This window comes from Meleagris gallopavo, chromosome 1 (genome assembly GCF_905368555.1).
Source record: "Meleagris gallopavo chromosome 1, MGAL_WU_HG_1.1, whole genome shotgun sequence".
NCBI classification, from domain to species: domain Eukaryota; kingdom Metazoa; phylum Chordata; class Aves; order Galliformes; family Phasianidae; genus Meleagris; species Meleagris gallopavo.
In genome coordinates, this window is record NC_139404.1 from 73138008 (window position 1) to 73268817 (window position 130810).

At 40.9% G+C, this 130810-nt stretch overlaps 2 protein-coding genes, 1 long non-coding RNA gene and 1 pseudogene across 4 annotated transcripts; 2 read left to right on the top strand and 2 right to left on the bottom strand.

Moving 5' to 3' along the window:
• The first annotated feature begins 54432 nt into the window (after positions 1–54432).
• LOC100550680 (potassium voltage-gated channel subfamily A member 1) lies at positions 54433–59385 on the top strand. 2 transcript variants are annotated; one of them, XM_085234062.1, is made up of 2 exons: positions 54433–54624; positions 55365–59385. In XM_085234062.1, the coding sequence occupies exon 2, from the start codon at positions 55945–55947 to the stop codon at positions 57418–57420; it is 1476 nt and encodes a 491-aa protein (XP_085090188.1). In that variant the 5' UTR covers positions 54433–54624; positions 55365–55944; the 3' UTR covers positions 57421–59385. The 2 variants fall into 2 exon arrangements, with proteins under 2 accessions (XP_085090188.1, XP_031411317.2); XM_031555457.2 differs by having other exon boundaries at positions 55369–59385.
• A 1495-nt stretch (positions 59386–60880) lies between these two features.
• On the bottom strand, positions 60881–121344 carry LOC146545417 (uncharacterized). Its single transcript, XR_014885944.1, has 4 exons — positions 121207–121344; positions 121022–121128; positions 117049–117205; positions 60881–61019 (listed from the first exon to the last, which is right to left on the bottom strand). It is a non-coding gene; the product is annotated as an uncharacterized LOC146545417 (long non-coding RNA).
• LOC146545418 (1-phosphatidylinositol 4,5-bisphosphate phosphodiesterase gamma-1-like) lies at positions 103670–114195 on the top strand. The gene is made up of 3 exons (XM_085216776.1): positions 103670–103878; positions 107093–107178; positions 113504–114195. Exons 1-3 carry the CDS (start codon positions 103670–103672, stop codon positions 114193–114195), a joined length of 987 nt encoding a protein of 328 aa, XP_085072902.1.
• A 7445-nt stretch (positions 121345–128789) lies between the features above and the next one.
• On the bottom strand, positions 128790–129431 carry LOC146545419 (uncharacterized; annotated as a pseudogene).
• Between the last annotated feature and the right edge of the window lie 1379 nt (positions 129432–130810).

Sequence of the window (130810 nt, forward strand, 5' to 3'; positions counted from 1 at the left end):
GCTTCGCTTCATGTTTTGTACCAGTGTTTCCCTTTGATTACATGCCATTTTAAAATGTAACAACTTTTCTGCAAAATAAGCTTATGTGTTTTATGTTTAGTTTTTGTACCTATGCATTCAGCTTGACTTTGAGAAAATACTCAGTGTGGTCTGAAATGTTAATCTTCTCCCTGGAGCCCAAGAGTGCCAGTCCATTGAAATTGGAAGCTCTGCAGAATAGAATATAAATTCCCTATCTGCACTTATTGATGGGCAAAGATTGGGACAAAGTTATCTAAAGAACCACAAATGCCCCAGGATCTACTTGAAGCATGCTCAATCTCATGCTCAAAATCTCTTCCCTATGAGGATACAGATAACCATGGGAGGTCAGCAGACTGCATGTCACTTTCCTTCCATGGCTACAACTAGGGTTGTAAAAGTTCACAAAATGAAACCCTAAATAAGTAATCCTGACTTCTCTTGCTTCTGACAGTATCCAGCAAGGAGATCCAAGTAAGTAAACTGTTGCTGCACTGTCAGGAACCACCAGTGGGAGCCACCCTGAAGTGACACACACAGAGGTTCAGCTTCTTCTGAGTCCACTCCTTGTCAAGACTGCACTGCATTTGAAAGAAGTGAAATACATTTAAGTAAGTGCTCAACTAAGCAAAACATCTAGGGTGAGCAGTTGTTTGTAAAGAAGCTGCCAAAAACACAATATCAGCCTAATTTGGCTGATTTTTGTGGTTATCTTAAGGGAAAATATTTCTCTGTACATTCGTAAGTATTCTTTGGGTTGGCAGAGTGGTTTTGTGGGAGCGTTTGACCTCAGCCGTACTGGTGACTTCCTTTTCTTTTGTGCTCCTGCTGAGAAGTCAGGGTGAACTTTCCTTCCCCTGCAACTTTTTTAGTGGGAAACAGATTTATTTTTTTTTTTAAAACATGACCGTAGCCTAATTAAATGGTTCATTCTATTGGTGTTTTCTTACCTTGCAATGAAGAGGAGACCTGGACAATGGTTATCTGTAGGCAAATTGCATATTTGACAGAAGTGCCAAGATTTCAATCTATGAGAGTCTGCAGTTCACACATCTCTGTGCTGATCGGCCCCTACATCAAGGTATTCCAGCATTTTCAGTTGTTGAGCCCTTTCCATGCAATTTGATGGACAGTGCCAAGGTAAAGTAGGTCAAGTTTATCTCTCATTAGCCTCCAGCAAAGCTATGACTGTGATTCTGGCCACAGCAGGGTTCCAGCTTCATTTAACAAATCTGATGGCATGATACTAAAATTACAATAGTAGTGATCCAAAAGTGGATAAAGTCCTGCAGAAGCCTCATGTTTTAGTCCAGTGCTTGGGCATACAAAATGAGGGTGTGCTTGATGCCTAGCTTCCTTCATTATGAAAAATCAGGAAACAGGCAATTGCTTAAAATAATTTGTTTGTTATAATTATTTTCTCAGCCTCCTGAGATCAGTCTCTGTACTGTCCAGCGAAGATGTGCTCATAAAATCCCTTTTTGTGTGCGTGAAGGATCATTGGCACTGGAGAACAGAGGCAGAGGTGTGTGTGGAGGGAGGGAACCATAGGATAAGAGAGATCCATGCCACTTCTGTGAGACTCTTTTATCCAGGGATGGTGAGAGGTGAAAAGAAAGGAAATTCCAAATGACATTTGCTTAAATTTCTTAAAATTCTGACATTTTCTCTGTCCCCCCCTCACTGAGGTACCAGTGCAGAACAGGAAGAAATCAAAGAAGAATATATTTTCACTGCAGAGCACTGCAATTAATTCATTGTGTGCCCTTGAATGAACCCCCTGAAAGTTTTTTGTTTTTTTTTTTCCCTGTTTCTTTTCTCCCTTAGCTTCAGTCCTATTTTTAGAACTTGTTTTCTCAGGAGCTTTTGTGGTCTATTTTTAAAATACTCTGCAGGCTGCCAAACCATTGTTACTTTCTCTAGGGTGAGATCAACACAATGCCTGTAGTAAACCTGTTCAGCATTTGCAATAGTTTGTTGTTGTTGTTGTTGTTGTTTTTTAAATTCAGAATAAGAATTACTGACTGTGAAAAATGCTTTTGCAAATAGAGCCCCTCTGTGACCTGATTTATTTCCATAAAACATCCTTTTGCTTGTTTCATGACTTTCCCCTTTTCTGAAACAACCATTGGTCTGGCTGTCAGATAGCTCACTACTGCATGAACCTGATCTGTACATTATTAGATCATCCAGACTGACTGTAAATCAGGTTTGGTCCAAGTATTGTGGCATTTTTAATGTTTTCATAAAGCTCTTATTCTTGATTTTTACTTTGGTAATAGGTTAAACAGTTCTGTTGTTAAGAAGATTTTGAAGAGCTTAAGATACTGAAAAGAGTAAAGTAAATATTAAAGAAAGATTAAAGAATAGCAAATACTAGTCATAATCATGATATATACATATTTATATTTCTCAAATGAGCCCAGGATAATTGCAGCTTGTTTTTACCCCGAGGGAAAAAAAGTCAGAAACAATAATGTAAAGATGTAAAACAGATGTATAGCTCATGTAAGCAGGCACTACTTCACCTATCTCACTCGAACTAGTTCATGTGGGGAAACTGGAAGGAAGCTGCTCTCTGATTTACCACTGAGTTAGTGTTGCTTCATAATCCACCACACATGAGCTTAACACAGAATCTGCTCATGTCATGCTATGATCCTTCAGAAATGGAGTTCCTCAGGGATCAGTGACGGCACTTGCATCTTTGCAAGTGACATGGACAGTAGAATTGAGTGCTCCCTCAGCAAGTTTGCAGATGATATCAAGCTGAGTGGTTCAGTTCACAGAATCACAGAATTGTAGGGGTTGGAAGGGACCTCTAGAGATCATCGAGACCAACCCCCCTGCCAAAGCAGGTTCCCTACACCAGGTCGCACAGGTAGGCGTCCAGGTGAGACTTGAATATCTCCAGAGAAGGAGACTCCACAACCTCCCTGGGCAGCCTGTTCCAGTGCTCCGTCACTCTCATCGTAAAGAAGTTCTTACGCACATTCGTGTGAAACTTCCTATGCTGCAGCTTATGTCCGTTTCCCCTCGTCCTGTCTCCATGTACCACTGAAAAGAGACTGGCCTCACCGCTTTGGCTGCCACACCTCAGATATTTATAAACCTGGATCAGGTCCCCTCTCAGTCTTCTTTTCTCAAGGCTAAACAGACCCAGTTCACTTAGTTCACATTAAGTTCAACTAGGTTATGTGCAAGGTCCTGCACCTGGGTCGACGCAATCTCAACCACGGATACAGACTAGGTCTAGAATGGCTTGAGAGCAGCCCTGAGGAGGATTTGGAAGTGTTGATTGATGAGAGATTCAACATGAGCCAGCAATGTGCACTTGCCGCCCAGAAGGCCAACTGTATCCTGAGTTGCATCAAGAGAAGTGTGATCAGCAGGTCGCGTACGGTGATTCTGACCATCTACTTTGCTCTTGTGAGACCCCACCTGGAGTATTATGTCCAGTTCTGGAGCCTCCAATGCAAGAGGAACATAAAGTTGTTGGAGCAAATCCAAAGGAGGGCCACAAATATCATCAAAGGGCTAGAGCACCTCCTCTACAAGGATGGGCTGAGAGAGCTGAGGCTTTTCAGGTTGGAGAAGTTCCACAGCTCAGCAGTCCAAGTGGAGATTCACCTTCTCATGTTTGAGCCTGTCTCTCCATTTGTTGTCTTCACTGCCTGAAGGCTCTAAATTGCTTAGCATTTAGTGGTGGTTCATGAAAAGGCCCATCTCAACTTCACCCAGGAGACCTATGAACTTTTCTGAGCCTATTGTGAGAGTCTTGTTAGTAACCAACCCAGAGGAGTTTTCCTAGATTTGGAGTTCATTACTCATGTCTTACTCATAATCCTACTGGACAAAGAACAGTTATTTGGAAGCCCCAGCAGAAGTGCCTGAAATGGTCTCTGCTCCTCCCTGATCCTGTTATTTTGGCACTAGACTCCTGAAAACTAAGAGAAATCACCAATTCTGGTTGCTACTCTTGACAGCTGAGTTTGTTGCCTGGTTTGGAAGCTATACTTGCTGTATCAGATGACTCTATGTTTAGCAGAGAATTTATTCAGAGCTATGCATAAGCAGACTGTCTTTCCTCTGAGAAAATGGCAATCAAGAGCACTCTTTCATACCCACTTACATCTGTGCACTAACATACCAGCATCATGTGATGACTGAAGAATGAAGGAGCCAGCTTGTCTGCCACACACAACCTCCTTTGTACTGCTTCACTGCACAGTCTGCACCAGCTCAGCAGGCCTGTTGGCTACATCTTTGCTCCTGAACAGCAGAGGTTTTTCATAAATAGATTAATCTACTTTACTCATACAGGAATAAGGATGAAATGGTATAGTACCTCCATCATGGAGGTATCCTACTAGACACTTCCCATGACTTGTGTCTAATCAGCACTCCTAGACTGCTGTTGTACTTCCACAGAGAACATACACTAGCAGCTTGTAGCATTGCTTTTCCAAGTTCTAGAGAATGCTCAAAGTCTTGACAAAGTTTTGGAGCAGGGTGGATAGGAATAATTAGCTCTTTATTTACATATGAATCAATATTTATGAGGGCTGCTCAGAAGTAATGCACCGTATTTTATTATGTCTGTCCACAATGTCAGAGTTGGTTGTTAGTGGTATGGCAGTAGAGATTAAACCTTCCCACATGTATTCCATTACACTTTGTTGCTGCGCAACAGATGGCAGCACAAGGGGCAGTCTGACAAAATGGTATCTAAGATGGAAGTGAGTATGAAACAAGGGTATGTCATTGAATTTCTTCATGTGGAAAGAAAAGCACCCACTGACCTTCATCAACACTTGCTGAATGTTTATGAGGACCAAAAAGTAGATGTCAGCACAGTGAAGTGGTGAGTGGTGCATTTAATCCTTGGCAACAGTGGCAGTTGGTTAAGCACAGCATGCATGCATACTCTTGTTCATTGCTGACAAAAATGCATAGCTAGTGGTAATGACTATGCTGAAAAATAGTGTTTCATAGCTAAGAATTTGCTCAATCACATGGTATTATTATGTTCCTTGTATCTGTTGTAGTTCCTGTGGAAATAAACAGGATGCATTACGTTCAGAGTGACCTAGATGAATTAGAAGTTGCAGTGAAGATGACTGAATACAGAGCAAGTTATAAACCTGCAAGCAATACTTTTTGATGCATTGATTGGTAAGAGCCAAGCATCTCCACCACATCTTGAAGCAGATCTGAAGGATCCTTTGTCATAGCCTGTGATGACAGAAAAAAAGATATCAGCAGATAATGAGATATGAGCTGCCAGCTCCTTGGCAAGTTTCTCTACTCCTGGAGCAGCTGCACTAATTTTTATTTGTAGGCATTCCTGCTGCATGAAATAAAACCACACCAGTAGTAACCAAGTCTGAGTCATGCCAGTGCACTTACATGTTTGTATACTTAGGAGTAAAACTTTTGGAGTTCAGTATATAAAGTGGTAGCTGATAAGAGAAACAGTGGTAATAGTAGGCTATTTGTATAAGAGAAGAGGTGGTACATGCTGTCAGTAAATATATGGCACCATGCAGTATTAGCCACAAATGAAATTGTCCTAGGCTGCTTTTAAGGCATTGCTTAAATCCCCTTTCTCAAACTTGGAGATCATATAGCTGCCTGATAGAAAGCAAACAAGGTTCAGGTATTGAAGTTCTCTTTGCTGCAGATCCATTCTTATCATTACCATGGTAATTACCAAAGGCTTCTTCAAGTATGTTAACAGCAAAAGGAAAACTAGAGAGAATGTGGGCCCCTTACTAAGTGAGGGGGGGGTTCTCGTAATGGGGGATGCTAAGAAGGCAGAGATACTGAATGCCTTCTTTACTTCTGTCTTCAGTGAAAAGGCTCTCCCGCAGGAATCCCACACCCTGGAGGTTAGTGAGAGGGTCTGGGGAATGGGAGACTTCCCTTTAGTTAGGAAAGAGGACGTGCGTGAGCGCCTAGGCAGTACTAAGGTCCACAAGTCCATGGGACCTGATGGGGTGCATCCACGTGTGCTGAGGGAGCTGGCAGAGGTCATTGTCGAACCGCTCTCCATCATTTTTGAGAGGTCTTGGACAACAGGGGAGGTTCCTGAAGACTGGAGGATAGCCAATGTCACTCCACTCTTCAAAAAGGACAAGAAGGAAGATCCGGGTAATTATAGGCCTGTCAGCCTCACCTCCGTCCCTGGAAAGGTGATGGAACAGCTTGTGCTGGATGCCATCTCCAGACAACTGGGAGAAAAGGAGGTTATCAGGAGTAGTCAGCATGGGTTCACCAAGGGGAGGTCGTGCTCGACCAACTTGGTGGCCTTCTATGATGCTGTCACATGCTGGGTGGATGGGGGAAGAGCGGTAGATGTAATCTACCTTGATTTTAGAAAGGCATTTGATACTGTCTCCCACGACATCCTTATAACAAAGCTGAGGAAGTGTGGGATAGATGAGTGGACAGTGAGGTGGGTTGAGAACTGGCTGACTGGCAGAGCGCAGAGGGTCATCGTTGGTGGTGCAGAGTCTGGCTGGAGACCTGTAACAAGTGGTGTCCCCCAGGGGTCTGTGCTGGGTCCGGTCTTGTTCAACATCTTCATGAATGACCTTGATGAGGGGATAGTGGCCACCCTCAGCAAGTTTGCTGATGATACAAAGTTGGGAGGATTGGCTGACACACCTGAAGACTGTGCTGCCATTCAGCGAGACCTGGACAGGCTGGAGAGCTGGGCAGTAAGAAACCGGATGAGGTTCAACAAAAGCAAGTGGAGGGTCTTACACCTAGGGAGGAATAATTGCATGCACCAATACAGGCTGGGGGATGAGCCGCTGGAGAGGAGCTCTGCAGAGAGGGACCTGGGCGTCCTGGTGGACGACAGGTAGGCCATGAGCCAGCAGTGTGCCCTCATGGCCAAAAAGGCCAATGGCATTCTGGGGTGCATTAAGAAGAGCGTGTCCAGCAGGTCAAGGGAGGTGATCCTCCCCCTCTACTCTGCCCTGGTAAGGCCTCACCTGGAGTACTGTGTCCAGTTCTGGCTCCCCGGTACAAAAAAGACAGGGAGCTCTTGGAAAGAGTCCAGCGGAGGGCCACAAAGATGGTGAAGGGCCTGGAGCATCTCCCCGATGAAGAAAGGCTAAGTGAACTGGGTCTGTTTAGCCTTGAGAAAAGACGACTGAGAGGGGACCTGATCCAGGTTTATAAATATCTGAGGTGTGGCGGCCATAGCGGTGAGGCCAGTCTCTTTTCAGTGGTACGTGGAGACAGGACAAGGGGAAATGGACATAAGCTGCAGCATAGGAAGTTTTGCAAGAATGTGCGTAAGAACTTCTTCACGGTGAGGGTGATGGAGCACTGGAACAGGCTGCCCAGGGAGGTTGTGGAGTCTCCTTCTCTGGAGATATTCAAGTCTTGCCTGGACACCTACCTGTGCAACCTGGTGTAGGGAACCTGCTTTGGCAAGGGGGTTGGTCTCGATGATCTCTAGAGGTCCCTTCCAACCTCTACAATTCTGTGATTCTGTGATTCTGTGATATCCATTAAGAGATGTGAGTCACATCTCACCTCTGTTTGTCCTTTTTACCTCACTGCAGTTGAGCAATCAATAAAAGCTGACATGAATCCATGCAGTACTGGATCATCCAGCTGGACTAGTGGGGTCTAGAACAAAATATAGTCATTAATTATTTTTCTGTTGAACTATCAGTAATATATATGGCTAACAGCTTATGGTAACTGCAGGAAGAAGGATAATATCTGGCTCTGACAAAAGGCTTCTTTAGACCAAGAAGCTTCTTACATGCATTCAAATGGGCATAATGAGTTTATATTCTTTTGCTGTGTGACTGCAGCATTTCTGTTCTAGAAATTCATTTTGGGTGGTCCTTTGTGGAGCCAGGAGTTGGATTCGATGGTTCTTGTGGGTCCCCTCCAACTCGGGATATTCTGTGATTCAATGCACCAAGTATGGGGGAGAAACTTTTAATTCAGTTTGTAATCAAGTTTTTTACTCATGGCTATGTGCAACTACATGGGGGAGGAGACTTAGGGCCATATTTCTGTGCCTATTAGGGGAGGTGCCTATGACAAAATCACTCTATGAAAATACTGTGGAGCTCCAGTGCTTTGATGTCTGTGTCGCAAAAGCCTGCAGCTAAATAATCATGGATTTAGAACAACCAATAGTATGTGAATGCTATTCTTGGAAAGCACAGCACAGAAGTACAGCACACGCAGCACATGTGAATTGGGAAAGTACAGACTATTTTTGGAGCCTGCTTGCTTATTTGCTGAGTCAAGGTTTGCAGAGAAGTTCTGCATCTAACATTTCCTATATCTGCTTTAGTGAGGTCATTGGCTTTCAAGCAATTTGTGAGTCCCACAAAGTCCTTTCTCTCTCAGCACTGTAGGGAAATTAATTAGAAAACTCCAAAAAATAACTGGAGAATAAGAGGTAGAGGAAAAAGGGAAACTGCCTTGTGTTAATGGGGATGGATTGAGGAAAACTAATAGCTGTGCATGTGCACAAAGACCATAAAAGCTTTAAAAAATATGGACAGGGAAGAAGTGGATCTGAAAGAAAACAGTAAATTTACATCTTATTCTATTTTTGCTAAAGCAAATATATATTTAGGGAGTATCCCCTAGAGAAAACAGTAATCAGAGAAAAAAACATTGAAAAAGCATTGCATGAATTGAAGCCTCTGAATGCAACTCAGAACTGCTGGAAATCTGAGTGGTCATCTCATTCAATACTCATCTAACATCCAGAAACCTAACCTGAGATTCATGCTTGTAAATCTAAACAGATGAGTTTTACTTGGGTTTTAGTTTTGTTTATAAAGGTCCCCACCTTCATCCCTTTCTTTAGTTTGACCAGGCAATGGAATATCCGACTATCTCTTCCTATTTCATCAGTAGCTTCTGAAGTTGTATAGACAGCATGCTTGGGATCTAGATAAGCTGGATCACTGGGCTGAAGTGAATGGGATGTGGTTCAACAAGGCCAAGTGCCGGGTCCTGCACTTAGGCCACATCAACCCCATGCAGCGCTATAGGCTTGGGGATGAGTGGTTGGATGACTGTGAAGAGGAAAAGGATCTGGGGGTGTTGGTTGATGCTTGGCGGAACATGAGCTTACAGTGTGCCCAGGTGGCCAAGAAGCCCAATGCCATCCTGGCCTGCATTAGAAATAGTGTGGCCAGCAGGAGCAGGAAGGTAATCATCCCCCTGTACTCAGCTCTGGTGAGGCCGCACCTCAAGTATTGTGTTCAGTTTTGGGCCCCTCACTACAAGAAAGACATTGAGACCCTGGAACGTGTTCAGAGAAAGGCAACAAAACTGGTGAGGGGTCTGGAGCACAAGTCTTATGAGGAGCAGCTGAGGGAGCTGGGATTGTTTAGTCTGGAAAAGAGGAGGCATGGAGGAGACTTTATTGCACTCTACAAGTGCCATTGGGATGAGGAGGGGTTTGGCCTCTTCTCCCAGGCAACAAACAGGAGGAAATGGCCACAAGTTGTACCAGAGGAGGTTTGGGTTAGACATAAGGAAGAACTTTTTTGTCTCAGAGTGTGGTCAGGCATTGGAATGGCCTGCCCATGAGCTGGTGGAGTCGCCTTCCCTGTCAGTGTTCAAGAAGCGTCTGGATGAGGAGCTACGATATATGGTTTAGAGGCTTGTGATAGCAATGGTAGTCGGAGGACGGTTGGACTAGATGATCTTGCAGGTTGTTTCCAGCCTTTGTGATTCTATGATTCTATGATTCTATGATTCCTGTCTATGTACTAATAAGCCACCCATTTGTGCTTCATTATCATAAAACTTGGTTGTTCTGGTTAGCACTTCCTGCAGTTGCCATGTTTGACAACTCTCTGCCCAGACAGTAATAACCCTGGCAAGGAATTTTTTCAGAGCTATATACAAGTCACACTATGTCTCCTTGGATGGATTAGAGTCAACACCATCATAACTGCAAATCCACACATCCACCTCTGCAATCAGAACCATGCAGGAAAACAAAATAACCTGCACAAATCTGCCATGCCAACAAACCTCACCAGCTGTAAGTAAAATTAGGGATAATTGATTTTTAGCTTAATTCACATTGCATTTCTTGTTCATAGTGCAAGTGTGGCCCTTTTCCACTGGAGAAACTGAGGTACAGCATATTGAAATGCTGTTGAAAGATCTGGCATACAGCCAAGAGCAGAACATTTTCGCAGTGACTACAGTGTGTACAGAAGTGATCTTAGTGTTAATTCAGTATCTATTATTTTGAAAAAAATAATGTACAGCAATACTCATGTTTGCAGCTTCTCTACTTCCATATTGTCTTAACTGTCAGACCACTTGTGTCTGAAGAGGCATGCCACATTCTCACGGGACTCTATAGTACTCACAGGTAGGTAATTATCAATAAATTACTATTTAAAATGACAGTTACAATAGCTTGCATAGATCAGATAAAATTGAATAGCCCATTTTATTTCTGGATTGCTGAATATCTTAGATACTAACTCGGTAGTCTGAAGGAAATAGTGTCATCAATACATATAAAATGGACTTCCTTTGGAAAATGTGAAAAACTCATTTTGAATGCACTGATTCTTTGAGTTGTCTGAAACATGTTAATTCACAAGAGTTAAACTCAGAGCATGATGTTTAGCTCCTAGAAACAACTAGTCTCTTTAGTATAGAAGTTTTGTTTTCAAAACAAGTGCCATTCTTATTTCCATTAATATGAATGAGAAATATGTTGCACCAGATACCTGTATCTTGAGAGGATAAATAAAATCATCTGGTCTTTGACAAGCAGTGCCTCTTCTAGAGCAAGTCATTTTGATAAAAATAAGCAGTGAATAATTTGTAGGTCTTTCTGGATCACTAGAACAAAAACAATGTAGGTTTAGTATTGCTAGGAGTGACTTTATAGAACAAATAGCTAGGAGTTGCAGCAATAACAACAGTAATAAATACTGTGTTAAATCCTCCTCTTCCGGACTGTGATTCAGCTGAAGGTTAAGACTTACTTTTAAATGCTTACATGCCAGTAAGGTATCTAAACCCTCCTGTGAGCCCAATTTGACTACATACACAGAGGCTTTCTTTGACACTTTGAAGGCCCCTGTGACATCCTGAATATACCAGCAACTTCTGGGGATTTCAGGCATGGCATGTGGCACTCTCCTCAAACAGTGGATGGAAGACAAACCAGGGATGCCCTCAACCATCTCAAATAGCATGAAATGCATATGTTTAAACAACTGAACTGAGCCACAGAGATCCTGTCACTAGGCAGTGGAGCCAATGGAGAGATTCTTGCTCTGAAGCAGGCCTTATCTGGCTGGTGATCTGGGTCACTGAGCTCCAAGAGCCTGCCTTGGATGGATTTTTCCAGTTACAGAGGAAACTTAAAAACAGACATTATGGATGCTAGCACAGACATGGTCTTCACTTTGTACTCAATCTTTCCCTGACTGATAGATGGCAAATGAAATCATGTTAATACAAATCCACCCCTGTTCTCACTGATAAGAGAATCAAGAATAAGAAGGGAAACAAACTACACAGACCAGTAGCATGGAAACTGTTTTGGAACATGTCATGCTTTTATGATTTTTGTTATTGGTATTCCACATAATAACATCATGTAATGCACTGGGAGTTGAAGAGTTAATGCTCCAGTTCCATGGACTGTTGACATTTCTGGGTACCTGGCTCTCAGAAAAGAAGAATTATATCTCCCAGAAGACTTTGCTGTTCCATATCTGTTTTCTGTTCAGAGGGAAAAATAAAACTGCTCACGAATCAGGAGATTGTCCCTTTCTCAGATAGTGAAAGCAGGAATGAGTCATGGGCACTTGTAGTCAGGTAAGTGAGCAGCAGAGTATTAAGCTGTGCCACAGACAACAAGGCCATCAGTCACGTGGCTCAGTTAAACACTACAGCCTCCATGGGCCTGTCAGTAGTCAGATGCCATGTTAAACACGGCTTGTCCCTCTCTGCAGTTACAGTGATGCTTATAATTTTTTTAGTGAAGTTATTGTCTTTGTCAGGTAGCATATTGAAGTATGTAAAGGCTAAATGTGATCTAATGGTTTCACAATGAAACTTCAACTACAGGATGGAAAGGGCCAATGAAGCATTAACTCTGGATGAAAACATGGTTTGTATAACTGCTGATTTTTGAAAGTATACAATGAGAGAAAGCATTGCAAAGAAGCACATGCATGATGCTTAATAGATTAGCAGTATAGGAACTTCTTCAGTTTGGGCTCATAGTGCTTTTTGTTAGGTAGGAGTACTGAAGTTTGCCTGCTCCTAAAGCAGATGAAACAGCAATACTTATGTCTCTTAAAGAAAACATCTGCAAACATCTACTGAGGCAAGTATGGAATCTGACTGTTCCCTAAACATAACCCTTCCCCTTCCTACCCATCCTTGTTTCAGGGTACGTTTGGATTTGAGAGACAGGATGTCTCAGTAGCAGAGGCAAGCAAATGACGCACTCACAGCAGCACAGAGTGGTATGAGATTTATTCAGCATACACTCATACACACACAGGCGTCCATTTTAGATAACCCTAGTAAGTGGCAAGCAGAAACTTCCTGAGCAAGTGCACTATGACTTACCAACTCTTGAGAGACAGCAAACAGCCGAAAAGGAAAGAGAAGGATGGTGATGGATTTGATAGATAGTACCAGCAGAACGTCCTGTACTTCAAAATGCACTTTTCCTCTCTCCCCTACTGCAGCCTCTCTCCTGCTTTTATTTTCCCCTAGATCTGTGGGTTTTTTTCCACTTGCACGCTCTACCCATGTGTCCAACACGTGATACAGAGCCCAAGTGGAGCACCTGCTTGCAAAACAAGTCCTTGCAAAACCAAGATAAACTACCAAGGTCAGCTGTCTCTACAAGACACACTCTCTACACTTACCTTAAAACTGTCAGAATACTTTGTTGCATTCCAGGATCATTCTTCAGTCAGGGACATTTAGGTCCCCAACACAATCCTGCGTTCATATGACAATGGAAAGCAGAAAGTACAGTCACGACCAGCTCACTCCTGACTTGCTGGTACTTGATTGTTAGGTTACCCAGCCATTGTAAATATCTGTCTTCTTTTTGAAAGTTTCTACACTTTCAGCTTCCCTCTGACAAATGAACGAACCTTTTCAATTAATTATATATGAGGATTTCTCCCAGAGAAGGTTGCCAAGATCTTCTCGAGAGTGGCCCGAAGATTTCCTCTGTTTCTGGAGGCTTACATCCTATGTTTAGAACCAGTGGTTTTCTGTATCTCATTCCCATCTTGATAATTTGTTGGAGAAAGCAAGGCACTATCTATGAAGAGTACCTTTGCTGGCATCCATTGTGCCAGGCATTAGCAATCTATATTTACAACCAGCTTTCACAAAAGCAATTATTTTTTCTTTCTTTGTAGACTTCTGCTGCTATGTAGATCTGAAGAGCTTGTGTAGACAGTCCTCAAATCTTCCATGTACACATACAAAGACCATTGGTAGCAGCAATATGTGTGGACCTGCAGTAAGGGCAGGAGGCAGCAGATATAGCTGCTTTAAACCAGTTTTGGATCACCCAAGAAAGGTAACAGTCACAAACCAGTAATAAAGAAGGAATCACTTATCCCTTTCCGAGGATCAGGCCTTGCCAAACCCACCCTTAATAGGTAGTGTTGTTTTTACTACTAGTTCCTCCAGAGCCCTGTCTGTAGCTACCTGGGCCCCCTGAGGTGGCTGACATCTCAGACGGTATTAGGATATCTTCTAGCCTCCATACCTGTGGAGTAATCTTATCTATAGGCCTGATACCTTCCCTTTTAGTGGGTGAAGGTATAAAACATTGCCTCCATAATTGCCTCCACAGGTTTAGGAGGACCTAGTTGAGTTGTTTATAAGTCTTACTAGACGGTAGCCCAGCCCATATGAGGTCATTCTACATTTGCCTGGAAGACACTCTCACAGGCCCTGACTATGGAATCCTATGACTATAGAGGGGAGTAAGGGGAAATATTCAGGCTTGGACTTCTCAAGATCAGTATTCCTTTTCCTGTATTGCTTGAATACTGCGCTTTAATCATAGGCACTCAGTTTCTCTGAGGTCAGCCACTAATTGAGTGGCCTGCTTAATTACAGCCTTGGAGGCCACCAAAGAATTTAAGATTTCTACAAGTGTCCCATAATGATGGGGGATAGCTTGCTGTAGAATTTAGTCTCTCATCCCCACTGTGTATTTGACCATGTAAGGACTCTCAAAAGTGTCCTCACAGAGGGTTTCTCTAATACCTAGCTCCCAGATGTAATTCTGGAGCTATTTCGTAGAATTCCATAAACCACTATGGATGGGTATGTCTGGTTTATTAGGCCACTTCAGTCAACAGGCCATCATAATCCATTTAAGGAATGATTTTCCTCACTGTGTATGACAGTGGCATATAACTTTCACCTCAGTGCTCACTGTCTCATGATAGAGGCTAGTTTGGAAACTTCTGGGTCATTTACCACAACACTTTCAGCTTCCATATCCCATAATCTCAGCAAGGCCGGATGTTTTCCCTCAGCATTTGCTGGAATCATTGGACTAAGTCCATCAATTCAGCAGTGACATGCATCAGGGTTTGGGGGGGAAACCATTCTTCAGATTCTTCAGGTGCCACCTTCGTTAGTCTTTCTGGGATTTTCTTTTTTTTTTTTTTTGAGTGACTATTGGCCAGATATGTAGAGGGTCCTGCTCCACTGGAGCCTCTAGCTCAGGTTTTTTAGAGTTCTATTTTTCAATATATTCAGGGCCTTAGGAATCCAATTGCTTCCTTCATTCATGAGAGACAAGGCACTGTCTTGTTGAACTGCATTTGTTCAGGTAGATTTCCCTGTTATAATACAGTGATCTTATATTCTAGCTGTTTAACTTGATTGCACAGTAATCGATTTTCATCCCCGGGATGCTGTTCCTAGGTATTCAAATGATTTAAGGCCACTAACAGAGATCAAGCTACAGTGGATACAGCAAAATATCTTTCTTTGTTTACTGGAATATCCTTTCCTAAGCCTTTAAAATATACTGTCATTCGGGGAACTGACAGTGTTCCCACCCCTCCCTTAATGGGCTCCCATCCCTCTACTATGGATGCCAGTCCATGCCAAGGGGAGCCTCGGAATCCCAGTATGGGCCCAAGTAACTCCTTTTCCTGAAATGGATTTCCTCTCATCCAAACCAACTTGCTACACCGTTTAATAAAGCTATTTCAGAATTTATATTGCCTTTCATAGGTGCTCCTACCTGCCCTGACAAATGTATGGATAGGAGGCAGCGGATATAGTTGCTTTAAACAAGTTCAGGATCACTCAAGAAAGGTAGAGGTCACAATCTAATAATGAAGAAGAAATCATTTGCCCCTTTCTGAGGATCAGGGCTCACCAAATGCCCCAAAGGAGACAGTCTCCAAGAAGAGAAGTGGCTGCCAGCCCTTTAATGAGGTTAGGGAGGGGTGAACTTCTTCCACCTTGCTCCCAGAGCTGGATATGTCCTTTCATCAGGAGGTCAATCATTGGTTCAGTTTCATACACCTGCCAAGGCTGTCCTGCCTGAAGTGCAGATATTCTGAATAGATCAGGGACGTAATATTTATCTTTTAATATAAGTGATATTTCTGTGTGTATTTTTTCCCCTGGACTTTTATGCCTCCTCAACTTAGATTCAGCCCAAGCTGTCTATGAGAAAAAGACATACAAGAAGGATTTTCTTGGAATTTTGAGAAACTTCTGTTTTGTTTTCTAGTCCAGCTGGAAGACTGACAACAGATTCTCTGCCACTTTTTAGTGAATACATTGACCATGACTATGTGAACCTTTTTTTAACCCATTTCTACAAAATGATTCCCACTGAGCACTAGATAGAAAGAACCTGAAGACCAGAAATAAATCTAAAGTGCAGGTTGCTTGTCAAGGACTCCCAGCATTTGAGTTGCTGCAAATATATTGGGAGATTCTTGTTTTTTGCCTAGTGGCTGGGAACATAAATCTGCCAGCTTCTCTCCTCCACTGGGAGAGGAAGATGGTGCTTCACACAGTGTATGTGTAGTGCAGTTTATCCTGAGGCATGAGGGAAAGATGAGTGACCATTTTAAAGGCTGAGGAATGCCTACAGAAACAAAAATGCAGACTGTGATTGCAATGATCTTTGCATATATGAAGTTCATTTGAGCTGGAGGTATATATATATGTATATATACACACATAAACAGACACTCACCCATTTTTTTCTGCAATGACTGCTGTTGCAATATGATTGGAATGTTATGATCTTTTTGTTGTTAATGGTTGAGTTCATGACTGCATTTCAGGATTTATCCTGAAACTATGTCTACACAGGACCTTGTGATAGAAACTAATTACTGCAGATCTCAGATACAAGACATGCAGGCCTAAATTTGCTTCCAGAAAAATAGTGAAGTACAAAGAACTAGGTGGATGTTTTCCTTCTCTATGAGAATCAGACTGCAGTGCAGACTGCAGAAATCAAGGTAGTTTATACTCCTTGGGAATCAGATATCTTTGTAATTTGCAGATATTCTGTGTCTTTATTTATCAAGTAGCACAACTCCAAACTGCTAGATAGTGCCCTTCCTGATGAAGTCAGGGATTTCTCTTACTGGAAACTTTTCAGTTCGTATTGCCAGCAGACTTGATATCTTCTCCCCCTAGGAATTACAATTCTGCCACGTATCATTGTTGCTTGTCCTGTCAGAGATGAGACCCATTTCTTTATCCTGCCAAGAGTCTACTGCTAGGAATTTAATGTACTTCCAGTTAAGGATATCCAGTGGATTTCTTGTTTTCCCAGCAAAAATTTTTGTGCTTCTCATTCCCAGATTGCAGATAGATCATCTGCCCAAATTCACAGATACATATTTTGTCTGCTTCAGACTGAACTTCACTTTTTAAACTTTGCTTTACAAAGGTGTTGTTATTACATCTTTTCATTCTAAGTTTTCCTGTGTTTCTTTTCTACATAATAAGAGTAGGGTGTTCTTTCACCCTAAATTGTTTTTATGCGTACTTCTGATAAGCCAGTCTAGCACCTGTCAAAGGGTTTATATTTTCCCTTCTACAGCATGTAACAGAACAAGAGAAAGTAAGAAGCTCATAAGATAACTTTTGTGTTATGTGCATGATCAAGAAAACAAATAGAGAAATATGTGAAAGTGCGGAAATTCCGCCCAATTTTCCAAATTCTCCAAGGCAGCTACAACTCAGCTGAAAAAATACAGGCAAATATTCTCATGTAGAACAGCCCTTTTGGTGACAGATACATACAGCACTGGACCAGTCCTTTACAATTCTCCTTTCATGTGTACTGCTGAATTGATTTTAATTGTTTACTATATATTGCTTGAGGTACCTACCACCAGTAGTTTTCAAGTACCTTTCAGTTCAGAGACTAATGAGATTAGATCATTTATAATTTTTTCTACCAACACTGTGGTTGGACTGAGAACCTCGAGAACTGCATGGAGAAGTGATATGTTAGATTAAATCAGCTGGAAAAATCAAGCAAGATTTTTGCCACATAGTCCCTTCATCAAACTATGAGTGCTGTGTTAAATGATATATTACTTCAATATAATAAAACTGTAAGTCTGCAGAAATCAATTGGTCTAATATTAGTGTACTCTAGCAGTAAATCAAGCCATCAGTTGCTGTGGTTGATGAGCGCTTCTTGTAAATTAGGAGTGATGTTTCCTGTTTTCCAGTCCCCATGGACTTCGCCCGACAGTCACGACTTTTCAAATATGATGGAGAGCAGCTCAGCAGCCACATCAGTCAGCTGCTTTAGGATCCTGGAGTGCATGTCATCTGACTCCATAGGCTTGTATACATTCAGCCTCATTAGGCAGTCTTGGACTTGGTCTACTCAGCAAGGGTGGATTTTCTACCCCAGTTCACACCTAGAGGCCCAAAGGATGCAAGCTTTGTGAAAGTGAGAATCCAGGGATGTGCCCTAGCAAAAGTTCATTCAAAGGACTAGTCTTTCCCCATCCAAACCACCCCATGGTATTGTTCAGAAGTGCCAGGGTAAATATTTTAGGAGGCTTATGATGGAATATCTTTAAAGGTATTTGGCTGTCTGGCTTGCCAAAATGTAAAGTAAACAGAAGTGTTGACAGAGCCTTTATTTGGAATACAGGCACTATAGAAGAAGTTAACAAAAGAGGAATTAACTCATCCCTCCCAGCAACAGTTTGGAAAAAAAGGTGAGCTGAGGAATGCAGCCCTCTCTGATTCAAACTCTGGTGAAACACAAATAGGAGGGGAGGTGGGGGCTAAGCTCAGGCTCTGAGTACGTACACACTCCTGGAAGCATGGCGAGAAGGGAGAGGAAGGGTGGATGTAGGATCTCCCACTCTGGTCACTCAGGTACCCACCTACTGGTTCAGGCTGTGACCTAGCAATTCCACTGCAGGCAGATACAGCAATATTTGAGGGAAGTGCATATGTGAGCAAAATTAGAGCTAACAGCCTTAAACTTCACTGCTGAGTACTACAGAGACAGTCAAAAGTGACCTGGAATGACTGGGTAAAGAACAGTAAGGATAAAGCTCTTGGATTTCACATCTTTAAACACTACCAATGAAAACAATTGTCTGCCATGTTGGAAAGAGCAAATATAGTAAGGAAGTTATTAAAACCAGAGAAGGAAAGGATTAGGATAAGAAGGACTTCCAAAGGTGGCATGAAAGTTAAAGACACATCCCACCTGCAAAGCAATGCTGAGATACTCCTTCTCCTGTATGTAGACTTCATGCTCCTTGACTCTGTGAATGTTTCCTATTAGTTGGTTAGCCTGCATCCCTGGGATGAGGTTTGAGAACATACACTTCCGTTTCCTCATGGTGGATATTTTACTTTTATTACCTCCTTTCATGGTGCATTATGAGATATTAGTCTATAGAAATTGTTTCTGCTAGCCTGACTTCAAGTCTTAACATCATAGTATTTTCTTGCCTGCTAAAAGTGAAGCAAGGATCTTTCATTTCTTTTTTTTAATAACACTTTTATAATACAGCATAAAAAGTAGTTAATTAAGTTTACCACTGAAGAACATGTTCTGAAAATTATGAGAAATTTGGAATTGGAGGTTTCAAAAACTGTAGTGAGAGAAAAGGTAGCTTTAAAAATTTTCCCTGAGGTAGCAGAGCAAATGCAACTCATGCAGCAACTGGACAGTCAGCAGAGGCATGGCAGTTCCAGGCCTTGCTCTGCCTTCTCCCTCATCCTCTGCAGGAACCTCAGCCCTAGAGCCATCTCTGCCTCTTACCCCTTCCTACTGCAGTTGCTCCACTTCCCATAAATAATTGAATATTCATTGAAGTAGGGACCCAAACCTCAGTTTTCCACACCCTATGTGAACACCTGAACAACAGCACTGTCAAATCAATCTCCTTTGAAACTCTCTCCTCTCTCAGCAAATGTTTAAGTATTTATGCAGGTTAGAACTGCTGTGGCAGAGAAAACTGACACACCTGCCTTGGAATAGAGAGCAGTCACTGGATAGGGAGAGTGGTCTGGTCATACACAAGAGACACAGGAGTCCCTGGAGTTCACTGCCTAATCCAGGTATAAAGAAATAGTTCTAGTTGTATATGATTAGACAAGGAAAATATGATTTTTTCCACCCCTTTTCATATCAGGGTTTTCCGCCTGGATCCAAGAACTCTATCCTTATAGAGCTTGAGAGAATGAAGACACTTTCATGGAAGGTTTCTTCTTGTCATAGCCACGCTTTCTAACCGGAAACCCTTCACTGAAAACTTTTTAACAAGCAATACTAACTAAGGCTAGATACAGCCCAGCACTCCACTAAATGAACAGCAAACGACACACATGATATAACCATCCTTTGGTTAAGTCTTCTGCAGAGAATAGAAATATCATCTTTTATTGGGGAATGCTCAGAGAAGGGATCCTAGTTTTTATCTCCTGGATTTCGTAGCAGTGCTTTGAAAAACAGCACAGCTTAAGGGCTAGAGCTTTGGTTGCAGACACAATGTCTAAACATTTCCTGAGGAAAAAAACACAGATGAGAGTTAGCCCAGTTTTATCAGTGACTGGGTTAAATTTTCAGCTTTGCCTGCTTACAAAGCAGCTGTTTCCTTCACCTTCTTCAAGTGAGGGAAGGGGTTCTCAGCTGTAATAAAGGTGAATTGTGGTGTGGGCTTAAAGCTACTTAGAAGAAGATATGAAATGGGACCCAAAGCTATTCACCTCAGAGCATCGGCCTAAAGACAACCATTGTTTTATTTATTGCTTCTGCCTGACTGTAGCTGTGAATCTGTCTTGTTTAAAATGAGACTCAGAAGTTCTGTCGTGGCTTGATAGGTTTGCAAATCAGCTAGGAGGAAGGGAGAAAAGTGAGGAAAGAAAGAAGAGAGGTGAGAGGAGGTATAAAGATGCAGAAGACACAGATATAATGGAAGAAATTTCACTATAGGTGACTAAAAATAACAGAAACCTTTTAGCAGGCAGATCTGCCACTATACAGTTAAATGCTTACAGTTTTTTTTTTTTTTTTTTTTTTTTTTTTTTTTTTCCTTTGGAAAGGCATGGGGGACAAAGCCCACAGTGCATAGCAGCATGGGGCACATCCTCATCCACCTTTTGGCCCTTGCTCAAAAATGGAAACATCTGGACTCCTTAGCATCCATTCTCTCTCAGCATGGTGCTCAGGAATCACACAAAATATGCAGTGATATTTGAGCTTCTTGTGCAGCCTGGCGCTGGTATATATCAGGGTCACTGCAAAGGCAACCCAGGGATGAGACAGGAGCATGCCATGCTTATCCTCAAACCAAGGAGAAAGCAAAGCAGCAGGGCTCTCAGTGGATTTACACTCGCACTGCTGAAGGGGATAGCAGGTCTTAGGTAGGAAATGGGTGAAGAGGAGGTGGCAGCAGAAGCTGTCCTGGTGTGCAGGACCAGGAGAGTGGAGGGTGGGACAATTTTCAGGACTTAAGCATGATTACTTACTGGGTTATTTACTACAGCTACTTTTATTGGCATTATTTGCCTCATGTAAGCAAGACATATAAATCAGAAACCAGAGTGACAGGCTTCCTAATCCAGTCTAAGTGTAAATCAGCCCCATATATTAAAGTCCCCACCTGGGCCAGTGATAATTTTCTCAGTGATAATTTTAAGTAGGTCTTCTGTTGCATGACGACAATATGTAATGGGATATTGGTGGGAAGGCTTAGCCTCAGCTGTCATCCTGCTCTGATGAGCCAACATAATAAAACAAGAGGCATTACTTTTGAACAGCCCTCACAAAATATGCAATATCAATAATATATAAGTAAAAATCATTTTAATTTAAAATATTTTTCTTAGAACATTAAAAAAATGTTTACCACTGAGAAACAAAAACATAAAACAAGAAGGATATTTGACCTTATTTTTGTGAAACACACCAGTCTGGTTTGATGGCAGTGGCTGCAATTCTTACTGAGGTCTCAAGGTGTTTCATCAGAGATTTGTGATGAAATTTTAGTTTTTCTGTACTTCATCCTTGACAATAATTGCTCAAAGTGTGCGTGAAGCAATTACATTAATAAGGTGTGATTGTGAAACAAAGAATAATTTCTCTGCTAAGATGGGGATTATGAAAGTCCAGTGAAGAGACATGATCAAATTTTTTAGTTGAATATTTGATCGCAACTCTGCACATTTCATTTGAAAATTTGCAGATCACATATTTATGTCAACTGAAAATGGTTCCAAAATGGTTCCACATGAGCTGACAAAGTGCTCCTACAGTCCAAAAAGCCATCCATATCTTCAGCTTCATCAAAAGAAGGGTGGCCAGCAGGGGGGGAAATGATCCCCCTTTGTTCTCATGAGACCCCATCAGCAGTGCTGTTTTCAGCTATGGGGCCCCAACACAAGAAGGACATGAAGCTGTTGGTGTGAGTCCAGAGGAGAGACATGAAGATACTCAGAGGGCTGGAGTAACTCTCCAGTGAAGACAGGCTGGGAGGAGTTACAAATGTCCTCCCTTATAGTGGGGAGACCTTATAGTGGCCTTCCAATACCTAAAGGGGACTATACGAAGGATGCAGAAGGACTCTTTGTCAGGGAGTGTAGTAACAGGACAAGGGGTAACATTTTTAAACTAACAAAGGACAGATTTATACTAGACATAAAGAAGAATTTTTTTTTTTTTTTACTCAGAGGTGGTGAGGCAATGGAATGAGTTGCCCAGTAAGGTTGTAGATGCCCCAACCCTGGGAATGTTCATGGCCAGGCTGGTTGGGGCTTTGGGCAACCTGGTCTAATGGGAGGTATCTGTGCCCATGGTAGGGGGATTGGAACTGTATGATCTTTGTGGTCCCTTCCAACTCAAACCATCCTATGATTCCATGATTCTATAATTCCGCAAGAAGTCACAGCAGGAACATCAGCAGTCAGACCAAAATTTTTAATTCAGCTTGAGTCAATGTAAGAAAAAATGCTCTATCTGTTTTTTCATACAGAAAAATTGAAAATTCAAGTAAGAAACTTATATTAATGAAAAACTGCTTAGCTATTTGCTTAAAAGATGATCTGAAAAAAAAAAAAAATTCTTCAAGGTACTTGTATTTTCACGTTTAAGTGTATAGTACTGCTTTAAAAACTGGAATTCAAACTGGTAATTAAAATTTTTGTACAAGTAAATGTGAGACCACTTTGGACTTAGTCTGTATCAGAGCAACCAGTCTTTGAGCAATTAGAGCCTCTGCACAGCTAGAATGCAAATTATTCTCCTTTTCCCAGTTGAATAAAATTTGTTCAGACATTGTTATTATTGCCCAGTGTGTTTTTGTTCCAAACAGTTATTTTTAAAGATTTTTTTGTAAATAATTTTCTTTTGTGGGATACAATAGACCGAAGACTTTGATTCTTTCTTCAGTCTGCTTGATTGGTATCATTTACAACAACACTTTATAGGGATAAAATCCATACCAATTCAGATCAGCTGATCAGAATTTGTGGGTTGAGATATTACCAAGATAGAGAAAAGGAAAAGGAAAACAGTTATGACTACATATATAAAAATATGTACACAGTGGAAATTCTAGGTTATGGCTGGAACAGTAATTGAGCACCTGGTAGGAAGGCAGGGCCAACTCAAGGGAGTTCAGGTGCATGCAGGAAGGGATGGAGCCAGGAACTTACCTTCTGAAGGAAAGCAGCTTTTTCCCTTGCTGCTCACTGCTGTTACGTCTGAGTGAATCTTCACTTACTACAGCCTGGAATTCTGCTGCTCTGCTGTCTTGTTGTGCTTTCCATTGCATTACAATCATGTTACAGTGTATAACAACTGATATACAAGTAACTGCTCCCCGCCCCCTGACTGGTGCCCAGCTAGCCCCTAAGCAGTTAAAGACAACAAGATGAACTTTCACTCCCTTCAAAACTCTTTCTGCTTGATGTCATATGGTATGGAATATCCCTTTGGCCAGTTTAAGTCAGCTGCCCTAATTCTGTTCCCTCCCAGCTACTTGAGCCCTTTGCTAGAAATGGCCTTGGCTTAGCTGGCAGCTATAAACATCGATGTATTATGAACATAGTTTTTTTTTCTAGAAGCAAAACATAACATCATACCACACACTGAAGAAAACAATTATGTCTCTGCTGAATGTTAAAGATTTTTTAAATGCTCTTACTTCGTATATCAAAGTCTCAGTGAAACACAGTCCCTAACACTTCTCCTCTGCCTTTGTCACTACCCTCATCTTTTCTTTCTTTTACCTAAATTGTTCTTAAACTCCATGCACATGCCCTCTGAAAAGTAACTGCAGGTTGTCTCAGAGACCTGTGATATGTATGGAATGCACTGCAGTAGATACATTATAATCTCAAAAGTTTTACACCCCATAAATCCCAGTTCAAGATCTTCACTAGCCCATAAACACTGGAAATTAATTATATGACATCTTCAGAAAATTGTCAGCTGTACAAGTGCCTCATGGGAGGAACTCATATTAGTGGAGTTTCAGTAATTTGACATTGAAAGAATGTTGGAGAAGCTTCCCAGGCTTTATAAGCTTGATCTTGCTGATATCAAGATCTAAGTGAATTTTGACATGATTGAATTTTAGAAACAGTGGCCATCTGAAAAGGCTCGGGATTCTAGGCTTGCTATATCAATTTATGGTGATAGCAACGCACAGTATGCACATCACAGTCTTGCTCAGGGTTGTCTTTGTACGTGCTGGTTGACACTCTGTTACTGAGATTTTAGATTGTTTTTGTACATATGCGATGTGGTGGGAGCTTGAGGAAAGAGTGAGTGAGGAAAGGTTATAGTTCAGATTCTGTCTTGACATATTTTGTGGCCTCTAACAGGCCCAGGGTTTTTGAACTGATATCAATCAAGGAAGAAGCTTAGCTTGAACTGCTACTTGCTCTGCTATATGATGAGTGACTGGATCAGGCTGCCCAGGGAGGTTGTGGATTCTCCTTCTCTGGAGATATTCAAGACCTGCCTGGATGCCCACCTGTGTAGCCTGCTGCAGGGAGTCTGCTTTGGAAGGAGTCAGGACTCAATGATCTCTAAAGGTCCTTTCCAACTCCTGCAATTCTGTAGTCCTGTGACTTCCACTGTCATTTTTGAGTTATTTTTTCTTCTCTTGCATAGTTCTGTTTTAATGAGGAGCAAAGCCCTGAACATGCAGAAACTAATGTTGTTCGTCAAAAAAGATACGTTTCTGCATTAGTGACAATAGTATTCAAGTGTTGGGGCCTTTCCCACGGGAATCCTTTCAGAGTTTGAACTGAAAGAAATGAGATTATGTTCAGGGTTGAGCCTGTCCATGACGTAGTCCTCAGTGTTAGGTGCTGGCTGATGCATGACATCCCTGCGATGTGTTTCTAGGAATGCTGAAGCTGTTGGTTCAGCAAGACATCACCAAAAACATTCCTTCTATACTTCTTATTTGGCATTGCTTTGTGTATGTGTCAATCATGCATGAAGTTACTTTTTCTTTACTTATGACTCTTCCATTTGCAACAGACACAATACTCTCTAACCAGTGATTTATCCTGTTGCCTTCGGTGAGGTTCATGATGCAAAAAAAGATTGTGAATTTTGGTCCTTCTCTAGCAGTTGATTTATCCACCCACTACTGCTGGGATTTGAGAAAGGAAGACATCAACAGGAAAAAATATTCTGAGGTTACTATGAGGGGGGACCTAGTAGCCTTGTCTAAATTACACCAGCAGCAATTTAAATACAAGATCATCCTGGGATGTGTTCACACTGTCTGGCTGCAGTGAACAGTTTCTTAATCTGGTGACAGACATCAGTTCTGATTAAAAATACAAGCAGAACTACATCTTTTCTGACCCAACATCTGTTTTCTATCTAATATGCTAATTGCTAACAATTCACCTGAAATCAGATAAGATCTATACTGTTCTAAAGTGAAAATCTTGTGTAGAAATACAACTAATTGTTGAAAAGGGAATTTAAGCACATCCTTTATATAAAAAAAAAAATGGCATGCAATTATAAAGCTCATTGATCTCTTTGGAATAATCAAGTTGTGTGTTGGGGTAACTGAGTTAGTGAATTGAAATGGACTTATGAAAATGTGAGAGAATCTTCTATAAATATTATTTTTATTTTGTTCAGAAGAAAAATGTTTTCTTTCTATCAGTTCTTCTCCAGTTGCTGAAGTGTTCTGGAAGGTTTTTCTGGTGAATTTGATCATGCTAAAATTTTTTATGTTTCTTTTTTCCCTCATGTTTCCAAGGAGGGATTTTTCCACGCTGTTATAATGTATTAGGATTTATTTGATCTGTTTTTTATATCCTTTCTCTTTCTAATTATATTCTTCATGATATTAAGGCAAGTCAGTAAGCACAAGTCCAAATTAACAGTTTGTCATATCCTCTACAGCTTAAGTATAGATGCAGCATCATGCAAACTGCTTGTCATTTAAGCAATAGAGTGTAGCTCTGTCTCAAGTTTAGTTTACATAATGTCTTTGCATAATGCCATGTCTATGAAATAGGGATATCAGCATTACCTAAATTTTGGAGGAAAGAAATGGATTATTATGAGATGCAAGAATTACTACTTGATCAATTCATCTGGTTGTGACAAATACAAAGATAATGGAGTCATTCTGTGACTGTGCTTGTAAGATGATGGAAAACGTGGTATTAAACACTGGGCATTAGGCTGTTACTGAACTGGTATACTGTGTACGTTGTTAGTACACAGTAGTATTGACACTTTCTTTCCAGTGACACAAACTAACCCAATCACTTTTGCTCTCTAGGAGATTGATTACAATTTTCTCAAGTGTTGCAGGACCATTAACTTTAGTTTACCATACAAATTCAGCATGCTTAACTATGGCCTAAGTATCTAAGCATTCATCTTGCAATAACAGTTAGACATGGTAATCTGCAGCCTTTTATAGCCCAAAGTGATGCATGGGAGTGTTGTGTGCAGCTGCCATGTTCTGCTCTAGAAAAAGCTGCATTTTTTAATAGAGACAGCTATTTCTAAATAAATTAAATGTCAGTATAAGTAAGGAGGCATATAAACAATAACATATAATCAGAAAGATATATAATACTTAAAATAGTACAATCATAATACTTAAAATAGTACAATCATAATACTTAAAATAGTACAATCATGTAAATGCTTATTCTGTAGATCAGCTATGAATGGCATCAAGAATGTGAAACAGCCTTAATATGAAGACCTACCTTCTCTCTTTCTCAGTGATCAAGCCTCTGGATTGCAATTTGCTGAAAAGGAAGTCAGGCTGCCCATTTTATTTGATCTCCTTTTCAGCTGAAATATCTTTGCTCCATTCCAGTGCATCTGCAGTCATTTGATATTGCCATCTCACAAAAAGGAAACTGACTGGCCCTTAATCTGAACTGCTATATCATATCCCATGTGTGTCATTTTATGCACCTACCATGGTTCATAAAAGTCTGCCATATACATGGCTTCTACAAACTTTTTGATACATGCCCTTCTAAAATTAACACAGCTCTAAAGTCTTGTTGTTAATGAACAGCTAGAGCATAAATTTATATTAAAATCTGTACTAACCAGTGAAGATGAACTGGGAAAAATATATGAAACATAAACCTTGTTTAGTAAACTCAGCCTCATTTTCTCTCTCAGGACTGGCTTCAGTATTTACGAAATTTTGGATGCATTTTTGGTGAATACTTTTGACAATCTGTAGGTAACTGTGAACACATCTTCACAGAATCACAGAATCACGGAATTGTAGGGGTTGGAAGGGACCTCTAGAGATCATCGAGACCAACCCCCTTGCCAAAGCAGGTTCCCTACACCAGGTCGCACAGGTAGGTGTCCAGGCAGGTCTTGAATATCTCCAGAGAAGGAGACTCCACAACCTCCCTGGGCAGCCTGTTCCAGTGCTCCATCACCCTCATCGTAAAGAAGTTCTTACGCACATTCTTGCGAAACTTCCTATGCTGCAGCTTATGTCCATTTCCCCTTGTCTGTCTCCACACAGTGCTGAAAAGAGTCTGGCTTCGCCACTCTGCCCCCCACACATTAGATATTTATAGACCTGGATCAGGTCCCCTCTCAGTCGTCTTTTCTCAAGGCTAAACAGACCCAGTTCACTTAGCCTTTCTTCATCGGGGAGATGCTCCAGGCCCCTCACCATCTTTGTGGCCCTCCGCTGGACTCTTTCCAAGAGCTCCCTGTCTTTTTTGTACTGGGGAGCCCAGAACTGGACACAGTACTCCAGATGAGGCCTTACCAGGGCAGAGTAGAGGGGGAGGATCACCTCCCTCGACCTGCTGGCCACGCTCTTCTTAATGCACCCCAGAATGCTATTGGCCTTTTTGGCCATGAGGGCACACTGCTGGCTCATGGCCTACCTGTCTTCCACCAGGACACCCAGGTCCCTCTCTGCAGAGCTCCTCTCCAGCAGCTCATCCCCCAGCCTATATTGGTGCATGCAATTATTCCTCCCTGGATGCAAGACTCTACACTTGCTTTTGTTAACCCTCATCCAGTTTCTTACTGCCCAGCTCTCCAGCCTGTCCAGTCTCACTGAATGGCAGCACAGCCTTCGGGTGTGTCAGCCAATCCTCCCAACTTTGTATCATCAGCAAACTTGCTGAGGGTGGCCACTATCCCCTCATCAAGGTCACTGATGAAGATGTTGAACAAGACCATACCCAGCACCGACCCCTGAGGAACACTGCTAGTTACAGGTCTCCAACCAGACTGTGCACTGCCAACGACGACCCTCTGTGCTCTGCCATTCAGCCAGTTCTCAATCCACCTCACTGTCCACTCATCTATCCTACATTTCCTCAACTTTGTTATAAGGATGTCGTGGGAGACAGTATCAAATGCCTTGCTGAAATCAAGGTAGACTACATCCACTGCTCTCCCCCCATCCACACAGCCTGTGTCAACATTGTAGAAGGCTACCAGGTTGGTCAAGCATTACCTCCCCTTGGTGAACCCATGCTGACTACTCCTGATAACCTCCTTTTCTCCCAGTTGTCTGGAGATGGCATCCAGCACAAGCTGTTCCATCACCTTTCCAGGGACGGAGGTGAGGCTGACTGGCCTGTAATTGACTGGATCTTCCTTCTTGTCCTTTTTGAAGACTGGAGTGACATTGGCTATCCTCCAGTCTTCAGTCACCTCCCCCATTCTCCAATTTCCAATCTTCTCACTCTCCAATAGCTACCTGAGAAAAAAACACAGAACACCACTGGTATTTCCCATGAACTTCAGAAGCAATTCTGCACCAAATCAGGAGCTTCACCTTTGTACAAAATCACTTAAGTATTCAATGAATCTTGATTATGACCATAAGCTTGTCACCCTTCAATGGACATCAGGCCAAATATTAAAGGACAATGAGGAAAAAATATTGGCAAGTCATTCAGGTCCTTTTACACGGAGAAGACGCAGGCAGCTAGTCTCAGCGCACACTGCTGCGCCTCACATATCTTTTGTAAATCAACGTATGTGATGTACACAGAGTAACGGCACATAGAACTACCAAAATTTATGCAGATCACTGTTTGTACTAGTTTAAATGTCAATATCTAGACTATGTTAGTCATTTATTGGATCCAGGAGAAGAATTTGTTGAAGCTCCTTTCAGCTTCCATTGTTTTCAGAAGTTGTCTTCTGAAGGGTTTATAATATCTGCATTGTTACCAATCCCCCTCAACTCTCCTTCATTGAAGTATGTGTCTCTCATGGATATGTTTTCTTGTATTGATCCTTTCCAGATTTTATTATTGGTTTCCCATGTGCCATGATTATTCCCTCACCTTGCAGCAATTCAGAGGGCGAAATGCTCACTGATTTTTCCTGTCTCCCTCTTCTTCTCACTCTGCTCTGCTGCTGCTGCAGCAGAAAGAAAGCATAACTCAAGGAGCAGAACTAATTTATTTTGTTTTTAATGAGATGTGTTTGGGAGAAGATCTCCTTGAGTGAGATCTGAAAGACAGGTTTGAAATACAGAATTTTCTTTAGAACCCCAGAGGCTGGGAAAATACATGAAAGCTTTGTATAGAAGAGGAACTATGTTCTGTTTCCTAAACTTTAGGTGATCCGTGTTTGATGATAAACTTGGAGGTAGTTGTACACATTTCCTGGACAGGATAGCAGACCAGCCAGTTAGATGAACTGGAGGAAGATCAGGACTATCTCAGACTGGTATGACATTGAGGCAGTGGCTGGACAACATACAGCTGAAAAGAGGGAGCTGCTACATTCCTAGTCTTGTTTTCACTGTTCCAACAACCTGATTATGATTTTGCTCTTGGCAATAGAAACACTGAGGACTTCCGCGGGCACTGAGGAATCCAATTGAAGCACAATCATGTTGTCAGTATCAAGGCAAAACATTTAATGGGACAAGCATAGGCTGTAAAATGGAGCTTGTGTTGCAGGACATAAGCCACCACTAATAAACTAATTTTCTGTATCACTGAGTAACACAGAGCACACAAAGCTGTGGAACTTTAATTTTCTCTCTCACTGCCTGTTTGAAAGAACACTAGACCCTAACAGTGGGCATCTATGCCTGTCAAGCTTTTTAAGTACAGAATTTGGAAACCTAGATTCCAAATTGCTTTCCAATACAAAATATTTCCTTCATATTTTTTGTCAGTATTTCTTCTCACAAATCCAGTCAAAGGGTAAATATCCCAAAGCAGTCAGATGCAATATACTCTAATCATCATTACTGTGTTAGAAAGTTGATGGCATGGATGTCTCAGAGTAGGCAGCTTGGAAGTATTTATTGGAATTTAAGAGCTTAGTACAGTTATGATGTCCAGTAACTGCTTGGATTGGTACATGAAGGGAGGAAGAAAGGAAACAAGAAGTTTAGGAGACTAGAAGTATATCTTGTTTTCAGAATGTATATAAACCAATGACTAGACAAACTGACAGATATGGATGGAGATTTATTTACTCTCCCACACTCTTCTATTTTTTCCCATCTGGCTATCTATTCTGCATCAGTCCTGAAATAGGTTATGGCTACTTGTGTATTGGGATCATGAGCTGATATGATAACGTTCAGTCTTTGAGACGTTCATTTTTCAGTGCCTTTATATATGTCCAATAACCAAAATTTTCAAAAAGACAGATTTCAGTATTTTTTTACTTTTTTTTTTTACTTTTTTTTCTTTATTTTTTTTTTTTTTCCCGTTCATATTTGGGCTGCTTTAGCAGTCAGGTTTTTTTTTCCTTTCCCTTTCTCTTTCCTTTTCCTTTTCCTTTTCCCTTTCCCTTTTCCTTTTCCCTTTCCCTTTACTTTTCCCTTTCCCTACGAATCTCTTCTATTGTGGTTTAACCCAGATTATCCAGCAAGCAGCTAAGCACCACACAGCTATTCGCTTACTCATCCCACTGATGGGGTAGGAATTGAAAAATGTAGGGAGTGACAGAACTCATCAGAACTCATGGGTCCAAATAAGGACAGTTCAATAAGAAAGAAAGGAAGAAATGATAATAATAAAACACAAAACAAACAAACAAAAAGACACCAAGTGATGTTCTATGCAATTGTTCAACACCAACTGACCAGTGCCCAGTCAATTATGAGATACAGCAGCTTTTATTGCTGAGCATAATGGCATCTGCTATGGAACATTCCTTTGTCCAGTTTGGGTCTACTGTTTTAATTCTCTCCCCTCCCAGCTTCTTGTGTACCCTCAAATTCCTTGCTACCAGGGCAACAGGAAAAGCTGAAAAGTAAGCACTGCACTTCAACAACCAACCCACTTGGTTCATCAAAAATCCAAAACACAGCACCATACTAGCTACTATGAAGAAAACTAAACTCTATCACAACTTAAACTTGAATATCTTGACAGGGTGATTTTGTGCTAACTTGAGATCTAGGCCAAAGTCTTTTTCAGGATTTTGGAGTCACATTATTTGATGAATACGCCATTAACATAATAGCACTTCAGAAGTGTAAAATTAATCTTAGATTAATGAGAAACCCAGTCAAAAATTTCTCATATATGTTTGTGTATGCAGTGGATGACACACATTTACCTTCCTTCAGTATAATAGGTTCTAGAAAGAGGATTTTTAGTATTTTAAGGTAGAAAAAAGCCTGAAGATTGGACCTGTTTGGTTTTTGGTTTTTGGTTTTTGTTTTTTTTTTCCGTGTTTACTGTTGTTTTAATCTCGACTTTCCATTGAACTCTGGAATGCTTATTTTATATTCTTTATGCAGAGTAACCCCATTTGCCTTTCACTTGTTCCCTTGGATCCTCCTTTACGCTGCCTTAGGGGAGCCTGTCTGCCATGGCAGTTTCTGATGAAATTAAGCTGAGTTAAGCTCCTTACACTGAAGCCTGGGAGAGATGGCAATATTATCTAAAGACCAAAAGGCTAAAACAATATTTGTCCCATTTTGTTATATTCAAATTATGGCTCAAGGTGGTGGCAGATACTTCTTTCCACAAAATGTAAAGGCAAATGTCCATCAAGGGTTATTATAGGATACAGTATTATATTCTACTTATGATATATGGGTGGATGTAATACCCCACTTATTTCAATCCCTTTGAAGCTATTGAAATTACACGGGTGAATGCATCTTTGCTGCCATGATTCTTAGTTCATTTCTCTCTTTCCACACATGAAAGGATTGTTACACTGAGCACTGAAGTTAGCCTCACATTACACAGCCTGAAGAAAATGTACAGAGCTAAAACTGCTTAATGGTAATAGGTGTAGTTTTCCCAACTGAAATAACTTTTTTGTTCCAGTACAGCAATTGTAATTAAAGCAACTGTGCAATTAAAGAGCATGGGATTTCATTTATTTATTTATTTATTTACTATGAATAGATAAACATTATTTGATGTGTTCTGTAATCCTCTTTAAAGTAGTAGTCCTGGAATGATATTAATTTTGATCCTATGAAAACGTCACTTGTCTAGTGCTTGCTTGGACACACAAATATGAAACCATCATTTCATAGTATTGGCACTAAAAACCTTCTTGTCATTCAAATTTCCGAAGGCAACCCAGTAGCTGATTTATCTCACCAATGTAGCTAAATAATTTCATAAAGCTGTTTTTTTTTTTTGTGGGGAGGGGCTCCCCAACCCCCAAGAAATTTTTTTTTATCCTTTGCTTGTCAATGCCTCCTTATGGTAGTTACTGACCTTTTCAGTGTAAAGCTAAGAATCTTAATTAATACTCTGTATATCAGAGGATGAAAGCACGCTCCTCCTATCCCAGTGCTGATCTCTGAAGACTTCAATATCTTGCAGGGAGCAACTCTGGAATTTTTTCTCTTTCTGTGATGGACTGAGATTGGTCAAAAGGAAAAGGCAAGAAAGGAATTGGCATCATATTAACATGACCTCACATTCCTACTTCTTTATAATTCAGAGCTTGGGCATCGATTCAGCTTTACTATCTGCACTCTCTCATTTATCTTGCATCCTATTTAACTGATGGCCACAGAGGCTCATCTGGTTCTCTGTTGCATGTTTTGCCATCTTATCCTGCACAGCATCTCTCCACTGGTAGTTCTTGGATATGGGCCTCAGGGATCTGATTACTTTCTGAGAGGAGAGGGAATCATGGAGATATTCAGTACCTGCCTCCATTCCTTCATCATAAAGACCAAGCAAAATCACATAGCCCTCAGTTCTTTTTCTTCAGACCTATTTTCAACTCCTAGGAAAAAGAACACTTTACAATTAGTGTTAATTCAGATCTGAGTTATTATTATTACCTCCCTTCTTACAAGAAACATACAAGTAAATATATGCATGTTTATGCATGAAGGTTCAGACAGCAAAGTCAAATATGTTACAAGGAAACCCAGCTGCAGATACTTCTCTTTTTAGGCTACAAACGGCTCTTGTTGCAGATGTGCAGTTTATTTCTTCATAGTATTACTAGAATTGTTGATGTTCTCAGGATGGGCATGTAATATAGACTATGGAGAGCAGAATGGACTTTGCAATACTGAACCCCAAAACTGTACTCTATTTCTCATCTACTGAGATCAGAAACTCTCTGGGACAGTGGGAGTCCTTTGTTCACAGCATTTGTGTGCCGTGGTGGCCATTATAGGCAGATTCATGCTTACATTAATTAGTTGTCATCAAACACAGGAAGTCCTATCCCCTTTTAGAACAGTGCTATTTCTTTTAACTGGATCTCCTAACTACAAATAAAGATAACATATTCATCTTGTCTTCTATGTGTCATGTGTTCTGACAAGTTGTTCTGGACAGGTGTTCTGACAGGTTGTGCTGTACATGATCTGCCTGAATATCATCCATTACCATAATAATTTCATGTTGCAATGTGCAGAATGAGCATAAGATTTTCCAACTACAATTATCAGGAGGCAGTGTATCCCATGGACTACTGCAATTTGCATTGAATTAATCTCAGTCAGAAGGGTAACGGTAGCTAAGAAGTGCAAATTATTTTAGTCTAATTGTAATTGTTCAAGGAATGTATAAGAAATGCAAACTTTCCAGTAAATATGATCTTTTCATCTATGGATATATGTAGATTACATTACTGTACTGTATTTCACTGTTGTGGTTTAAAATGGCAGATAGCTAAGTGTCACATAGTCATTCGCTCACTCCCTCACTGAAAAAAAAACAACAATGCAGTAGAAATCATGGGCAGATAAAAAATACATTCTAAGACATAAAAGAAAGAGAAAAAAAAGATAATGCTACTGATCATAATATATATGTACACACAATGAGTGCACAAGAAATTACTCATCACCCACCAACCGATGCCCAGCTAGTTAACAAGCAGCAGCTTCTCTCCCAGCCAACTTCTCACTGCTTCTCAATTTTTTTTTACATGGTGTGGTACGGTATGCGTTATCTCTTTGGCCAGTTCAGGTCAGCTGTCCTGGTTCTGTTCTCTGCCAAATTCTTGTGCCCTCTCAGCTCCTGTTACTGATAGGACAGTATGACTTGCATCACATCTCTGTGTCACCTACCAACATTGTTTCTCTCCTAAAGACAAAACAGAGCAACATACCAGATGCTATGAAGAAAAAATCAACTCTGTCTCAGCTGAAAACTGGGACTTCCGCCCTTTATTCCATACAATTTACATCATGCTCAGATTCCATGCTTTCCCAAACATCCCTATTAATTATCACCACCTTTCTTGCTTTTTGATACATACACAGATATTCTCATAGTCTAGCAGCCACCCTGCAAAATTGTCCGTGGAGTTCATTCAGCCCATGATTTTGGGCTCCATTTGTCATAACAGTCCTTCAGAGCAGGAGGGATGATACATGGTGTTGGATTGTTGCATGCTGAAACCAGTTCTGGTTTCATCATAATTAATTGTTCTTTAATCTGGATGATTCTTACTGTAATCTCATTAGTAAGGCATATAACAATCATAGTAGTGATAATATGCACTATTATACAGCAACTAATAATATACAATTCAAATTATTGGCTGTTCTCATCCAATATAAAATCCCCTTGAGGTATACAACAGATGTTTCCATCCTTCCACATAACTCACCATGTGCATGCAGGTCCTAGAGTAAAGGCAATCCCACAGATGGGCTTGCTTTTGCCTGAGGCAGGAATAACCCATACTGTCTTTCTTAGCATATTTTTCATGTGTTACAGGAACTTTATCCCCTTCTACAGTATATAAGAGGTTTGACTGGGCAGGGCCAGATTGACTGGCAGATCCCCAAGTGTTGACTAACCAGATAGCTTTTGCTAAATATGTATCCCAAGTCTGAATGCCCCAACACTGATTGCTCTGTGTAGTTTTTTGTCCATTGTAAAATTCAATTTTTCTAGAGGCTGGTTCATGACAGGCGATATGATATTCTCATTCATTGTCATGCTCTTTGGCTCAGATGGTTATGAGATTGTTCCAGAAATGAATCCATTCTTTCTAGAGTGCAATGCCACCTGCAAGGCCCAGGATAGTATTTCAGGTAGTGATGCGGTGCATGAGATCTATTTACGGCCATCTGGTTGCCTTCTCTATTGTGCATATGACACTTGTCTGGCAGGTTTGCAGGAGTGTAATATAATCAACCTGAGAGGTTGATTTTACATCCCCATATTTATATTTCAGCCATCATCCTCTATACCAAAGAGGCTTTATCTATTTGTTGTGCTAAATTGCAACACATTTCACATTCACGGAAAACCTGTACAGTAAAGTCCATGGTTAAGTATACCTCTTGATCCTGAGCCCATCTATATGTTGCATCTCTTCCTTTATGATTTGAGGTATCTTGGGCCCACAGAGCTAGAAATAATTCATCTTAATGTTGTGAGTCCAGATTTACCTGAGCCACTTCAATCCTAGTTGGTAGGGACATAATAGTTATTTTGTTGAATGGGATCTGATAACATCCATTTTGCCATTTTATTTCTGAGAACTCCATCTCCTGTGCAGGTCTCTTGACCATTTATGGCAAAAATGGTTTTCAGAAAGATGTGTATTATTTTCTTCCCTTTCTCTTTCCCTTTCAAAAACTTCTGCTGTGCTGCCCCACATGATGATGCCATCAATGTATTGCAGTTGTTCAGGATCTTCCTCCTGTTCCAGTGCAATCTGGATCAGCCTGTGGCAAATAGTAGGGTTGTGTTTCCACTCTTGGGGCAATTAATTCCAGGTATACAGGACACCCTTTCAAATAAAAGCAAAATGGGGCCCACACTGCTGCCAAAGGGATTGAGAAAAACACACTGACAGTATCAACTGTGGCATACCACTTATCTACCTTTGACTCCAGTTCTTCCTAAGTTTGAACATGTCCAGAAAGCCAGCACTCAGCGGCGGTGTGACTGCATTCAGGCCTTGATAATATACTGTTGGCTTATACTCTCCACTGGACTTTTGCACTGGCCATATGGGACTACTGAAGGGTAAGCAAGTCTTGTGATTTCCCCTTGTTTATCCAGCTGATGAATTAGCTTATGGATGAGAATCAGCGAGTCCAGTTAGCATGATATTGCTACCAGTGCACTGCTATGGTACTGATCGGTACCTGTTATTCTTCTACTCTTAGCAGCTCCACAACAGAAGGGTCCTCTGAGAGACCAGGAAAGATAAACAGCTGCTTAATAACCTTTATTTCCAAGACAGTTTTACAAAAAGCCCCCCCAGTACCCTTTTAGGTCTTTGAAGTACCATCTTCTGAGGTAATCTGTATCAAGGATGCATCGAGGCAAGGCTAGTCACAATGGGGAGCTTTTGACACGTTTCTGGATAGGCTCACTTCTGCCTCCAATACAGCAAGCTCTTGGGATCCCTCGTCACTCCAGAAATACAGATGGGTTCTGCCCCTTTATAACTTGATGGCATTAGAGTACACTTTGTGCCTGTGTCCACTAAAACCTCATCTTTCTGTGTTTCTGATGTGTCACACCATCTAATCCACACAGTCCAATAAACCCGATTGTCTTTCCTCCACCTGGCTGGAGGCAGAGCCTCTCTAGTTCTGATTATTGTTTTCATTACTCAGTTCTCCAGAAAGCTAGTTGTCAGCCTCAGAGATAAGATCAGACCATCCACTCCAACAGCAGCCTGCTGGAAACTGGAGTCACTGTTTTCCTGAAGGACCCTCTGTTGTGATTGTTTTCCCTTGCAATTCATGTGCCTGTGGTCTGCGATGGGTTTTCCACCCCAGTTTCTCATATCCTCTCCATGGTCATGCAGGTAAAGCCTCAAGATGGCACGTATCACATACCTACTATATCATCTCTCTGAAACAGAGGAACACTTACATCTAGCAGCTGAGACACTAGTTTCTGCCAGGGGGGTGTTGGACAAACTGTCTTTGAATTGCTGGAAATCCTGGGACAGTTTCTCCACAGCTGCAACACAGGTTTGTAAGGAGGAAGAAAGATTTTTTTCGTATTATTAAAACAAGCTAGCCACTTCATCCACAATTGATCTTTTGTTACTTTTACAGTTCATTCTAGCTAGGGTGCTGGCGGATGATGATGGTGCACTCTATACAACTCTGTCCCACATAGATCACATGCACATGATGTCATCTGGATTTGGGATAACTGATCAATCATGCAGGTTAATATTATCCATCACCCCCAGCAAAGCTAGTTCTCTCAGATCCTGAATACATTTCTCCATGCTGATCCACTTGCCTGAGTAACATATCAGGTCTTCCTTGAAGGGAAGGCCAACAAGAGTCACTTCCATGGAGTGAGGGCCTGTGTCCCTTTTCCAATAGCTTTGTCAGTGTCCTCTCATCTTAGAAAGGGATCCCAGCTGCCTGGCCTCATTCCTACTAAGCCTAGGCTTGTGGTTCCATTGTCCCAGCACTGGAGCAGCCAGATGACAATGTGCTTACCTGGACAACGACTGAAATCTTTTCGCATATCTCCCAGATCACCCAAAGTTAAGGGCTGGATGGGTATTGCTTCCTTTCTGCCTCTTCTTCCTCCTCTCATTCTTGTTATGCCCTTGCTTCATCTTCATTCTTCTTCCATTTCCATCTTAGTAGGAGCTTATTTCCTTATTAAACAAGCTGACTTTTGTAGACATGTTTTTCTCTTGTGTACAGGGGCAACAGATACTGGCACTAGTTGGTTCTCTGGTTGAATTTCAGAACTTGTCAAATGGCCTGTTACAAGAGTCGGAGCAAACATAATGCCAGTTGCAATCTGCAGCTGGGACAACTGCAGAGCCCATCAGTGTTAGAGCAATTGCAGGATCTGCCATAAGGATTAGAGCAAATGCAGGACCTATCACTGGAGTTGAAGCAGCTACAGAACTTATTGTGAGGATTGGAGCTGGGCTCATCACAGGAACTGGAGCCATCGCAGGGCCTGTTATGAGAGTCAGAGGAACTGCAGAATTCATCACAAAGACTGAAGCAACTGCAGAGCCCATTGCAAGGGTAGGAGCAATTGCAGAATCTGTCACAAGGGTTGAAAGAATTACAGTGCCCATTGAAGGAGTTGCGGTGGCTGCAGTGCTTGTGACATAAGTTGGAGAATCTGTTGCAGCTGCAAAGTCTGTCACAACTTCAGAGCCTGTTGTTGGAGCTGGAGTGATTGCAGGGCCTGTTATGGGAGCTGAAGCAACTGCGGGGCCTGTTGTGGAAATTGGAGTGGCTGCAGGGCCTGTAACAATGGTTCAAGAAAATGCAGGGCCTGTAGCCTGAGCTGGAGCAGCTGCAGGGCCTCTTGCATTGTCATCAGGTCCAGAGGCATTCTCTTCCACTAGAATGAATTGTGTTGATCAAGACTTGGTAGGCATGGGCCAGGCCCCATCACGCTGCAGTGATTTATGCTTCTCTAAAACTGCCAGGGCAACAACAGAACTTTTCCAAATATTTCACGAGTTTTTTAGGATTCTGCAGTTGTTCCGGGGGAAGTTCCAAAACACTGAGAGTACTCACCGTTCTAGGCACTGGTTTATAACATCCCATACCTTCTGCCACTGATAACAATCCAGCCTTGCGGCAGAACTCTGGCTGACATTCTTGAATAGTTGTTTAATCTTAAATAAAACCTGAAGCAAATTCAGGAGGCATATCAATAGAAACATGTGTCAATGGTTTACAGGCTGGTCTGGCCCAGTTCTGTGACTAGTGGGGCAGGGGGACCCATGGACCCACACCTCAGGAAAGTGAAAAGGATAGAGAAATGGGCCTAAAAACAAAACAGCGGCAATGATCTGAGGAGAAACAAATTAATTTACTAAATAAGATACCGGAATGCAAGATAACACTCTATAATACAATATAATACAATATAATTAGAATTAATCAAATAAAATGAGAGAGAGGGTCCGAAAGCCAAAGACCTTACTCTAATGCTGTGACAAGATGGCACCCACAACAGAGACGAGCCAGATGATTGAAAAGGGGAAGGGAAGTGATTTGTGGATGGTTTTTATGTTTCCCTCTGAGCGGAAATGGTAACAGAATAGTGAACAGTCCTCTGGGGGATGTAGTTCTTTTTTTCTGGGACATCTACTCAGAACTGGAACATTAACTCTTCAACTCTCAGCGCACTATATGATGTTATGACGTGGAATACCAATAACCAAAATCATAAAGATATGACAACATGCTAGTTTGAATATCCCAAAGATATTACAAATTTTCAAGAGCTATTGTAATTATCCTAGGGGATGAGGGAAAAGTGAAAGTAAAAGGGAGGCTGAGGAAACAGTGGAAAGTATTCCCACCATCTCTCCCATAGTCTGGCTCCCTGGTGAGACAAAAGAAAGAGTATAATCATGAATAGTCTCCAAGATATTGTTCCCAAAGCACAGAAGTGACTGCAGTTCCGAGCACAAACACCAGAATAGTTTCCTCACCAGCAATTTTATCATATCATAAGCCAAGGCCACACAGCACAGCAAAATGACAACCTTAATGCAACCCCCAGAGATGGTAACGCAATGAGGAACATATATAGCAAGTGTGCTAAACAATATATTACCAAGGAAAGACGTTGAAAGAACTCAAAAAATAATTTTAAAAGTAACATCATGATTAGCAATTATCAAACTACCACAGCATGTTTAGGTCGGGCTTCCTGTTATCTCAACGCTTTGAGCCCCATATTGGCACCAAAACTACTGTTGTGGCATGTAGCTAAACTAAGCACAACATCTTCCATTAAAAATGTCAGAAATTGCATCACAATGCATATGTACATATGACATTCACACAATACCAGTGTGAACCACCAATATTCCAGATGACATTTTGACAAGCTTAATCAAGAAATACTTAAATTATATTTGTCACACAACTATACATGCTACCGTGACAACCCCGTTGACTGCTTTGTTCACCAGTCAGGGTAAAAACAAGGATTCAGTGAAATAATTTCACTAATGTCTCTATGACAGGAATACCTGTGCTGCTACAGCTGTCTCAGACACTGGGAAGTCTGATGGTTTGCTATTGCCACTTCTGAAGAAACTGGAAAAATTGTGAAAAAACTAAGGAATAGATGCAACACAAAGAAATAACATAATGTATATCTGGAGCAGTTAAAAAGCATATTGACTATAGCGGATTTGTGTCCTTAACTCACAGAGAAACTTGTTTGGTAAATGGCCCCGATTTATTCCTTCGCAAATTTCTGTACTATTATAATCTTTCTGCAAGTAACTGAGATACTAATAAAGGTAGTTCTCACTCTTCTTAAAGGGATTGTTTTATTGTTTTAGGCAATTTGTCGATAACTTATACAATCCTTGTTGTGACATCTGATTCCCAATTTGAATATTGCTTCTGTTTTTGCATAAAATAACAGTTCATTTGCCTTTTTTTAAGCACAGTTTTAAATTCTATAGCATCTTGTTCAGTCATCCAGCAGAAATGAAGTTGTTGTTGCGACATGATGTGATACGGGTCGAGAACAGAGTAAATATATAATGCTACAAATCTACTCGGACATCTCCAAGAAAATGTTCAATTAAAATACAGCGTTGAAGGTATGTGCTCTCCCCACACATCTGAAAGTCACTCTACCAGTAGCATGGGAGAATAAGAGTTGTTAAAGAATAAAAGGTTGGGATTTTAGCTAATTCTGTAGTTTATTTTTATGGTTATATCAAACATTTCAGTAAAAGTTGGCATGATGGACAGATGCATTCCGGACTTCTTAATTAGCTTACTTCTTAGCTATCTGAATCAATGTGCTCAGATAACTAAGAGCTCCACAAAAGGAGATTCCTGCCACAGACCATCTGCCAAGTATTGCATTTTTGTTTGTTTTATTCTGTTTGTTTTCCTCTCTTTCTATTGCTTCATAGTAAAATGTAGATGATGGAAAAAAAGAACTGTCCCACCTTGGAAGTTGGTAGTACTGCACTGCCATCTGCTAAAAAAGAAAGGGTGTTCCAGCATGGCTGCAGATTACTGCAAGATGGAGTGTGAAATATGGGAGAAGCCTTACAAGAGATTTTGAAGTAAAGGAGAGCTCCAGTGGGACTGAATAACTTTGGAGTACAGTTTCTTGCTAAATAACCAGAGCAAATGCAGTATGCCTCATGACACCAGAGAAGGCTTTGATCAGTAATTGCAGTAAGAACATTTCTACTGGTGGGGAAGCATTGCTTCCTCTCAGCAGGAACAGGATGATGGGAGTTTCTGTCCCAGCTTGGGAACTATCCAGTAATAAAAAAGGACACCAGGATAAGGACTGTACTATAAAACAATCTGAGAGAGATTTCTCTTTCAATTTTGGATGGAAATAGAGGTCACGTTCCATTACAAAAAAACAATTCTATTATTCCCTCTTCAGCTTTCCAGCAGCTTTGGTTCAGCAGCTTTGGTTCAGCAGTGTCAATCTGAAGATTTTTGTATTCTACTGGCACAGAATCAGGATCACCAAAGTGTGATATGGTTATGATCTTGTAGTAAATCCTTCCTACAGAGAAAATTGCAGTCTACATAGAAAAGTCAAGATGAAAGATGAGAAGGGAAAGAAAAATATGTGGACCAAGAAAACACTGCTGTTGATGGTTAGAAGTGTGAACATTTTAGGTTTCAGCATCTAACACTTCATGCTGTCAAATACATTGCCTTTCTTTCATATCTTCAAAGACCAAACAGTTCTGCAAAGAAGAGTAGTGACTCAATGAACTTCACAGAATTACGGAATCACAGAATGGCCAGGATTGGAAGGGACCTCAAGGATCGTGAATCTCCAACCCCCCTGCCACATGCAGGGCCACCAACCTCCCCATTTAATACTAGACCAGGTTGCCCAGGGCCCCATCCAACCTGGCCTTGAACACCTCCAGGGATGGACGGGGCATCCACAGCCTCTCTGGGCAGCTGTTCCAGCACCTCACCACTCTCATAGGAAAGAACTTCCCCCAGACATCCAACCTCAATCTTCCCTCCCTCAACTTAAAACCATTTCCCCTTGTCCTGCTTTTATCTACCCTTTCAAAGAGTTGATTCTCCTCCTGTTTGTAGGCTCCCTTTAGGTACTGAAAGGCTGCAGTGAGGTCACCCACAGCCTTCTTTTCTCCAGGCCGAACAAGCCCAGCTCCCTCAGCCTGTCTTCATAAGGGAGGTGCTCCACTCCCCTGATCATTTTCGTGTCTCTCCTCTGGACCCTTTCTGTCTTTCTTGTACTGGGGGCTCCAGACCTGGACATAGTACTCCAGATGGGGCCTCACAAGAGCAGAGGAGAGGGGGACAATCACCTCCCCATCCCTGCTGGCCACCCCTTTTCTGATGGAGCCTTGAACTCCTCCATTCACTTTTGAATGTGTCCTTTGGATGAAGAGAAGATTACTCAGTCTGGACTTCATCTTTGATACCTATTCAATAACAAGACTTAAATTTTCTCTGCATGTCTCAACCTGTTTGAATCTCTGTTGCCCTGTCAGTTAAACTGTTGCCAAAATAAGGCAATTTTCAAGCCAGGTGTACTTCCCTCAGGTATTTTCCTTTTACTTTTGAGAAAGAGAAATGAAAATATTAGTCCCGTATAAATAAACTCTGAGAGTTCATGGCCTTAGCAAGTAGTGGGGTTTTATGTTTATTTCCTTTTATTGAAAAATTTGAAAGCATCGAAGGGACTCAGATATGAAAAGAAAAAAAAAGCTAAAAGCATAAGTTCACCTTTACAGGCTTCTATAATATCCTGAGGAGTGCCATTTAACAGAATTATAGATCCAAATCATCTACTTTCCACGGGATGCTGCAAAACTTTGTGGTGATGGATGTAGGAGTCATTGCAAGGGGTCTGAAAAATTATGCAAGAGAAACAATAACAGATAACTGTAATAATGCATAAATCAGAAGCTCAAAATAAATTTACATACTGTATGCAAAAAGTATCTGAACACATATTTCATAATTTGGTTCTTATCTTCAAAAGCAGCAAAGTTTAAGTACTGTCTTAACTGATTCTGTCCCATTTCCTTGCTAGCAATATTCTCAGGGTGTTTTTTTTGTTTGTTTGTTTGTTTGTTTTGTGTGTGTGTGTGTGTGTGTGTGTGTGTGAAACAGATTCTGCAATGCTAGATTTGATCAGTGATCTGCCAGAAGAGGCCTCCTGCCTTTATCCATGGTCAGTGTCTGATGCTTTAGTAAAAGCTCCTCCTTTTTTTAGGAGCTCCTGGGGGCTCCATTTTCACAGCCAAATATGTAACAAATATGTAACAATGCCCACAGGAGACATACATTACTTTCAGAACCCTCTGTACCAGTGCACACAGTAAATCATGAGTGTTGATTATCAATATGTTACATGTTAAAGCTAAAGCTGTGTCTACCAGAATAGCATCCAGATCTTTATAAAAAATAGTATTATTCCATTGATGAGATCCATTGCAGAAAATTTCTATGGCTCAGCTGACTTTATGGTGGGTAAAAATCATTCTTGTGCAGAGAACATTCACAGGGCTTATGAATCACTTGAATGTCCTTTAAATCCTCAAAGCAGGGATTAAGTAGGACTTCAGAAGATCATACCACGTTTGCTTGTCCTCAATACAGTGGTGACTTTCACATTATGCAAAATGGCTCCTTTGATTGTTCTGTATTTACGTGGTGTTAATGTCACTGGATGTCTTTGTTGTTCCAGCAAAAAGAACAGCTAAGTCCACCTGTAGAGCATTTAGGCAAAAGCACAACTACATACCCAGGTGGACCCTCCAAGTACTACTGTAATAATACATAACAGTATTCTGATTAATGTTATACTCTAAGTTGTATTTCACAGCCTCTTCACCTGGTTGGCTGAAAATTTGACTTTTGTCCTTTATGTATTAGTTGGTAAAGTGCATGTTTTCAGAAGTGAATTTGATTTTTCTCCCCCCTGTTGCCTTTTACCACTTCCTTTTTATTACCCTCAGTTGATTACTTCCTCTGATTTGGCAGAAGAAAGGTCAGAGTTCTGTTCCACACATTGATTTTCCAGCTGGTAGTACCAGAATAAGTTATGTGTAGTCACAAGTGTTGTTTTATTTTTACATGAAATTTTCTCAAAAATTCAGAGCTGTGGATGATTGAAACAACTCATAATTTATTGAAAAATTAAATAAATATCTGTGACCAATTACAGAAAGTTTTGTTTCAAGACAAAAACACTTTATGTTCACGTTTTCTTTTTTTTCTATACTACCCTCTACCTTCAATTGCTATATTCAATGCATTTTTAAATCTCTGCTTTTTTTTCCCACTGTGCAATCCCATAGACATATTGCTACAGATAAGATGTTGTACAACACTGCAACCTAAAGATTATATTTCTATTTATTTTTTATTAATCAAACCAAATGTCATAATTACTTTTCATCTCTGCCGTTGTAGGAAAATGGCCTTATGTGACTTCATACGGGGCTAGGTACAATTCTCATAAGGGAATCTGAAGTCTGTCCACACATATATATAAAGTAGTTTATGCATTCTGCCAAACTATAAACAAACGAATAAAAAAAAATCTGTATTTACTCACAGTGGAAAAAGAGAGGGATTTGCAATGATTTGGGGGGGCAGGGTGAGAGACAGATTTTGTCTCTGCAGCTAGGCTGGGTGCTTTTTGTTTTAGCTGGTTCAGCAAAGGCTCCCTAGGTAAGGCACTAATGTATGAGGACAGGACTGTTTTATCAAGTAGGATAAGAGAAATAAAAAGTTTTGGCAGGACCACAGGGTCTGAATCAGAATAAAGGTAGTGGCCTGAGAGTGAAACAAGGAGTGTGCCTCTCCAAAATTTATGTCTATTATTTCAGTTACTGGGTTACTTCCAGGGTTCAGGCATCTAGCATCCTTCAGGAGTATTTGTTGGGTCCTGCCATTTATCACAATGGATGAGATGTTTACCCAGGTTTATGTACTGGGGAATGGGTTTTCATCATCAGATTACCTATTCCAAAATATCTCTTGGCTATACGAAAAAGAAGAGATTCAGTAAGAGCAGAGATTCAGTAACTTGTCTCAGATTTGGAGAATCCTAGCATGTGTCTTTGTCTTATACAATAATACACTGTTACTGGAAGAACATTTTAAACTAGCTGCTGGCAAGACATTTTGCACTGTGCTGTTCTGTTTGTTTTGCACTTGTACATCTTACCATACTTAGTACCATCTGCACTTTGTTGAAAGGCTCTTTATGGCACATCACACACTTCTGGTGTGTTTCTGCATCACGTAGTACAACAGAATCATGTTCCTCGGATCAATCCTGAGGCTACTGACATCAAAAAACACTGCTGTACAGTGTGGAAAACTAAGTCATGGACTATTACTTTGAGGCCACGGATAAAGACAGGAGATAATGTAGATGAGTGTCCTTTCTTATTTTCTACATTATGCATAAAGAGTCAAAATGTGAGACATAATGGAGCAAACATTTCAGAAATTCCAAAGGAAAGCAGCTTGTAAATAAATTAGCAAGTTGCCACATATGGAGAGAAAGATTTATTTGAAGTGGCCCTATTATAATATGCTCAATAAGCTCTGAGAGGCATTTTAAGCATCATGAGACTTTATTTTGAGGCTTCGAGGGAAAACAGAAGGACCTGCTCAGAACTAAACTGCTAGGATATGAGAAAGATTTTAAAAACCACCCCAACAGAAAGCAAAGGATTCCCTTCTGCCATAGATCATACAGGATACAGGAGACTTCATTTCTGCCGAAAAAGAATAGGTAACAAATGTCTGGAATCATAAATAGACCTTGGCTCAGATATAGGAGGGACAAGACACAAGAAAGCAAGAATGAGAAAACAGGATGAGAAATGAACCACATCAAAAGGTTGAATGCTGATAGACTTAGATGCCCCTCATTTCCTTCATTTTTTCTGATTCAGGATTATTTTGAAATGCATGCTGTCACCTGAGGACAAGCTTCAAAGTATCTGGGTCTTTAATATAAAGTAAATGCCAGTATGTTCACTTATTCAAGTTCCTTATTTTTAAATAAATAATTGCTTTTGCTTCACTTCAGCTTTCTCTCCAGCATACCATAGCCATTCTGGACAGGTAGATCAGCAAACACTGAGAAAAGGAGTTGTCTTACTTTTGAAAGGGGACGTTCAACTTTAAACTGAAGATATAAGATACTTTCAGGCTTGAAACTCACCCTGCTAGGCATTTTAGCCTATCCTTCATGATGATAGTAATGCAAGAGGAAGCCATGTTACCAAAGCAGCACTACAAAGCAACCTGCACTGGGAGGATTTATTACAAAAGGACTACAGTAGCAGGAATCATTTCCAATCCTATGTCATGGACACTTGAATAGGTATTCTAAGCATTTTATGCTGCTGTGTGGTTTATTCAACTTTCTGTAGACTTAGAGCTGAAGATGAAAGCCTTGAATATTGCCAAGGAAAACAAAGCCAGACTTCTGATTCACCCAGACTTTTATTTTCCAGTTTTTTGTTCATGTGCCATGCTACACAATAAGTCTAGTAAGGTCTGTACGGTCCCTCACTTACTTGGTCTTTGTTCAGGTTGTGTCAGGTTGTTTCCCCCAGCTCCGCAGCTGAGCTCAGTTTTCCTTTACTGCTTTCCTGTTACTGCAGTTATTACCTATGATCCCTGGCAGATTACAGCTGTTTTCCTTTGCCCATCACATCTGCTGCTACTAGCTATCTGTTTTCAGATGTGCTTCATACTGAGCAGCAGCCTCAAATGAATGGTTCTTTTTTTCCCTTTTTCCGTGAGTGGCTTCTTTACATTAACTATTTCTGAGTCTTCAACTCAATCCGCTCCACACCTTTTTCTTTAGTCTGTGTATTCCTTGCTTCCATCAAATCTAAAGAAAAAATCACTGCAGTAGTCCAGTGTTGCTAGGCGAGGAGCGAGTTTGCTATGTGAGAGCAACTTTGTTTGCTCTCACTGTTTTTCATTTGTGATACTCACGACAAGACATCTGGTGCTCAAATCTGTCTTGTTAAGTGCAGAATCACATGAATTTTTCTGCAGTGTGCTACAAGTCATGTCAGAGCAGAGAATGTTAAGCTTTTCATACCATGGGAGGGCACTGCTTGGCTCCTGATAGGCTCTTGCCAAAGCTTCTTCCAAAGTCACCTCTCAGAAAGCTTAAACATGATTATCTCCAAAGGTATTCTGGAGTGGCAGAAAGATCATTACTGATTAGTGTATTCTGAACACATGCCATGCTGGGTCATACATGCACTTTGTTGCACACTGGTGTCTGGTTAGTGAAAATATTCATGCTCAAATAAAGCATCCTCTATCTGTAGGTATGAAGTTACTCATTTCCTGATGTCAGTTCTTGTATCTGCAGGGATTACTGCTTGTCCTGCTTTAAATAAAATCCCATCTCACATATGTGCATGCATACACAACACTCAATCCTTTGCCTAGTAACAGGATGGACGCTGCCTGTGGTCATTTTCCCTTTCAGTACAGCCACAATCCGTGTGCAAACTGTCTTAATGCCTTTATTATCCAATCCAGACTGTTTTTAGGAGCATTCAGCACTTCTGCATGTTTGTTTGCTTGTTTTTCTCTTTTTTTTTTTTCCTTTCTTTCTTTTCTTTTCTGGAGCTCATATTACATCTTTATGCTGTGCCCAGCACTGACACAACAGAATTGCTTCACCATCACTGCCTATGCAGGGGCAGCAGCTCCTTGTTTATTCAACTCTGTCCTGGTTGTGTCAGAGCTCCATCAATAAGTGCTCAAGACATTGTGGCTCCAAACTTTCTGTGCCTCTATCTGTTCCAGGGGGTTATTGCAATTTTTTAGGACTGGCTCACTGCTTTGGATTGCCTTTACCCTTTTGTATAGTTCTCTGCCTGATGACAACTGGTGTCTCTGTGTGTCAACTGTTTGGACAATTCTGGTGTCTTGAGAGGTGGGAGGATAAACAAGAATCTAGTAGTTTATCTTCTATATAAACCCAAAGAAAAAAAAATCCTTCACTACTTCTTGCTCTGGGTATTTTACAGAATCACAGAATCATAGGGATTGGAAGGGGACCCCTAGAGATCATCTAGTTCAACTCTCTGCTAAAAGCTTCCTAGAGTGGGTTACACCGGAAAGGATCTAGATGAATTTTAAATATCTTCAGAGAAGGGGACTCCACAACCTCTTTGAGAAGCTTGTTCTAATGCTCTCTCACCCTCATAGTAAAGAAGTTTTTCCTCATGTTCAGATGCAACTTTCTGTGTTCTAGTTTGTGCCCATTGCCAGTGTTGCTGGACACTATTGAAAAGAGCCAGGCCACATCCTCTTGACACCCTTTAGATATTTAAAATTATTTATAAGATAGTTATTTATTTATAAGATATTTATAAGATCCCCTCTCAGTGTTCTCCAGGCTAAACAATTCCAGGTCTCTCAGCCTTTCCTTGCATGGGAGATGGCTCCAGGCCCCTAGTCATCTTTGTCACTGTCCATGGGACTCTTTCTAGAAGTTTCCTGTCTTTTTTGAACTGAGGAGCTCAGAACTGGACAAAGTATTCCAGATGTGGCCTCACCAAGGCAGACAAGAGCGAGGATCACCTCCCTTGACCTGCTGGCCATGCTCTTTTCAATACACCCCAGGATACCATTGGCCTTCCTGCCTACCAGGGCAGACTGCTCTTTCATGGCCTATCTATTGTCCACCAGCACATCTAGGTCCTTCTCTGCGGAGCTCCTGTCCAGCAGGTCAGCCCCTAAACTTTTCTGATGCTTATGGTTATTCCTCTTCAGGTGCAAGATTCTACACTTGCACCTCATCAGTTACCTCTCTTCCCAACTCTCCAGTCTATCCAGGTCTTGCTGAATGGCAGCACAGCCTTCTGCTGTGTAAGCCACTTCTCCCAGCTTTGTATCATCAGCAAACTTGCTGAAGGTGGACTCTATCCCTTCATCTAAGTCATTGATGAAAATGTTGAACAAGACTGAACCCAGCACCGACCCCTGTGGAACAATACTAGTTACGAGTCTGTAACTAGATTCTGCTCCACTGATCACCACCCTCTGAGCTCTGCCAGTCAGCCAGTTTTCAGTTCACCTCACTATTTGTCTATCCCACACTTCCTAAGCTTACCAATGAAGATGCTATGGAAACAGTGTCAAAAGACCTGCTGAAGTCAAGATACATTACATTTACTGCTCTCCCCTCACCTAACCAGCCATTATAATATCAAAGGAGGCTACCAGATTGTTCAAGTGTGATTTTCCCTTGCTTAATCCATGCTGACTACTAGTTCTACGATCCTGTTACCTTCTCAGGACCAGCCACAGGCTGAAATCATGATTTGAGACACCCTTCTCATCTGCACTTTGACTTTCTGTAGAAGTGTCATCAGCCAACTTTTTGGTCACCAAGTTGAGTTGCTCTACTGTGCATTTCAATTTCTGCTGGGAATGCTGCAGTCATGGTCATTCATACCCTATGGTACCTCAAAGGTAAGAAAGTGGATCATTACTCTGGCTCAAGATCCTGTCTCAACTTATGAGAAACACTGAATACTTTTGAATTTGATACATCAAATTGAGCCTGACTTCTTATATTGCTAATGACTGTTGACTTCTCTCCAGCCCTGTGCACGCTTTTTTGACAACAGTGCAATTTCTTATTTTGTGCAGATGCCTGATATTTTTCCACTGTTATTGATTTATTCTCTACTCTTTTCTGTAGATCTCAATATCTCTCCTTTACAGTTTCACCTCTGTGACACTGAGAGTGCCAGTGGAGTTTCATGTTTTCGCATCTTTCAGGTCAGGTTCATAGCTTTTGAAGTAGATTCAGTCTCCTTAAATTACATGGTGACAGCTATTTAAAATATTTTACCACAAGTAGTATATTATATAAGGCCCCAATGACCACCACTGTTTATTAATTACTGGGTAGTTGAAGTAGAAATGCTACTTGAGAGAGCCCTTCTTTAGATTCATGCTTGCTTTGCTAAAGCATCTTTCTTATGTGCTGAAACCATACCTTGCAAATGATCTCACAAAGGAAAAACTTCAGTGTTGCCAAAGCTGACTTCTTGGTAGGGTATTACAAGCACTTGTTGCCACAACTGCTTTTTTGTCTTACAGGAATGTACTTCTTCTCGTGTTTCTGCCTTGCTCATGTATATCCCTCCTCCTCCAACAGCATTTTGTGTGATGTTCATCTCCAGAGTGACATGGGGAAGGTTAATTCTTTCATCTTTATATCCAGCAGCACTCATGAATGGAGTTTTTCCCCCCATGTTTGTATAAGATCTTACTAATAATTAATACAAATAAAAGAAGGCAAAAATAGATACTGCTGGGAAAGAAGTCGTGTATATTAAACACCTGAGTGTGCTTATCCACTAGGAAGAAACTGTTACAACATCATTCAGGACTTCTCTTAAGTCCTGTTCTTGGTGTGAAAAATGGGAAACAAAACCTATTTTAAACACTTGGTGTACAGGTCTAAGCAAAAGTCTCTTCATTCTACAGGACAGTGCAAACTGTTTGAGTAGGAGTTTCTCTCTATAGGAAGCAGACAGTTGGACAAAACCCTGGGAAAGAAAAATGTACAATCATGAAAGGGATCAAAGTGGAAGTGATATTAAAATTATAAAAATGTTGTTGCTAAGGACTTTAATTACAGTTCACACAGAAGTATATTCTTCCAATGGGAACATGCACACAAGATTTTGTTGTTTTCTGTAGCACATCTTGGGCACTGTGGGGTGGATTAGCATTTTATCCTTTCATTTTTTTCTGATTATGCAGATGCTTTAGAGGCTCAACTCTGTCCTAAGACAGCATGCTTTCCACTCTCCCCTGCCCAGTCACTCTTCCACCATCACATTTTGCACATATCTGATACACTGATGCATGACAAAAAAAGCAATGAGGTAGTGTCTTTTTCAATAGCAAAATGGCACATGGGAATGAGGGCGGTTTTCACACCCTCCTTTCACAACAATATAGTCCTATCTCATCTTAGTCCAGTGTAAAAGCAGGTTACCTAGTGGCAGTGTTTAAAGCCTATTCCAAAACTGTATAAAATCAGTGGTTATTTTTAAATTCATCTTCAGATTTACAGTCATTCAATACAAATTTTCTTTAATCCTTACAGCATAATAAGAGTTTTGATCAACAACTCTATTTTCTCTCTTCTCTCAAAAGGAAAATGAAAATACAAATCTGTTCTCTCATTAGGGAACAGCTTATACTTGCCAGAGCAAAACAAGTAAGTCTTCAGCTTTCTCTTCAGGGCAAGAATTTGCTAATTGCAGAAAAGGTTCTGCTTATGCCATGCCAACCCATCTTTGACATGTGAGCCTACCAGTTCTTGCTCCCTATGAAAAGTTACTTCAGCAGCCACCAAAGACAGCAGCGAGCTTCCTCAACCTGTGCAAGTCAGAACACCTGCTGCTTCCCCATCTGCTTCTGCTCATCCACACTGCCAAACCAAGCTGAATGGGGGAATCCAAGTGGAAGCATTGCTGAGAGTGTACGTAGGAGAGGTGTAATGCACTGTACCTCCAGATCTAACACCACACAAAGCTGAGCTGTCAGTAAGAGATAAGGGAAGGAAGAGTAACTGCTTTTTTGGCATCTATGGAAGCAGGAAGGCGTCTAGCAGGATTCTAAAAAGCAGCTGCTCTGAATGTTTTTTTAAAAATTGCCTACTACCTATTTCAAGCTTTTGATAGTTTGCTCTTTTTTGCTCACAGCTTCCAATGAAAATTCAGGCTTTGCCATGCTAAGCAAGCCCTCAGGAATGAACACCCTAGGTTGTTGTGACAAGCAAAGGAAATGCTTTTAGTCCTATTTTTCAGATACAAACGCAGAAAGGGCAAACTCTCCTGTAAACATGCAAGAAGCCCAGAGCAGAATAGCACCTTGAACTCAGCCCTCTTCTTGTAAGATCTGCATTTTCATCACACTTGTGAAAATATGAATCTGTCTTTAAATCAGTACAGGAGAATATAGCACTGCATCAGAGGTGGGTGAGTGCCAGCTTACAAAGCTATTTCTGCAAAGCACTGAATACAGAACTCTGAATATTTTGCAGTTAGCTCTGTGCAGTGTGTCATACAGGCATGGAATTCACTGCCATAAGAGGACGTTGAGTCAAAGGCTGTAGCTGAGTTTCTCAAAAGGCTGAAAAACAGCTTGGTTATCTCAGGCTAAGTGAAAACGTGTGTGTGTGTGTGTGTGTGTGTGTGGAGTGTGGACAGGGAATAGGAAGTGGGATGGTGGTTTGTGCATGGCCTAGTGCTTCTGAGTTTTCAGACCATTTTCAGTGTATGTGTTAATCACTGAAGAGAAAGCATATACCAGGCTAGCCAGGATATCTGTCCCTTTGCACTTTTGTTTCTACTGGGGTCAGTAAACACAAGACACAGAATAGCTGTTAGTACAGCTAGAACAAGAGGATTTTACTACAGTTTGTGCTCTAGAAGTATTGACCCTTCCCTCCCAACCAAAACAAAGCATAGGGATAAATAAGAGGGAGGCAGAAACTATCCATGAACTCAGGTGGTTAACTATTTCTAGGCTATTAAGGTGATGATCTTTATTGAAGGTAACGTGAAAGCCTAGTGAAAAAAGGTCTGTTAAGCATTGATTTGGTGTTACTTAGCTCCAGAATGCTCTAGATTACATGGGCCAGGGTTGTTTTTAATCATAACTCCTGCTTTGACAAAGTGAGCAGTAGGCTTTTATATAATGGATATTATCATATACTGCAGAGAACAATCCTGCACTGGCAGAGGAGGGAAGCTGATGACATAATAGGTCTTCTCCCTCTCAAAATTATGTGATTCATCAATTAAATGAATTCAGTGGGATAAAGCAGCATAAAAGGGCAATTTCCCTCTAACACTGCCTGCTGATTAACTCTTCCCTCCCCATTTCAGGCACACAGCTCGAGAACGCCGGCCGATTCCGGCAGAATAATACAGTAATAGCTCCATCCTGAGTTCGAGGTCCGAATCCGGTAGACCATGCAGCAGGGAACTGCCGGACTCTTCAGGGGCAGCCGCCGCCCGCCGTGGCTGCAGAACGGCTCCGTGCGGTACGTGCAGAGCTCTGAACCGATCCCGCTGCTCCTCTGCGAACGCCGAGATTGGCCACAGAGAAAAAGCGGCCGCTGCGCACTTCCTTCGGTCCCCACCACGTTATATCCCCACCCGGCCCTGCGAAGGAGGGTTATACGTGCACCTGCATGGGCCGCCTGAATTTCCAGCCTTTCTTTTCTTTTTTGGAGCGATGACGCTCCAAACCTAGCGGAGACTGCCCGCTTCTTACCCCCTTCCCCGACGCGCTGCCCCGCCGCACCCCGCCAGGCTGTCCGGCGCGCAACGGCCGGGCCCATGAGGCTGGGACTACCGCCCGCATTGCGTCGGCGGCGCGGCGCTCAGTGTACCGCGGCGGCAGAGGCCTCGCTCGCGGTGGAGGACAACTCGCGAATCGGGGGAGTGTGGTGCGGTAGACAGCGTGCCCGCCCCCCTCTTCTGCAACTCCCCCCCTCCCGCTGCCAGAGCTGCATCAAACAGCTCTCAGGTTTCTGCTGATACTGCAGCGTCAAGACATGGCTCGAGTTTTCTCCTCTCTCTTACGTATTCAGCAGTCCATTTGCTCTTGCCACATGCGTCCATCTCCTGCCTCCTGCTGCTGCTGCCGTTGGGACGAGCCAAGAGCCACTCCGGAGATGCGGTTGCGGGACTGCGGCTCTCTCACGACTCTCTAGCCGACGCTGTCCAGCGCCCGGCTCCTTCTCCAGATGTCTTAAAGGAAGAGATTGGGAGAGCCAGCAGATACTTAGGACAGCTTTTTTTTTGTTGTTTATTAATTCAAGCCTTCGGAAAAAGACACTTTGCATGCTCTTCCACCCGCCGACTCCCTCACTGCGGTTTTCGGCAGAAACTACTTAAACCCCTTGATGCAGCCTGAGTGTATGAATATTTAAGTGTCTCGCAGGCAGTCCTGTACAGTGATTGCTGTATTATCAAGAAAGGTGCAAGAGGAGGAAGGTTGAGTTTGCCACTGCGGTTTTCGTTTTGCTCAGATTCTTTTGGATGGTGCTGCAAGACGGCTTGTCGCATTCTGGCACTGGCTCCTATTCCTAACCAGCGCATCTCACACAGAGCAGGTAAGGAAAAGCCCCCTTTGTCCCCCAGCTCTTGGACCCTAATTTGACAGTTTGGGTCTGGAATGTCAAAATTCATTCCTATGTCTCCATCTCAGTTGCATTTAGCTGGTGCAAAGCAGAGAGGAGATGCTTCACTCCTTCTCCCCATATCCTTTCAGTCTGTGTGATGAAGTTGTCAGTGCTCAGCTAAGTCTCCACCATCTGCAAAGTGGGATGTGTGGTGGTCAGGATACTTACAGCAGGAGCTGATCCCAGTGAAGTTGCATGGTAAGCCCTCCATGGAAGCATCAAGAAGAGCACAGCAAGGCTGCAGGTTCATATTGACCTCTTCCTGTCCTGGAGGTGCTGTTGTGCATCCAGGGATGTACAGGAATGTGTAAGGCTCTTCATACGCTGCCATAGTGAGCAGTGCAGGATATTCTTGCTGATGTGAAAGCTAATCCATTGCAGTGGGGTATGTATGTGTAGTGGGGCTTGAGGGTTGATTTATGATGCTTCTTTTTTGGCAGCCTCCATTCTGCAAATGAGCTTTATGTCTTTAAACACTGAGTATCTCCATCTCTTCTTCCCCAGTGCACGAGAGGACCGGGGCAGTGGGGGGAGAGGGGGGGGGGGCAGACAATGGAAATTTGCTGAGTTGGCATTGCAAGGACTTGCTTTCCAGCCACTTTGTGATTTATTTATTAATTTATCTGTGTGTGTGTGTGTGTGTGTGTGTGTGTGTGTGTGGTAACTTCAAGACAGCATCCGCAGTGATGATCAAGTTGGCAAGAAAAGTGGCCGGATCGAGTTAAAGGCGAAAGGAGACAGCTGGGGAGGGGACCCCAGCCAGGAGGTGCACCCCATACACCCTGGCCTGGGGGGACAGGATCCCTCGCCTTACCTGCCCTCTGCCCTCACCCCCCGAAGGTACTTCTCTCTTTCTTTACTGTCCCTTCATTCCTTATGCCACTTCCTGCATCCCACCTTTTCTTTCCCCTTGTGGATATTTCCAGCCTTTAGGCTTCTCTTCCAGTCCTTCCTCAGGCTTCTCCATTCCCACTCATCCTGCAGTCTCCAAGCCTACCTCCGCACCCTGCCTCCCACCATCCTCCATTGAACTGCCTTTGCACTCTCTCCTCTCCTCTCCTCTCCTCTCCTCTCCTCTCCTCTCCTCTCCTCTCCTCTCCTCTCCTCTCCTCTCCTCTCCTCTCCTCTCCTCTCCTCTCCTCTCCTCTCCTCTCCTCTCCTCTCCTCTCCTCTCCTCTCCTCTCCTCTCCTCTCCTTTCTTTTCTTCTCCTCTCCTCACTTCAGCCTGGGTCCCCCATTCTCTGTGCCACAATGACTGTGATGGCTGGAGAGAACATGGATGAGACTTCTGTGCTACCTGGACACCCCCAGGATAGCTATCAGCCTGCTGCCCATGATGACCATGAATGCTGTGAGCGTGTAGTGATAAACATTGCTGGACTACGCTTTGAGACGCAGCTAAAGACCTTAGCCCAGTTCCCCAACACACTGCTGGGCAACCCCAAGAAGCGCATGCGGTACTTCGACCCTTTGCGCAATGAGTACTTCTTTGATCGAAACAGGCCCAGCTTTGATGCCATCCTCTACTACTATCAGTCTGGGGGACGGCTTCGCAGGCCAGTCAATGTTCCCTTGGACATGTTCTCTGAGGAAATCAAATTTTATGAGCTGGGTGAGGAAGCCATGGAGAAGTTCCGGGAAGATGAAGGGTTCATCAAAGATGAGGAGAGACCCTTGCCAGAGGGAGAGTACCAGCGCCAAGTATGGCTCCTCTTTGAGTATCCAGAAAGCTCTGGGCCTGCAAGGGTCATTGCAATAGTCTCTGTCATGGTGATCCTCATCTCCATTGTGATCTTCTGCCTAGAGACATTACCTGAGCTGAAGGAGGACAAGGAATATACAGTGCATCGTACTGACAACACCACTCAGGTCTACAAATCCAACATCTTCACAGATCCCTTCTTTGTTGTGGAGACCCTATGCATCATCTGGTTCTCCTTTGAGCTGGTGGTGCGTTTCTTTGCTTGCCCCAGCAAGACTGAATTCTTCAAGAATATAATGAACTTCATTGACATTGTGGCCATCATCCCTTACTTCATCACCTTGGGCACTGAGATGGCTGAGCGGGAGGGGACTCAGAAGGGAGAGCAGGCCACCTCCTTGGCCATTCTGAGAGTCATCAGACTGGTAAGAGTCTTTCGAATCTTCAAACTCTCCCGGCACTCTAAGGGCCTCCAGATTCTGGGACAAACCCTCAAAGCAAGTATGAGAGAGCTAGGTTTACTAATCTTCTTCCTCTTCATTGGGGTAATCTTGTTCTCTAGTGCGGTGTATTTTGCAGAGGCTGAAGAACCTGAGTCTCATTTCACAAGTATCCCCGATGCTTTCTGGTGGGCGGTGGTATCCATGACCACTGTGGGCTATGGTGACATGTACCCTGTGACAATTGGAGGCAAAATCGTAGGCTCCTTGTGTGCCATCGCTGGTGTGCTGACAATTGCCCTGCCTGTACCTGTCATCGTGTCCAACTTCAACTACTTCTACCACCGAGAAACAGAAGGGGAAGAACAGGCTCAGTTACTTCATGTTAGCTCCCCAAATTTAGCATCTGACAGTGATCTCAGTCGCCGCAGCTCTTCCACTATCAGCAAATCTGAGTATATGGAAATCGAAGAGGATATGAATAATAGCATAGACAATTTTAGGGAGGCTAATCTCAGAACTGGCAACTGCACTGTAGCCAACCAAAACTATGTTAATAAAAGCAAGCTGCTGACTGATGTATAAACAAAAGACCAAAATCCCCACTCACAGCTTGAAGACTTAAGTGACATAGTCACACTTTGTAGATGCTTTACCGATAGTCTTAGAATGCTTTATTTACCTCGTAAATGCATTGTTGCATTGTGAGTTTTTGTTCAGCGATAAAGAGGCTTCCAGGATCCATGAATGATAAAATTTTATTTACTTTAAAAAAACCCACGTTTTCCACCTGGTAAATGATAATTATTTGAACTAGTTAGGTTTTAAACTGAATGATGCTAGACCTAAACTTTTCCTGTTCCATCCACTTTTTTTTTTTTTTTAAACACTCTTGTTCAACTAAGGAAGACAATTTTTAAAACTGAAGCATATGCATGGATTCCAGTAAAAATATCCTGCAAACATGCACAGTTGCAAGAGAGTGAATCAGATAATAGTAAAAAAGTGTTAACATGCAGCAAACATTTATCACTGTTTTTATGAAGGGATGCAAATTTTCCCTCTGCACCCTATGTGAGAACTATGTGGTACATAGTTCCTACATACACGTCAGCACCTTATTTAAATACACTTGAGGATGGTCTTTTTTCTATCCATAGAAGAATTGTTTAAAAATAGCAAACAGAACTGAAGGCAAACCATTTGCACTGCTGCTAAGTTCTCTCATGCGCAGATGATCTTAATGCACTTTTCCCTGTCCTGAACTGTATACAAAACTTCTAGTTCTTCTGTTGCAAGACAGCACAATATAGTTTAAGCATGTTTGAATTTGATGCTATTTATTTTATAATCGCATGCCTGAAACTTTACCTCAGACAATAATGGATAAGCTTTTGTTTGAAATGAATCTTCTAAAAATAGGTCCTTTATCTCTCTTCTTTTTTTTCTTTTTTCTTTATTTTGGGTTGCATTCACCAGAAGTGCACTACTTAACTTACTAAATTGTTGACTAGTACTTTAAAGTGTATGGTAGTCAAATGGGAACAATAACTTTTGGAGATCAAAGCATGTTCAAATATTCAGCATTATGGCCTATTTGAATAACGCGTAACTTTAATTAATTAATGCATGAATTCAATAATAATCATAAAAAAAATAAAAATTAAAAAGTGCTTAATAAATCAAAGGCCTGAATGGAAGATTAGAGAAACCTGTTTCCTGCACTGCTCAGGAAACCATGTTGACTTTTGTCCAGGCATTGTCAGAAAGGGATATATCCCATCTCTTAAAGGGAAAGCTATATGGAAAGCTAAGAAGACAAGTTATGTATAGCAGCACCTAAAACCTAATATGCTTTATATTTGAAAGATGTAGATGCATGCTTTTTGGTGCATTCTCAGAATGTAAATGAAACTTATCTACTATATGCATCCAAATTGCAGCAGCTGTGGTTTTTTTTTGTTTTTGTTTTTGTTTTTCAGTCATTTGAGATTTTTTTTGTATTCCCCTAAAACTCACTGAAGAGACTTAACTGACTGATTTAAATTGTTGTGCAGTGCCTTTATCTTATATCCTCTAAACTGCTGAAAGTGCCTCCAGGAATTGAGCTATCAGAGGTAAAGAAAGGGCAAGGACCAACACACTGGAAGAATAGTTCTGCACTGCCTCTTGGCTCAGCACAGAAAGCTATGGAGAAGGAAGGAAAGAGCAACCATGAGTAAGAGCAATCCAGAAGAGGCAGGAGAAGCAAACCAGCACCCTGTGAGATAACTTCTTTCCTTTGCTAGTCACTGTTGCAAGGCTTAGCATTTTCTTTTGCCAAATAAGTCGCAGCTGTGTTTATTTAAGACTTAAAGTTTCCCTAAGTTTCTTATAGGGATATCACTGCCTTCACTGTATCTGCCCTTAAGAGCAGCCCGGCAGAGAAGGACTTGGGGGTCCTGGTGGACAAGAAGCTGGACATGAGCCAGCAGTATGTGCTTGCAGCTTGGAAGGCCAACTGTGTTCTGGGCTACATTAAAAAAGGGGTGGCCAGCAGGAGAGGGGGTGATTTTCTCCCTCTACTCAGTTCTTGTGAGGCCCCAACTGGAATACTGCGTTCAGGCCTGGGGCCTCCAGTACAGGAAGGACTTGGAGCTCTTGGAGCGGGTACAGAGGAGGGCCACTAAGATGATCAAAGGGGTGGAGCACCTCTCCTATGACAAAAAGTTTAGGGAACTGGGCTTGTTTAGCTTGGAGAAGAGAAAGCTCTGGGAAGCCCTCATTCTGGCCTTCCAAAACTTGAAGGGAGCATATAACCAGGAGGGGGAACAGCTGTTTACGAGGATGGATAGTGATAGGACAAGAGGGAATCGTTTTAAACCAAGACAGGGGAGATTTAGGTTAGATATTAGGAGGAAGTTTTTCACACAGAGGGTGATGACACACTGCAACAGGTTGCCCAAGGAGGTTCTGGATGCCCTATTCCTGGAGGCATTCAAAGCCAGGCTGGATGTGGCTCTGGGCAGCCTAGTCTGGTGGTTGGCGACCCTGCACATAGCAGGGGGTTGAAACTAGATGATCATTGTGGTCCTTTTCAACCCAGGTCATTCTATGATTCTATGATTCCATGAGATAGCTTTTGACAGCTGGTCCCAGCATGGCAGAACACAGAAGAGTCTAAGGATTAGGATTATCTGTGACATCACATAGCCAGGCAGCAGATTGCGGGGCTGTGCTTTTCTTTCCTTTAGATTACCCAGGTTGTAGGCAACAGAAGCTTTCCAGTACTCTTCCATCCAGGCCTCTTCCATTTACTTTCCCATCAGATCTTAAATCCTATCACATATCCTTCAAATCATATTCTTTTTGTTAATCTCTAACTTTGTTGTACATCCACCATGGTACTGTGGAGGAAACAAAGCTAGGAGAAGGTATGTTCTGCAACATGCCAGCCTTGACTGCTAGGCCCTGGGTGATCATAATCTTTGATCAAAGCTAAGGTAGGCACTGATCTTTATTTTCTAAATGTAGTATGTTGAGGATCTTCATTTTGCGCTTAGCATGTGGCCAACTGCTATTGAACACTTCTCCTTCCACACTGTACAGAACATTTTTTCTCTTATGTTCATGATATATGTATATATGTGTATTAATATGTGCATGTGTGTCTCACTCCAATTTATAGAAGGGAGAGGAAATTTTTTGATATATGTATACTCCGCGTGAGATTAAGAAGCAACGGTTCAAATGTTGGTCCAACCAGTTTTTTACAAATCTTAATCAGGGAAATGGGGAAGAGGAGGATGGCAACTATTACGAATTAGAGTGATGGTGAAGAGAAAGCGGGTGATAAAAAAGATAGGAAAGAAGCAAGAATTGCATAAAGCTGGGATAGTCCGCACCAGGATTCAGCAGCATCCTGTTGCACGCCGTTCTGATGATCCGAGGCAAAAGCACAGGGGGAGAGCAGCAGCAGTGTGGCTGTCCTTGGGCAGCAAGCAGGTAGCAGGAAGAAGCCACAGGGTAAGTCCAGGAGGAAGCAGCAGCTCTCAGGTAGCAGGCCTAGGAAAGAGTCCGTCAGCTTGCAGGCGTCAGCTCGTGAGGCTTCTGATATCAGACACCTTCTTGTTCTTCTTCAGCATGCAGGTCTCAGGTCATGAGGAATCTGTTGTCAGAAACCTCTTTTCTTCTTCATGAGGAATCTGTTATGAGAAACATAAGTTCATGGTTGTTGGTCCCCTTTCTATCCTTCTGCCAATGTGGCATTCCTGGGCACTTGGGTAAGAGTCATGTGCAGTACCCCCTAAGATGGCTATATCCCTCGAGATAAGTCCACACAAAAGACTGCTTCCTGGCCATTAAACTCTGGCTTATCTCTCTCTCTCGTTGCCCCTCGCCTTGTCCATCTGAGTCCCTCTGACAACAGATTTCTCAACCCTTGCCCAGGTCTTGCTTGGACTTGATCATCTGTGTCCTCAGCAAGCTTTGAGACAATGATGTAAAAGAATAATCTCTTACAATGTGTTTGCATGTGTGTGTGCACATATGCATAAACAAGGCACTTAGAGTGGTAAAGAACCCTAACTTTGCAGTTACGCACAAGCCTGACCTGATAGGTTTCCAGAAAGACTTGACTTTATTTTTCACTGTGTGGCTTCTGTGAGTCTTAATGGTGAGAAAGTGATTAGGAACTGAGGAGCTCTAACTCCTGCAAGAAATGCAAAGTATCAAATAAAACAGGGCATTTCTTCCTCTAGATAGATGTTGTAAAGCTTTCTTCTTGTTCCCTGTTCACTCCTCTGACCATTGTATACCTCTGTCCTCACTAAAATCTGATGGTCCTGATCTTCCTAAACTCTTGTACTCTAGTATATGACTTCTCAAGTCAAAATGGACTTGAGTGCTGCACTCAACTTATTAAAAAAGCAACCAACTAAACAGCAATAATAAATTGTGCAACAGCAAAAATAAAGTGCTTTTGGACTGAAGATGAGAAAGAAGTATCTGGAACATGAAGCCTCACTTTGACTACTTCTGTTGTAGTTGGTTATACATACCTAAGTTTAATGACCAGAATTACAATAATTCTGTATATGCAGAGAGAAAAGTGCTACATGCAGCATTTATCTATCTATCTATCTATCTATCTATCTATCTATCTATCTATCTATCTATCTATCTATCTATCTATTTTTGTTAGGGTGGATCATAAGGGCTCAGGATGGCCTGAGGAGTCTGAATATTGTTTTGCCCATTTATAGCATACTTCAAAGAATCTAAATATGCTTGGAATATAGGAATTAACATCATGTAGCATAGGCATGCATTTATGGTCAGTTAAACACAGAAGAAACAACAACAACAAGAAAAAAAGCTTACTTCCTTTAAGCAGAAGTGCTGAAATGTATTCATGGGCTGAAAGTGCACTTAACCAACTGCCTGTTCTCACTATTAAGCATCTTTCTTTTTTTTTTTTTTTTCCTCTCCTCTCCTCTCCTCTCCTCTCCTCTCCTCTCCTCTCCTCTCCTCTCCTCTCCTCTCCTCTCCTCTCCTCTCCTCTCCTCTCCTCTCCTCTCCTCTCCTCTCCTCTCCTCTCCTCTCCTCTCCTCTCCTCTCCTCTCCTCTCCCTCCCTCTCCTCTCCTCTCCCTCTCCCCTCTCCTCTCCCTCCCTCTCCCTCTCCCTCTCCCTCTCCCTCTCCCTCTTCCTTTCTTCTCTTTTTCTTTTTTTCTTATGACCTACATTTCTTTTTGCCACAAACTCTGTGGGGTTGTTTATATCAGTGGAAGAGGACTGGAAAGAAACTGATGGCCAATCAGTGTATCTCTGAGAAAAAATACAAGATCTTTGTTCATTTGGTAGAGACTGACCAGAAGTAATGCTTGTGTTTTGCTGGACAGAGAAAACAAGATACAGCAGTCTTAGTTGGACTGTAGCTTGATAAGACAAGGCAGCAATTCCAGCCTCCTTTACCAGACACTTCTTGATGCTGGGTTCTCAGTTGCACTGTGTGGGCTTTTTTCTTCATCCACTCTGCAAAAAGGATGAAGAAACTGGTCTGACATGAGTGAAGCAGCAGTGCTCAGTGGTGTAGAGATAGGAATGAAGGGGAGAGATAGTGGGCAGGAATCCCAGAGACTGATCTTACTGACCATATTCTCCATCTGGTCCTATCACTCTTAGCTATAGATCACTAAGAAGCAGGCAGAGGAGCAACAGGGAGAGTGAAAATGAAAGGCTGTGTACTCCTTTCCTTCACAGAACTGAGAGGACTGTGCAGCAGCTCCAGCAGAGACAATGATGTGTATTTACTTGTATTTAGAAGCAGTTAGTGTACAGTAAGCCAGGATGTGAGTTCACAACATTCTAGAAAACCTACACAGATTCCCTGCATAGAGTCTCTTACAATTCACTACAAGAGACTTCAAGAAAGCTAATCCAAATTATTGAAAGGTGTGAGTATAATGTAGATTTGTTAAACTGTTTTAAAAGCCCAGCATGGACATTCTGTTTCAGTATAAAAGCAGCCTTAATCTGATTTGGAGTCATTCATTTTGGGAGAAAAGTAACCTGAATTGAATTAAGGCTGCCTTAATTCTGTACACAATGGGGCTTAATGCAGTTTACCTCATCTACCTTACAAGTTAATTCAGACAGATAAGCCTTTAGTACTCATTAAATGTAATGGAATTGACACTATGTTGCTAGAGGTAGCCACGTGCTATAAAACCTTTAGTGTAACACTAGAGCATTTGGATAGATGGAGTGGAAGTCTGAGTGCTGGAAATTCACTGCCTGGCTTGCTGATATTGCTAACATCCCGTTCCTGGGACAATATCAGTGGTTTCCTTCCTTCATTCTTGGCTTATGTATCTGTAGATGTGAGAGTCAATCCAGCTGCCTCCCAGGTGGTATTGCTTACAATGATCAAGGCCCAAGTAAACTATTTTCCAATTACCGAGTGTCTAACTGTGTTCATACTTATCTTGATATGCTGTAGATCAGATGAGTAAGCACTTGAAAGAGTGTAAAGCACTGGTGGCAGGACAAATTTTAGCAAATATGTATTCTTTCAATAGTGATTTTATCCAAAGAGAGATTTCAGAGCTCAGACTCTTCTTAACAAATCAGCTGTGTATTGTTCATTAGAGGCTATGTTAGCCCGAATTAACAGTTTGACTAGTTGCTACTTTTATTGATGCATTTCTGCTAGTGGACAGTTATTTTCCTTAGAGAGAAGTACAGAATGTTTCTTTCTGTTATAAAGAGCTGAAATCCAAATGTAACATAAGATATGCTACTGTAAGGAACTGAGGGCAAACGTCAGTTTTCCATGGTTCAGACTCTGACAGTGCAGTTTCTTATATGCATATGTATTAACTGAAATAAAATGAACAGTAGGTAAGGGACAGCTGAAATTTTTTAGAAAAAAGGTAGAAAGTTGGATTTTAGAATATCTTCACACATGTGTAGAGAGAATATATACTTTTTCTAAATCTATCTTGATTAATCATTTCTGAGGAGTGCCATTCTAGTTTAATTAATTTCTCCTAGTGTACAGAATAGGGAAGTACCACAGTTTTCCTTTCAGCAGGCCTGATGCCACTGGTTGTCATAGAAATTTTGGTCACAGAAAGAATCAGCTCCAAAGTGTGATTTACCCTCAATAGCCACAGAGCTTTATGCAATTTGAAAGTTGTCCTTGTGTTTGCTCAACATGGTAAGTTTGTTCCAGACCTGTACATCACAAGTCTGAAATAGACTCCTTTTCTAGGATGCTTAAACAGGGACCTATGTTTCAGTTTTAGTTAGACTTATTTCAGGCTATGTTTATTTTTCTACTTTCTGCTTTTCTGTTTTAATCAGATATGTAAAATTTATTTTTCCTAAAATACTAATCAAGTCTTAAAGAGTAGTGAGTACTTGGAGTATTTGTATCTGCAAAAATGAAACTTCAGGGTGTTCTGCTGTTACACTTAGTACAAATGAACTTGCCACCAGTGAGGTCAACAGTTTATGCTGTCAAGGCATAGCATGCTTTAATGTTTTCAAAGGAAATAAAATGAAACTGAGATTTTAACCAAAATTTGTCTCAAAATATCTGTGAATATCTAAATAAAGCTGTATATTTCACCTGTTAACAGACTCTAGTAAATGTCAGTATGAGTTTTTAAAAATCATTTTCCATTTCTTGTTTTTGTAATAAATAAAATGAAGCCATGTCACATTTGGTTCCTTTTGGTGCATTGGTCTTTGATACATCTCGTTTTTTTTTCAGGGACATTTCTATAATGTAATTGGAATCAAATGTATAATTTACTTTTGTACAAAAGTAAAAATGGAATTTTTATGGCTAAATTCAGCAAACCTCTACCTATAACATGCTAAACTTATATATTTTTTTCTTTTCCAAGTAAACCATTGTTTTTGCAGTATGTTCGTTTGTAATGAATAAATAACAGCTTTTTATGGACTGTGTATGGCCTTTTAGACATACCTCTAATTTTAAAGGACAAATATTACAAATATATAAACTAAGAATTCTCAATATGAAAGTGCACCGTCAGGGCAACAAAACACCTAAGCTGGCACAGCTGTACGTATTTCCACCATTACAAATTCTGTACACATGTTGAATCAAATATGTATTTCATTGTCTTGATACAGTTCATTTTACTTCCATAAGTAAAGTTGATTTATAATTTTTTGAACATCAAATATTATGAGTTCTTGAACTATTTGAAATGCATAGTTTTCACCTATGCAGTTCTCCTTACTTCTTTGTTCATCTGTTCATATTTAACATCAATTAAAGATAATTTTAAGGATCCTACACGAAATTATTGTCTGGTTATTTTGTGGAATCTAAGTTCTCTCCTGTCACTACTCTTCAGTTCTATCTGAAATGAATGATTAGTTCGTTGATGGTTTCCTTATTGAGAGGCATAAGAAATGGTAATTCATATGAGATGTGGTTGTGGTTGTGGGCTATGAATGGCTTGTAAATGTCAACTCATGTGTTATCGTACAATTAATCCAAGGATTTGGCTTCCATAGGCCTTGGATCTTGCCTTGAGTGGGTAATGTTCATACCATCGCTGCTGAGACAGCACTCAGTTTCGCCAAAATTAGCAGATATAAGATTAAGATTAAGCCTGCTGTATTCTCCAAAGGCTTTTTTTTTTCTTTTTTTAATCAATTGGTGTGTTATGGCTACATCCCTGAATCTAAAGTATTGCCTATAGACTTATCATGTGCATGCTGACTTGAGATCAGGTTTATAAAACCATGTAAGAGATGTTTTTTGGTTTGGGTTCAGTGTAAGTCAGTCAAATTGACTTGGTTTTGTTTTCTTCTGAAAATTGTATTTTAAGGTGTGTTTTACACAAATGGGTCTGATAAAATCATGCCCGCTGTGCCTTGATACTTTGTCGTATATAAATAACGTAATGACATAAATGCAAATTATTTTATGCCAAAAGTGTTGTGTATTAGAAGTCCATCTATAATGACTGCCAGGTCTTTCTGGACATTTGTGCACATGTTAACAGTGGGATGCATACACAGTACAAAACTAGTTGCATGCCGTAAGATGAAGTGAAAATTCCCTAACCTAGTATAAGGCATAACATTTTTGGTGGTCTGCCGTATGATCTTATATGCTTACTTCTTTTGATTTCTTAAACAAGAAAAGCTTTCATCAAGAAAATTGTTCGTCATCAATACTTTCAATTTTTTTAGTCTTATTTAATCTCACTTATAAATTGACAAAAATTGTTCTATTTGACTTACAATGAGGTACCATTCGTAAATGGATCTAGTCCGAGTCATCTAACTTTTAGCTGCTTGGTGGTACTGTTTGTAATTTCATGAGGTACTCATGTCTGTTCTTCATGAGTGTGATCAAAGTCATTGAGTTTTGCTAACTATACATGTGTCTGAAGCCTGTTTCTTGTTGTTTTTTTTTTTTAATTTTTTATTTAGAAGCTCTTGTTTATCACCTCTACTGTATCAATATTCTCTTTTTTGTCTGTAGCAAAACTAATTCTGTGGTCTCTGAATCAAATTACTATGTTGCTTCATATTCTGTTTTCTGAATATGTCATTCAGTTGTGCCATTACCTGTTCCTGTTTCCCCCTGCTATTTTTCTCCCCACTTGGCTATTCTACAACTTGTCAAATACTACACCCAGAGTTTTCTCTCCTGAGGCCCTTCATGGTTTGTATCGTCATACCTATAATGAATCTAGCTAGAAAAAATCTCCTTTAGGAGTGGGAATGCTAGTTCTTGTATCACAGTCACAATTCTTCTGAAGTCCTTGCCTGTTTCTATTTATGCTGCCTCTTCTGTGTGGAAAATGTTCTTGCTGTGTTCTTTTTGCCATGACACTAACAAAATATTACCTTGTGCTTTACCTCATCTTTCCAACGGTCTATGTAGTCATTGTATCCCTTGGTACATCTTGTACTGAGATATTTACTGTGATGTGGTCCATTTTGTGGTGGACATTTTAAAACAAAATTGCATACATTCAGAATCGAGTTCCAGGACACTTTTTTTTTTCTTTCTTCATTTTGATTGCAAAAAAATGATCAGTATTGAGTACTCTGAATTGAGTCTCTCTGATAATTTCTTAGCTAATCTAGAAAGAAAATAATTGTGTGTGTTTTTTTTCTCCTAATTGCAAATTCTGTTATCTTGTTTTATATACTTTATCAAATACTGAAAAACTACATATTGAATCCTTTTGTTACACCAAGCAGTCTTCTTGTCTTACACATTTGCTCTGAAGCAACTTACATTGGGGAGTAAGTGTGACTATGCAGTTGTAACTTAGTCAACAGATGCATCAATGATCTATGTCCTCTTTCTCCTTCAGCTGCACTTACACTCAGGTTGTAAGGGAAGTGAAGACTACTTCAGCAGACTTTCAGCAGAGAAGGAGGGAATTCATTCAGTAATTCCATTTGATCTTACCTTCTCTATATTCTATTGATGATTCCAATATGAACTAAGTTTACCTGTTACTCTTGGAAGTTATTTAGTATTCATGTACTGTTTGATTAATGGGTACAAATAATTGCTTTATAAAAGCATAAGAATCTCGGTTGTGAATATATATGCCCTTACCATGCAGAAACTCAAAGTTATATTTTAACAAATACAAAGCCTAATACTTCACAGAGTAAAATGGCCCATACCTCTGAAACCAAGAAGTGTTTATCACAAATGTGTTGCTATGCTTTCTCTCAAGTATATAGAACAGTTGCCTTCAGGCCTAGCATTCTGAATCAGATAGCCTGACTGACAAAGAAGATCAGACATGTGATTCAGTACTATCCCTTGAAGCAGTTGCTATGTACTCTCAACAAAGGTTTGCAAATATATAGGGGGAACTGTGCTCTTGAGGTAAACCAGAACCCACAGAAGTAAATAGAGTGGTGTCTCATCACTTGAGAAGACTGTAGGAAGGCCATGATTTCATGCTGCCTTTCAGATTACTGAGAAAAGATCTGAAACATTCTGTACTGCAGGCTTCTAACAGATACTTGCAGAGTTGCATTGTATCCCATGGTTGGTCTTTATATAAAAATGATCACTTTATGGAGTGTTCAGATTAAGCACTCAAAAGTCAAAGAAGCTTTAGTTAGCACAATACTTCAGTCCACTCATCTTCTCTAACAGCTTCCTAAAATACCTCACATTTTATTTCAATGAGAAGACAACTATGACTCTTAAATAGAAAGCTTTTACAGCTAGAAAATGAAAATGCAATTGCAGATAGTATATTTGGTGACCTCCTCTCACTAGGTAGGAACACTAGTGCATTTGACTTTCAAGCAGAGGAGCTTGCTGTTGTCACTAAGTGTGATGGAGAGAGCTGCATGATCATTATGTGGAGGACAGGCCTGAGGAGAGACATAGATCATTTCCATGCTACCTGGTTAACAGCAGAGGGTGAGAGGAGGTTCATCTATATTCATTTTACATAGGATGGCTGATTATGTGAATCAAGGTTTAGTGTTCCACCTATAATTAAGACTATATTGTTAATACAGCTTGTAGTCAAGAATATTTAAAGATCTTTGAATTCTAGGAATGATAGGAGGGCTAATGCTTACAGGGCTTAATAATCTAAATGCACCTGCTATAATGGGTGTATCCAGGAATTTCCTCTGTCGTTTCATAAGAAATAGTTCGTATTATTCAACTCCATATGTATAGAAAGGTTTACTGGGAAAGAAGTGGCAAGTCCACAGTTATACTCTGTTGCATACATCCACATTAATGGTCACATTCTCTTTTTACAGTACCTCCATTACATGCATTAATTGTCTCTACTTTACAAAGAATACCCAGTCTAATCAGGCCCATTGCTTGGTATAAGATTAAGCTTTAATTAAATCACTTCAATGGTGAGCAATACAGAAAAAAAATGCCATCCAAAAACTGAACTGTCCAGATAATCTGTGGAAGGACTCTCAAAATATTTTTCCATGAATGTTGAGAACACAACATAGACAATAATTGTTCTTTCAAATTGGAAAAAAAACTAAGTTTTTATTTTATGGAATATTATCTCCTTGCTGCTTGGCCATTCTAAATATAAATTTCCATGTGAAATACGGCATTAAATTCTGAATGAAGGATCATCTAGGCTGTTATGGTGTTTAGTTTCCCAGATGTTGTGAACTGACTGTGGGAGCCGAGGCTGCTAACAGGGTCTCCAGGTGGAATCACTAGGGCAATGGTAGGTGTTTAGATGTATCTTTGCCTTCTTTCGATGACTTCGATACTTCCTTTCTGTTTTGAGTGTGCAGCATTCATCTTCAACCCCCCCAAAAGCTAATTCCAGCTTACAAGGGAGGTAGTATTCCTTTTTTTCCTTTCTTAGTTAGCCAAGTGTTGTTATAAAACTGGCTTGCTGAACTCTTGCAGCATACCAGGCAAATCAATCATTTAAAATGTTTCTGAAATACTCAGAGAAGAGTTTATTTCCCACTACCAGAATATCTGAAGCTTCAATTAATGTAACTAAGTTTGTCTTTTCTTCAGTTGCAAACTGTGGTTTTGATTTTTTTTCCAGGAATTTGATAAAGGGGAAATGAATGCTTTCCAAAATGTACTTGAATGGCTTCCTTCCAAGGAGAGGGAATTTTTGAAAATGTTTTGACATTTTTTCTTTGTTTTCTTTTTTGATTTATTTTTATTGTTGGTTGTTTTTTTTTTTTTCATTTTTTTCCTTCAGTTGAGTGATTTTGGCAATTTTCATTTCACAAAGAAAAAAAAATAAAAAAGGGATCTCTGTCACTTGGATACATTTTTTTGTTATAATTATTTAGATGATAAAAATTGCTGGCATTAGAAGAGAAGAGCATTTATAGCTAATGAGAGTTAATGTAAATTCGTGTGATACTTAATATTTAAATGCCAAAATGGCTAAGATATGAATACTGCAGGAAGTGCCACTGGGTATGTACAGTAACAGCGCAGCACTTTCGGGATTGTTGCTCTGCAGCATGGTGCCTGAACAGTTCTGGTCTGACTGTAGGTCACCAAGTGTAGTGGTGCTACTGCAACTGGTTAAGATTGATAAGTCACCCTAGATCATAGTTCCAGTGAAGCAATGATTGAACAATTGATTTCAAGGCTCTAACTAACAAATGAGATGGTTTTTTTTTCCCTAATGAAAAAAACAGTGGTTTTACACAAACTTGGTTGTCCTGAAAAAATATTTCAGTGAGTGATAAGCTTGCATCTTCCTGTGAACTTAATACAGTGGTTGACCTATGTTCTTTTGGCTCTAACTTTTTGGACCTTTTTCTTCTATAATTTTGTCATCCTTCTGAATGTAAGATACAAAACTGGCATGAATCCAAACACTGCCGTGTTTTGTGTGCAGTGGCTAATCTGTCAGAAATACTACAGAATCACCTAATTCAGGTGGAATTTGTTTTGCTGAATGCTTCAGCAAGTCTATAGGTTTGGTGCTGAGTTTGAAGCCATTGATTCAGTCCTCCCAAGGTAATGTGGAATTGATCTTCAGCATAATAGTTAAGGGGCATTCTGTCCCTACTTGGGACGAAAAACACTGTAAGATCTTGGTGTCATTAAAGACTCTGTGATGCCTTCCCAGTGTCTGAACAGAAATGGAGTTCTACTCTGGTTTACTTTGGCACTGTATCTGTTTGCCTTCTAAATATTTCATTTGCTGTTCAAGTAATTTGGTAGCATTCCAAGTGTGCTATTAAAGACCAGCCGTGTTTTGTCTAAGAAGTAACTGCATTTCAAAACTGGGGAGGTAGCTTTTGTGTCAGTTTATTAAATCGGCAAAGAATTCAGAGACTGTTCCAGATGTGCTATGTTAGTATAGAATATCAATATGTATATCAAAGGTTACTAAAACAACAATCTGAAATACTATGGTAGTAAGCCTTTTAAATAATCAATTAAAGGTAGTAAGTGGAAGCTGGCCACTTAGTATACAGCTACTGTTTTTTTTTTATTATTATTATTATTATTGCAAATGCACTTTCAAGGTATGCATTCTGTCTGACAGTGCTGTGATGTATTTTTTCCTGGTCTTATTAATATGCCCGTGATCTCATCCACTTACAGCAGTTTAAAAAGGCTGTTGAAATCCAGCACATAAAGAGTAATTCAATCTTACTTGAGAACAGATTGATTCTGTCCATACAATCGCAAATTACAAGTTGGAATATATGGACATGGGGACAGCCAGTGGAGTGGAGGGGTATTAATCTTTTGATTTTTGTGTCTCTTTTTGATAATACCCACAAAGTTCTTACTCTCTGACTCGAGTACACAATTTTATGTGGAGAATGAGGGAATTGAGACTTTGCTGTCTGCATCTTGTGCAGATTTTATTCATGCATATAAAATGAAAAATGTCTGGTGTGAATCAGCTTAACTTATTTCTTCTGAACTAATGATCTGTATGTCTTTCTTTCCTATTCATATCTGGCAGTTTTTTACATAGATAAGAGCTTTTGTATGGCCAGCAAGGAAGAATCCTGTCCATCAGTTTCCACTGGAGTATAACAAATAGGAAAAAAAGAAACCCCACCTTTTAGAAGAAAGATGTGTAAAGTGACATCAAAGTACATTTTCATCTACCACAAAAGGTTCTGGACAGTGTTCTATGACCACCCAGAATGTAGATTTTAAGATACTAAAACGAAAAGTGGAAGATAATGATTTTGCCCATAGATGTCAAAACTGTTGATGCTGTTTCAGTGAAGACTTGAATTTTCCTCTTTCATTGTGCATAGATTTGAACTTACTTTGGAACAGTTTATGGAAAAAAAAGTGATTGCAGAAAAATTAATTTGTTATTATCAAGGATACAGGAGAAATGTCGGTTTTTAAGGAAACATTTACAGAACAAACTAACTTGTTAATACCTATGTTTCTCTTGTTAATACTCTTCCAATAAACCTACTGCAGCAGTAACAAAACATGTGATTTACTGAAGTTGAAGTTAGTAGTCTCCAAACCTTAAATTTGATTTTACATGAAAACCTTTTTTACTCTACTCTTACAGATAAATATTATCTAGAGTTGCACGAATACAACCTAACAATTTCTTTCACAGAAAACCTCTGCTATTATACTTCAAATCTGCTAGTGTATCCTACTTTGTGCAGAACATTGCTAAAATCCATGGCAGAATTTGCATGCATTTTGAAGGCTTTGCCAGTGTGGCAATACTACTGAGTTTTCCCTAGTGCAGATTAAACTGTACTAAAACACTCAGCTTGAAAACACCTTACACTCCATAGTGGTACACTCATGACTAGTTATGGAGACAATATAATTAAAATAGCTGGATCTTTTCAGAACATCATGGCTGGTAGGGTGGATTCTGCTCCTCTGCATCTCACAGAAAGTTACGAGATATATCTCAGGCGATTTTTGATTGGTTTCAAAGTGGGAGAGGATTCAGTTTTTTTGCCAATTACTTTGAGAAAACAAACAAACAAAAAAAACTCTGACCAGATAATTTTCTTCGTGGTCCAAATCTTCTGGAGCTGTGAAACTATGGCCTGTGCCTGTTACAAGGAATTGCCTGAGAAACAGTTTCCTCATGTTCTAAGATGCTGCAAATGGAATTAATGAAGTCCCTGTCTCTGTAGCAGAGAGGCAAACTTAGGACCACTTAGATGCTCAGCTGGCTTAAATGAGTTGAATTCCAGGGAAGCTAGTGGCTCCATGAGATTACCAATGTGAAGAAAGCAAACAGGCATCAGAAATTAAATTACAGTAGAAAAACAGCTTGTGTCAGCAGAGAGGAATTGAACGCTTTTATCTGAAAATACCCACGCATTTCTGAGCTGATCTTTCCAAGTGCTCTAAACTTCCATTGATTTCAGTACCTCTTAATATTTTACTCAGTAAGAATCATATCAACAATGACACACAGGAAAGCAGTAGATGCTTTTGTTCAAATGATGCTCAGTGGTTAGCTCAGGTAAAGCTTGTTTTTTCACCCAAGTCTGGTACTATTGGTGTGAAGTACCAAATAAAATGGAGCTCTGGATCGCAGGGTGTGACTACAACAAAAATATGAGTTAAAATAAGTTTTGGTTGTTTTTTTTTGTTTTGTTTTGTTTTGTTTTGTTTTGTTTTTTCATAATCTCAGTGGTTATTGTTTAAAATAAAGTCCCCTCTGATTATTTCTATTCAATAACATCTGAGCTGAGGCAGGTGTTTCATGGGTAAATGAGGAAAAAGCTGTTTTTACAACCTGTAGGAATTACATCTCTTTGAAAGCTGAAATTGTGAATAATGACAGAGATTAAAATTTCTCATTTGTCTGAACTTTTCAAGGGTAATCACAGAATCAGAGAATTGTTAAGGTTGGAAAAGATCTCCAGGATCATCAAGTCATCCTCACGATGCCCACTGAGCAATGTCTCTCCTCAGAATTTTCCTTTCCAGGTAGGGAACTGCAGTAGAATTCCTAGGTCGCAGCCTGAACAAGTACGTGAGCATGTGAGTGCCTGGAGCGGGGGGAGCCTGGATCCATCCTTTTGCTCTCCTTGTCTCAGCGGTACTTCCAGGAGCATCTGTGCAGTGAGAGTCTGTGCGGGTTTCCCCCACCCTTCCTTCTCTTCCTTCAGCACCAGAGTTCGAACCAGAGAAGTTGCATTTCTCAGCTCATCTTTTTTTCCAAACTGTTGTTAGGAGTGAGTTAATTCCTCTTTCTTTGATATCTGGTTCTATAGCACCTGTATCTCAAATAAAGGCCCTGTCATCGCTTTTGTTTGCCTTACAGGAATGACGCATGAGTCCCATGTGTGATCCTAGCAGACCAGGCTGGAGAAATAAGACATTGCTGGGACTTAATCTCTAGGTAACAACATGTCTTACTGCATGTGCCTTAGGATCCATATGCTGCAATGCCCATTGCAAAGCAGCACTTCTTCCTGTTAAATAATGTAGAAGTTAACCCTGAGATGGTAGGCAACCATGGAACTATGCAATTTTTTCCAATTAGGTGGCCTTTTGTGGTAAATTTAGGGTAAAACACATTTAATGAGAAGCAAGTACTTATTTTGATATGAAGTAGGCAGAGATCAGCATTTGCACCGGTTTCCAAGGGCTAATCTTTTTTATTTTTTTTTATTGGATGCTTTGCTTTACTCATTCTTTCAGGGTTTCTGTTGAGCAAAGTGAAGTAAAACTCAGTACAAGCAGGAAGATGCTAGTCCATTTATGGGTCTCCTTGGAAACTGGTTTGGTAAATGTCCCCCACTCATCTATAGTGCAGAGAGAGAGAATCATCTATTGATAATGTGTTACTAAATTATAACTACCAAGTAATTGTTTTTGCTTTTCCAGTCTTTAAGATACATAGTAATGCTAAAAAAACCTTGTCTACAAATACACTGTCCAACACACAGGACCAGAGTATTTGGTCATAGTAGTAGTAAAAGATTTCTGCCTCTGTTAGTACCTGATTCTGCAGAGTCCTTGCCCATGGAGATACAGAGGATTTTTGTGATCCCAATGGTCTCCTGAAGTCCATCTTGCCCTATGCAGAAGCCCCTGAGGGGTAAATGTGTAGGCTTTCTTAACTGTTGATAGAAAAATGTGCAACTATTTGTTCAGAATCAAATGGCAAATAGCTGTCAAGTAGTTTGCGCAGAGTTCTTGTTGTGAAACTATTGTGTAATCTCTTCCATAGCAGAATGAACAAACTAGCACGGGCTACCAGCACAGCTCAATGAATGCATTGCCTCAGTTTGCAGTAGAGAGGCAAGACAACTGGAAATCAGTCTTAGTATTCCCTTTTTCTGTTCTTCAAGGAATGTGGTACCTCACTTAAAATTCTTTCACATGGACATTTCAGTGTGCATCTCATGGAGTCCACAGATTTGTCCTCTTAGGAAGGTGAAGAAATGATGTGGTCTATCCTACTCCTTGCCCTCCTTTCCCATTGCCTCCCCTTGTGTTCCCAGTTTCAGAACTGATGTATGAAAATACTTCTGTAGCCCATGGTACTTACCCTTTCTCAGAGGGTGTAATATGCTTTGAACCATCCTGATCTCATACTTTTTCAGTGGTTTAAATTAGTTGCAGTTAGTTCAGGTCATGGCATGCTTCAGGCCAATAGGAAGGGAATGTAGGTCAGTAGCATGGCAAGACAGAAAGAGTCAAGGAAGTAAACTATAATCTAGGGAAGACAGATTTGGCCTGTTTGTTTCTGCTTACATACATTGGTCTTCTAGTGCATAGCTGTTCTTGAAGTTCTGTGAGACACTGAAAATTAAAGTATTTATACATAAAGAGCTGAAAAGCAGTATTTGTTATATTCTGCAGGCTCTTAAAATGCAAGTATGTTTTCAGGAAAACAAAGAATGAGGAATAGTGCTGTTTTCATTTGCAGGCTAGATATTGAAAATCTCTATTTTATTTTGTCCAAGAGTAGTACAGAATCAAAGAAATGTTGAGGTTGGAAGACTCCTCTGAGGATCATCTAGTCCAAGTCCTGTGCTCTAGGTAAGAACTCTGAGTAAGATGTCCAGGACTGTATCCAGTCAAGTTCTAAGTGTCTCAAGGATAGAGACTCCACAGCCTCTCTGGGAAATGGGTTTCAATGTTCAACCATCTTCACATTTTAATTTTTTTTTTTTTATGTTTGGGCAGAATTTCTGTGTTTCAGTTTGTGTCTGTTCACTCTTGTCCTGTCACTGGGTACCACTGAGGAGGTGGTATCCACACATCAGATGTTTATACACTTTGGTAGGGTCCTTCTAAGCCTTCCCTTCTCTAGGCTGAACAGAATCAGTTCTCTTAGTCTCTCCTTCTCGCTGAACAGAATCAGTTCTCTTAGTCTCTCCTTCTCTGAAAAATGCTCATCTTTCATCGTTTAATCATCTCTGTGGTATGTGTGATCAAGAGTGATATTGTGCAATCACAAGTTAAGAGTGAATTCAGATAGCGGTATTTGGAGGCCCTGCTCTGCACATGCATTCCAGATCAGTTGATCAGAGTCTGTATGTGGCTGGCATGCCTGGTAGCCCAGTTGTCTGTCCTGTTAATACTTAGCATGTATTGCTGCAAGTGAAGTTGCAGGAACCCCAGAAAATATATATAGGACAATTTAAGTGATTGTATATATATGTTCATATTCACTGTCATTCTGATTGCTGGTACACAGAAAGTTCTTTAAAATCTGAAAGCTAAGGTTCAGTAGTCCTTCTAAAAACTAAACAGACAGTTACAATATCCAGAGTAACTCAATATTCCAACAGATATCTCTGCATGCTTTTTGATTTATATTTCTTTCTTTGAAAGTCAAAGTAAGAACCATAATGCAAAACCTGGAGACAAAATCTTTCATGTTTCTCATTATTTAAGAGATTGTTGTTAAAATGAGACAGACTCATTTGACCTGATTTTGATTTCATCCTAGAGGCAACTGATTCCATTGTTCTTTGCGGACTTATGTATGCAAAGATAGAAGTGATACTGATGAAATCAGAGCAAAGGTGCCAATTCTGGTAGTGGAATTTCTCAGGACTGGACTTTTGGTAAACTGATGGTCTAATCAAATCTGCTGAATCCTCTAAGTATATTATATGCATAAAGGCTTTTAGGTAGTGGGAAATGCTGTAGATGCATTAATTGACAGTAAATTATGCCAGTTCACATTGCAAATTTATCTGGTGATTTCAGCAGCAAAAATAAGTTGGAAAGAGAAGTAAGGAGGCAGATGTGTAAGTTATTCAGCCAGCATTCCCACACATATATATTCATTAGAATTTAATTTTGAATTAAGTACGCTTGAATATATAAACGTACTCATTTAGTGTACCTCCAATTGGATTCCTGTCCAAGAATTCCACTTGCTTTTTACAGTTGATTATGTAAAAAGCTTATTACAAACTAGCAAAAATATACTTTCTGTATTAACATTTTACAGTAACTTATGAAAGGAGTGCATTATAGGCAATGAAGCTGATAAGGGAGTTCTAAGCAGAGAAGATAACAGGAACATGCAACTGATTAAAAAATGTCAGTGTAATGAAGCTTGGAGGAGGATTGAAATCTCTTGGCATTCAACTGTGTTTGGAAAAAAATGGTAGTGAGAGGGTGATACTGGCTGATCCACCGTGGTGCATAAAACGATATCAGATACTAAAGTAAATGTGATGATGTCAGATACTAAAGGTAGCTAATCTCAGCTGCACAGCTAACTAGCTAAGAAGGTTGCACAGCTGGGGTTAATCCACTAGTTGTTCTACCCCATGTTTGCAAGGCTGATTTTGGAACCAGAACAAAGCATGTCTCTTTTAAGCCCTCTGTCTCCTCTGAAAATGCCAAATCATTTGGATGCCTTCATCTGGACTGTTTTATCCATCCTGCTCAAGTTGGGCTGAGAACATGGAGGTAAAGCTGTTCTTCCCTTCATGGTATCAAAGCAGTGTTGTAGAAAACATTTCTAGACATGGCAGTGTGAGGCAAGCTTCCAGGGAAGACTGTGTTTGGAAGTCCTGGAAGTGTGTTAATTATTTGTGTTTGCTGCTTTTGGTAATTGCTGATTACTGCTGTGTGTGGTTCAGGCAAACACTGAAAATTTATATTCATCGTATCCTGAGAAGATAATGGCAACATCAGTATGAGTTGGCGGCAGTGAGAGGCAGATGCTGCCGCTGTAAAAATCCAGATATAGAAGAACAAATTCTGCACTAGAAAACATTGTCATAAATCAATCATGTCCTCATTTTAGTCAATCACTGTGAAAAAGAACAGTTATGGGTGGGGAACCTGCATCATCAATGGAGTAGAAGTCTCCAGTGTGGCAGTATCAGAAATAAAGGATGCTGGATTATTCTCTAAATCAGTTATCTTTTGACCTGAAATATAGCATCCTGAAGGCATGGGAATAAGAGTGGGTTTGTTTTGGTTTGCTTTTTTTTCCCCCAGGATGTCAATGTTCTGGTACAAGTGCAAGAGTCTGAGTCAAGAAAGAATGTTTCAAACTGGTCTGGAGTGTACCACTAAAAGGAGTACACACAAAAAGGAGTGTACCACTAAACAGGGCTCACTTACCAGTCTTCTGGGCCAAAAGAAGGAAGATATATCAATCTTTGGCCTACAGAATATGTTAAAAGATTATCTTCCTAAAATATTGATTATTTCATAAACCAGAAGCTGAAATAGAAGAGAGAAGAGCTTTTTACTTTAATCAATTTGCTAATTTCCAACAATATAAAATTCTCAAGTTCAGAAAAGTGTCTGGAGTGCTTTTTGAAAGATAAGAAAATTACAGCTGGTTGAAGTGGAAGCCTTTTTTTTTCTCCAGATATTTTCAGAAAATAAACCTGGTTTTTTTGGCAGATTTAATTATCATAAGCACGCTTGGAGATGCATTCAAAACAGTTCAGGTAGACGTGCTCCAGGGCCTTTATGTCTTTCTTGTAGTAAAGAGCCCAAAACTGAACACAGTGCTCAAGGTGCAGCCTCACCAGGGCTGAGTACAGGAGGACAATTGCCTCACATCTGACTACTCTACTTCTGATATAAGCCAGGATTCCCTTGGCTTTTTTGGCTTAGGCACACTTCTTGCTGATGTTCAGTTTAGCATCTACCAGTATACCCAGGTCCTTTTCCTCTGGACAGTCTTCCAGTCACTCTGTCCTAAGCCTGTAGGATTGCCTGGGGCTATTGGGACCAAAGTGTATTCGCCTCAGCCCAGTGAGCCAGCCTGTCCAGATCCCTCTGAAGGACCTTCCTATCCTCAGGAAGATCAGTACTTCCTCCCAGCTTTGTGTCTTCATGAATTTAATTTCATAACCACTTTCTGGGTGCAGCCCTCCAGCCAGTTCCGTACCCAGCAAAGAGCATATCTGTCCAAGCCACAGGCTGCCAGTTTCACTAGGAGACTACTGTGGGAGACAGTTTCAAAGGTTTTAATGAAGTTTGGGTAGACGATGCCTTTTCCTCATGCGTCACTGGTCACTGAAGTCGTAGAGGGAGATGAGGTTGGTGAAGTAGGACCTGCCTTTCAAGAACCCATACTGGCTGGGCCTGATTCCCTGGTTGTCCCATACATGCTATCTGATCACAGTCAAGATGATCTGTTCCATAATCTTCCCTGGCACTGAAAGACATGCTGACAGGCCTGAAGCTCTCCAGATCCTCCTTACAACTTTTCTTGTAGATGGGAGTCACATTAGAAAACCTCCAGTCCTCTGAGTCCTCTCTGGTTGACCAAGAATGTGATAGATAGGGAAAGCAGCTTGGCAATCACCTCTGCCAGCTCCCTCACTATCCTAGAGTGGATCCCAACTGGCCCCATGGACCCATGACAGTCTAGATAGAGTCTTTAACAGTTTAGAAGGTCTTTAACAGACTCCACCTGAATCATGGATGGTTTATTCTGCTTCCCATCCCTTGCATCCAGGTAAGGCAGTATAGTACTCTGAGGATAACTGATCTGACTATTAAAGACAAATGTAAATAAGGTGTTGAGAAACTCAGCCTTTCCCTTATCCTCAGTAGTCACATTCCCCTCTGCACCCAGTAAAGGATGGAGATTCTCTTTAGCCCTCCTCCTTACTATTAATATATTTATTAATATTTTTTTTCCTCTTTTACTACAATGTCCAGATTGAGTTCAAGCTGGGCTTTTGCCTTTTCCCTAGAAATTTCTTTGTATGCTCCTTCAGCTGCCTTTCCCTTCTTCCACAGGAAGTAAACTATTTTGTCCTCCCAGAGTCTCAGTTAAATTCTCTGTTCACCCACACTCGTCTTCTTCACCTCCATGTCATTTTAAGCCTGCTCCTGTGCCTTTAAGACATAGCTTCATACCTAGTTTAAAGCCCCCTCAACAAGGTCTGTCAGCTGCTGGGCTAGGATTCATTTCACCCTTTGAGACTTGTGAGACACATCTGTAGCCACCAGGCTAGGTGCTGAGTAAACTCCCCCATGGTTGAAAAAGCCAAAATTCCTGCAATGGCACCAGCCTCTTAGGCACATATTTACCAGATGGGTTTTCCTAGTCCTCTCAGTATCTCTCACTGCCATTGAAGGGATGGAGGAAATACTACCTATACTGTGCCATCAACTAACCAACCCAATTCCCTGAAGCCTCTTTTGATAGTCTTCAAGCTTCTCTTAGCAACTTCATTGCTGTCAGCCTAAACTATCAGTAAAGGGTAATAATCAGAGAGTCAAACTCTGAGAGAAATCTTCCATTGCATCCCCACTTACCTATTCCTCAAGATCCAGAATCTCAGACCTATTACATAGGGCCACCTGGGAAATCAAGTTAGGCAGGAAGAAGATTTACCTGTGATGCCAAGTTGAGACCTGTTTCCTTTCCTACCCATCTCTTGGGTCCCCTATCTCTTCCTAGTGGTGACAGGGCAGAGGGTCCACTGCTATTTAGAGTGTAACACCCCAGTGCCTTTCTCATAGGTATGACAGGGAGTCCACCAGTCTGTCTCCTGCTCACAATCCCTTATGTTCCTTAACCTTTCCATCTCTTCCTTGAGTTCTGCCACCAGGCTGAGCAGATCCTGCTGACACATCACACAGGTGGTATTGCCTCCCTCCATTAGCAGCAACAGGCTCAGGTGCTCCCTGCAGCCAGAGACCTGAGCAGCTAGCCACATTCTTGCACAGGTTCTGGGTCACCACTGCTGGAAGGTTCATCTCAAATGGTCTGTGCCATGCTGATTTCCCTTCCTGCTTGCTGTGCTCTGATGGGACCACCTATATGGGGGGTTTCACTCCCAGTTCCATCCACACTGCATCAGCATTGCTGTGTCTCAGGTACTTAGTACTTCCCACTTAGGTTGGGGCTGGGAATTTCTTGCTTTTCCAATGGCTCTTCTCACAATGCTTTGCCATGTTTTTACCTCTCTGTGAAGGGTCCCTGGGTGCAAGGCTCCACTGCAAAGTTGATCTGCATGAGATCTTCACTGAAGTCAAAGACTTAAAAGGACTTTAAATGTTTTAAAATGTACCATACTACATTTTATTTACCAAGGATCATGCCATGACTTTTTCCTGTAGTAGATGACACCTTATTTCCACTCTACTCTTCAGCTATTTCAAGTGTTAAGGCATGTGTCTGTCATTTCCCTTGTTTTGTTTTTTGTTTTTTACTGGGGCTTTATGTAATCCCCTGTGTGAGAGGGAGCAGGTAGATCTCTGTAATCAAAATGGGGAATAAATTTAGGGCAGACTAATGAGGACAAACCATTTCTTCAAAACTCCTAGAGCTCTCAAGGTCTTCTTGTCACACTTAAATGAAATTTGTTCCAGATTGCTGTTAAATTTATATTATAGATAAGCCCAGAAATCAATGCAGTAATTCGAGGTCCTGTCTTTCTGTGATCTTTGCAGAATGTCTACACAGTGCTTGCTGGAAGATCCATACCATATCTTTATTCATAGCACGATGTAGATATGAACCTCATGTCTGCAGAGTAGCTGTGTATTAAATTAGTTCATTGACTTTTTGACACTTTGTCTGATATGGCTGTAAACATCTTTCTGGAGCTCCTTTTTTAACTGGGTATCAGCCCACTCATGAATTTCTCAGTCTAAACAAACTCTGCAAAGAGTACTGGCAGCCTGGCCTGATCAGGTAACAGATCTCATTCAGTCTCTGGGAATATTGCTAATTCCAGATATCTGGCCATTTGCTTCTAATGGGCCTGTCCTTTTTCCATTAACTATTAGCCTGTTTGCAATTCCTCTATATTTTTCATTGTTATATAATATTCACTGTACAAGATGTTTCCAATGGCTGTGCTGGTGGAGTAATATTTTTACATGCAATTGGTAGAAGTGTGCTGCTTGGCATCAACAATGCAGGGCAGCAGAGATTTACTACTGGCTGATGTGGAAATAGGGATTAATCTACTATTCTCAAATTCAAACTAATCTTCCCTCTAGCCCTCTAGAACTAATTTTTATCCCTTTATTATATCAAATTGTTTTGAAAATCATGTTTCTGATTTATCATTTGATGTGGTGATCACTAAAGAACCAGATCTCCTGATCACCATGTATTATTTCCAACTTTTTTCATAGTCGGAGAAATCATTCTGATTTTTTCTGCTGTTCAGTTGTGGCCATTTCCCTCCTTTGAAATGCAAATATTTCCATTGATGTAAATAATGAGTTCTTAATAACTTTCTATGTTTTGTTAGTACTCTATGATGCAGGACAGATTATTGTTACTGTTAGTTTATGTAAATATACTTGGTTTTTAACCCACTGATTATGTCCAGATTATATTTTAAGCATCAGTTTTGAGACACTGTTAAGTGCTTTGCTGAAACTCACTTCAACTGCATCTCTTGCCTCCTTAAAATATGCTATTAATATCTCAGGTTGAATATTAGGAAAACTTTCTTCTTTGAATGAGTGTTTAGGCACTGGAATAGGCTCAGGGAAGTGGTTGAGTCTCTGTCTTTGGAGGTGTTAAAGAAACGTTTAGATGTGGTACTAAGTAAGGGACACAGTTTAGTGGGGTAATACTGGTGATATGTGAACAATTGGACTAGATTATCTTGGAGGTCTTTTCCAGCCTTGGTAATTCTACCATTCTGTGAAAAAAGTTTTATCTCCTAGGAACATCTTGGGAAACATCCTTTTCTTCAGTGTCTTACTGAAAATGTTGCACTCGAATACTGTTTCTTAAAAACAGATGACTGCAAAGTTAGATCCATTAAGTTCATCTCCTGAAATTGTCTTTCTTATTAAGCTAAACTTAGAATTTGTCATGGTTTTGATTTTTGATTGGTATTCCACATCATAACATCATACAGTGCACTGGGATTTAAAGAGATAATGCTGGAGTTCTTTGGATTGTCAGTATTTCTTGCCTCTTGGTATCAGAAGAGAAGAATGAACTACAACTCCTAGAAGACTCAATTCTTCCATTTCTGTCTTCTATTATATATAGGAAAATATAAAACTCAGTGGGAGACACAAGACTGCCCTTCTCTTTGCTCCCTGTCCATCTCACCTACAGCATTAAGAGTAAGGACTATGGTTCTGTAAACACTTTCTCTCTCATTTTATTTGATTCACTAGCTTCAATTCCAATAACATTGTATTATATTGTATTATCTCATGTTCTGCTATTATATTTAGTACTCTAAGGCTTTTCCCTTAGCTCATGTCTTGCTCCAATTTATAGGAAGGAGAGGAGGTTCTTTGATATATGTATACCTGGTGTGAGATTAAGAAACAACAATGTTGGTCCAACCAGTTTATTACAAATCTTAATCAGGGAGGTGGAGAAGGGGAGAATGGTGACTATTATGAATTAGGGTGATGGGGAAGGGAAGGTGGGTGATAGAAAAGATAGGAAAGAAGCAAGAATTGCATAAAGCAGGGATAGTCCGCACCAGGATCTAGCAGTGTCCCATTGCAAGCCGTTCTGATGGTCCAAGGCAAAAGTGCAGGGAGAAAGCAGCAGCAGCGTGGCTGTCCTTGGGCAGCAAGCAGGTAGCAGGAAGAAGCCACAGGGTAAGTCCAGGAGGAAGCAGCAGCTCTCAGGTAGCAGGCCCAGGAGAGTCCATCAGCATGCAGGCATTCCATAGTGAAGGTTCTGATGGCAGACACCTACCCTTATGGTTGTTGATCCCTTTTATATCCTTCTTTTTTCCTGCCTATATGACATCCTTGGGTGCTTGAGTAAGTGTCATGTGCAGTACCTCTTGAGATAGCCATTTTCCTCAACATAAGCCCACACAAAAGATTGCTTCCTGGCCATTAATCTGCAGCTTATCTCTCTCTCGTTGCCCCTGGCCTTGTTCATCTGTGTCCCTCAGACAAAGATTTTCTCAACCCTTTCCCAGGACTTGCTTGGACTTGTTCATCGCTGTCCTCAGCAAGCTTTGAGACAATGATGTAAAAGAATAATCTCTTACAGCTCATTGCTTCTATTTTCCTTATCCAAGCTCATCTCTCTGCCTTTTCCTTCCCCTCCCCCTTTTTCCTGGGGCATGGGTTTGTGAGTCCCTTTACCTCCTTTGTCATGGAACTAGGCCAAACCAGGCCAAACCATGACAGAACCAAATTAGTTCAGATTTAACAGGAGCTTTACAGCCATATGTCCTGTATAAGTCTTTGAAAATGTAAGGTCATGGTAGTAAATAGGAAGTTTTATGGATAAGGAAAGGAGCTATTGAAACATAAAATATCCTGAGTTTGAAGAGATCCACAAGGATCATTGAGTCCAGCTCCTGGCTCCACAGGTCCACCCAGAAATCAAACATAGTATCTGAGAATACTGTCCAAATGCTACTTGAACTCTGGCAGGCTTGGGCCTGTGAACACTGCTCTGGGGAATCTGTTCCAGCTCCAGATCACCCTCTCAGGGAAGAACCTTAGCCTAGTACTCAACCTGACTCTTCCTTGATGCAGGGAAAAGCACAACACTCAAGGCAGAGCAGAGTGGAACAATCTCTTCCTTATCCAGCTGGTAATGCTGTGTCTGATGCATCCCAGGGTTGCAAGTTGACTTTTTCGGCCGTCAGAGCACACTGCTGACTCATACATAACTTTCTGTCAAGCAGAACCTCCCAAATCCCTTTCTGCAGGTCTGCTCTCCAGCCTCTCATTCCTCCAGTTTGTATGTAGATTCAAGATTGCCCCACCCCAGGTGCAAAATCCAGCACTTGCTGTTGTTCAGCTTCATGCAGTTTGTGATTGCCCAGCCCTTCCCTTTGTCAAGAGCTCCCTGGAAGGACTATCTACCCTTGAGGGGGTTAACAGCTTCTCCATGAGGAAAGATTTTGGATGGAGAAAAGTCTCTCTGTAGGTTTTCCAGTAATGTTATTGAGATTTGGATTGGACATTAGGGAAAAAATGTCACCAGTTGAGCAGTTTAGCACTGAAATTAATCAATCAGGCTTTGAAGTTTCCAAGATTTTGCTTGATGGAGCTTCGGCTGACCTTGCATCAATAGTCTTGCTCTAAGCAGAGGATTGATCTAGATGACTCTACAGGTCAATTCCAACCAACACTTTTGTTGAGATCAGATAGTAAAGGAGTATAGAGAGATAAGGAAGGAGACAACACAGATTCTTCTGAGATTAGCAGAGCTATAGTTTGTAGCTCAGAGATTGACTTGCCTGTCCTTTACAAGGCCAGTAATGCAGCAGCCTCTGCATATGACTGCAGGAGAAATAATGCTGTTTGAAGGACAGATAAGCGCTGAGAACCTCAGTGCATCATCCAGTCTCTCCTGGTGCAAAATGGCTATGCCTACTTCATGCCGAGTATTTCAGCCTGGAGATTGTAGCAGCATGGAAAAAAGAGACATACAGAAGTATACGTAAATTCTCTCTGCTATAGACATGCAATGAGGAGAAGCTTCTGCTATCTTCTATATGTGCTTTTATTCTATTTTGTACAGTTTTTGTTCCTGAGCTGGGTGCATTACTAATAGATTTTTTACTTCAGCTGTGTGCAACTGTGTGAGAGCAGTGGTCACTTCTGTTCTAATGGGAGTTCTTGCTAAGGTTGAGCAGAGAAAGAGGAACAAGCAGGAGGCATTGAAATCATAAGGAGACATTTGTCTATGGGAAGAGGCCATGGTTCTTGAAAACCTAGTTTGAATGCACTGGACTATCTAGAGATGAACTGAGTAGGTGAAATATCCTGTTCACACAGGAGAAAAGCCACAGTGCCAGTGTTTCACATCTCTGGCTACAGTGCTTTGCTGGGGCCTCAGAATTGTCAAAAGCCTGTAATCTCAGCCCCACTTTGTCCAAAGACTGAAGGGGACTCAAATGTTTCTAAGTGTCTATGAGGTCACAATTTTGGTCTAGTATAGAAAGGGTGACCCTGATTCAGGAAAGCAGCTCTAACTGAAGCAACTCAGTTTGGGTCTCTCATGGCCCAGGTGGCTGTGCTTTCCTTCTTTGCTATTCCATTTTGGTTTTGTATGTATGTTTCTCAGAATTATGCCCTACAATGCACAAAAATCTTATATCTAACTTGATCTATTAATTATACAAGCATCTGTTACAGAGGCAGAAGATGGCAGAAAGCCCTAATAGAGTTGAGAGGAAAAAGAAATGAGTTCTTGCTTACTGGGGACAGGGTATTCTTAGGGATGAAACATTCTTATGAAACATATGCTCATTTTATGACAGGAGAGCTGGATTTTGACATGACATGATCAGCATGGATCTAGCATGATTTAATGTATACAGCTGAGATGGCTTGAGAAAATCAGAATCATGGAACTGTAGGGGTTGGAAGGGACCTCTAGAGATCACTGAGTCAAACCCCCATGCTAAAACAGTACCTTACAGCAGGTCACGCAGGTAAGGCATCCAGGTGCATTTTTAATATCTCCAAAGAAGGAGACTCCACAACCTCTCTGGACATCTTGTTTGAGTGCTCCATCACTCTGACAGTAAAGAACCTCTTGTGTTAGTATGGAACTTCCTGTGTTTTTGTCTCTGCCCCTTGTTCTATTGCTACACATGACCAGCCAATTAATCCGCTTTCTGGACAATGATATTAGCCACTCATTGGTAATTGTTTTTCTGTGCAAGTCCTGACCAGTGATTCTGAGGATAACTTCTCTCCCAAAGAGGTGACTGAAACTAGGGTTTCAATGCATACCACTAAGGGTAGCATTTGTAGTTAAACAACGTAGACTAGATTTGCAATTAGTTATGTGGAAAATAGAAATTTGATGAAGGTTCTCTTTAAGGAAGAATTAAGGTCTTCGTCTTATGTGAATGGGCATTGCATTATATCTTTTCAAGGGCATTTGAATGAGCTTTAAAAAAGAAATAGATAGTTAGTCTTCCTTACTGCCAGTCAGGAAATGATCCTAGTTAGGTAATGCTGAACGGTGTTCTTTTTATGTTGCAAACAGAAAACAGTGGAGCACTTCAGCGTTTTTACTTTGATGCACAAGGCCATCATCTTTGTTGGTAATCAATAATAAAGCAAAAAATAGCTGTGCAATTGATTATAGCCATTCCTTGCAAATAATGTATATTATTTTCATATTAACAACTATTCTTATGCACATTAACAAGTGGATTTCCAAGAAGTGTGTTTATCAGCAACTTACCAGTTGCTGATAGAATCTGCTGATTCAGGTCATTGAGAAAGATATTTGAAATGTATTCTTAGTCTGAAGAAACATATAAAATACTGAACTATCACATACTGTAATTCCAATCTATTAATAACAGCAATTTAAACATGTAACTGATGATAATTTAATTATTTTATTTGCTCTGGGCTTGCCTCCAAAGCAAATCTTAAAAATCTTAAATCATATATTTTCCAGAATCTTTTCCTACTGATGAAAACTTTTTTAACTGATCCCAAATAGTTCAGCCAAAGGAACATTAAAAATTATTAGCAGTCTTTACAGTGAATAGGTGTTAACTTCTAAAACATTGTTACAAAATATAGTTGCGCAGTAAGCAAGATAGGAGGCCTAAGGCTAAAGTGACATGTTTATCTGGTAACTGGTCCAATTACTGGAGTTTAGTTATGGCCAAAGACTTCAAGCAAAACTAATCAATTAATGGCAGGCAGGGGGAATGCTGTCTTTTCAATCTCAAAGCAGTTACTTTAAAAAAAAAAAAAAAAAAAGGCAGAACTCTTAAATAAGATAGGAATTTCATTAATTATGAACTTCTAAATGTTTTTGTTTGACTGCTGGCCTTTCATATTATGATATCATACATGTCTTCATACAAATTTCCATTTTACTAAGTTCTGCTACATGTCTTTATGTCATAGATTATTTTTTTATCAACAAAATCTATCTTTTGGGGATGTTCAGCCTGAAAACCATGCATTATTTACGTGACAGTGAGGTCTTCAAATCAGCAGTGTAATGTTAAAGGTTGTGCTGTCTGTCTTTATGGCTGGATTCAGCATTCCTCTCTGCCTTTGGAACTCAATATAGGTGTCAAGCACTTGGTGGCCTTATTGAAAAGAAGCAGCAGCACATTCTTCCTGCCTCCTTACATCAAGAAGCAAGAAAAAGTACCCAAGGAAATACAATTCAGTTCAGTCAGCCTCACCTTGATCTATGGGGAAGTGATGGAGTACCTCACCCTGGAAATCATTTCCAGGCACAGGAAGGGCAGGAAGGCAAGCATGAATATTCAGCATGGATTTATCATGGGAAAGACGTGCTTGACTAATATAGACAACCTTTTATGATGAAATGACTTGTTTGGTAAATGAAGGGAGAACAGTGGATGTTGTCAACTTAGACTTCAGTAACATTTTTAACATTATCTCACGTAAGATCTTAACCAAGAAACTGATGGATTGTATGCTGTGGTGAGCAGGCAGTGAGGTGTATTGAAAAGTGGCTGAATGGTGAGACAGAAAGGGTGGTCATCAATACTATTTCATTGGAGGCCTGTAACTGACGAGTTACCCAAGAAATAAATGCTGTGCCAAATATTGATAGATATTTTCATTAATGATCTGGATAATGTAGTAGAGAGCATTCTCAGCAAGTTTGCAGATGACACAAAACTGGGAGCAGTAAATGATACATCAAAAGGTCATGCTGTTATCTAGAATCATAGAATGACTTGGGTTGGAATGGACCTTAAAGGCCATCTAGTTCTAGCTCCCGTGCTGAGTGTAAGGTTGCGAATCATTAAATGGGGCACTAGGTCAGGTTGCCCAAGGTCCCATCCTACCTGGCCTTATACACTTGCAGGGATGGTTGAGGCATTCACAACATCTCTGGGCAACCTGTTCCAGCACCTCACCACTCTCTGTATAAAATTTCCCCCCCTAATATCTAATCTAAATATCTCCTCTTTTAGTTTAAAACCATTCCTCATTGTTCTATAACTATCAGGCCATTTTAAAAGTCCATTCTGCTTAGAAGCTCCCTATAAATGTTGAAAGACCATGATAGGATCTCTGCAAGGCCTTCTTTTCTCCAGGCTGAAGAAACCCAGCTCTCTCAGCCTGTTTTCACAGAAGAGGTGCTCCAGCCCTCTGGTCATCTTTGCGGACTTCCTCTAGAACTGTTTCAGCAACTGTACAGCTTTATAGCACTGGGGGCCTTGTTATCTCCACAGGACCTCAGTGCAGAAAATCATGGCAACAAGTATTTAGATAAAGAAGTTGGCTTTTCTTTCTTTCATAAAAATACTACATAAATCCAGGAAGTACGTTATGTGAAGATGAGAACATCTAGACTGAAACACATGGATTAAATAAGCAGTCAGCCAGCATATCTGTTCCCTGTGAGTATTTTGTCTTCGTGTGAATGACAAACAGGACTGATATGGGAACTGCATATGTAAGCGTAATTCCAACATTTTAGCAAAGGCCAGATTCCCAAATACTTCAGTTTCTTCTTTGGAGTGGTAGAGTTGGTTTCCTCCTTCTGTAACTATTCATATTGACTACACTTTCTCATCTGTTTCACCTCTTGATAGGACTCAGAAATTGGAAGAGGTTCCCCAAGGTGGTAAATTATACATCCTTGGAAGGCACTCAAAACCCATCTAGACAAACTGAGCAACCCGATCTAGGTTTTAATCTGGCCCTGATTAGAACAGATGTTTATACTTCATGCCTCCATGAAGTGCCTTCTGTAGTCTATGCTTCCCAGTATCCACATGCTGTTTATCATGTCATGAATGTGCCAGTATGGTGGCTGCAATAGATCTTACAGCTCTATTTCCAGGATCTTCTGCATATGTTTATTTGGCCAAAATTACACAACTCAAAAGAAAACTTGGGGATCTATTCAAGTTTGTCAGGATCCACAGACTAAGTTGTATTTAAATTGTTTTCTGAATATTGCTTCCTTGTCTGCTTCCTGTGCTGAATCATACTGCTTGGTATGTTATGCATAAATAAAGCATGATGTATGTTGTTTTTTTCTCCCACTTTTTAATTCAATTAATAGGTATTCAGCTCTGTTTTTTTTTTTTTTTTTTTTCCCAAATAGCATTGAGCTGAAGGAAGTTTCTTCACCAGCAGAATCATGCTAGATAGAAAATAGATTGCATCTCTTGTGGGGTTGAACTTGACTCTAGAAGGAATACATTTGAAAGGGATCATGTCTAGAGAGAAATAGTTGTTCTACCACTTTAACTCATGTTGAGTATAACTGAACTCCAAAGACACCAGTCCATGGAATAAAATATTATGTACTGCTGCTACCTGCTTAAGGCCCAAAGGCTTCAGAACTGCATTAGTAGTTTAGGAGACACACAAGTATAGTGTTTTCCCATCTGTGTGTCTGCAGTTAAACTACTGCTGTAATAAGTTGTTAGAAGTCTGGTGCCTTTCCACTGATAGTGGAATAGTACTGTGAGGGAATCATGATTTACCTTGTAACAAGGACTCAGGAAGAATGTTTAGAATGTAATATTAATTTGCTTTATATTATCAGCCATTTTTCTTAAAATGTGACGTGTGTATTTAACAGTATATGTTTTGTTACAATCCATCTGAGAGTAGAAAAGCTCTATGGAAAACATCATATAAATACTGCGTTGGGTGAACCCAGAAGGACTTCTATTTCTCCTCATGTATATTCCTTTCAAATAAGGTCCTATTTTAAGTTGCATTTACACATTGAATATGTTTTCAGAATTGTCAGCAACTGCCATCTGAGAACATTAAGAAAATAATTTTTTTGAGGTAAATTTCTTCTGCCTGGAAAAAAGAAAAAAAAAAAAAGTGCCAATCTGAGCTTAGCAAACTTTGCACCCTATTCAGTTTTTCAAAATACTAGAAGTAGAAACTTGGTTCACTTTACTGATTAGTATTTTGTCATTAATTATGGAGGTCTCTCCAAAAGTAATGCCTCCTATTCATTTTCATAGAAATTACAGCAGATACGAAGAGCACAATAATACCATTCAATAGCGCAAATTCTCAGTTACTGAACTGTTTTTCAACACAGTCACTTCTATTAGTTATACATTTTCAACAGAGATAAATGAGAGCCTGCATGGTGTATAAATCTGCACCAGTGGAGATGATCCATTGTCCCTGTCACTACTGCTGAAATGCATCATGCATCACGTCAGTGTGTTAATATCCACTGTTCAGCAAGTGTTGATGAATGTCACTGGGTGCCATTTTTTTCTGCATGGTGGAATTGAATGATACACCTTTGCTTCATATGCACTTCCATGTCAGACACCATTTTGTCAGACTGCCCTTCTGCTGCTATTTGTCACATTGTTAGAAAATATAATGAAATATGAGTGGGAAGGCTCAACCTCTACTGCCATACTATCACCATCTGCATCCGGTGTCATGGGCCAACATAATAAAACAGAAGGCATTACTTTTGGAGCAGCCTTCATAAAACATGTAATATAGTTAGTGCTTACAAGTAACTAAACTTATGTTAAGTTTTATTTTATTTTTAATTAAAAATAAAGACTTGAGATAGCATGGGTCACAATATGTGATGTGCTGGGACGTGGCCCACAGGCTGCAAGTTGGACATTCCTAAGTTAAACAGAGTTTAAGTAGGGGAATGCAGTTCTATAAATACCATAATCATCTTGGACATGTATGCCAACATCAATTTTGGGACCCAAAGATTTATATACAGACTTATCTGTATCAGAAATTTGAATTATGTCTATTTCTCTTTCATCTGTACTACTCTCCTACAATTGGTCTTGGAAAATCTGTTCAAGAGGAGCTGGGCAAAGAATTACCCTGCTTTTGAAACTTTTGCTTTTTGTTAGTGAGAGATGTATTTATATTTTAAGTCTTGCTTAAATTGTTTGATGCTTGTATATGTTGGGTTTTTTTTGTAGGCTACCAGTGATTTACTGCAGATTTTGTGTATTCAATGGGGAAATGAAAGACTTTGAATCCAGGTGAAAGAATCAAATCTGCATTGTCTTTATTTCAGAACTGATTTCCTGTGGGTCTTTCTTTGAAAGGAAGGCATTTAAAATCTCTAAGTCAAATAAATACTTAATACTTCTTGTAGACTGAATTAAAGCTACCGTATTAAAATCATTTGGAGGAACACCTTGATCCGTATTTGCCCACATCTAATAATTACTAGTAGATTAAAATTTATCCATGGTATGATAGGCATTCAAACATTGGCAACCCTGTAAGAGCAGGTTGTTGATTTTTTTTTTTTAATGGGCTGGGGTTTTTTGTTTGTTTGTTTTGTTTTGTTTGCTTGTGTACATATGAGCTAATGGTTAAACAAGTCAAACCTGTATTTACGTAATCAGAAGATGTTCTGTGATAACCAGTAGCCATACCAATATAATTACATACCATTGACTTTCACATGCACAGTACTGCATGTCTCAGCATCACTACCCATGATACAATGTTGTGCTTTTGTCCCATCATGTAGAGAAACTTGTAATTAAACTTTAGCTGAGGGAAAAAGAGTTTGCTTCATTTGTACTATAAGGGTTCTAAAAACTATTTCAATCTTTCTAACTTAAAGCACAAAGTGCATTGTTACTTTTCTTCTTTTTAGACTAAAGAAATAAATTAAAGGAAAAAATAAGGAAGAATATTTTCTTGGTGAATGTTACCAAAAATTTTTGTCTTGTTCTGCTCTGAGTTTATTCAATATGAAAGCTGATATTTGATCTAAACTTAGTCACATCTGGATGGGGTTGTTTCAGAGATCAAACTTGGAGCAAGACTGGGCTGCTAAGGGCCTTGTCCAGCTGAATTTTGAATACTTCTAAGCATGGAGATTCTACAGCTAGTCAACCTGTTTCAGTGCAGGAAAACCTTTTTTCTTCCTATTTATGTAACTTTCACTTTTTGCCATCTGTTGCTTCTCATTTGCTGTGCATCTTTGAGGAGAATCTATCTGCCTCTTCTCTATAATCTACCAGTAATCGGTGACAGACAAGCGATAAATCGCATACCCCTCCTTGGTCCTTCTCTTCTGCAAACCAAGCTCCCTCAACTGGGGTTTATTTGATTAGCATAGATACTAGAGCTTTTACTTTTCTGGTTTTTTATGTGCTTGATACCTCTACCCAGACCAGCACTACAATACCTACATCTCAACTTCTCTTCCTGCTGCTACTCTGGGAGGCATGGTTCTTGCCAGGCAGCTCCTCAGAGGTATCATGGGAGCATCCTGTAATATTAATCTCTGCTCAGCTCTGATTACTAGGATTTCTCCGCCACTTAAAGGATCTTTCCTTCAACAAGACTTTCATCTTGTTCTTTCTGTGAGCCCTTGGACTTTGGGGGATTTCTTAATTTTGATGTCACTTCTTCATCCTGGAAGCCACAGTCCTGGTTTTCCCAATTTAAATAGTTACATGAGCAGAACAATAACATAAATGACCTTCTAATTTGTTGTTCTATCTCGTGTTTCTTTATTAACTGGAGGATTCAGGATGGGCCACATTTTTAGTCCACGAGCTATGTAAATTTACAATCTTCCCCTTAGTGGCTTCAGTTAGCAGGAAATACTCCTGATGATGTTGAATAGAAAGGAACTCGGTTCTTTAACCTGCTTTCTAGTTCCCTGATTATTATGTAGTTAACCTTAATCACCACAATGATGCAATACTGGCACTTGTTCAGCTTTTGTCCATCGATACCTCAGGTCTTGTTTTTAAAAGCTATTCATTAGAGCTCTACAGATTTGCTCCGTTGCAGATAAAAGCCTTCTCATTTCTTTTATCCACAAAGTTATGGAATGACTTGTGGCCAGTTTTTCCTATGAATCTTTTAATAAAGAATCATAGAGAAAAATTAGTTTAGAAAGGTCCTCTGAAGGTCAGCTTAGCCAGACTTCTTTTCAAACAGGTTTAACTTCAAAGATAGATAGAGTGTAGTTTAGTTGCATTTTCAATTTCTCAAAACTAATGAAATTAATCTAAAATTGAATGTCTATGAAATAAATTTTTTCAAGGAGGGAAGAAGGTCAATTTACAGGTCAAGTGATACCACCCTGATCAGGAAATTCCACTTACAGTGAGCTAGTTCCATACTGGAAATAAAGAAGATGTACTTCAATAGTAGAGCTGGACAACCAAAACTAATAATAGGCTGGTTTGGATTCACTCTCACTGTAATAACTTTTATTATTATTATTTATTTAATTTTATTTTTATTTCTAGCAATATTTTCTTTATCAAAATTAGGTACAATCAGATAAAATCTCTGGGGTGAGGAAGGAGAACAGAATTGTGATGTATCATCCACTGTGCTTTGTCACCCCAGGAAGAAAGTAGGATGTACGTGTGGTAAGAAATTTGTCTTGTATTTTATTATCATCTAAAGTCTTCAATTAATAGTTTTATACTAGTTAAGTCTTTTGAATTTTGAACACATATAATGATAAACTCCTTAACAATAAAACTGGGAATATATCTATTGGCTAACTGGCTAACAATTATTACTCATAAGCAGGAGCTGTGACAAAACAGTGGATAGATACCAGTCTTTTTTCAAAGTCTGGGTGCTTTACTGGTTTGATTCTGAGAGAAGAGACTGGCTTCAGTTTTGTGAGATGAGATTAAGGGAAAAGCAACAACAGGCTGATAATGATGTTAATCTAAACTGAGTACTTTAAAATATTTTCTCCTACAAGGAATTATTCTGAAATTGGTGCTAGCAATTTAAAAATCTTTCTGAAGGTGGAGATTAAATAGGGCAGGTATTAAATGCCCTGGGTAGAATCTTTAATTCAGAAGTCTCCTAGGAGTTAGAGACATCAGTCCCTGGTACGTTAAATATTTAATTATAATTCCAGGGATATAAACAGATCAGAGTACTGCTATAGAATCTCAAAGGCAGACGGAGCAGGATTTACTGTGCTTAACTCTAGGTTAAACTCTAGGTTACAGCAAAGACACAGACATTTATTTCTGAGCAAGCTACCTCAACTCTCATGATATCCAGAAACAAAAAATATGAGTTGTCTGATCTTGGGGAGATGTCTTCATTATGGTGGTGATTAACTGTATAGTAGAAGCATCTTGTTCTCTTCTTTGACTCTAAAAGTCCGGATAACCATATCAAATGCCTGAAGATAAGAGAGATGAATCTGATCGTGGTGAACTGTGCATTGTCATGAACAATATTAATGGTAACAAGAACTTGCTTACTAGGTCTATTTGTGTGGTAGCTCAACTGAAAGGAATTACATTTTGTTTACTAATATAAACTCATCTCGTTCCAAATATAATTTCAAGGTATTTCACTCACTGCCAGTCCATCTTCTTTAAAAATGAAGAGCACTATATGATTTTACACGGTGCTCCTTTTTTTTTTTTTTTTTAGGTAAATGAAAACTCTGCAGTTGCATGGACAGTTTAATTCTTCTGAAAATTAAGGCTAAACCCTGATATTGGTGTAACCAGCTAATTATGAGATTCCTTAAGTATCATAGACCTCCCATGCTACCTGGAGATCCTCAGCAGTTTCTGAGCTTGCACAGGATAAAGAAGCAGGCTTGAGAAGACCAAGTGAACTAGATTGTCCCTCCCATGTTATCAGAGAAGGCTGTTAAAAACTGCCTCTTGCAAGCTTCTGCCCCCGGTGCAACCTTCTTGGAGGGGGCTGTATTGTGCCATAAAGCATTTCAATGATTTTTCTCCTTTGTCAGCAGTTTCAGTTAGGCCTGGCTTGCACCATCTGACTCCAGCCCAGAAATGTGGCCACTGCCTTCACAGCACCTCCCTGTTGTCAAAACTGAGATGGCTTCAGGCTGGGCTTGACAGTGTAGCATTATGGAGTTTTGCGATTTTAGGGCTGATGAAAGGCTCAGGCTGGAGGAATAACTCACCTAGGGAAAAGTAAGGACTAGAGGAAAACAAAGAAAAAGCAAAGAAATGAAGTGCAGCAGAAGCAAACAGGTGACATGGATTACTGCATATTAAAACAACTTTAGCGTTCCAATCTCGTACTGTTGGGAGAGTTTAACAGATTTGTGCTGAAAGATATCACTCAACAGTTTTACATTCTTTTAGCTTAGCCTTATGGAGTTTTTTCACTAGATAGTATGAAGCTGGCTATAGCTGTCATAATTCATTCTTAAAATGTGAGGTTAATGTGTATCTATCTACATTAGATATTAAGAGAAACAGATGGAGCTATGAACACAGTGAATCACAGGGAATCTGCTAAAGATTTTTTCCTAGTAAGATAATTTTTCCTTCGTGAGTCTGCCTTAAATATCAGAAATCTCAATTTACCATATAAATGCCAGTTCCACAGTGCCCTGGTTAGTCTTTGAAGATTCAAGCTAAATGCTGAGATTGTTCAGGTTGAGACTAAACCAAGGAAAAGCAAATGCAGGTCTGCATATTTCAGTCATAAGATTTCTAACACAAACCATAGCTCATTGTCATTCCTGACTACACATCAGCTTCCTCAACAGCAATCTCAAGACAGAGGTAGGCTGTGTAGTTTCTTAAACAGGTTTGTTAGAAGCTTCAAGTGAGGTTAATTGGCATGATTCCCACATTCAGAAAGCCCAAACAGCATTTGCATTGCTTTTCAATCAGACAGGATGGAGGAAGAATGCCTCTGATGATCTTAATTGCAGCTGGGGTCTTCCAGAAGTGGATAAATAATAAACAATCCTGGTGATGTCTCTGAAATACTCCAGCATTTATAGTATAATGAACTGCATGGTATAGGTACATGCCTTCCTCTGGTTTGAGATAATTGATCTGGTATTTACCTTGTGCGTGTGCAGAAAATTAAGCCTTGTTGCAAAACTAGTGACTATCACCAGGAGAAAATGAAGGGAAGTATCTCCACCTCTTGATGCTTTCAAAACATCTTTCAGGAGCGTCTTTCAGGATGTGGAAGCTTTAGTTGAATCTTTCATAGTGCTCAGTGAAGAGGATAACATTGGAGACTATGTGACTTCAGGAGATCCAACCAAGAAGCTGCTTTATGTGTAAATTCTACAGAGAATAGTTTGCTTGCATTTTCTATTAAGAGTTTTGAGTGAAATGTTCCTAAACAGTATTTGAACTGATAAAAAAGTCAGTTTCATTCTCCACATTAAAATAAATATTTTTCCTTGATTTTTTTGTCAACTGCTTTTCATGTTCTTCTCTCCTCTCCATGGCTCATATTGCAGTAATCTGTACTTTTGGAACAAGATGATCAGAAATTATTATCTGCTTTTACTGAAATAATCGTCTTGGCTACCATGTGCAGCCGAAGTGGCAGGTCTGAAGGCTTCTGTAGCATTTGACCTCACCTCCTGGGTAGGATGCAGTAAGGAGCTGTCATACTTTGCATGGAGCTGAGAGCCCAGAATGTCGCTCTGTTCCATCTGTACGGGGGAAAGATTGCACCACATACTCTCTAGAATGTGTGTTCTGCTGAAATGCAATGTTCATTTGGCTTACCTCCACACAGGCTAGTGATGGAGAAGAGTAGACATTTTGGAGGGTGTGTCTTCTCACTCATCTTAAATTTCTCCTACTTTGTTCTTGGAATATGAGATAAAATCTGTCAATTTTATAGAGAAAATACAGACTTTTTCTCTATGACAAGGAAAAGGAACTCAGCTTCTATGAAAAGGAGACAGAAATCTGTACTGGCATCAAGGTTCACAGCTCCCAGTAGCACAGGTGTATTCAATTTGTGGCCTGCAATCCACATGCAACCTGGCACAGTTCAGACTTTGGCCTGCCCCCACCCCACCATCATGGTGGTAGCTTTTCCCTGCCAAGTGGCCTAGCCCAGCCTAGGGTGCACACCTCTTAGTCAGCAACAACCAAATATTTGTGTGCAATTGGAAGTGCTTGGGTTGAAACCAGGACACAGGGAGGGCACAGTGCAGTACTAACTAAGTTATGGCAAATAATTTGATGTATTTTGATACATTAGCTAAGCACAGTCCTGCGAACAGCGGACAGTATGCAGAGTGGAAAAAGAAGGCTTGTGCTCTACAAAGGATGGTTTAGGTCATAATATGAGGCTTTGAACCTTTCAAAATGGGGCTTTGTACTCTCCTACTCAGGAGCTGGATCCTAAAGTGATGCTTTAATCTCTCAAAAATGGGCATTTGATCCCCTTTGGGCCCTAAATATCAGAGTTTGGCCACTGGCATATGACTTTGGGCACTTGAAAGGAGGCTTTAAGTATTCAAATGAGGCTTTGGGCTCTCACGAAGGTCTAAAATTCAGGCCTTGACCTCTAGAAGGAAATTTGTCCTGTTAGAGAAAGCCATGGCCACTCAAAAGAAGGCTTTGGGCCCTAAAAATAATATTTTGGGCCCTAAAATAAGACTCCAGGTCTGAAAAATTAGGCTGCAGGTGATACAACAATGGTTTTGGATACCAAGTATAGGTTATAGGCCCTGAAAATATGGGTTTGGTGCTTAATGCCATAGTCTGTAAAACGGAGCCTCCCGTTCCTATTAGTACACTCTCTAGCCACTAAAAGGGAGTTTAGAACTTTAACAGATTTTTTGTGCCCTAAAAAGGAAGGTTTGTGGGTCCTATAGTGAAGGCTCTGGGTCCTATAGTGAGGTTTTGGACACTGAGAGTGACTCTCTGAAACTCTGGTGCTAGGCCCTAAAAAATGGGTTTGGAACCTGAAATTGAGAGAGTGGCCACATGCTTTATTTGTATCATAACTTTTTGAATGTATGTACATTTGAGAACACTATTCTCAAGGATGAAGAATAGCATTTAATCAAAATCTCTGACGGGCACCTTGAGAACTCACTAAGAATTGCAGCCACTTCCATCAAACCAGAAAGATGCACTAGTTTCACAAAAATAAGGTCAAATATCCCACTAGTTTTATGTTATTGTAGCTCTATTTTTTCTCATGTTTTAATAAAAATATATACATATTAAAAAGTTTTGTTACTTATATACATTAACTGTTTTATATATTTTATAAGTGGCCCAAGATTTTTCCTATTCTTCCTAGTGGCCCAGATAAGCCAAAATGTTGGACACCCATGTACAAGCAGATATAGTTTGTTCTTTAAAAGACTATGTCTGGACAGGCCTAGTTGGTTTCTCCCATTGAAGGAAAAGACAAAATTAACATATGTCCAAAGCTGGAGCTATTCTTTGTGAAGATCTAAGTTCTTGGTGTGGGAAGTAATAAACATACCAGAGGAGATGTAGACAACCTCCTTTTCATTTTCCCAAGAGGGATGGCATCCTGTTGTTTTTCTGCACTAATGTGGTGGCACTGCAAGCTGCTAGGTTAAACATGTAATCCACTATTTGATTCTGAAGAAAATTGTCTGTCTCTGCTTGCGTGGAGTGTTCTCTCCATCCGTAGCCTAAGTGGTGGATGCCTAAAAATGAATTATTAGTTACGTGCCCCTGCAAGGTGTTTAGGAACTGAAAAGTTACAAGCAAACAACAAAGAAAAAATGCCCAGTTATCTCCCTGCTATTGCTTCTTGCAGAACATGCAGTGGGGTCATCCAGCCAAAGCATGAGGTTTTTCTTTCCTCCTGTGTGTGGTTGTTTTCAACAGTGGTGTTTCTGGGTAGCTCAATGCACCTCTGCCATCTTGTATTTCTCAAGGTTGCTCCTTCATAGGATCTTATAAAACCTGCTACCTCTCCTTAACATTCATGTCAGCTAGGTACCCAGTCATTGCAACATCCCCTGGGTGCTATCAGGATGCAGCACATCCTGGTGATCTCTACAAGTGACCATGGCTCTTTGTAGGCTGGAGGTGGCAAGAACATTGTGCCTGTTTTGTGCTGGCATCATCTGTAACTTTAGAGGATTTATTTCTTACCTAACTTCTCATCTGAGAAGGAAAGAAAGAGTCAAGGTGAGTTTCTTACATTCTTTTGCAGGTGGGTGTTATGTGACATGTGGCTTTTGTATCCCATGTCACCATAGTAACATCAAGTTGCTGTTTCCTGGCAACTGTCAGTGTTGCTAAGAGAAAAATTGGCTGTGTTTGTAACTGGCGTCTTTGAAATCATCCACACACATTACCTTGGGCTGAGTTTGATGGAGATGGAAAGATTTGGTGGTCAGTCTCATCTTCTTTAACACAGATGTGCATTGGTTTCATAAATAATTAAGTATGTTTCTAAGGTACTGAGAATCAGAAAACACGGTTCTTATTGGTGTCCCTTCTTGGTCCATTCAGTAAACATAGGTGACACTTCCTGTCCTCTGCTAAGAGAGCTGAGAATCAATACACACAGGAAGGAGAAGCTCCATGCTTTGGCTGGATGGATGATGATAATACTGGTGATCGATGTGCTGGTTTTCTGGTCAATTTCACAAGTGGAGAGAAAGAAACCTTTGATAAATTGCCTCCTCCACAAGTGCCTGATATTTAAAACTTTTTGCTCTGTAACATGACTGTCCACAGGCTGTTGGATGAAAGCTGTAGCTAAAGTGAGGAGTGTGTGTGGGGAGCGGAAGGAATGGCAAACTTGATAAAGTATTATTCCTGCTTAGTGCTGTGGAATTCAATGGATTTATGCCAATGCAAATCTAAAGAAACAGTGATGAATTGATAAATCCTACTCACTTGCATCTGCCCACTCTAAGCTGGTGATGGAGCCATTGCTATCTGGTGGTGCATGCCAGAGCATGGACAGAATGAGTTGTACTCTGCAGTGCAGAGGAGACAGATGGTGAAACCTACCTATTGCAAAATGTGCCAATGGAAAGTAGGAATGCAGATTCTGCAACTTAGACAGAATCCATCAGAAATCCCAAGGATATTTCAAAACACTCAGTTTTCTACCAGTTTTCTGCAGATTGCAGTACATTTGTGACCTTGGTGACAGCACTAGCCAAGGTCACCAGTGAAGAGGACATGCATCAGTAAGAGAAGAATTAAATTTGCAATGAATGGCTTGCATTTCATTTTTAATTAATACACTTATCTGACCGGAGCATGTTAAAATAGAATAGTTATAAGTGGTGTAGTAGCTTAATAGCTGCTGGTCACGATGCTGATCTTTCATTCACAACGTGGTTTTATTTGCTTTCAAGTTTTTTTTTCTTAGAATTGGTTTCTTAGAATTGGAAGAGACCTTTAAATGCTATCTATGAACACCACAGTTAGATCAGGTTGCCTAAGGTCTGATTAAGCCCTGCCTTCAAAATCTCAAGGGATGGGTCATCCATTACATCTCTTGACAACCTGTTCCAGTGCCTCACCACCCTCAGTGTAAAAGACTTTTTCTTTATATCCAACCTAAATCTATCCTCTTTAAGCTTGAAACCACTTTTCCTGGTTCTATTACAACAGATCCTGCTAAAGTATCTATCCCCTTCTTTCCTGTAGCTCCCTTTAGATATTAAATGGCTCTTGTCAGGTCCTCCCAGAACCTTCTTTTCTCCAGGCTGAAGAGCCCCAGCTCTCTCAGCCTGTCCTCATAGAAAAGGTGTTCCATCCCTTGAGTCATTTTTGTGGCTCTCCTCTGGACGTGCTCCAACAGGTCTGCATCTCTCCTGTACTGAGGACTCCACACTTGGATGCAGAACTCCAGATAAGGCCTCATCAGCACAGACTAGAGGGGCATGATCATCTCCCTTGACCTGCTGGCCATGCTTCTTTTGATGCAGCCCAGCATATGGTTGGCTTTCCGGGCTGCAAGGGCACATTACTGGCTCATGTCCAGCTTGTAATCCATCAGTACCCCAGCTCTTTTTCAGCAGGGCTGTGTTCAATACTTTTATCCTCCAGATTGTACTGGTAGTGGATATTGCCTCAACCCAGTTGCAAGACCTTGCACTTGAATTTTTTGATCTCATGAGGTTCACCTGGCCCACTGCCCTGGCCTGTCTAGATTCCTCTAGATGGCATCCCATCCCTCTAGTGTGTCGACCATAACGCAGGTCTTGTTGTCATCAGCAAACTTGCTGAGGATACACTCCATCCCACCATCAATGTCACTGATAAAGATATTAAAGAGTATCGGTCCCAGCACTGAACCCTGGGGGACATCACTAGTCATTGATGTCCATCCATATATTGGGACATTGACCACCACTCTATGGACTTGATCCGACAGCCAGTTCTTCATCCGTTGAACAGTCCAGCCATCAAATCCACATCTTTCCAATTTGGAGAGAAGAATGTTGTAGACTACCATGTCAAAGGCCTTACTGAAGTCCAGATAGATAATTATTCATCACTGATGACATCAATGGCTCTTCCTTTGTCCATTGGTACAGTGACATCATCATAAAAGTCCACTAAGTTGGTCAAACAGGATTTGCCCGTGGTGAAGCCATGGTGGTTCTCCCATATCACCTCCTTATCTTCCATGTGCCTTAGCATAGATTCCAGGAGAATCTGCTCCATTATCTTTCCCGGCACAAAGATGAGTCTGACAGGTTGGTAGTTCCTGCAGTCTTCCTTTTTACCCTTCTTAAAAATGAATGTGATGTTGCCTTTTTTCCAGTCAACAAGGACTTCCCCTGATTGCCATGACTTTTCAAGTATCATTGAGAGTGGCTTTATGACTACATCAATTAATTCACTCAGGACTCTGGGATACATCTCAATTGGACACATAGACTCATGGATGTTCAGGTTCCTCAGGTGATCACAAACCTGATCTTCGCTTATAGTGGGAGAGACATTGCTTTCCCAATCCCCTCCTGCCAACCAAACATTTGAGAGCTGTGTGATAAGCAGTTATCAAAAAGACTGAGGCAAAAAAGTTAAGTAGCTCAATTTTTTCCTTGTCTCTTGTTACGAGTTTTTTTGTGTCACTCCTTAGGGGAATATACCCTCCTGGACTTTCCTTTTCCAATTGAAGTGTCTGTAGAAGCCTTTCTTGTTCTTGGTATCCCTTGACATCCTTCTTAACTCCAGCCATATTGTTTATCACATTTGAGGTCTGGCTTAGGATTCTTTCTGGTTTTGCCAGTTTGGAGATAGCATGTGCTCATATTATAATGGTCATTAATTTAATTTGGTATTCGTACTTGTATTCATGGGATTGCTTTTGCTCAAGGACATGGGTGCACATGGTGGGTCTTGTAGAAGAATGAAGACATCCAGTACTATCTCAAGGAGATTTGGTATTGAGTGAGAACAGCAAATAATTTGAATCGTATTATGTTAATTGCTACATAATACTCATGTCATCATTACTATGGTTGTTATATGCCTTATCAACTGTATTGCAGTAAGAATCACCCAAATCAAAGAAGAATGAAATCCAGTGAAACCAGAACTTACTATAGCACACCCATGCCTCATTCCTCCTGCCCTGAAAGACTGTTATGACAAGTGGAGTCCAAACTTTCAATGAAATAAAGACTAAATGAACTCCATGGACAATTTACAGGGATGGCCCATAGACCAAAGGAATGATGTGTGTATGTATACATCAAAGAACAATACAGGTAATAATAATTTGTTAAGATGTATAGGAAAGTAGCTGCACCACCCAAGTTGCAGAAAGTAAAGAACTGGGAGAAGGAAGATCTGCCCTCTGCAAGAGACGATCAGGTTCAAGATCATCTAAAGAAAATGAAGGTGTACAAATTCATGGGACCCAACAACATCCATCCATGGGTTCTGAAAGAACAGGAAGATGAAGTTGCCAAGCCACCATCTATCATATTTGAAAGGTTGTGGCAGTCTAGTGAAGCTCCCACTCACTGAAAAAGGGAAACACAAATTCCATTTTCAAGAAAGGAAAAATAAGAAAATCCAGGGAACTACAGGCCAGTCAGTCTCACCTCTGTGCCTGGCAAGATTATGGAGTAGATCCTCTGAGAAAATAAAGACAAAGTGATTGGTAGTAACCAACATGGCTTCCCTAAGGGTAAGTCACACCTGACAAACTTCGTGGACTTTTGTGATGGAGTTACAGCATCAGTGATAAAGGAAGAGCAATGAACGTCATCTGCCTGGACTTGTGCAAAGAGTTTGATACTGTCCCTTTTGACATCCTGGTTGCCAAATTGGAGATAAATGGATTTGATGGATGGACCACTCATTGGACAAAGAATTGACTGGATGTGATAAATGTTTTCCTCCTTCTTATTTTGTTTCTTCTGTTTTGTTTACATATAATACCACTTTAGTTTATTTTTCAGGATTGTGTGATTATTTTCTTACAGTGCTCAACTAGATGTTCCTACCTGGAATGCCCTTTGAAATATTCTTCCTTTAGGACCAAGAGGCAGTTATGTAAATAAGTGGGCTTAGCCACCTAGAGATGTTTGTCTGGGTTGCAGAGGTCTCTTATATGACTTTGGAGAAGGAGGACAACTTGGAGTCAGTTTTGATTCCTTGGCTTCTGGAACTGAGCCAGATCTTCTTCCTAGAATTAAACCAGAATGGTCAGGGGCATGATGACAGCTGGAAATGACCAGGTGATCCAGTGACCATTCCTGTCCTCCATCAGAGATGAGGAGGAAAAGGGAGCAGAGCAATTGGGAAATTGAAAGTGGAGCCTGTGACAGGTGCCACTCACTGTGCCCAGCTACTGAAGGCTTGCTTAAAGAAAAAGTTGGCTCCTTTCCACTACAGTACAGGCCTGCTGACTTTGTCAGGTCATAGCAAGGCTACCTTGAGTGTATTATGCTCCCTGCTGCCCTGCCAGTACTAATGCACTGTGACTGGAGCTGGAAAGCTATCCTTCAGCACAGCAGACTGCAGCCAACTCTAGATACCTTTGCAGATTATGGTGTTGCACGTGATGTGACCTGAGACGAGCTATGGTGTAGTTCTCAGAGCAGGACTGAAGCACTTTACCAAAAGGAACAACTTAGTGGATTCTTGCTATCTTTTAAATAGAGTTCCTCAGAAATAATTTCCTAGCAGAAGGCTTGGGATTGGCACAACTGGCTACAGTGAGCATGTGTTTGCATTTTAATGTCACTGGCAGCTTTGTTCTATCCTCTGTCAAAATGGAAAAAAAAGTAAAGGAAGGGGCGGGAGACTGAGAAGCTTAGGAGTCATGAGGAAAATCTAGAGATCTGTGTATAGGAGAGATTTTGTAGCAGCGACTCACTCTCTGTATCCCTAAACAGATAAAATTCAGAGAAACCTTAGCACAGTAAAGTCTCTTTCTAGGCAGCTTTTTCTGCACCATCTCCTTTCTTTCTGCAAAAGTATATGGTTCCTGTTATGCACAGCCAAAATGTCAGAGCTTAATCTGCCTCCCTCCTTTCTACCAGCTGAGAAGCCGAGTGCCTTTCTAATGAAGGATTAACTTAGATATGTTCTGAGTGCCCCTTCCACATGTAAGTGCAGTCACATTCTAGGCATATTAAGACATCACTGCTGAATAAAGCCAGGCCAGGTGTTGAGTAGTTTGTCTACTGGCTTCTATGTAACCTAGTCTCTTTGAAACCACTTCTATGAACTGGTAAACATTAAAGCTGTACCCTCATATTCAAAAAGGATTGCAAAAATTTTGGGCCCCCTTCCATCTAAGAGTCATGGCTCTTTGAGCTGGCTGGTACCTTTTATTTCTCAGCTGCTATCCAAATGCAGCCTCCAGCAATAGTCTTCCAACACATAAAATGGGCTTATAAGAAATATGGGAAGAATTTCTTTATTGGGGTTGTAAAGATAGGACAACAAATACTGGCTTTAAACTAAAAGAGGATAGATTTTGATTAGATATTGTGAAAAAATTCTCTACTTGGGGGATGGTGATGCACTGGAACAGGTTGCCCAGAAAAGTTGTAGAAGCTCCATCCCTGGAAGTGTTTAAGGTCAGATTGGATGGGGCCCCGGGCAGCTTGATGTAGTCCATGTCAGGGGATTAGAGCAAGATGATCTTTAAGGTACCTTCCAAACTCATCAATTTTATGATTCTATAATTTAACCTTAGCAAAGCTAAGGATAACCCTTAGCAAAGCTGTGGCTGTGCTAGCTGATGTTGGGTGGAAAAAGAGCTGGGGAGACTAGAACAATAGTAGTTGAGCAGTAGAACTCTTTTGCATTTGTGATCTTGAATGCCAGGGGAACGGGAAGGAGGGATGTTTCTAGTGGAGCTTGTTACCAGTAATTTTTGAAAGGATTACATGATTTCTTCACAGTAAGGATGACGGAGCACTGGAACAGGCTGCCCAGGGAGGTTCTGGATTCTCCTTCTCTGGAGATATTCAAAACTCACCTGAACACCTACCTGTGCAGCCTGCTGTAGGGAGCCTGTTTTGCAGGGGGGCTGGACTTGATGATCTCTGGAGGTCTTTTCCAGCCCCTACAATTCTGTGATTCTGTGATTATGTTGACCTTGATGAGGGGATTAAGTGCACCCTTAGAATGTTTGTTGATGACACCAATTTGGAAAGGAGTATTGATCTGCTGGAGGATAGAAAGGCACTACAGGGGGACTTGGATAGACTGGATCGATGGGCCAAGTGTTGGGTCCTGCATTTTGGTCACAACAACCCCAGGCAACCCTGCAGGCCTGAGGAGGAGTGGCTGGAAAACTCCCTGATAGAAAGGGACCTTGGTGTACTGATAGACAGTCAGCTGAATTTGAGCCAACAGTGTGCCCAGGTGGCCAAAAATACCAATGGCATCCTGGCTTGTATCAGGAATGGTGTGGTGAGCAGGACTAGGGAAGTCATCCTGCCCCTGTACTCGGCACTGGTGAGGCCCCACCTTGAGTACTGTGTTCAGTTTTGGGCACCTCACACATAGGTTTCAATTTGACTGTGTGTGTGTGGTGGGCATGATAGAGTTAATCCTGCACTGTGCCCTCCCCACCACAATGTTCTGTTATCACCTAGTCTGTCTGCAATTGAGTTGTAAATGATCGACTCATGAAAAATATCACTAAAAGTCACATAATAATGTTAAAAATTTACAATCTTGCAGGACTGCATTACTACTTGTCCAGGGCTGCATGTCGCCTGTGGGCCATGAGTTGGACTTGTCTGATCTAATGGATAGCGCACAGTGGTGTAACTCCTTATGATATTATGCAGTGACTGTGGGTTTGCTGAAAACTTCTGTTGTTTAGGTAAATTTCAGTGAGATTAATTTTATCTCAGGAAGCAATTTCTGTTGCCATCTCTCACCTCCCTCTGGAGATACTTCCAATATCCAGATGTGTAATGAGTTGTAAGAAATGTGTTCTTTGCTATGAAACAGGAGCTGTGACATAAGTAGCACGAACTGTCAGTGGTTCTGCTGGGGTACCTATTTATTTAACCAGTTTATAAGGGGCCTGGAGCACACGAGTAACACCTGAACCTACAATGGCAGACAGGATGTCAACACTAGAAAACTACCAATCTGCGGACTCTGTTTTCAAACAGAATCCACTACTGACTGTGATATCAGTGATTGCTCCGTGAATCCACAGGAAAGTTATATTTATGCGTGTAGTGGAAATGCTAAGTCACAGCTTGAAACAGTGATTGAGCACCTGGTAGGAAGGCAGAGCCAACACAGAGGAGCTCGGGTGCATACAAGGCATGTGAGTGACCAGGAGTGGAGCCCAGATCTACTCCTTCCCGGAGCTCATTTAAGGGCTGGCAGTGCAGACAAGGGTATTTCTCTAGTGATCCTCTAGTGTGTTCTTTTAAGTGTAGAGTGATCCTCAAGTGTACTTGAGGTTTTCTGAGGGTAATGTGAGAAGTAGATTGTGTTTTTGCAGTAGAAATTTCCAGTATTTTCTGTATGTAGTGTAGGCCTTTACTGAACTTAAAATCCTCTTGTAAAACAGTTCTTTTTCTTCCTAAGAAGAAAAACTAAGAACTTTCTAACTAAGAAAGTTGTTGGACAGAGTGAAAAGTTAAGACTGGGGGTGCTCTGACTTGGGTAGAAATGAGACAGGCACAAGGTAAATACGCAGGGGAGAGCCTAGCACGGGATAGAACAAAAGTGTTCACTCTTGAAATTCATTGCCATCCTATCTTGGTGGGAAAGTACAAAACATACCAAAAAACAACAGGCTGGTAACAGACCTTATATGAAAATGTATCATAGTAACAGCTTTGGAGAGATTGTTTGCCTGAGACGCTCAGCCAATGAGCGAGCGCCAGGAGAGCATTACCTGTGTCAGGTTTAGGGCATATAACAAAATGAATTTTGCTGACCAGCACACAATTTCTCCCTTGCCAATAGGGAGCATGCATCCATTGTTGCAATAACGAATAAACTTTGCTGCTATCACTGAGATCCTTGCCTAACCTGAAATTTTTGACTCAGCGTTTTTCACAGTAAGTACTTCTTTCCCTTATTTCTGTGCCTATTGCTGTTGTGTTTGAGCAAATCCTTGCTCACTGGAGTCTGGGATCTTGCTGCTCTGCTGTCATTGTTGCACTTTCAACCATGATATAATGCCTGAGGAAAACTTTTCTCTAGCAGTTCAAAGCAGAATTAAAAACAGTGAATGTCAACGTACAAAAAAACTTATCAAATCAACAACAAAAAATGATAGAAATAAAAGCATTGCTTTGAAAATATCTCTATCATGATTATTTTAGAGGAAAACAACATTGCTCTAATAGTACTAGTATATCCTATATGCAAGGTAATATAGATCTTTGCACATTACAAGTAACAGGGAGAATATCAGATGTTTTGCATCTTCAAATCAAACACACAAGCAAGTATGAGAATATTAATTTCTAAACTTCTGTTCCTAACTTGAAACTAGGTTGCTAGGTGTCTGCCCAGTAGATCCCAATCTGAGTAACTTTACTCAGGAGACTAGTCCATGAGTTATAAAGAGAGCTGAGGAAAGTTGTTTGTGTGTATAGATGTTACCTGATTCAAGTATTAAGAAACCCTTTCTTCTGTTTTTATTAAGTTACCAATAGTTGCTTATGTTATTATGAACTTATGTCATTAGCAGACATAACTGTCTTAGGAAGTTGAAAATAATCGTGTTGAATCTTCTTTAAAAACATGCATATTTGAACTCAATGTATACTCATGCCACTGGTGGGTTTCTCCAAATACACAGAACAGTACGGGCATGTAGTGGTAGAAATATATATATATTAGGATCTGTGACACACCATATGTACTGAGGTTCAGGACCACTGATTTTTCCGTCAGATCTGTGCGTATACAAGGCCCTTTCATCACATCTCAAAGCTGGCCAGTGCCTAATTAGTACCATTCCCCTGGCAGTATCTCAGGTTTTAGCTGCCCAGCAGCATCTGCTTTCCAGTCTCTGTGACGAGTCCTGCCAGGCTGAGTTGGTAGCATTTAACACTTTGTTTGCCCAGCACAAGCTTATTTGTCTTGCACAAAGTAAAAGACAATGGCTAATTAATTCTTAGAGAGTTTGTTTGTTTCATTTTGAGTGACACATTTTCAGTAATGCTATAAATAAAACTAGTTTCATTTCTGAGATAAACAGGATGTGAACTTACATCTCCTGAGGCTGGGCATTGTGCTATTCCCACTACTTTCTTCTCAAGCATGTATTCAAAAGGAACCGAGAACTGCTAGTGAAGAAAAGAGAGTGAAGATTTGGACAATGCAAAGGTAATTTGAATAATATTAAGTTGAAAGTTACAATGAAACCCAGTGGCACCAACAAGGTGTCAGTGCGTGTTAAACAGCCTCTCTAAACAGAGGAATCTCAAAACAGTAGTGAGCCATTAAGGCTCGCAGCCTTCCTGTAAGGAAGTTTTGTGGAAATGTGACAAGTGAAAGACGAAAGATGCATACAGCTTGGTACACAAAGAAATAAATGACAGGACTTTGGTGGGCTGGACCGAAGTGACATAACCAGGATTATTCCTATCAAGATACTGCCTTTTTAAGGGAGCTAATGGTTTATTAAAAAACACTGTGGAAAGCAGTATCATATGTAAAATAAGTAGAGTGTCAGAAGTTATTTAAGTTGGCTAAATAATTCCATAATTTTTTCTACTTTTGTCCCTTATTAGTCAATGAGATTCATCATTAATTGCTACATCATAGTGAAGCAGTAGGCAAACTGGAGAGGCTTCAGAAAGGAGCAATTGAAACACTATATATTTGGGAAACTTAGACCAGGGGAGGAAAGGTTAAGCAGACTGAAAAAGATTGTTCTGGAAGATGGGTGACTGAGAGTATGTGTAAGCAGAACTGATGTCAAAATCTTTGTGAACACAGGCCTTGGAAGAATTGATGGGAGAAAAGGTTAAAATTCTAATGAGACACTCATTTAAGTAAGAGTATATTAAAAAGTCCATACATTACTATAAGATGCATCTTTTTGTGCTTATATTTATTTAGATCCTCTTACCTTCATTTAACAGGTAGGGGAGGAAATATGTACATTACTGAATGTTGTCACATTGAATAAAAAATAATTTGCTCATCCTTTCATACACTCATTTATTACTTTTTTTCGGCTTTCCTTGTTACACTTCTCTATCCTGTCCAGCTAGTGTGAGTTGTACCATGTCAGTACAGATAGCACCAACATTACTCAAACATTCTCAGTCATACTTGATCCACAGTGATCTTCTAGTCATTTGCAACCATAAATTTGGAAACAAGTACTCTTAGTGACCTCTATTCACATATTTGTTTGTAGGAATGTTTAAAGACAAACTCAATCATGTCAGTTGTTGACCAGTGAGATGAAGACCTGCTGGAAATTACATTCATTCAGGAAATTTAGTGGGGAAAGAAAAAATGTCCTACTCTACTATGAAGTGTACTTGGTTACGATACAAAACTAACTTTACTTAGCACAGTATTCCTACTGTAGGGCATCCTCCCATTACTGCTAAGCTAATGCATGACAGCTTTTTAAACAGATTGTTTTAGCAGCAGTTGCAGTTACTTAATGTTCCCAGATATAGAAGAAAAAACTGAAACAGGAATAAAGGCTTATTTACATGACAAAAATAGTTTTGGCAAATAAAATAACTGGCATCAGTCTCAGTCCCCAGTTGAGCTCTGGCATCCATGGCTGACTTTCACATAGCTCAGCAAAAATGATGGTTAGCCTGAGATATGATGATATTTGTGATAATCTTTCTGATGTGCAAGGAATCAAGCAAATAATTCCCTGATACTACCCAAGGGCAGGTATTTTTTGAATTTAGGAACAAAACCGGTCTGTTTCCTTCACGAAAAATCAGTATCTCTCAGACTTCTTGCATCCCTTCCACTGCTAACTGTATTCTCTTGCTGATTGCCAGAATCCCAGAATATGATGGCAAGCACTCAGATATCAAATTAGGCCCTTCATTCATCAGCTTTACTCTAGCAGCCTTTGTTTGCCTAAGCTGCTACTTCTCTGGAACAGGGCTGGAGAGATGAGGCTGTGAAACCCCTACGTGAACCTATTTGTTTGTAGTGTAAAAGGATCTTCTTGATGAATTATGTGTCTGTGCTCAGTCGAGTTAGAGAACTCTCAGTTTCTTGTAGCATCAGAATAGTTCTCAGAATGGTTCTCCAAACAGTTCTCAGAATAGTTCTGCTTTATTGTGTTCAACATGCATCTTATATACCATTCACTCACAAGCTAGGAATTCCTGTCCTTCTAATCAGTTAATTGGCCTAGCTTCTCCCAAAGCACAGTGATAAAGGATGAAAGGTTTCTTAAGTGTGATAAGATTACAATGCATACAAACAGAAGCTCCTGTTTACCCTAATACAAAAACAGTTACCATTTGCTCTCTGTCTTACACTCCAGACTCCCAAGGTTGCACAGTGATAGGGTCTATCAAGGAGTCTGATAAACTCTTTGCTGACTTGCTCACAGTTACATCTTCCCCACACCTCCCCCTTCTTTATTAATAAAAAAGGCACAGTTCATAGCGTCCTATATCATTTTTTGTATATTCTGCAACAAGCATGGAATGCAAATTAAAACACAGAAAAAAGCAATTAAACAAACTAATCCTAATTTTAACAAATTTTGTATCCATCCTGCAAAAACCCCTGAAGAGACCTGTGAATATATTCCATCCATCTTTGACCTGTTCTTTCATCCAGAGAAAAGCAGCGTAGCACTTCTTCTAGTGTGAACTTCCTTTCAGCACTCTTGGTCCACCTGAGTCCTTGTATGGACTCAGATATGAACAATCCAAATCATTTATTACAAGTTCTCACAAAACTGATATACATTCACAAGTTTCCTTTTTATGCGTTCTATCCTCCTTTACAACTTTCCCTATTTTTTTTTTAACAAACTGTTACCACACTATAAAATAATAGCATTAATTGTACTAATAACATAATCATCATAACTCAATCAAAGCCTCTATTGATAACACATTAAACATAAAAGTTACATAAGAGGTCACGATTTTTTGAATCAATATATACACCCTCACACAGGCATTTATTTTAGACAATTCCATAATTCATAAATGGAAACTTTCTAAGCTAATTTATTATTACTTATTGACCCCTGAGAGATGGCAAACCACCAAAATGACAGAGAAAGTACATTCTGGTGGTGGATGCAAAAGGCAGTGACAGCAGGGTGTCCCATGCTCCAAAGATCACTCTTCCTTTCTCACCCATCGCAGACTCTCTCCTGCTTTTGTTCTTCTTAGGGTCTGCAAGGTTTTTTCCACTTGTGCTCCACATCTGCATGGCCAGTGCATGATATAGAGCCCAGGTGTAACACTTACTCGCAAAATGGAACAAACCACTAAATTAAATTTCTCTACAAAAGAAAATACTCACAGAAAGTTATTTACAGCTATAGTAGCTTTCTCCCATTGTTTCTTGCTTAACCATTAGCTCCACTTTTTATTTAATTCATAAGCTTTTTCTTGTTGACCAGTAGCTTGTACTCTGTTACAAAAATCATCTATGGGTAGTAAATCTTGATGCAGCACAGAGTGAGAGGCACTCATATCTACTAGAAAACAAACATCTTTACCCTGCTCTGTGCGCAATGCATTCTGTCCATTAGGGGCAAAACTCATCCTGGGTCCTTCGAGGTCCTGCTCTAGCGCAACTGCTACTGTTCTTCCCAATTTCTTTCTTTCATTACAATCCCTGTTTCTATATACTTTCCAAGCCCCCTCATTTAATTTGTCCAGGTCTCTTACTTCAACTCCTTTAACCTGTATATTATTGGGAGAAAATAAAGACATTCTTGCTCAGATTAGCAAAAGACCTTCAGAGATGTAAACAAGTTCAGCAGACATGGAGGCAGAAAAACAAAAAGATTGTAACTATTCATGCCAGATAGACCCTCTCAACATGATCATGAGACATCTAGCTTGTACACCTGGCATGGGTGTGCACGGATGCTATAAAGACCATTGGCAAGCCCCGCCAAATCTGAGGTGGCTTGGCGTAGGTGAGTGGGAAGGAACCATGGGTTGTGTGTGACAAAGGAGCAGACAGTGGGTTGCCAATTGACAGAAGAGCCTATCAATTATGCATGGAACCTGATGTATGTTGTCCCAGTCGTGAACAGCCAGGGGAGACGACCTGTGCAGAAGGAGGTGAGCACTAACATCAACCTGCATCTCGCACAAGAATGGTTCCATGGCAAGCTGGGGGCAGGGCGCAGTGGGCGGCACATCGCTAAGCACCTGCTGACGGAGTACTGTGCCGAGATGGAGGCCCCTGATGGCTTCTTCTTTGTCAGGGAGAATGAAACTTATGTTGGGGACTATGTTCTGTCCTTCTGGTGTAACGAGATGGTGCAGCATTTCCGCATCCATTGGCGGCAGGATGCTAACATCCACAAGTTCTTTTTGACTGACACCCAAGTATTTGACAGTCTCTTCAACCTTGTCACCTACTACTGGGAGATGCCACTGACTTACAATGGACTTGAGATAAGGCTAACAGAGCTGGTGCCTCGGTCCAGCTCTCACAACAACACAGACTGGGTGCTGCAGGACGGCACCAGAGGGATGAGCCCAGCTCCAGCGCCATCTACTTCAGGGCAGAAGGGAAGACCCAACACTGGCAAACGTGGCAAGAGGGTCACATTTGATAAGGCACTTAACCAAGTGCACATCATTCAAGTTCATCACCCACAATAAAAGTTGTTTTTTGTTCTGCACCAACAATGGAGTCCGTGCCTAATTGCCACAGTTAAACCTTTCTCTTATTTGTCTTCCTCAACCCATATGAGGACCTTTGGACAGGATTTCAAAAGGGCATAGAGGGGCTTTGCCAGTATTTCATAGTTGTAGGCAGCACCACCTTGTCATCCTTAGGAAAATCTGGAGCTCCTTAGCTTTTTGAGGTTCCAGAGTCTGGCAGTTTTTTTCCTAGGGAACGGGATCCTGCAGCGATTCCATAATGCAAATGGGTACTTGTGGCTGTGCCACTTGGGCTTTCTGTGGAGAAACTCGATAGCCAATAAGTGAGAAAGTTTAGTAAGCTAATTGTCTATGTTATGCATTACCTCCTTTGTTTTGGTTGCTATCATGTCATCCACGTCTTCAAATTTGAGAGAGTACTGTTTAATTCAAACCAGCTGAGCTCCATGCTTTATTCTGAATGCTATTGGTGCTGCATTCTTAGCCCTACCTGGGGATTCTACTACCCACACCCCAGAATAAAGTTGATCACTTACTTCGTCTGTCATACTGGTCCCAGCAGGATAATGATTAATGCTAAGCTAAGCACCTTTATTAACTGTTCTTCTTTTATCTTGAATTCCAATTTTCCTTTAAACTTCATTTCAGTTTCCAGTTGTTCTAGTAAATCTTGCCCTAGTAAAGGTTTTGATGAATTTGGCATGTACAAAAATTGATGTATGCCTACCTGTTTACCTATACTAAATTGTAAAGGCTTAAGAAAGTAAACCTCCTCACTTTTGGCCAGTGGTTTCCCTTATGGTTACAAATTCATCACTTGCTGTATTAAGAACAACAAATTTTGCTTCAGCATTTACTAAAAACTCCACACTTTGCTGCAATTCCTTCCCTAGCTTAATTTTCTCCACCCTTAACTGTTTTTGCATCTGTTACCAAATCCAGCGCCACTTTTTGCACTAACTGCTTTTCTATTCAATGAGGGCAGAACCCTCCTGGACCCTGCCAGCCCCCCCTCAGCTCTTCCTGAGATCTCTGGGTCCTAGAGCCCTGCTCTCAGCTCTTTCCTCCTAAGGCTTCCCGTGCTAACACTGGGATATCAAGTTTCCTACATCTCTGCAGATAAAGGCTGTTCTCGCTTCCAGTGTTTTGTTTTTGTCTCCATTCGTTTCTAACACTTTGTTTACCTTCTGATTACAAGCGTGGGGAGGAGCAGTGCGGGGATGTGTTCTCTTGTCGGCACTTATCTGCTTTGGCTAGAGCTTATCACAAACTTTAATATTTTAACTCACTGTTCTTCTTTAAACTTTTTGCTGTTTTTTGTTGTTGTTGTTTGTTTTTCACAATTCCACTATTTGTACCCTCAATTATGCTTCCATGTACCATTAATAATTCCACTTCCATATAGCATTAATGTTTACACTTCCATATAGAATTAACATTTACACTTCTGTATGCTGTTAACAATTCCACTTCCATATAGAATTAACAATCACATTTCCATATGCCATAAACATTTAACAATCCCAAAGAGAGTGACAATAATCAGTACAGTTTATCTAAAGATTCCTCTTCTCCTCCAAGTTCTCAGTGGGAATGAGCCTTCCCATTCACCTGATTCCAGGTTCTTTACTAGTATCATAGTTTTTCCATTAATATTCAATCTTTCCCAATTAACTGAAATGAAATGAGGGCTATTGGTTGTCCTCTGTATTCACATCCCTGATTTAAAAAGTTCAATACATGTGTAGTTTTAGCAAGCCTTCCTGCTGGAAGTGCCTTCTCCATTCCTTCAGTTTTGCTTAAGTAGCATAGTTTTAATGATGCTATGGGTATGCTCAGCTATGGCTTATCTTGTAATACTGTAATACTTTTTGGGATATATATCCCAGGCCATTATCTGTAGAGATTGTAGGGGTGTTTTTCATGTCCTGAGGTAATACCGTCCAATGATACTGCTGGGCTGGTGCTGATGCTTTACAGAGAGGACGAAAAGGCAAACCTAGGAGCATTGTGGGGGTCTAGAGAGATAGTGAAAAAACAGTCTTTTAAGTCAAGCATTAAAAGTCCTGAAACATCAAACTTCTGTGTGGGGGTCCCCGTTGATCCAAACCCTGCAGCACCCGTTTTCATGGGTGCAGCTGGCACTGGCTGTGCCTGAGAATCAGCTGAGCAATACAGGTGCCTGCCAGTACTTCACATAGGGGCATGGGTGTGACTGTGCAACCCAAGTCCTGCAGGACACTATACAATAACGCTTCCCAACATGGCTCTTGATCTGGGGCTATGATAACAGGGAAAACCTTCAACCTATCTGTCTTTCCGACTTTCCTAGCCTCCCTCCCAACAGTTGCGCGTGGATCAGGAGGGGACAAGTCTGTCTCTTCTTCAGGTCTATGCCAGGATCAAAAGGACCGCCAGGATCCTCAGGAGGGAAGACATTAAAAATCCCATCCAAAAGCGATGGCCAGGGAGTCGATGGCATTGCGAGCTGATCCGTAAAGCAACCAGCTGCTCCCTTGCCCTCAGGCAGACTGCGGATATCAGATTGAGGTCTTAAGTGGCTCTTTAGAGCTTCAAAGACCTTTTTCCAAGTCTGAAGCAAGCCAAACGCTGTCTTATCACCCTTAGTAGCAGCATCCCATAGCTTCACCCCAGACCGGTCCCATACTTCAGGATCATAAATTGTCTGATTTGTGATCGAGGGGTCACTCTTGGTAGCCCATACAAATATCAGCTGTAAAATGGCAGCGGGCACCGTCTTTTCCCATTTTTAAGAATAATCTGAAAAGTATCTAGGACATTCTTTTCTTCTGAAGTCATATTATTCCCCATAGTAACGCAGTGACCTACCTTCATCCGGAGAAAGGCCATCAGAGCTGTCGGGGACGATGAATCCTCAGGTTGTGGCGCTTCTCTCAGCGCACCCACGCTTTCCTCAGCATCTGCCACACTTTCCTCAGCGCACTCTGGACCGGTCAGTCTTCAAGTCAGGCCCAGCTTCGAGTCCCTGTTCGGGCACCAATTGTCGGCACTCAGTCGAGTTAGAGAGATCTCGCAATTTCTTGTAGCATCAGAATAGTTCTCAGAATGGTTCTCCAAACAGTTCTCAGAATAGTTCTGCTTTATTGTGTTCAACATGCATCTTATATACCATTCACTCACAAGCTAGGAATTCCTGTCCTTCTAATCAGTTAATTGGCCTAGCTTCTCCCAAAGCACAGTGATAAAGGATGAAAGGTTTCTTAAGTGTGATAAGATTACAATGCATACAAACAGAAGCTCCTGTTTACCCTAATACAAAAACAGTTACCATTTGCTCTCTGTCTTACACTCCAGACTCCCAAGGTTGCACAGTGATAGGGTCTATCAAGGAGTCTGATAAACTCTTTGCTGACTTGCTCACAGTTACATCTTCACACACAATTATGTGGATGGGTATTACTACACTGGCCAAAAGTTCACTGCACAAAACAGCCAGATGACTACTTAGGCTGGCAAAATGCTTTTTCACTTTTCATAACTAACTGCGTACCTTTGGATGTGCTTTTGCAGGGAGGAGTGAAGGAACCCTTAAATCTATACTTTTGCTTTAGCCATTTGATATGGAGATAGAGTCATCAACCTACATCATTTGTAATCTTACTCTTGAGTAATATCAAGCAACATACAGAACTTCCCTGGTTCTGTTCTACTTTGTCAAGATATCATCTTATTTCTCTAGTGATAATGAAATCCCAAAAATCATGTGAACATCTGAAAAAAAAAAAAGTAATTATAGAATCATAGAATTATAGAATGGTTTGGATTTAACCTTTTCAGTTAATCTAGTTCCAACACCTCCAACTTCCCTCTTGATTAGGTTGTTCAAAGCCCCATCCAGCCTAGCCTTGAATTCTTCCAGGGAGGGAGCATTTAAAAACCTCACTGGGCAACCTGTTCCACCACTCTCATAGGAAAGAATTTCTTTCTACCATCTAGTCTAAATCTATCCTCTTTGAGTTTAAAACCATTTCCTACTGTCCTGTTGCTACATGCCCTTCTAAAAAGTTCATCCCCATCTTTCCTGTAGGCCCCTTCAAATATAGGAAGGCTGCTACAAGCAGCCCCAGTTCTCTCAGCCTGTCCTAGTAGTGGAGATGCACTAGCCCTCTGATTATCTTTAGGGCCCTCTCTGGACCTGCTCCAACAACTTCATATCCTTCTTGTGTTGGGGGCTCCAAAACTGGACACAATACTCCAGGTAGGGTCTCTCAAGAGCAGAGTAGAGGGGCAGAATCACCATCCTCAACCTGCTGGTCACACTTCTCTTGATGCAACTCAGGATATGATTGGCCTTCTGGGCTAGAAGTCCACACTGCCAGATCATGGAGTCTTTCATCAACTGACACCCCAAATTGTTCTCCTCAGGGCTGCTCTCAAACCATTCTCCACCCAATCTGTATCTGTACTTGGGATTATCCCCATCCAAGTGGACCATGTTTTGTGAATGTGAAGCTACTCCTATCTGTTTATAGAAAGCCTCATCCACTTGGCCTTCCTGATAAGGCAGCCTATAGCAAAGCCCCACTACAATGTCTGCTTCCTCTGCCTTCCCTTTAATTCTAACCCATAAGCTTTCTGTCAGCTCCTTGTCTATTCCCAGGTGGAACTCCATGGACTCCAGGTACTCACTGATGTAGAGGGCAACAACCCCTCTCCTTCTCCCCTGCCTGTCTTTCCTAAAGAGTTTATACCCATCTTTTCCTACACTCCAGTCATGAGAGTCATCCCACCATGTCTCAATGATGCCAATAAAATCACAGCCCAGTAAGCACACACACACACACCTGCAGCTCCTCCTGCTCATTCCCCATGCTCTGCACACTGGTGCCCAGGCACTTGAGTTGGGCTCCCACTGACGCTGATTTAGCAATTAGTTACTGTGTCTTGAACCTTAGGTGCTGTCTTACTAGCCTGTGACTCTACTCCAGGTCAAGGGCATCCATTACTATTGTCAGCCTCAAAGTGGGATGGTTTGAGGAATTAAACTGGAAATCTTGCTGACAAAGATGATCTTTCCCTTGTCTGACAAAGACAAACCCTTTCCCAGAAAACCAGAGTTCTCAAAATTAGTTCCATGACACAAGTAGCCAAAGCCATTTTCCCAAAACCACTCCCTTAGCCATTTGTCAATTTCTTCTTAATTCTGTCAGTCCTTTCCCTCCCCATTCCCCTAATCTGGAGGATTGATGAGAAAACTACCTACACTCCAGTGTGGTTTGGATCAGCTCATGGCAAATAGTCAAGCTGTATTTCTACCCCTGGAACAAACGGTTCCACGTGTACTGAACACTCCTTCAAATAAAAGCAAACTGGCCTGCATTCTGTGGCCAATGGAATGAAGAAGAATGCATTGGCAATGTCAGTGGTGGCATACCATTAGGCTGCTTTTGACTCCAGTTCATACTGGAGTTCTAACATATCTGGCACAGCAGGGCTCAGTGGGGGTGTGACCTCATTCAGGCCACAGTAATCTACCGTCAGCCTCCATTCTCCACTGGCTTTATGCACTGGCCACATGAGGCTGTTAAAAGGTGAGTTTTGGTTATCACTCCCTGACTCTCTAGCTGACGAATCAGCTTATGAATGAGGAGCAAGAAATCCCTGTTGGTGCGGTACTGCTGTCTGTGCACTGTTTTTGTAACGATGAGTACCTGCTGCTCTTTTACCTGTAGTAACCCCGCAACAGATGGGTCTTCTGACACACCAGACAAGACAGACAGCAGCTATTTCAAAAGCCCATCTATACCCCTTAGGATCCTTGAAATACTAAGATAATCTATACCAAGTATGCATGGAGCCTCCTGTCCAGTTACTATGGGATGCTTCTGCAATGAGGCTTATTTATGCCTCCAGCACAGACAATTCCTGAGAGCCTCCAGTCACTCCAGAAATATAAATCAGTTCTGTTCCTTTATAACTCGAGGGCATCAGAGTGCACTGGGCACCAGTTTCCACCAGTGCTTTATATTCCTGTGGTTCTGATGTGCCAGGCCATCGAATCCACACAGTCCAATACGCTCTGTTATCCCTTTTCTCCCCCTGGCTGAAGTCAGGGTCCCTCTATTTGTTACTTGCAGTAACAGGAGCAACTTCAGTGGTGGTTGATCTGCTTTATAATTCTCTCACCCGTGGAGTGGGTTCATCATGCCACTTCTTCATATCCTCTCCATGCTCACGTAAGTAGCTCCATAGGGCAGCACGAGACATAAATTTACTGCTCAAGTAGGGAGGTGTTTGCCTTTGGTAGCTGAGTCTTTAATCAGTTTGACCAGCTCCTTCAGCAGGTTCTTTTGGTTGTCCTAGTCTTCATTGGGTGTTTCTGATACTGCCACGGGTTCATCACGATTGATTACTAGGGACAATTCCTCCTGCTGTTCTGGCTCTTCTCCATTTTATCTAGTCTTTCTGCCAATTGGCAGATGGCTGATATGGAAGCATGGGATGGCAATAATCTTTGTTCCAATCTTTGAAGTGTAAGAATCAGTTCAAAAATTGGGGATCTTCTGCCTAGGAACCAGGTAGGTATCTCCATCAGTGCCCTTAACTGACTATAGATATTTGTAACTCCGAAACAGAGTATGAAGAGCTTAAAAGGAACCAATATGTTCCAAGGAACATAAGGGTCCTTAGTCCTCTATATAATGCTCTTAAGATGAAGTAAAAAACCATAATTGCCCACATTCTCCACCAATAGTTGTCACGGGGCTATCCTTAGATATAAGTCCGTGATGGGAGGGCACAGGCCCCGGGAAAAATTAAAAAAAAAGGAAGGGGTACTAACCGTTTGCCATGACCCGGCTGGCTCCAGGCTGCATGCGCTCTGGGAGAGAGGGGAGGGCAGAGAGCTGGCAGGTAGTTTTAACGAAGAGAAAACATAATGGCAACGATCTGAGGAGGAAAGATAACTTATTGAATTTAAATAAAACAAAACGAGAGAGACAAGAGAATCCAAAATGCAAGTCAAACCAAGATAGTGCGAGGGAAAACGTATGCTTTTCTCCAGAGACGGCTGAACCGGGGCCAGAGGAAGAGAGGCAGACGCTTGGGTCCTGTCCGGAGTTCCACCCCACTTCCTCTTCCCGCCAGGTCCTCCGGGGATGCCACCTCCCCTCCCATCAGGATACTCAAAGTGCCCATAAAAGGCAGTAAATGGAACCAGAACATTAACTCGTTAACTCCCACTGGCCCACATGATGTTCTGATGTGGAATACTGACAACAAAAAATCACAAAAACACAACTCCTGAGTTCTTCACTACTGCTCCCAGCTCCTTGTAATCCCTCTTGATATTCTTAAGATTGGTGACAGCTGTGTCAGTGGTGCTCATGTGAAACAGCAGTAGTGGGTAGCAATCTTAATATTAATACTTTTTCTTTGGATTCTTACTTTGTATCATTAATTTTGGCACTACTAGCTATACAGTAATTATATTATGTTTTAATTGTCTAAGTATCACACTTGAAAGATCTCCTTGATATGATAGGCATGAAAGGATAAAGTTGTACAACATCTGTTATGCTAGCGACCAAGTGAGACAGAGGTGTGTGATCTGTAGACTTAGAAATAGTCTTTCTTTTCAATGTCTGTATCTGCTTTGCATTACATTGTAATGCCTGTGGTAGAGATTAGCTCTTCTCTGAGGGTAATGTGTTGACTTCCAATTAGAATAGGCTATTATTAGGAGTGTTTTTCCTATACTAATATGTAGAAAATTGTGTCCCAAAGCTGTGAATGGCAACAAAGACAAAACTGCAAGCCCAAGAACACTGAATGGATCAGTTCCAATCTTCTTGCAGTAGTTAAAGTAGGAAGGAATGCTGAAATATTCTGCAGTCCAAAGCATACTGAGTTTCAGCATTGCTTGTCCACATGGTAACTCAGGATTTGGTGTATTGTCTATTAAGATTTTAAAACCTGTGATTATAGCCTAAGTTAAATTTAAAGAAGCAGGTTATGCCGTTACAGGAGAATGGAAAGCTGCAACTTTCCCATTGCCACACACTGCAGTAGGAGAAGAGAGAATTCATGCATATTGTTCTGGTCATTTGATGTCTCCTTCATGAGGATCACATTAGCCAGCTGCAACAGTAATATTAATGATGCTTTTCATGAACTTACTGCATTTTATCTGATGACATCTAAGCAAATGTAAACAGTAATCGTTCCATAACACCTCAGGGGGTTACAAAGGATTGACATCACTCAGTTCTACAATGCAATTTTGAACTATTTGACTGCGTATGAACTTGCTCCTTACTGGCTGATTTACTGTTAGCCTAAGGAGCCTGACCAAACTGGAATCAGAATTGCATGTTTTTTCTACAGTATACGAAGGTGTATGGGAACTTCTGAATCACAGACTGAACCACCGATTGAGCACCTGGAGAGAACACCCCATCAGTCCTGGAAGCACAGGTGAAGGTAATTCACCTGTCCCACCAGAAGGGGTGGAGCCAGGCTCTACCTCTCTTAGATTTTGTTTAAGGGCTGACTGCCACTAGGGAAGGATCTCCAGCAAGGGATCTTTCCTTTGTGGAGTCTTTCTGTAAGCTAGATCTTTGGAGACAGGTGAGCATCCTTCTATTTGTAAGACCTTCTCATTGGCTAGTTCTGTTGCCTTTACAGTAGGCAATCCAAGAGACTTCTGGAATGTATTGAGGATAATTTCCTGAGTCAGGTAATAGAGGGGCTCACTAGGAGGGATGCAGTGCTGGATTTGTTGCTCACTAATGCAAGTGAACTGATTGATGATGTCAGGATTGGAGAAAGCCTGGGCTGTAGTGGCTGTGCAACAGTGAAGTTCATGCTCTTGAGAGGTACTGGGCAGACAAAGTGTAAAATCAAGGCACTACATTTCAGGAAAGACAATTTTCAGCCCTTTAGGGAGTCTGTCAACAAAACCCCCTGGGAATCCGTCCTCAAGGACAGGGGAACATTGTGGAATTGCAGATCTTCAAGGAAATTTTTCTTAGGGCATAAGAATTCTCCATCCCCACATGTAGGAAGTCAGGAGAGGAAGGCAGAAGAAGGTGATGGCAGTGCCTTTGAATGGGATACAGGCACTACAGAGCAATAACAGGTAATAAAGAAGGAAAATTGGCTCACCCCTTCCATCAACCAGTGATAACTCAAGAGAAGCACAGCCTCTGTCCAGAAAGATACTACTCTCTCAGCTATTAACCCTTGAATGAGAGTGAGTAGGGGTGGATTCAAGCTCCACTTCTTTCAGTCACTCAAGTGTATTGCTTGCACCTGAGCTGCTCCCTGGGTTAGCCATGCCTTCTCACCTGGTGCTCAGCTACTGGTTTGGGCTTGGCAATTTCACTGCATTCCATCACTTTACAGCATGAACTAATGACTGAGCAGGTAGTGGGTGAGCTCCTGCAGTTCAGTGGTTCAAAACTCAATGTACATTGTGACACATGTACAATACCCACTGCAATATAGAATGTTAAGGCACTAAAGGCAATTATTGGCAGTCTTTTTCTGGTTCTTTTGGGCCAGTATTTGAAGTTCCTTCTCAAGACATATCTTCTTCAAGGACCTGTAGCAGTTCAGTTTCATGCTTGCCAGTTCCCAGAAGTTAAACAGTCTGCTACCAGGTGTCACAATCTGTCCTCATGGGCATTGCAGTGGCCTTGCTCCTACTGGTGGTCATGTGAACTTAACAATTTCAAGGGGAGTAGTACAGATGTTTAATAGGTATGAGGAGGGGTAGGTCTGTCTGCCCTCTGTGGTAGGATACAGGCCATGTTTCTTTCTTGAGTCAACAGTCAATACTTCTGCTTGCACTGGGGCATGTTCTGGCCTTCAGTATCACACCCTTTAGCATGATATCTGTGGCTGGATCACTATATCAGGTGCTAAAGAGGGGGTTCTAATTTGTCACGTGGACATGATTAATGTCTCCTTTGCAATGAAAATAGGAGTGTCAGCTACTACCTCTGCTGGCCACGCACCAACTACTTGAGGGTTTACTGATCCTCCAACTCTAACAGTCTCCCCCACGCTTGCAAGGAGACCACACCATTTTAGTTCTACTTGCATCTTCCATTGCCATTTTACCTTTTTTTTTTTCTTTTTTTTTTCTTTTTTTTCTAGACCCTAGGTCCTTAGAGGAAGGGAGCAGAAGATTATTCATGGGTGCAACTTGTGGCTTAAGCAATGTGTCCTTACCTGTAATTTGTATCCTAAGTAGAGAGGCCTAAGTCGTCTGCAACATTCTTAAAGCACTAGGTCTGCCATTCCTTGGTCTCTCATTCAAGTCTTGCATGATTTCATAAAGCCTCTTGGTCCACCTGTGCAAGGACTGTGAATCTGCCATCAGAGCAGCCTTTAAGATCCTGTTATTTCTTTCTATTAGGTCTGCTTCTGCTGGATTATAGGGTGGGTGAAACTGCCACAGTGTTGTTGTCTTTAGCACATTTCTGCACAATTGCACCTGTGAAATGTGTACCTTGGTCACTCTCGATGACCTCAGGAGTCCTGTCTGACACCAGCAACCTAATTAGAGCTTTAATGGCATAGACTTGGTTTGCCTTTGCTGCAAGATAGGCCAGCTTCAATCCACTCACTGTATCAACACAAGTTAGGGCATATCTGGCTCTCTCAGATTGAGGAAGGGGACCTATATAATCGATTTGACATCTCTGTAATGAGTTGTCCTCTAGTGAGATAGGCAGTTCTTTCTGGCAGAGGTCTTCCTCTAATTTGTGAGCAAGCATCACAGTCTTGATGTGCCCGGACAATATCCAGTAACTGTATGGGTAGCCCCCGTGCTTTAGCTGTTGCCCACATGGTTTTCTGCATGTCATAGATTCCAGTGCAGCCAGTGGGCTATGTCTTCTGCTGATGTACTTCCTAACCATCAGATTTGAGCCTATGTTTCAGCTTGATCTTTGCTCAGTGACTGCAAGGGATGATGTCCAGAGATGTGATAAGCTTGAATTGTCCTGTACCTAAACTCCTTCCATATATCAACTCACATATCTTTGCCTCTAATAGCTCAGACATGGATTACCCAATCCTGAGTGGCCCACTGTGCTATCCAGAGTGTGAGCCCTCAATAGACTTCCCAACTGTCCATGTAGATGTTCAGTGCACTGTCACTTGGCTCTTGAGTTATCACTATCCACACAGCTCGTAGCTTAGTCCACTGGCTACTTTGTCCATTCCCATCTTTGAACCATATTGTTTCAGTTGATGGTAGCTTGCCGCATACTTGGGTTCCCTCTGCTGGATCAATCCATCTGTGCACCAAGAGTCTTCTGGGATAGGATATTTCCCCTCCTGTACAGGACTCTTCTCTGGGCAAGTAACCATTATGTCCTCAGGTGTCTCACTGTGATATGTTACCAGGCCAAGTATCTTCTGCAATTCTTCTTTCAGTGGAGTTGATGACAGTTTCTCTGACTAAGGTAGGTGACCCAGTACACCCCTGTTTGTGATAGGGCCACCCCTGGCTTAGGAATGTGGGTTGGGTTTTTTACCCACCCCTGGATCGGTAAAGCTGTTTTAACAATTACCTCTATAGTCTGAGTTACTTCTACCATCTGCAGTGCAGAATAGGTAGCCAATAGCTGCTTCTCAACCATACTATATCTTGCTTCTTCTCCATATCAAACCAATGACCCAACCCAGTTGGGATTTGAACAGAACTCTGGCTCTGCCACAGCCACCAGCAGAACTCTTCTTGAGTCACATATGCATCTAGTACAGCTAGAAGGGTTGGATTGAATATACCCAGTGCCTGGACCTGTTTAACAGTTGAGAGTGGTTGTTTTTTTTTCTTGCTGGAAGGCTTCTTGTTCTTCTCTACCTCAATCCCGTATTTGGCTTTTTTTTGTTCGTTTGTTAACTGATATAGATGTTTTAGTGCTAAGTGGGGTGTAAAGGATTGATAGTATCCTAATATACCCCAAAACTCCAGCAACTGCTTTGGTTTCATGGGAACCAGGAATGCTTGGATCTTACCTATGACTGTGCTGAGAAAGACCTTAGTCTTACCCAACCAGACAGCACCCAGGAACTTAACTGATAGCCCTTGTCCTTGTACTTTCTGTGGGGTTATAGCCCATCCATTTTCCTGTAAATAAGTAGTTACTGCTGGTACTGCCTTCTCTAATGCCTTGATTGAGTCAGATGTTAGCATTAGATCATTGATGTAGTGGTATATTTTGACATTAGTTGGCAAGCTGGAACAAACCAAGTAATGTGTCACCAGATTATGACAAAAAGTAGGTGAATGCACGTATCCCCGAGGTAAGAGTTGAAAAGTCTACTGCCTGCCTTCCATGTGGATGTGAACTGGTCTTGAGATTCCTTAGCAATTGGAATGCTGAAAAACACATATGCTAGATCCAGAACACAGTGATATGTTTCTATTTCTCTACTTTAGGTATCCATGAGGGAGACAATGTTGGGTATGGCCACATGGATTGGCAGCATAAACTTATTTAGTTCTCTGTATTTTACTGTCATTCGCCATGTACCATCTGACTTCCTGACTGGCCATATGGGGAAGTTGTACGGGCTGGGTACAGGTCTAATGATCCTTCCAGCTCCTGCACACTCTTAGTAATTTCTTCTTACACACCTGGGAATCTATATTGCTTTGCATTTGTGATTTGGCATGGTTGCAGCAAACAAATAGGCTCAATTTTTGCATGACCTCTGCACAACCCAGATGCAATACATCTTTCCCTTAATCTGAACTCTCCCACAGTGGTCTGGAGAGTAGTGAGACCTGACAGGATATCTGTCCCCCATATGTACTCTGGAACTGGGGCAATAGACACCTTGTGCTCCTGGATTGGTAGATGCTCAAATCCCAGTTTCAACCACATTTGGGTTATGGGAATCATCTGTTCCCTGAATCCACCACTATCACTGCCCTAGTGCCTAAAAATTGATTTGGGTCACCATATATAATTGATGTTTCTGTGCCTGTATCTATTAGTGCCATAACCCTTTCCACATTCTTTTGGGTCAAATGAATCTTTATTTCAACACATGGGCTGCAGTCTCCTCTAGAGACTCTAGTCCTGGGGAATTTTGATTCCTCTGTCATGCCATCAGCTCTGTAATCCCCATGTATTTTTCCTCTGACTGTGGCTACTTGGCTACCTTTTTTTAATTATTATTTTCTTTTGTATGAGACTATGAAGTCTTCTAGATCCAATGTGGAATCCATTCTATGAATCTAACTCCTTCCCTTTTAGGGAAGGATTGGAATCTTTGACTGTCTGATAATTGTTTCCATATGTGAGAAACACTCAAAGTCCAAAATTTCAGGTTAGGCAAGGATCTTAGTGATAGTAGTGAAGTTTATTCATTATTGCAATCACAGGCACCCGCCCCCTATTGGCAAGGGAGAAATTGCGCACCAGTCAGTGAAATTCATTCCATTGTATACTCTAAATCTGAAACAGGCAATGCTCTCATGGCACTCACTCATTGGTTGAGCATCTCAGGCTCACGATTTCCCTGATGCTGTTGCTATGATACATTTCCATATAAGGTCCATTACCAATCTGTTGGTTTTTATGTTTTTTACTTTTCCATTGAAATAGTAAGGCAATATTTCCAGGAGTGAGCATGTTCGTTCTGTCCAGTGCTAGGTTCTCTCTCCATCTTGCGTATTTGCCTTATCTTGTGCCTGGCTCAATTCTACCCCAGTCAGAACACTGCAAACCTATAGCCTCTTACTCTGTTCAGCAACTTTCTTAGTGGAAGAAAAACAGCTATTTCACAAGAGGGTTATAAGTTCAGTAAAGATCTATAATACATAGAGAAAATACTGGAAGCTTCTACTGCAAAAACAAAATCTACCTCTCACACATAGTTGTAATAAGACCTGATTAGGCTGTCCATCAGTCTTTTCAAATGAAACTCCTGCTCTAATCAGGTCACCAAACATTTGTTTTCTTGAGACACCGATGGGTCCACTCTGAATTACTTTAGGGGCAGGTCTCCTAGGTTGCGTTGGTGAATGGATTTCCAACTTTTCCACCACCATTTGGACATTGCACCTGACCCATAGGTGCTCTGTTTCCCCCAGACCTGCCACCAATTGGGCAGCCTGTTGTATTATGGCCTCTGAGGACACTAGGGTGGTTCAGTATGGATACCAATACTGATGTGGCAGAGCTTGCTGCAGGATGAGATCCTCATTCCTGATGAAAACTTATTCCGGTTTGGGCTCTCAAAATCCTCCTCATAGATTGCCTCTTTCACACCTAATTCTCAAATTACAAGTCCTCCGTAGTGGAACATAGGCCCATATTTAATGATACATCATTCTTATTTGACCATGTTGTACAGTATGTGGCCATTAACCATCTGATCAATGGATGATTTTCCTTATTATGTTGGACAGCTGCATATAGTCTTTGCCAGAGGGAAGGGTAAGTAGTAATGTGTGCCAGTTTTGAAATTTCCAGTCCAGTCATCACAATGCTTTCTGCCCCCATTTATTATAATTGGGAGCAGCAATGCTGGCATGCTCTCTTTTGGGTTTTTATCTAAACCACTGTACTAGATCCATTAGTTCAGTTGCCATATATGGGTGAGCTGTTACATGTAGCATGGTCAGGGAGGGGGGCCACCCCTGCTAGCCTATCCTGCTTTTTTTGTTTGTTTTTTTGAGTTATAACCAAGCAGATCTCAAAAGGTCTAGCTCTAGTGTAGCCTCAAGATTCAACCTCTTAGTGCTTTCATTTACAGAATCCATTTTATGTGGATTCTTTTATACAGGGTCCCTGGTTTCTTCTAGAGAGATATTCCAGATCTTCTGTAGGGGATTGATTGGATTAGGTTTTATCCCCATCAAAATTGCATCCTGTCTTTCCAGTTTTTCAACATGATCATGCAGTAGTTGATTTTAATAAGTGAGAGTCTCTTCAGTTATGTTCAGCTGGTTCAAGGCCATCAGCAGTGGCCATGCCACCATGGTGGCATCTAGCTGTCATTCTTGAGTAGTGAGTATATTTTTGTTAAGACTATTGAAATGCTCAGCCAGGTCAGCTGGGGATTTCTGGGCATTTCCTCCATCCCACAGGGTGCCCCATTTTTCAACAATAGAAGTTATCTCATGATATGCGGATCCTGAGAATCCTGGGATGTGCCCTAGAAAAACTTCACTCAAAGTTACCCTATCCAAACTATTTCATGATATTGTTCAGAAAAGCCATGGTAAATATTCTAGGAGGCTTATGATGGTATATCTTTAAAGATATTTGACTGCCTGGCTTGCCAAAATGTAAAGTAAACAAAGGATATGACAGAGCCTTTATTTGAGATGTAGGTTCTATAGAACAAGATATCAAAGAAAGAGGAATTAACTCACCCTTCCCAGCAATAGCATGGAAAAAAGGGCAAGCTGAGGAATGCAGCTCGAACTCTGGCACCCAAAGGAAGGAGGTGGGGGGTTGCACACAGACTGTCTGCATACTCGCTCCCAGAAGTACTGCTGAGATGGGGAGAACAGGAGTGGATCTAGGCTTCCCCTGCTCACGTGCTCATGTACTGGTTCAGGCTGTGACTTAAGAATTCCACTGCAATATATCACAAAACATGCCTATTTCAGAGCAGGAGGTCAGATGGGACACCCAAGAGTACCTTGAATGTCAATAGGTGCTTGTGTGAGTAGCTGAATGGGTACTTAGAGCTCAGGTAAGTATAATGAGCTAATTCAGTTGTAGATATCTACGTCTACACCAAGCTCGATCAAAAATTCTAGAAGCTAGATGTTTCTTCAGTGGTTGAAGTGAAGTATAACCACTGCGTAGATTTCTTTAACTTTGTGCCTGTCAGTTAAATTTTGTTGCCTTAACTGGTTTGATGTTCTTTGACTCAACTTGAAACTATTGTGACTATTATTTGGTGTTTTGTTGATGTTAGCAGGCTAGTGATATCAACTGAAGGTGTGTTCTAATGCAGAAGAGATCTATCTTTCATTGTTTTCATTATCACTCCATGAACTTGTGAGTTTAAGAGCTGATAAAATCATTTTTCTTGTTTGGTAAATGTATGTCATCTGTTTTTTAATGTAGATCTCTTGTTGCTTATCAGAAGTCTATGAACATGGCTTATACTTTTATAACACTGTGGAAGTGAAAATAAATGATCTATCAGACCTGAGGCTTTCTTGCTACATACAATGTGGTTTGGATTCAGTGGATAACTGAAGTAATGATGTAATAATAGTTTAAAGACTGGATAAATGAAAAATTCATTTTAAATTTGGCTTACCAGTCTGATTAACATCAAGAAGCAGCTCTCACTTTTCAAACAGTTGTATCTGTATTAAAATAAACTTTTTAGGTAGGTAAGTAATTTTATTATTTTACAAGAGTGTTAAGTAAATGCTCAGAGCTAAAAAAAAGCATGCAGACCTGTCAGGTCTGATAAACATCTACTGTGGTGTAGAGAGCATCAGCTTGATGTAGCCTTGATCTGGATAAAAACTGACCCACTACTCCTTGTCTTTCTTAAGTACTGAAACAGGTCTGTTTTGTTTTACCAGTTTCATTCAGAGTAATCACAGGACGGAATAATAAACACTGTACAG

What these genes read in the sequence shown, in the direction of transcription:
- LOC100550680 (XM_085234062.1), top strand. Translation starts at nt 55,945, where the DNA reads ATGACTGTGATGGCTGGAGAGAACATGGATGAGACTTCTGTGCTACCT.
- LOC146545418 (XM_085216776.1), top strand. Translation starts at nt 103,670, where the DNA reads ATGTATAGGAAAGTAGCTGCACCACCCAAGTTGCAGAAAGTAAAGAAC. An exon ending in CCATCTATCATATTTGAAAG is followed by an intron (nt 103,879 to 107,092) that starts GTTGTGGCAGTC and finishes ACAATCTTGCAG; the next exon opens with GACTGCATTACTACTTGTCC. An exon ending in AATGGATAGCGCACAGTGGT is followed by an intron (nt 107,179 to 113,503) that starts GTAACTCCTTAT and finishes GGCGTAGGTGAG; the next exon opens with TGGGAAGGAACCATGGGTTG.